Source organism: Pseudorasbora parva, chromosome 20 (assembly GCF_024679245.1).
Source record: "Pseudorasbora parva isolate DD20220531a chromosome 20, ASM2467924v1, whole genome shotgun sequence".
NCBI classification, from domain to species: Eukaryota; Metazoa; Chordata; class Actinopteri; order Cypriniformes; family Gobionidae; genus Pseudorasbora; species Pseudorasbora parva.
In genome coordinates, this window is record NC_090191.1 from 1,222,410 (window position 1) to 1,352,321 (window position 129,912).

At 43.0% G+C, this 129,912-nt stretch overlaps 5 protein-coding genes and 2 long non-coding RNA genes across 7 annotated transcripts; 4 read left to right on the forward strand and 3 right to left on the reverse strand.

Moving 5' to 3' along the window:
• Nucleotides 1-18,741: 18,741 nt before the first annotated feature.
• Nucleotides 18,742-26,745, forward strand: LOC137049872 (uncharacterized). The gene is made up of 2 exons (XM_067428622.1): nt 18,742-19,032; nt 24,692-26,745. Exons 1-2 carry the CDS (start codon nt 18,745-18,747, stop codon nt 26,147-26,149), a joined length of 1,746 nt encoding a protein of 581 aa, XP_067284723.1. The 5' UTR covers nt 18,742-18,744; the 3' UTR covers nt 26,150-26,745.
• Nucleotides 26,746-35,675: 8,930 nt separating this feature from the next.
• On the reverse strand, nt 35,676-48,307 carry LOC137049874 (oocyte zinc finger protein XlCOF6-like). The gene is made up of 3 exons (XM_067428624.1): nt 48,251-48,307; nt 44,254-44,338; nt 35,676-37,849 (listed from the first exon to the last, which is right to left on the reverse strand). Exons 2-3 carry the CDS (start codon nt 44,336-44,338, stop codon nt 36,390-36,392), a joined length of 1,545 nt encoding a protein of 514 aa, XP_067284725.1. The 5' UTR covers nt 48,251-48,307; the 3' UTR covers nt 35,676-36,389.
• Nucleotides 48,308-71,757: 23,450 nt separating this feature from the next.
• Nucleotides 71,758-74,274, forward strand: LOC137049942 (uncharacterized). Its single transcript, XM_067428686.1, has 2 exons — nt 71,758-72,050; nt 72,772-74,274. The coding sequence occupies exons 1-2, from the start codon at nt 71,763-71,765 to the stop codon at nt 74,272-74,274; spliced, it is 1,791 nt and encodes a 596-aa protein (XP_067284787.1). The 5' UTR covers nt 71,758-71,762.
• A 16,492-nt stretch (nt 74,275-90,766) lies between these two features.
• Nucleotides 90,767-91,635, reverse strand: LOC137049892 (uncharacterized). Its single transcript, XR_010899745.1, has 2 exons — nt 91,346-91,635; nt 90,767-91,168 (listed from the first exon to the last, which is right to left on the reverse strand). It is a non-coding gene; the product is annotated as an uncharacterized lncRNA (long non-coding RNA).
• Nucleotides 91,636-100,862: 9,227 nt separating this feature from the next.
• Nucleotides 100,863-109,002, forward strand: LOC137049882 (gastrula zinc finger protein XlCGF26.1-like). The gene is made up of 2 exons (XM_067428632.1): nt 100,863-101,010; nt 106,567-109,002. Exons 1-2 carry the CDS (start codon nt 100,938-100,940, stop codon nt 107,742-107,744), a joined length of 1,251 nt encoding a protein of 416 aa, XP_067284733.1. The 5' UTR covers nt 100,863-100,937; the 3' UTR covers nt 107,745-109,002.
• A 9,011-nt stretch (nt 109,003-118,013) lies between these two features.
• LOC137049943 (transcription factor SPT20 homolog) lies at nt 118,014-119,250 on the forward strand. The gene is made up of 2 exons (XM_067428687.1): nt 118,014-118,264; nt 118,670-119,250. Exons 1-2 carry the CDS (start codon nt 118,120-118,122, stop codon nt 119,248-119,250), a joined length of 726 nt encoding a protein of 241 aa, XP_067284788.1. The 5' UTR covers nt 118,014-118,119.
• A 1,431-nt stretch (nt 119,251-120,681) lies between these two features.
• Nucleotides 120,682-121,907, reverse strand: LOC137049894 (uncharacterized). The gene is made up of 3 exons (XR_010899746.1): nt 121,474-121,907; nt 120,845-121,000; nt 120,682-120,723 (listed from the first exon to the last, which is right to left on the reverse strand). It is a non-coding gene; the product is annotated as an uncharacterized lncRNA (long non-coding RNA).
• Nucleotides 121,908-129,912: the final 8,005 nt, after the last annotated feature.

Sequence of the window (129,912 nt, forward strand, 5' to 3'; positions counted from 1 at the left end):
CATGGATTAAAAAAGATGCAAAGCATCAAAAAAATAATAATATGAAAAGTAGATGCATGTATAAATCAAACGGGCTTATAGTGCCATTATGCAAATCTGGATGCTATAAATAACAGATCATGAACCATAGGGTTAGGTTTAGCAAAGTGCAATACCACCAAATTCATACCAATCATCATGCTTTACAATATGCATGGACCCAACACCTGTGAAGAGATGACTCAACACCTGTGAAGAGATGACTCAACAGCTGTGAAGAGATGACTCAACACCTGTGAAGAGATGACTCAACAGCTGTGAAGAGATGACTCAACACCTGTGAAGAGATGACCCAACACCTGTGATGTGACCCAACACCTGTGAAGAGATGACTCAACACCTGTGAGGTGACTCAACATCTGTGAAGAGATGACCCAACACCTGTGAAGCGTTAACTCAACACCTGTTAAGAGATGACTCAACACCTGTGAAGAGATGACTCAACACCTGTGAAGAGATGACCAACACCTGTGAAGAGATGACCCAAAACCTGTGAAGAGATGACATAACACCTGTGAAAAGATGACCCAACACCTGTGAAGTAATGATTCAACACCTTTGAAGAGATGACTCAACACCTGTAAAGAGATGACTCATGAACTCCGCCTCATGAAGGCCACAGGACGGAGGTTGGAGAGGTATTACAAAAAAACTGGTCTTATTGTCCACCGGGAAGCCTATAATGACCATGTTAGGAGCTACAAAGATGCTCTGTCCAAGGCCAAAAATAACTACTACTCTACATTCATTGGCAACCTACAGCATCAACATAAACAGCTCTTTTCCACTATCAATCGTCTACTCCGCCCACTTGACAACCCTATGCCATCTGACGTTCCTGGATTATGTTCCAGTTTTCAGGATTACTTCCAGGAAAAGGTGGATTCTATTCACCAGCAGCTACAGCAGTCCAGCTCCTCACATTCAACATCCCTCCCACTGCCTGACACAAACTTCACAACTGTCTTCACACCGGAGGACTCCTTTTCCTGTTTCACCATGCTCAACACAGCACAAGTTCTGGAGCTAGTGTCAAAGGCAAAGGCTACGACCTGCAAACAGGATCCAATGCCAACCGTACTGGTTAAGGCTTGCCTTCCAACTCTGGCTCCTACCCGTGTCAACATCATCAACACCTCATTGTCTTCTGGGGTGGTCCCCGTCAGCTTTAAAACTGCTGCGGTAATCCCTACAATTAAAAAGCCTGGTTTGAACCACGAAGATCCAAGTCACTACCGCCCTATCTCCAACTTACCATTCATCGCCAAGCTATTGGAAAGGGCTGTGGCTTCCCAACTCACGCATCATATGCTACAGCACAACCTCCATGAGCCATTCCAATCTGGTTTCAGGACACAGCACAGTACTGAGACTGCCCTAATCAAAATAACCAATGATCTTCTCATGGCAGCTGATTCTGGGCATGTCAGCATTTTAATACTTCTTGACCTCTCTGCTGCCTTTGATACGGTTTCACAAGTCATTCTTCTCAATAGCCTCTCGAATCTCATTGGCCTCACTGGCACTGTGTACTCCTGGTTCAAATCCTATCTTACCAACAGGCAACAATACATCACCCTTAAGGATATTTGCTCTGGATTGGCGCCGGTCTTACATGGTGTGCCACAAGGATCGGTACTTGGCCCTCTATTGTTTAATATCTATTTGTTGCCTCTTGGGATGATCATCCGTAAACATGGTTTACATTTCCATTGCTATGCTGACGATACCCAACTCTACATCAGTACTAAGCCTTCCACTCCTCTTCCACCACTGACACTCATCACCTGCCTGAGGGACATACAACTCTGGCTGGACAGTAACCTTCTTAAACTCAATAAAGACAAAATAGAACTCTTAGTGTTTGCTCCACAGTCACTTCTCAAGAAAGTTGATGACTTCAGACTTGATGTGGATGGCTGTTCAATATCAGCATCTCCTCAAGTATGCAACCAAGGCGTAATTATGGATTCCACTCTGTCCTTCCAGCAACACATTAAGCACACTACTAAAAAACAGCCTCATACCATCTCAAGAACATCTCTAGACTCCGGCACTGCCTCTCTGACTCTGTAGCCGAGACCCTAATCCACTCTTTCATCACGTCCCGACTTGATTATTGTAATGGTATCCTGTTTGGTCTGCCTAGCAAAGCTACTGACAGACTACAGTATGTACAGAACTCTGTGGCTAGGATGCTTACTCACACAAAACTTGGATCTCATATTACTCCAATCCTCAAAAAACTTAATTGGCTAACAGTTAAATCAAGGATCAAATATAAATTTCTCCTCATGACGTACAAATCTCTAAATGGACTTGTACCACAGTATCTGACTGATCTACTCCATCCTTACAACCAAGCCCGGTCCCTGCGGTTCTCAGACAAGGACCTGCTCGCTGTCCCAAAGTCCAGGCTATGGACGTTTGGTGATAGAGCTTTCTGTGTTGGTGCTCCTTCACTCTGGAACAAGCTTCCTCATTCCATCCGCTCTGCATCATCTCTAGCAACCTTTAAGAAACAGCTTAAAACACATCTCTTTACTGAGGCCTATGGACCATAGCTGCTCGGTTTTCTCTCCCTGCCCCCCTCCCCTTCCCTTGTCCCTTGCTGTTTGTTAAGCGTCCTTGGGTTTTGTGAAAGGCGCTATATAAATTACAGTTATTATTATTAGGGGCCAAGCACCGAAGGTGCGGAGCCCCTCTTGAAACCGTTAGATTTCTTATTATTATTATTCCTCCATGGAAGTTTATGGCAGCCCATAGAACCGTTTGCGGGAAAGCTATGAAATTTGGTACACTGGTAGAAGTCTTTACTAATAGTAACCACACCAAATTTGGAGTCTCTAAACCATTCCCTCTAGCGCCACCAACTATCCAAAGTTTCACTCATGTTTATGCTAATAACTTTTGAACCATAAGGGATAGAAACAAAATTCTTTTTTCCTCTGATTCCTTGGCTCAATTGCTGATTCGATTGCACCCTATGACGTCATTTTCCGTTATGTACATTTTCCCGCCATTTTTAATTAACTGAAAACCAACTTTTTCGAACTAGTCCTAGGCCGTTTGTCTGATTTACACGAAAATCGAACCAGATCATCCTCAGACAGGGCTGACAAAAATTTATGGAATTCAAGTTGATTCTTCAAATCGTTTTTGATAACCGCGTGAACAAATTTTACGTAGCGCTTGCAAAAACACACTAAAGGCTATATCTCCGCAACACTTTGTCGTATTTAAACCAAACTTGGTACATGTCATCACAAGCATGACCTGAGACAACATGCAGCGTTTCGGCGCAGCGCCACCTACTGGTCAGGAGATAGCAAAAATGGCTATTTTGGCTTATAACTTTTGAACCGTTTATCCAGAAATTCATTAGATTCAGGGCATCATGCCGAGTCGAAGGATATCAGATGTTACCATGTCGGCCATTTTGGGCATCGGCCATTTTGAATTATGTGCTAAAATGCTGTATTTTACGAATGCATGAACGGATCGTTACGAAACTTGGTATGGGTCATCACCACGATGCCTTGAAGTTGCCTGAGAAGTTTCGAAACAGCGCCACCTAGTGGAGAATTTTTTTTTTTTCAAACGCTTATAACTTTGGGTGTGGTTGACATATTTTGATGGGAATACTTTTTTGTACTCCTGAATCCTTGCTGAGTCCAACGATACCAAATTTGCCAGGTTTCGATGTACGGTTTGTGCAGCGTGGTAATTAAGTGCTTATAAAACATTAGCTGATATCTTGGAAACCGCTAGTCCGATCGAGACGAAACCAGCCTCAGAAGTTCGGAAACATATACAAGTCCAAAATGTCGATAGCATTATGCTAATGCACAAATCTCAAAATATTGATAGTAAGGGGTAGTAAAATCCGATCAAAGTCACGTGTCAGTCATTTTGTATGTGATTTTTCACATAAATTTCTATAACTCCAAAACAAAATGAGATATTTCCATCAAAATTGACACACATATGTATGGGCTCACTATGAGGACACATAAAAAAATTGGTGGGATTGCGCCTCTTGGTGGCGCTATAATAAAACAAAACATGAAATTCCCATTGACTTCAATGCAGTATTATGGTTTAAAATGCTAATGCTATAATTTACGAATGCATTAGCATATCGCTACAAAACTCGGTATGTGTCTTCCGCTCCATGCACTGAAGGTACTCAAAAAGTTTCGGAGCAGCGCCACCTTGTGGTAAAAAGTTGTAATAAAATGTACAGAAATGCGAATAACTTTTGATTAAATTAACCCATTGTAATGAAACTGGTCATAATACATTCATTGGCTCATGCTAAGAACATGGATACCTATTTTGCCATATTTTGCAAACCTATCTGTCCTCCATCTTGTTATTTGTTAAAAACCTACTCTTTCAAACTCATCCTAGACCGTTTTGACCGATTTTCACCAAAATTGAACCGTATCGTCTTCAGACCATGCTGACACATAGTTATGGATTTCGGATTGATAGACAAAAAAGTTTTCATATACCACTGCAACAGAGTTGAGCCATGATGCAAAAATGACTCTTGAGGCTGTATCTCTGCAATGCTTTGACATGTTGACACCAAACTTTGCATGTGTCATTGACATCTCAGTCTGACTACGCCACATTAGTTTCGTAACAGTGCAACCTATTGGTCGAAAGTGATAAACCATTAAATCATTATTATTGACTGTATTTAAAATTGTACTGCTATTTTGCCTAAAATCAACTTAATAAGTCTTTAATAGCTCATTGTTGCAGTTGATTTGAGACTTCCAGCCATGCTGGCATGTCTTGTTGTCTCTTTTTTTGCTTAAAAAATTGTCTCCAAATGTCTTTACTTATTTTTGCAGTTGGTCTGCTGCTGGCTTCCTTGTTTGCTTTTCTTGCGCTTGGCCCCGATAATGGCTGCTTGCAGCTATATTTATTATTATTATTATTAAATTGGCTGTTTACATATTCACTCAGCAAATAATTCTGGCGGCCATAACAATTTTGTCTATATGATTTTAAAATGCTGGCGCTGACAGAAAATTTAGGGAACGTAATTGTGAAATGCTGCAAGGTCATTAAGTTCTTCCCCTTTGGATCAAACTCAGAACAGATGCAGAAGAGAAGCAGAACAAAAACATGTGTCTAACTATCTTGGAAAGTATTTCCTAACAGTTTCAGTTCCACAAAAACACTGTGGTCAGGTCAGCAAATGTTCATGGTCAACAAGGTGGAGAACCGCACCTAAATAAAGTAATTTGTATCATTACAGTTGGTAACGAGACTGTTTGACCCATGGACTTAAAAAGATGCAAAGCATCAAACACATTTTTTATGCAAAGTAGATGCATGTAAATGGACTGCATTTATATAGCGCTTTTATCCAAAGCGCTTTACATTTTTGCCTCACATTCACCCATTCATACACCGACGGCGATGTCAGCCATGTAAGGCGCCATCCAGCTCGTCGGGAGCAGCTGGGGTTAGGTGTCTTGCTCATGGACACTTCGACACTTGGTCAGGTGGAACCGGGGATTGAACCACCAACCTTCTGGTTTGTAGACAACCTACATGAACCACTGAGCCACTGCCGCCCCTGTATGTATAAATCAAATGGGCTAAAGTGCCATTATGCAAATCTGGATGCTATAAATAACAGATCATGAACCATAGGGTTAGGTTTAGCAAAGTACAAAACCACCAAATTCATACCAATCATCATGCTTCACAATATGCATGGAAATGGGAAACAAATGGCCATGGGAAGAGATGTCACACATTAGCTATAGAGTGTTGACATAAAAATCAAACTTCAAACGCTGATTTTTGTGTTGAGGAGGTAGAAGAGGTTTTTTTCTGATGACTCTTCCATGAAGACCATATTTTTACAAGTATCTCTTTATAGTGGAATAGTGTACCACAGCTCCAGTGTCTGCCAGATCTTTCTGGCGGGATCGTGCAGTCAAACATGGGTTTTGACTTGCTTTTCTCACAATCCTGCGAGCCGTCCTGTCTGATATTTTTGTTGGTCTTCCAGATCTTGCTTTAACTTCCACTGTTCCTGATGACTGCCATTTCTTAATTACATTCTGAACAGAGGATATTGGCATCTGAAAACACTTCGCCGTCTTTTTATAGCCTTCTCCTGTTTTTTTGAGCATGAACTATTTTCAGTTTCAGTTTTCTAGACAACTGCTTAGAAGAACCCATGGTGCTGATTTTTGGGGCAATGTCAGATGAGTCTGGGCATTTAAAACCTTTGAGATTGACATCACCTGGTCTATCCAGACGATGATTGAGAACAATCCATGACACTGTCAGGTCTCTGCTTGCCAAAGGAGGCAGTACAAGGTATTAACTCTGCAGGGTGCCCAAACTTTTGCAGACACCATTTTTTTTTGTTTTCTGTTATTTTGAAAGTGTAAATGATGGAAATAAAATCTAACTTTTTTAACTTATTATAAGAATGTCTAATCTTTCATTTGATGCCTTTTGGAGATTTTTCCATCTTTTCTTGGCGTCTTTATGCACATTAAAACAAATGTCTACTTGGGGTGCCCAAACTTTCGATCCCCACTGTATCTAGTGTTTAACGTGACATAAATATTTGTACATACTTAAATCTATATTACAAATATTAGTTATTTATAGTCCTTTATATATTTATTTTCTGGATAACTATGATACTATGTTGATAGCATTAACCTATTGATTGTTAAAATGCTGCTTGTTAGTTCACACTAATGTAATGCAAAGGAATAGTTCTGCAAAATCAGTGATTTAATCACACCAATGCATACCAAACATGCATCACTTATTTTATAATAATTGCTTTAATGTTGTATATTGATAAATATAGGTTGCTTTTAGCATGTGTGCACTACAATGAGAATGTGGGACGTGGCGATGCATACAACACATGGGGAACAAAGGGTTAAACTACGCTTCTCCAAATACAAGAAGGGTGAGTACACAATCTCCTTTCTCATTTCATTTTTGGGTGAATTAACCATCTATTGAATTGTTTAAGATCATAGAGTAAATTTTATACAACCCCAAATCAGAAAAAGTTGGGACAGTTTGGAAAACGCAAATAAAAAAAGAAAGTAGTGATTTCTAAATTTACTTTGACTTGTATTTCATTGCAGACAATATGAACACAAAATATCTCATGTTTTGTCTGGTCAACTTCATGTCATTTGTAAATATGCATCCTTTCCTGTCATTCAGACCTGCAACACATTTCAAAAAAAGTTGGGACAGGAGCAATTTAGGGCTAGTAGTGAGGTAAAAGGGTTAAATAATGATGTGATTTAAAACAAGTGATGTCAACAGGTGATTGAAATTATGATTTGGTACAAAAGCAGCATCTAAGAAGGATCTAATCCTTTAGGAGCAAAGATGGGCCGAGGATCGCCAGTTTGCCAACAAATACGTGAGAAAATTATTGAAATGTTTAAAAGCAATGTTCCTCAAAGAAAGATAGGAAGAGATTTGGATATTTCACATTCAACAGTGCATAACATAATTACAAGATTCAAGGAATCTGGAGGAATTTCAGTGCGTAAAGGACAAGGCCGCAAGCCTAAGCTGAACAACCGTGATCTCCGATCCCTCAGGCGGCACTCGTCGGATTCGTCGTTCATCTAGAAGCGATATCACCACATGGGCTCAGGACTACTTTGGCAAACCTTTGTCAAGTACCACAATACGTAGTTACATCCACAAATGCCAGTTAAAACTGTACTGTGCCAAAAGGAAGCCTTATGTTAACAGTGTCCAGAAGCGCCGTTGACTTCTCTGGGCTCGGAGGCATCTGGGATGGACCATCACACAGGGGAAATGTGTACTGTGGTCAGATGAATCAGTATTTCAGGTATTTTTTGGGAGGAATGGACACTGTGTGCTCCGGACCAAAGAAGAAAAGGATCATCCAGACTGTTACCAGCAACAAGTCCAAAAGCCAGGGTCTGTCATGGGATGGGGTTGTGTCAGTGCCCTTGGCAAAGGTAACTTGCACTTCTGTGAAGGCACCATTAATGCTGAAAAGTACATAGAGATTTTGGAGCATAATATGCTGCCTTCAAGAAGATATCTTTTCCAGGGACATCCATGCATATTTCAACAAGACAATGCAAAACCACATTCTGCACACATTACAAAGTCCTGGCTGCGGAGGAAGAGGGTACGGGTACTTGACTGGCCTGCCTGCAGTACCGACCTGTCTCCAATAGAGAATGTGTGGCGCATTTTGAAGCGCAAAATGTGACAACGAAAACACCGTACTGTTGCCCACCTTAAGACTTGTTTGCAGGAAGAATGGGACAAAATTACACCTGAAACACTTCATCACTTGGTGTCTTCAGTCCCTAAATGTCTTTTAAGTGTTGTGAAAAGGAATAGCAACATTACAAAGTGGTAAATGCTTTACTGTCCCAACTTTTTTTGAAATGTGTTGCAGGTCTGAATGACAGGAAAGGATGCATATTTACTAGGGGTGTAACGATTCGTTTTAACATCGATTCGATTCGGTTGAAATAAAACAGTCACACTGATTTAAATTTTTGGCTAAAAAGTTACTGACTTGATTTCAAGTCACTGAATCGTTTTGGATCATATCGTTCTAAATGAACCAATATCGTCCTTAAATCGTATCGACAACCTCAAATCGTGATACAAATCGAATTGTTGTTAAACGAATCGTTACACCCCTAATATTTACAAATGACATGAAGTTGACCAGACAAAACATGAAATATTTTGTGTTCATATTGTCTGCAATGAAATAGAAGTCAAAGTAATTTTAGAAATCACTTCTTTTTTATTTTATTTGCACATTCCATACTGTCCCAACTTTTTCTGATTTGGGGTTGTATTTCTATAATTTGTATATACTGCATAGCCTGATTATAAGATACACATATATATACAGACTATATATTATATAGGTTTCTCTCAAGAGTATGTGGATATTTTGCAAGAGATGCTAGAGGAAGTGGTTGCGATCCAGTCTCTTGCCAGGAAGAAAGAGACCAAATTGAAGATCCATACAACCTCTGTTCCTAGTTTAAACTGCAAGATGCTGTAGCATATCATTGGTCCCGATTTGCTGAACATTAAAATAAATCAGCGCAAACCTGTTTTTTCTCGCCCTATTGTTTTATTATACAACATAATGATATCTTAGTTGGGGTAACTTAAAACCAGTGTAGTTCCAGAGTCTTCTGGAAATGCTGCCTGAATCCTGGTTACAACACATGATGGAATTGCCACTCTCTCTTGTTGTCCTAGACAGGCCCAACACCACCGCACAAGAGAATGGTAGGCTGTCGCATACTTGCACTTCTGTGGATTCTTTGGAAGGAGAGCCACTGTAGTAATGAAGCAATACTGCATGCCCTAATTGCAGTACCCAGGGAATAAGACACACTACCTCAAATCCTGGGTGTCATTTCATGCAAGTAGGGTTAGGCACATGCATGTGCCTCTTCACATTTTTTTTCAGCACCTTTAAAAATACAAAAACAAGGGTTCTTATTAGAAACTAAAATCAATGTTATTTCCATCTCACTGAACTTATAACTGATTGAACTTGGGAATCTCACTGCACTTCCTTACAACATAAACTTTCAGCTCCAGTTGCCATATTTTGGCAGAAACCACAAGTCCACCTGTTCCAAACAAATTTCCCATTAACCAATATCAATACACATTGTTAATTCTACCATTAAATACCATAGGCCTTAAAAAAATTTTTGACGATGCGACCATCTGTTTCCGCTGACCAGAGTTGAAGCTTTCAAACGCCCATCTTGGAAACCGGAGTTGCGCAGTAGAGAGCAGGAAGTACAACCACGATATCAAAATCCCACCCACACTCTCACAGATGCAGAACAATTAATTATGTTGGTGTGAAATAAACAGTTATGGAAATGTAGAAGCTAAAGCTCCAATCTGCTCCCCAAAAAAGTCTGTTAGTGCCTCAATGACAACTTCACTCATAGAAGACGTTGATCTCAGCTGTCAATCATGAGCCCCCTGTTTTTATAGTGTAAAATAAATAAATAAAACTAAGCTTATTTAAAAAACTGACACTTGAAATGAAATCATCATGATAACTGCCTACAATGACATAAACTAACTTTGGGGGAAAATATTTGAAGTGTAATTTGATTGTTTAGTTTGCCTCGTATCCATTAGAAAATGTGATACTGGGACCAGCCACTGTGGGGCGATCGAGTGCTGCAGGCTAGTTAAATACATCGTAGCTAAACATTGATGCAATTAAAAACAGTCTTTACAACACTTTATCAGCCAATACCGGTGGTAATTACTTACAGTATCTTGCATGAGACAGCCTCGATTACTTATGCAGCTTATGGTAAATGGACTGCATTTATATAGCGCTTTTAACAGACCCTATGGCCATCCAAAGCGCTTTACATTTTTGCCTCACATTCACCCATTCATACACTGACAGCGATGTCAGCCGTGTAAGGCACCATCCAGCTCGTCGAGAGCAGTTGGGGTTGGGTGTCTTGCTCAAGGACACCTCGATACTTGGTCAAGTGGAACCGGGGATCGAACCACCAACCTTTCGGTTTGTAGACAAGCTACATGAACCACTGCCGCCTCCAGCTTATAAATGCAACCTCCACAGGACGCAGCCTCTGAAATGAGACCCATCATATATCAGTAAGCCGAGAATTGTTTGGAGATAAATAATTTTACAACATACCATTGTGAGATATCAATGCCCTCCCGGTGATGACCGGCTGCTGACTCGTTAGAACCGTCATCCTCAATGACGTTACTTGGCTTAAACTGATATGGTCTGACTCCAAAGATGGTTGGTTCATTTTTGTCTTTGTCATCGGTAGATGATTCTGCTTAAACCCGTTGGTGCAGGAGAATGTAGCAGAAAAAAATCCTCTACTATTGAATGCAACGTATTATCAGCGCTCGGATTCATTTCCATGGTGCTGTCAAGTATGACTTTCAGTCTGTGAGGTAAACTATACGCTATTGACTATTTGAAAAGGGGGAGGAGTAGGGTGCATCAAAGAACACAACTCTTGAGTTTTGATATGGCTGGGTGCTAAAATTGTTCCAAAATATTTAGAAACAAACACATGCAAATATATTTTTCCAGTACATGATGATTTAGGGGTGCCACTGCACATCTGTTTTTGGTGGAGTGATAGATCTGAAACAATGATAGTTCATTAGTGGACACTAGAAGGCAGGATTTGTTCCATGTATAGACACCTGGCACACAACTGCAACCGGCTTGCAGAATCCAGGGAAGTCACAGTGTAACCACCTCCTCCAAACGGGACTCGAACCCGGGTTTCATGGCATGAGAGTCGGACGCTCTAACAAGGAGGCTAAAGGCTGCAACCCCTAACGTCTCGGTTACGTATGTAACCCTCGTTCCCTGAGGAGGGAACGGAGACGTAACGTCAGTGACTGACGAATGGGGGTTTCGCTTAGAAGCCTGTCATCTCCGAGACTAGAAAGCGCCCAATGGCAGTGCCAATGCCATGGGCATACGAGATTTGCATGCGTAACTCCGCCTACCCACGTGGGTATATAAGGAAGTAGCTGGCATCATCGCATTATGTTTTACCTGCTGAGGAGCCAAGTTGAACTCCGTTCCAGCGGTACAGCGGATGTGGCAACGGGACGTTACGTCTCCGTTCCCTCCTCAGGGAACGAGGGTTACATACGTAACCGAGACGTTCCCTTTCGTTCAGTCACTCCGACGTAACGTCAGTGACTGACGAATGGGGGTCCCAATGCAATAACGCCACTCAGCTGTCTTCCAGTGCCCTGCGCAAGCGTGAGAACCCTGATGCAAGTTAGAACGGTCAAAGGCCTCTACTTAACGCAGGAATTCCAAGGTACACTGGGAGGCATATTCCAGGAGGAGATATGCGCCAAGATGCCTACCCGTAGGGAGGACTTAGGAATACACGTATGACCCCGGGGGGCTGCATACGGAAGATCACTGGGGTACCAGCCGCAGGTGGATTTTTAACCCTCAGGGGGTGGCAAGGTTGCCAAGGGAATACACCCGCTAAGGGAGGCTTACGGTGGAAATACACATGTGGGGGTCGCCGGAGGGGAACCATGCACATGGGGCACCTGGCCGGACACGAGTGTCTGGGCTAAGGGCAGACTTACTGGCGTCGGCGTCGTCAGTGCTGGAGGAGCTCAGGGCTCTCGGGGAACTCACCTGAGAAGAATATTGCACGTATCCAGTCCGTGGAGTGGAATGGCGAGCAAGCGAAGACACCTGAGCCAATCCATTACCGGCCACTTGTAGAGGCGAGTACATAGTCGGATACAGGCTCCACTCGAAGGTTATAAAACCTGGCGAATGTGTTTGGTGTCGCCCAGCCTGCAGCTCTGCAGATGTCTGTCAGCGGAGCGCCATGTGCTAAAGCCCAAGTGGAGGCCACACTCCGGGTGGAATGGGCCCTGACCCCAAGGGGACATGGGCGTCCCTGCTGCTGGTAAGCCAAAACAATTGTGTCCACTATCCAGTGAGACAACCTTTGCTTTGAGAGAGCCTTCCCTTTCAGCTTCCCACCATAACAGACAAAGAGCTGGTCTGAGGTCCTGAAACACTGCGTCCTGTCTACGTAAGCGCGAAGGGCGCGTACTGGACAGAGCAATGCCAAGGCTGGGTCTGCCTCCTCCAAAGGCAGCGCTTGCAGGTTCACCACCTGGTCTCTGAACGGAGTGGTGGGAACCTTGGGCACATATCCGGGCCGGGGTCTCAGGATCACGTGAGAGTCGGCCGGCCCGAATTCCAGGCACGCTTCGTCAACCGAAAATGCCTGCAGGTCCCCTACCCCCTTGATGGAGGCCAGTGCGGTCAGGAGCGCTGTCTTCATAGACAAGAACTTAACATCTACTGACCGCAAAGGCTCAAATGGGGCCCTCTGCAGAGCACTTAGAACTACTGAGAGGTCCCAAGAGGGTACGAGAGGAGCACGAGGAGGATGTAGTCTCCTCGCACCCCTCAGGAACCTGATGACCAGGTCGTGCTTACTTACCGTTTTCCCGTCCAGGAGGTCATGGTAGGCGGCGATAGCGGCCACATAAACCTTCAGGGTGGATGGAGACAGCCTTTGATCCAACCCTTCCTGGAGGAAAGAGAGCACAGACCCGATCGGGCATTTCCAGGGGTCTTCTTGGCGAGAAGAGCACCAATTGACGAAGAGGTTCCACTTCAACGCATAGGCCTGTCTCGTGGACTCGACCCGAGCGGAAGTGATGGTAGCCACCACCGGAGGTGGTAGGGTACTCAAACCTGCCGCGTCCCGTCCAGGAGCCACACGTGGAGGTTCCAAAGATCGGGACGCGGGTGCCACAGGGTGCCCCGTCTCTGAGAGAGTAGGTCTTGTCTCAGAGGAATTGGCCAGGGAGGGGCTGTCGCAAGGAGCACTAGTTCTGGGAACCAGGTCCGGCCGTGCCAGTACGGGGCGACTAAGATGACCTGCTCCTTGTCCTCCCTGACTTTGCACAGAACACGTGCAAGAAGGCTCACTGGGGGAAACGCATACTTGCGTAGGCCCCGCGGCCAGCTGTGCGCCAGTGCATCCGTGCCGAGCGTGCCCTCGGTCAGGGAATAGTACAGGCTGCAGTGGGACGAGTCGTGGGAGGCAAACAGATCTACCTGTGCGTCCCCGAACTGATCCCAAATCAGCTGGACCGACTGGGGATGGAGTCTCCACTCCCCAGGGATTGGCTGAACCCGTGAGAGCTCGTCGGCTGCACGGTTCAGGATCCCCGGGATATGGACAGCACGAAGGGACCTCAGGCGCTTCTGACTCCATAAAATGAGATGGCGGGCGAGTTGAGACATGCGGCGGGAGCGTAGACCGCCCTGATGGTTGATGTACGCTACTACGGCCGTGTTGTACGATCTGACTAGTACGTGTTGACCCTTCAGCAACGCTCGGAAGCAGTGCAGGGCGAACCGTACTGCCAGCAACTCGAGGCAATTGATATGCAGGCGGCTCTGGCTCTCTGACCAAGAGCCGGCGGCTGCATGTCCATTGCACATGGCACCCCAACCCGTGGTGGACGCATCTGTTGACACAACAACATGCCGGGAAACTCGTTCAAAAGGGCACACCTGCCCGTAGAAAGCTGAGGTTCTACCACTGGGTGAGTGTCTGTCTGCAGGCCTGAGTCACTGGGACCCGGAGCGTGCCAGACTGCCATGCCCATCTCGGGACTCGATCGCGAAGCCAGTGCTGAAGCGGTCTCATATGAAGCAATCCGAGCAGCGTCACCGCGGCTGCAGATGCCATATGCCCCAGGAGCCTCTGAAACAGTTTCAGTGGAACCGCACTCTTGCCTGAGGCCTGAGGCAAGTCAGCAGTGACTGCGCACGCAAGCCGGTAAGCTGCGCGCACATGGCGACCGAGTCGATCTCCATACCGAGAAAAGAGATCCTCTACACGGGGCAGAGTTTGCTCTTCTCCCAGTTGACCCGAAGGCCCAAACGAGCTAAGTGGTGGAGAACCAGGTCTCTGTGTTCGCACACCCGGTCCCGAGAGTGGCCCAGTATGAGCCAGTCGTCAAGATAGTTCAGGATGCGAACCCCTTGTTGCCTGTGTGGCGCAAGGGCTGCCTCGACAATCTTCGTGAAGACGCGAGGGGACAGAGCTAGCCCGAATGGTAGTACGGCATACTGATATGCCCGCCCTTCGAACGCAAACCGTAGGAACGGTCTGTGTCGCGGAAGGATGGACACATGGAAGTACGCGACCTTCAGGTCGATCGCTGCAAACCAATCGCATGGACGAACGCATTCGAAAAGGCGTTTCGCAGTCAACATCCTGAATGGAAGCCTGTACAGGGATCGGTTCAGGACGCGAAGGTCCAGGATCGGTCGTAACCCACCGGATTTCTTTGGTACAATGAAGTAAGGGCTGTAGAAGCCGGACTTCATCTCGGCTGGAGGGACGAGCTCGACCGCACCCTTCGACAGTAGGGTCGCGATCTCCGCACGCAAGACTGGGGCATTGGACCCCACCATGGTGTACCGGACACCCCGGAAGCGGGGAGGAGCTCGCGCGAACTGAATCGCGTAGCCGAGCCGGATGGTCCGTGCGACCCAGCGGGACAGTCCCGGCAGCTGTAGCCACGCTCCCAGGGAGTGTACCAACGGGGTCATGCGGAGCACCGGCATACCCTCGGTGGGGCAGCGAGGCAGCGTTACTGGCCCGGACTCGGGTGGCGTAGCGGCCCGGTGTCGGGGCGGCGGTAACAGCTGCGCCCTGACAGAGGAGACCAGTGAAGGACTCGCGTTCCACTGGGGTCTGCTCTGAGAGGGGGCTGGCGACAGAGAGGGACGAGAGCGGCGTGGCCCAGGGGCGGCGCACACTGCCGTCACCGGTCTCTGGGTGCTCAGAGATGGGTTTGTCAGTTCTTTCTTTAACCACATTAGGGTGCTGCCACCCCGGGGGGCGGCAGCGGAACGAAAGATTCTCCCCCAGCCCTCCACCGGGGGAAGGAGCGGCCCTGCTGCCGTCTCCTGGAAAGAACTGCCCATCTCTGAGCTGTCCGCGTCAGGAGCGCCGCTTGGCCTGGCGTTTAGCGGGCCGCGGGGCTGGTGCGGACTGGGGCGGCTTCTTGCGGCGCGCTCCGCGGCGCGGCCCGGGTGAAGGCTGCTGCTGTGGCCGCGCGGGAGCGGGGGGGGGACCGCAGGAGGCCCCCCTTGGCGGCGAGGCAGCTGAGGCGACTGTGCCGGCGGCGCTTGGGGTGCAGCAGCGGGCCGCCAGGGCAGTATGTGCTTGATAGCCTCAGTCTGCTTCTGGGCGGCCGAGAACTGTTGGGCGAAGCTCTCGACCGCACCGCCGAATAGCCCAGCCTGGGATATGGGGGCGTCGAGGAAACAAGTCCGCTCGGCGTCCCGCATATCGGCCAGGTTGAGCCATAGGTGTCTCTCCTGGACCACACATGTGGACATCACCCGGCCCACACATGTGGACATCACCTGGCCCAGGGAGTGTACGGTAACCTTCGTCGCTCGGAGAGCGAGGTCGGTCGCGGCACGCAGCTCATCTCTGAGCCCTGGGTCGGCTCCACCCTCGTGCATGTCGCACAGCAACTTGGCCTGGTAGGCCTGGAGGGTTGCCATGGCATGCAAAGAAGCGGTGGCCTGCCCCGCAGCTCTGTAGGTCTTCGACACCATGGAAGATGTGAATCTACAGGCCTTGGAGGGGTGCTTAAGATCGCCACGCCAGGAGGAGGCGCTCGGGCGCTCTGGCGCTCGCCACAGAACGCTCCACCGGGGGGACCCCAGTGTACCCTCTAGCCGCCGCCCCATCGAGGGCGGAGAAGGCGGAAGAGGTTGCCAAACGCTCGCAAGAGGACACAGGGGCCCTCCACGAGTGCGCAACCTCCTCATGCACTTCCGGGAAGAAAGGAATTGGGGGCACGGCAGGACGGCTGTCCTGACGTGGCGCACCCAAAAACCAATCGTCAAGCCGCGAACGCTTCGGCCGGGGTGGAGGGTTCCAATCCAGGCCGAGCGCCGCGGCCGCCCGGGCAAGCATGGCTGTCAGCTCCGGGTCCGACTCGGACAATGCTGGCGCGCCCGGAGGCGGCAGCACAGCCGAATCATCATCCTCGGAGGACTCTAGCCCACCTTGTGATGCGGTCACCGATATCTCGTCCTCCTCTGGAGTGCCGAACGAAACCCGCGGACCGGCCGAGACCAAGGCCGCGGGCTCCATCACATTGCTCGCGGGTACCGGTGCAACAGAGGGGGGTGTGGGCCGAGGCATGAGCATCGGAGCTGTGTTCCACACCATCACCCTCAGGTCACCCTGGCCACCAGCCGAAGAGACGCCCCGCGGACCGGATGAGACCGAGGCCGCGGACACGTCAGATCGGGGGGTGACGGAGGGGACTCTCACTCTGGCGGCCGCACGGAGATCATTGAGTCTCGACCGCAACACGGAGATGGCCATGTTCCCGCAGTGGGAACATGACTCATCCACAAGCGCCGCCTGAGCATGCTGGAAGCCCAAGCATGCCAGGCAGTGCGAGTGCCCATCAGAAGAGTGTAGAGACCGGCCACACCCAGAAGCACACGGGCGAGACATCCTGAAAAGGACGTGCCACGTGTGAGCTCTTTTGTGAGAGGATTAACGTCGCAGTCGATGCCGAAGCGCCCAGGGGACCACACACCAACTGGAAACCAATCGTCTGACCAGCAGGCAGGAAGTATGTGACCGCTGGAACGCGCCGAACACCAACACCGACTGGAAGATCCTGATCGTCTCGAAGAACTGACTTAATTCAGAAGGCTTATAGGAGTGAAAGGTATGTAACCCTTGGCTCCGAAGCATTAAAACATAATGCGATGATGCCAGCTACTTCCTTATATACCCACGTGGGTAGGCGGAGTTACGCATGCAAATCTCGCATGCCCATGGCATTGGCACTGCCATTGGGCGCTTTCTAGTCTCGGAGATGACAGGCTTCTAAGCGAAACCCCCATTCGTCAGTCACTGACGTTACGTCGGAGTGACTGAACGGAAGGGAACGTCAGTTCCTACCCTTACGAAAGGTAAATATATGGAATAATATATTGATGGTATTATAAAATATATTATATATTCATGTAATATATTGCAAAATATACAAATGATTGCCGCTTTCAATATATTGCAATATATTGAAAAATATAAATATTAATTCCCATATATGTGAATATATTGCCTAATGTATTGCATGAAATTTTCCAATATACTGCAATATATTTTTGTTTCGTAAGGGTAGAGTGTCTCTTGAGGTCAGAGGAGTGAGGTTTACTTGCACAGTGACTACCGTTAAAACAGCAACAGTTCCACATAGACAGACAACAACCGGTGATCGGCTGCAGCTGATCAGTTGTATCCGAGAAGGTCACAGCACCATTTTTATGTAGCAGATCCAGATCTGTCACAACAAAGACATGGCTCCATTTATTGGCTCTGAAAACACATGGGAAACATGATCAATGAAACGTCTGTTGCGCTAACATCTTTCCTTGTTATACACAATATTGACTGGATGTGTCCATTTGCAGTCTGAGACTGACGTAACTCACACACTCCCAAAAAGCATAGCGAAACAAACAAGTGTCCCGCTTAATAAAAAACACCTTAATTGTTAGTTCCTACTAGAGGGTGTGAAGAGAGCGCATTTTCAAACCTCCCACCCCCACAAAAAAATCCGGTCCCAATCCCACAAAATATCTGGGGGAAAATCCCCTATTCCCTCCAATTCCCACAGCATGGCCACCGTATTTTTTTTTGCGTTATTTTATTGAGCTGAAAGGCAGTTAAACAATGCACACACCTTACATTTTTATTAAAAACATTTATGATGCATCATTTTAAAGATTTAAATATTGTATAACATCAGTAGCTGCTTTTATTAAAAAAAAAAAGTAGCTGTCAAAAGAAATAAGGTTGGAGACCCCTGCTCTGTTTTGTGTGAAATCGATTTTTATTTTCACGTGACAGCTCTAAATTTAGTACCCATGAATACTCATGAAGCGAATGTTCCTTCATACTCCTAGTTTCTTCTCATTTGTTAATTTCAGTCACACCCTCCACAGCATCACTGACTCTGTGTTCTTAAAGCTTCTGGTGTCTCTGCTCTATAACACAAGACCAGCTTCACACCATGTTTGTTCTGGGTGTGCTCACCTGTATTGTGCTGAGAGCACTCAGCGCTCAGGCAAAAGTAGACGAAGTTGACTTTAGCTGTAAAGAGTTCTTCTACAAAAACAAAGAACCAGGAGGGATGGATCAGAATGCCAAGAAAATCTGTCAGTATACAGCAAAAAAGATTTGTTATTATGCTTCGCTGTACTCGATTCAGCACAAGATTCCTATCTACAGCGCCTACATATTTAACCCTAAATGCACGAGCGACAGTGGAAGGACAAGCTTCTGGCATCTAGAGCCACAGGTAACTATTCGTTTTCTGCACTGACTTTCATTAGCAGTTTACTTTCATTCTGTTTTGTCATTCCAAATAATATCTAAAATACATTAGATGGATGATGATTTATGGACCGCTCTTATACTGAGTTGTTAGTTTGATTTTAAGAATGTGTCAGTAAATGTTAAAAATGAACATTAATAAATGCTGTCGAAGTGCAGTTCATTGTTAGTCCATGTTTACTAATGAAACCTTATTGTAAAGTGTTACCAAAAAACGCGTTCCCTTTCAGTCGATCACTACGACATACGTCGTACCGACAAATTGGGTTCACTTCTGGGAGCCTCTATCAGCTTCGAGAAATAGAAAACGGGCCAATGAACATTGGCATGCGTGCCTTGCATATCGCACCCCGCCCCGCTGCGCGGGTATAAAGCGTAAGCGATCGCCACGCACTGTTGTCATTCAGTTCGGAGCCGAATGGCGTTGATGAAGCATCTGACTGCCTTTTATCTGCAAGAGAAAGAGAGAGAAAGCGTGTTTCGGGGGAAATTGCTCTTGTGTTGGCCAGATGGCACAAGCCAGCGCGGCCGCCATCTCTGCTGCTGAGAGAGCTGCTGTTTTCACAGCAAACTGAGAAACTGAGTAAATTACACTAGACACACACACACACACACACACACACACCACACACAGTTGGTTCAGTAGGCGTATTCCTTTTCTGGTGAGAGCAGAAACAGGCTGCACACAAACCCTTTTATTCTGCTGTGGTCGATCCCTGGGTGCTTCAACGCTAAAAGAGCAAATTTTCCTCAAAAAAGAGCTACACGGGCGATGTGCCGTCCTTTTCAGGATGTCACCCGTGCGTTTCTGGATGCGTTTGTTTCCTGTCGCCCGCTGACGGTCACGAGTGCTGTATCACGTGCCTGGGCTTAGAGCACGCTGAGGCGGTGTTTGTGGATAGCTCGTGTTCTCACTGCGGGAACATGACTATCTCTGCGCTTAGGTCGAGACTCGCCTACCTTCGGGAAGGTGGAGTCCCCTTACCCATAGCTCGATTTAGGTCTATTCCTGCCCAGCAGGTCAGACCTGCCCAGCAAGGTCTATTCAGGTCTATTCCTGCCCAGCGAGGTCCGTCGCCCCCCTACTATTGGCCAGGCGACGTCCACCTTGGTGGTCCAGGAGCTGCATCTCTGGCACAACCTGGCCGATATGAGGGAGACCGATAAGACCCGGTTCCTGGACTCCCCTATTTCGTCAGCTGTGTTGTTCGGTGATGCGGTTGAGAGCTTTGTCCAGCAGTTCTTGGCCGCCCAGAAGCAGACAGAGGTTATCCAGCACATCCTGCCCTGGCGGTCCGCTGCTGCCTCCACCCCGCCGCCGGTGGCAGATCACCTCCGCCTGCTCGCCACAGCCCATCAGCAGCCTCCACCCGGGCGTAAGCGAAGAGCCGGCCGCAGGAAGGCCGCCCAGCCCGCTCAGGTTGCTGTCAAGCCACATGGCAAGCACCGTCGTAAGAGACCCTGAGACGGGCCACCCAGAGACGGAGGATCCTCCTCGACAGGAAGTGGCAGCAGCACCACTTCCTCCCCCCGGAGGAGGGCCGGGGGGCTCCCTTTTGACAACTACATCTGTCCCGCCAAAACTTCACAAAAAGATCAGTTTCCAAAATCTCTGGGTGCCAAGTGAGCGCGCTTGGCGGTGTTCGACGCTTTCATGCCTTGTCACCCTCAGGCGCCTCTCCAATCGCCAGCAGTGGGTGCGCGGGATGCCTCCCCGTTGTACCGCGCTCAGCGGAAGCAGGTAAGTGTTGCCACGCGCACGCAAACCCCACCACAGGCCGCCTCCGTGCCATCCGGGTCGGGTCCCTGCTTGCCGCTGCGCTGCCCCACTGTGGGTACGTCTGTGGTGCCGTTAGTCCCGCTGGTGCAGTCGCTGGGAGCCTGGCTAGCGCTCTCCAGCCCGTCCCGCTGGCTCATCCGCACCATCAGACTTGGCTATGCGATTCAGTTCCCTCTGCTCCCCCCCCCCCCCCAAGCTCAGGGGTATTCACTTCACCTTCGTGTTGAAGAAGCGCGCCCTGGTGCTTCAAGCGGAGATCACAGTCCTACTGGCAAAGGACGCGATCGAGCCGGTCCCTCCAGCCGATATGAAGACCAGCTGTTACAGCCCGTACTTCGCTGTACCCAAGAAAAGCGGCAGGTTACAGCCGATCTTGGATCTGCGGTTTTGAACTGGTCCCTTCATAGGTTACCGTTCGGAATGTTAACGCAGAAACGCATCCTCAGGTGCATCCATCCCCATGATTGGTTTGCAGCGATCAACCTGAAGGACGCATCCTCGATTCTCCCGCGACACAGACCGTTTCTACGCTCTGTGTTCGACGGACGAGCATATCAGTACGAGCTCCCACCCTTTGGGCTCATGGTGCTCGAGCACCTCAGCCAGATGGGGCTTCGTGACAACTGGGAAAAGAGCAAACTCTGCCCGGCGCAGAGGTTCTCTTTTCTTGGTATGGAGCTGGATTCGGTCGCCCTGACAGCGCGACTTACCGAGGAGCGAATTCGTTCAAACGCAGGACGGCGGTCCCACTGAAACAATTTCAAAGGCTGCTGGGGCATATGGCATCTGTAGCGGCGGTCACACCGCTCAGGTTGCTCCATATGAGACCGCTTCAATGCTGGCTACACGACCGAGTCGCGAGGTGGGCGTGGCACAGCGGATCCCTCCGTGTCTTAGTTACACCGAGGTGCCGCCAAACCTGCAGTCCGTGGTCGGATCCAGTTTTTCTACGGGCAGGGGCGCCCCTAGAACAGGTATCCAGGCATGCGATTGTCTCCACAGATGCCTCATCCACCGGCTAGGGTGCCACTCACAAAGGGCTTGCAGTTTCAGGTCTGCGGACGGGGCCTCAACTGCAATGGCACATCAACTGCCTGGAGTTGTTAGCAGTGTGTCTTGCCCTGAGCCGCATCAGCACGGTTGTAGCGTACATCAGCAAAAAGGGTGGTCTACGCTCCCGTCGCATGTCACAACTCGCCCGCCACCTCCTGTTATGGAGTCAGAAGTATCTGAGGTCACTTCGTGCCACTCACATTCCGGGCCGACTCAATCGTGCGGCCGACGAGCCATCACGGCAGCCAGTGCTTCCGGGAGAGTAGAGACTCCATCCCCAGGTGGTCCAGCTGATTTGGGATCACTTCGGGGCCACACAGGTAGACCTGTTTGCCACCCCGGACACAGCCCATTGCCTGTTGTTTTATTCCCGGACTGAGGGGACCCTCAGCACGGATGTGCTGGCACACAGCTGGCCCCGGGGCCTACGCAAATAGGCGTTTCCCCCAGTGAGCCTCCTTGCACAGACACTGTGCAAGGTCAGGGAGGACGAGGACCATACTGGCCCAACAGGACATGGTTCTCGGAACTAGTGCTCCTTGCGACAGCAGCTCCTTGGCCCATTGTTCTGAGGAAGGTCCTCCTGACTGGCACCTGCGTCCAGACCTCTGGAAACATCATGTCTGGTCCCTGGACGGGGCGCGGAGGTTCTAGGTGACCTGCCACGGACCGTGGGCAGGTCACCTAGTTGAGGCACCTCTATGCGTTGAAGTGGAACCTGTTCGTCAACTGGTGCTCTTCTCATCGAGAAGACCCCCGAAGATGTTTGGTCAGTTCTGTGCTTTCCTTTCTACAGGATGAGTTGGAGAGAAGGCTGTCTCCCTCCACCCTCAAGGTGTATGTGGCCGCAATCGCTGCCCATCACGAGCTAGTAGAAGGTAAGTCTTTGGGGAAGCACGACCTGATCATCAGGTTCCTGAGTGGCGCGAGGAGATTAAATCTGCCTTGCCCCCCCTCTATACCTTCTTGGGACCTGTCTCTGGTGCTCAGTGCACTTCAAAGACCTCCCTTTGAGCCTTTGCATTCAGTAGAGTTAAAAATTTAATTAATCTCTAAAGACAGTACTCCTGACGGCGTTGGCCTCTATCAAGAGGGTAGGGGACCTGCAGGCATTTTCGGTCGTTGAATCGTGCCTGGAATTCGGACCAGACAGCTCTCACATAATCCTGAGATCCCAGGTACGTGCCCAAGGTTCCCACCACTCCCTTCCGGGACCAGGTGGTGAGCCTGCAAGCGCTGCCTTCGGAGGAGGCAGACCCAGCCCTGGCTTTTCTCTGCCCTGTCCGAGCTCTTCGGACTTATGTGGACAGAACGCAAAGCTTTAGAACCTATAGAGCAGCTCTTTGTCTGTTACGGAGGACAGCAGAAGGGAAAGGCTGTCTCCAAGCAGAGGATGGCCCACTGGATAGTGGATGCCATTGTCTTGGCGTATGAGTCCCAAGATGTGCCCTGCCCGCTCGGGATTAGGGCCCACTCCACCAGGGATGTAGCCTCCTCCTGGCGCTGGCTCGTGGCGCCTCGCTGACAGATATTTTTAGAGCTGCGGGCTGGGCGACACCCAACACGTTTGCTAGATTTTATAGCCTACGTGTAGAACCGGTATCTTCCCGTGTACTCACTTCTAATAGTCGGTAGCACCGAAGGGCCCGTTCTAGTATCGGCTTGCTGCGCCACTCCCTTCCCCATGGAACGGATATGTGCGCTTTTATTCTCCAGTCGTGTTCCCTAGTATGGCGAACCCTGTCGAGTCCTCTGCAACCCGCGGCAGTCAGACGTGGCGGAGCGTCTGACGCCAGGTCTAACACTCGTATGCATTGTGGAACTTGTCTTAAGCTGGGTTCCATATGTAGTGACCCCCATGGCGGTCCCATATGTGTATTCTCCACGGTACGGCTCCCTACGGTGAGCCCGTGTCTCTCTGCCGTCTCAGTGCGGTGTCTGTCCCCTGCCCAATAGGGACGGGGCCACCCCTGGGACTCCCGTATGTAGCACTGCTTACGGCCAGGCCATACGTGTAATTTCCACACATTATCTCCTTTGGGGGAGTGTGGCTTCCGCAGCGGCCTCCAGGGGCACGCTTTCCCAGCGTTATCCAAAAGTCCACTTATTGGGTCTTGTGGGATGGCAGTGTGTTTCTCCCTGCAGGAATTTCCCTGCCCGTTGAGGGGGTCTGAGGGACTCCGGCAGGGCGCTGGAAGTGGTAGTAACTGTGGGGTTTTCCATAGGAATCCCAATTTGTCGGTACGACGTACGTCGTAGTGACTGACTGAGAGGGAACGTCTCGGTTACGTATGTAACCCTCGTTCCCTGAAGGAGAGAACGGAGGTGTACGTCCCATCGTCACAGTTGCTGTACCATCACTGCAGTTCGAGCCACGGGTTCGGCTCCTCAGTGAAAACAATAGTACGTGGCGATCTCTTCCGCTTTATACCCGCGCAGCGGGGCGGGGTGCGATATGCAAAGCACGCACGCCAATGTTCATTGGCCCGTTTTCTATATCTCGAAGCTGATAGGGGCTCCCAGAAGTGATCCGAATTCGTGGGTATGACGTCAGGGAACGAGGGTTACATACGTAACCGATACGTTTTTTCTCACAAATAATTTTTTACTTTATTTATAAAAGGGACCATGTACAATTTTTTACTTGTTTCCATTTCATGCATTGTACCGGATTTAGCTCAAAGCTAATTTTCACCCATAGTCCTTAACATTAATAGAACTAATAGATACTAAACATAAACAGTAATAAAACATTAAACATTAAACTAACCATTTAATATTTCTTCTGTAGATTTCCAAGCCTACAGATGAAATTATATATATGGTCCGTGAAAGTCAAAAAAATAAAAACGACTATAAAGGATATCAAGCCACCAGTGACGACTACAGTAACACCGGATTTGATATCGGACACCTGTACCCCAACAGCTTCCAATGCGGTGATGGCCGTATGGCAACGAATACACTGACCAATACAGCACCGATGGACCCGTGTTTCAACCGCGTCTACTGGAAACAGTGGGAGGAAACTTTGAAGAATCTTTTAATTCAACATCTTGGAATTGACAAGGGTTCGGCAACAGCTTACATTGTCACAGGTACGGTACCTGTGAAGGCTCATCGGATACCACAAAAGGAAATCTCTCAAGAGTCGGAAAGGGTGACGGTGCCTGATCACATCTGGACGGCTGTCTGTTATCATCACCACACAGATGATGCAGAGTCTTTCTCCTTCGGCTATATAGGGAAGAACCGGCCGGAAGGTGGCATAAGCATGCAGAGTGTCGAAAAGCTGAACGAAAAGCTCAGCGAACTCTACACTCAGCTCTCAGGAAATACTCAGACAGTTAAGCTTTTTGAGGGTGATTGCTTCAGTGACAATAATAAGTTAAGCAAGATTCAGGAAAAATTTAAGAAATTACTTAATCTGCCAGGCAACGAAGGAGTCCAAATGAGCCCAGATGTGAAGAACGTGCTTGGAGCGGTGAAGAGGACCATGGACAGTGACAATATACCATCTACAAGCAACGTGAAGATAAGTAAGATGTCAGCACAACTATCCTTTACCAACATAAAAGATTATGGAGCTGTGGCAGAGGTTCTGAAGATGCTTGAAGGATGTACTTGTCTTATAACTAAAAGGGCGGTATCCAAGGGGTCAGATGTTGTCGAGTGCCTGCTGGTCCCGGAGCAGAAGACGGCAGCTGATGGCTCGCAGTGCTCGGGCATCTCTGAATCTAGCAGCACATGTCAATGCGTCATAGGAAGCAAAAGCAAGCCCTGCTGCTCCTCTTCCTGCCTCTACCAGAACAAACTCAAGGGCTACAGGTGTCTCTCGGGCCAGAACCTGATACCATGCTCACCCCAGTACTCTCTGATCACGGTTAAAGGAGAGAAGTGCAAGGACGATCATCCCTGCGGCACATACGACAAGGACTACTACTGGTGTAACACCATCTCAGGCGGTTTGGGCTACTGCAGCCCTCCGCTGTTCAACAGCAAGGCTGTAAACGGGAAGAACTGCCGTGTTGACTCTGCCTGTGCCAAATATGGTGAAAGCCAGCCGTGGTGCTATACGGATGATGGCATTAAAAACAAGTGCTGCCTATCTGACGACTGCTTCTCTGCTGAGAATGGCCTGACCTGCAGGCCTGACCACCCCTGTGGCAAATATGGTAAAGCCTACCTGTGGTGCTACACGGATCGTAGAAACACAGAGGCTAAATGTTGCACAGGGTGTGGCAAGTAGAGGCATAACATAACATAGTATGACTTTGTACACTGCAACAAATGCTCTTCTTACTTAGTAATTTTGTTTTGTTTCTAAGCTAAATATCTAACAATTCTTAAATCAAGATGCATTTACTTTAAGTAAAATGATATAATATATTTTTTCTTGATGTCTTAAATATAAAATCAAAATGAAGTGAGTTATTGCCTCAAACAGGCAAAATGATCTGCCAATGCGGTGAAAAAATAATCTTGTTTGTGATTGAAATCTTGTTTCTTGTTTCTGTCCCAAACAGAAATGCGAATCTTTTTTTCACCCCATTGGCAGATAATTTTGCATGTTTTAAGCAAAAAATAATTTTAATATTTATCCCCAGAAAAAAAAAAATATTGTGTCATTTAACTTATCTAGTAAATGAATCCCGATTTAAGAGTTTTTATATATTTGGACTGGAAACGTTATTTTGTTATTGTACTTTGAGTTCTTACTAACCTACAAACGTTCTAACGAAATCTTTCATATGTGCTTCTGATATTAACATCAGCTTAAAATGTATTATTCCCTGAGTATATGTATGCAAAAACAAAAATCTCAATAAAAACATCTATGAATCTATAAAACGTTTGCAAAATCTGCTTTCAATAAAACAAATCTCTGACATTAAATCCACTGTTTGAGCATATATATATATATATATATATATATATATATATATATATATATATATATATATATATATATATATATATATTTGGCTGATATGCAACTATTTGAAAATGTGGAATCTGAGAGTGCAAAAAAAATCTATATATTTACAACAATTTAGGTTGTTTAAATGAAGTCATTAGCAATGCATATTACGACTACTAATACATTTCACAGAATATAATCTTAATATCCTAATGATTTTTTGGCATAAAGAGAAATAGATAATTTTGACACAATGTATTAATTGCTATTGCCACAGATATACCCGTGAGACTGGTTTTGGGCTCCAGGGTCACAGATGTGTGTTGGCAGTGACCCTATAATGATAAAAATCCCCCTGCTCCTTTCTTTAAATCCGCATTAATCATAAACACTGTCTCCTCAGATATGATGTAATCATGTTGAGTCAGTGTTGATGCGTCAATGCTAATTGCATTGAACTAATGTTATAAAGTGAAGTGGCTTCTCTTGCACCCTCAGTTAATGTTGAAAAATCAAGGGTAATATCATTGAATCACTTGCTATTATTTAGAAGGGATTGTGCGGTTTCATTGTTTCCAGTTGGTCAGTTAGGAAGGTATTTTTAAATAGATTATTCTACCTGTGTACACTTATTGGGAATCCTGAAGGATTTTATTTTCTGTAGGAATGATGAGATCTTTTAGAATGAAATTCAGTACAACAGAAACATTCAGGAACATCCAGCACAATTGAAAACTCCTACAGGACTCCTGTGCACATTGTGCAGAAATAAGAGTTATTTCCTGTAAATTAAAAATAATCAAGTAAAACAATATCCGAAAAGTAAGTATACACCCCTACTGTTAGGGCATTTCCATCTCAGGGCACAAAAGAGTGAAACAGCAAACACAATGATTTATTTAACATCAAGCCGCGATTGTATTACAAGTAAAATATTAACTGTAATAACTCCGTTGCATTGCAAGCACCAATTCAGTTAGTTTTTTTCTTCTATAGACTGTACTCACAAAGATATAACGATCAAGATACACTTAAAAATTCCCCGGAATTGTCCTTTAATCGAATTAATAATTTTTAGTTTGCTCAGACTTGACTTCAACTTTAAAATGTACGTTTACTCAACCTGTTTTATAATTAATTCAACTAAAACATTTTAATTAGGGGTTTCATATTTAAACTGTTTTATTCATTACTAGATATTGCTGTATAACTAGTTACAAAATGTTATAGCAAGGATAACAAAAATTGAAACACATTGTATCATCTGCATTTATAACATTTTTTATACAAAATATACATTTTCATTACAACAAAATGAATTATAAAACTTTCGCATGAAAACGAGTGCCATTTTATCTAATAAAGTCGTGTACCGTGTTTATGTCATTCTTATAACTTTATGAGACAATTTCCAAAGTTGGAACACGAAAAATCACGTTCAACACAACCACGTAACCCTAAATTGCGTCAATTATTGGGCTTACATTACACGTTTGACATGTTTCAGTAAATTTGCTGGTATAAAACTCATCACCAATGACCTCGGCCTATAGCTAATGAGAGAAAGGCCATATCCCAAAAATAGCACACACAACACGCAGAGATTAAATCTAAAATACGTTGTAGAATTATAGTTTAACATTAAATTAAGTTGTTTTACTTAAACATGGTTAGAGATCACGTTTGACACATTTGTCTGCAATTTAATCATTAACGTTACCTGATGAGTGAACTGCACTCTCAAATTTGCAACTGTGCTGCTGTCTCCTGCTGGTGAAACCCGCAAACTGCGCAAAGTCCTTTGATCTGTAACTATTCGCCTTATTCACCTAGATCGTTCTACGGAGCTTGAGGGGTACACTGTCCACTTCCGGTAATTCTCGCACCGCAGATTCTCTGAGCGGCAATGGCACCGCACTGCTGTGTTCCCCAGTACACATCATCGCACAGGAAAAAATCATACAGAGGACAAACCTTTCACTGTTTCCCAGAGGATAAGAAACTACGTCGAGAGTGGATAAAAAATATCAGAAGAGATCCTGGACGTAATTTTAAGGTAAGTCTCCATAACTAGCTTGTATATTTAACCAGGCTAGCTAGAACTAGCATGTTCAAGTTTTATTAGATTAAGGCAGAAAGCCAGGTTTTTGAGATTTACTGCCTAGTCCAAAATTAGTAGTATGTTATTTATATCTACCACAACATATTCTCTCCTATATAAGCATATTCTGATTGAGCTTGTTTGTATTAGCTTCTAATCACTAGCTAGTTATCCTAGGGGAACATCAGTGTTCAAATCAGTGTCCCTAGCTAGAGTCTGATCAATAAAATTATTCTTGTAAAAAGATTTAAACAATTACATTTTCTTCATTGGTGTAGATAAAAACACACACAAAAGTGTGCTCTGATCACTTCCTACCAGACTGCCTTGTGAAAACCAAGACTGGCATCAACAAGCTGAAAGAAGGATCTGTGCCAACTGTGTTTGCATGGAGTTCATTCAGACCAGAGAGGAGGATCATTGTTAGAACTGCAAGGTAGTATTTAGATGAGGTCATTTACCAGTTTGTAATGCATTTATTAACGGTGTATTGACATTATTTTTCTGCTTATTATTTCCAGTAATGTTCCTATGGACATTGATGATGATGTGAATGTGTTGAGGTATGTGAATGTAGTGGGGTGGGAAACCCCCTATATCTCCCCCTGGTGGAGAATTTGAATTAGCTGCCCAGTAGATGCGGCTGTGTAAGGTAATCGGCTGGTGACTAATTAGCATGATTGCACTCTAAATAAAAACGCAGCATTCCAAATGGCTGGCTAGGTGTTACTCTTTGCATCCCGTTCCTGTTGGAGTCGTGTGGTTTGGTTTATTGATTTTGTTTATTGTTTGATCAGGTATGTTAATGAGTGTAACGTGGAATATGATTTTATAATATGAGTGTATAACTTAAAACCTGTGTCCTGCAGTCACTACACAATTTGAGTACCGCAAGAACCTGTACAGTCATGATAGAGTCATTGTGAACGCAGTGAGTATGATCTCTGTTCTGGTGGACTGTTCATGTTTATTAAAAAGACCCATACATTTCACTGTGTGCGCGTGCAGGTCGGAGGGACGCGCAGAACAGGCTTGCTTGCAGCTTTGAGCGGTGTAAGCTTCTCTTTAACGACAAGACGCACTGCCCCATCACTTGAAAATAGTACTCATGTGTGGTCTTGCGGCTAAGACTACCATCAGCGTTGCTGTGCAAGTACTTGCAATCCCTCACGCTTTTTTTGTTGGGGCACTTGATCTCGAGGAGGCCGTGCATTGGTGAGGCACTGGGGTCAATCACCTTTTGGTCCGGTGAGGCACCTAGGTGTGGAGCATGGGGGTTGATGACAACCACAGGGGAAGATCTCAAAACCGGTGAGGTCTTGATAGTCAGACGCAGCAACAGGCACCAGCTCCAGGCCTCGCTTCATCGCCTTTGTCTGTACTGTCTTTTTTTTTTTCAGATTGTCTGCTACCCTTGAACAAATCCTCTTGAAGGAAGAGGAGGTACGACGGTTTATTGGGACTTTATGCCAGGTCTTACTATGGCTCTGTCCCCTAGTGTCGATCTCCAGCTGTATTGCAACAGCCTGAGTGACCGTCAGGCCACCATAGAAACATGCCTCAGTGTCGTCCAGAACCATGCTGAATGAGCATGGCTGTGGTGGTAGAGGAAACGGCAGATCATCACCAGCCCTGGTAGACTGTGCTGCGTGGTAGGTAAGCACAAATTACTTTGGAAGGTCTCCGAAGTCGGTGGAGACAAAAGCAGCAGGCTTCTTTCTGTTTTCCTCCAGCAGCTTGAACATCTGACTCTTGCTCTGTATTGCACTCAGGTTTCGGTGTAGGCTCTCTGCAAAAGCATTTGATGGAAATGGCAGTGACAGGGCAGTACAGATTTGACATCATGCCTTCAGAAGAGCGTTGCCTCTTTGGCAGGGGTGTGTTGGTCACTGGTGGTTTCAGCTTCGAAACACTTACAGAGCTCACTTACAGAGCGTTTTTGGCCTGACACCCAGGGCCCTTGATGGAATGTGCCAGGCTTGAGGCAATGACGTCTTGCTAGTCACTGGGGGGACAGATGGGGACGGGGACATAGCCCATCTTGACATAGTGAGCCAGAGTATAGAGCAGCCCAATGAGATGGTTGCACTGTCCCAAGCCAGCTTTGCAGTTGCACTGTGTCTCCCTTATGTATGGCTGCTCAAGTGACCACTCCACCTAAAAAAATAATCAAAATTTGACACTTCAGAGTTGCTAATAGCAAATGCATAACATATGGATTAAATAAATAAATATATATATATATACGTACACTGAGTGTACAGTGAATTAGATCCATCTGGCATTTTAATGTTCTGCCATGAAAATCTTATGGGTTGTTTACAATGACATTTGCGGACTTGAAATATACCTAATATCTTGGACACTCATTGTACCAAAAAAGTCAGGGTTGTGAAATAGTTCACATTATGGATTTTAGATATAGTTACTTGTGTTATTTTAAGTAATGACATTCCATTGTCCCATGTGAATATTTTTTTTTAAATGTACTTAAAGTGCTCTATTTTCATGCACTAATTGTGTACTTAATATCCTAAAAATTATTTTTTAGTACTTCTTAAGATTAATTTAATATACTATCTCTGTATTTTAAAAAATACATTTAGATACTACTTACAGTACATTTAGTGTACTATAAGTGATAACTAAATAATTTCTTTAAATATAGAGAGAGTACATTGAAAGCACATTTTACTTCATATTTACATTTAGTCATTTGGCAGACGTTATATTTATGCTGTCTCAAAATAGCAGTTGAGTACACGGTTTAGTTCATTTACTGCTTTATGTAAAAAAAGGTGGCTCTCACCATCATGGAGAAAGATGTATAGGGGAGGGACATGGCGATATGGCCCTGCCGGTGTAGTTCTTGTTCTATGGTCACAATAAAAGGATAAATAAGCCAATATTGCCTCCTGCTGGTCTGTTCTGAATGTGCTCTTATTATCAGAGACACTCATGGTCGTGCACTGTATGGGACATGAATGCTCATGTGTTCCGTTAGCAATTAGCCAAATGCAAGTGTGAGACGACCCTGAGTCTCCTGTCATCCCTAATTGGGCAAAGTGGGAGGAGTTTCTGATTAGTCTCCTGTGCTAATTGTTAATTGCGTGGTGTGTATAAGAGTGATGTGTATCATTATCAGTAGCTTCCTCTGTGTGATAGACCTTCTAAGAGATGGCTCTGTGCACTGATGTAAGCTCTTATTTTCTCATTCATGTTTGTTTGTAAATTCCTAAGTCATGTAGTGTATTCATATAATATATTATATGTTTATTGTTTCTTTGATCCCTAGACTTTTGTTTGTTTATATTCACTCTTTGTGGTGTTCTTCACTTTAATAAACTAGTTTTCATTAACTAGAAGTGTTGTCTGTTTTCCCCTTTTTTATGTTGCGACTTTCAACGAGCGGGTCGTAACAAGTGTTATAGCTTAGCTTAGCTGTTTAGCCCCATGTTCCTCAGTATAACTGCCAGTTATTACAATACTTTTTTAACCTGGGATATGTCATGTCAATTTTAAACAGATATGTGATTTGTAAACCTGTAAGGCTAAAAACATTTTGAAGAACCTTCCTCAAACTTGGAAACACTGCTCCAAGAACTGAGCAACTTTTATCTTAACATAAATGTCACTTACCTTACCTAATAACTTGATAGTTTTTGAAAATATCAACGTGATCACATCAGTTACAGGTAAAATAGGTTTATTTTGTTCTTCTGAATAGGCTTAAAGTTTCAACTTTAAGCCTGGTTAGAAGAACAAAATAAACCTATTTTACCTGTAACTGATGCGATATCACATACGCCACAGTTAAATCTTTAGGCAAAATAAACCTATTTAGTATACAGGTAGCATGTTAATGAGATAAAATGAACATACTATTTTCAGTCAGACAGGGATAGGTACATTGTTAATATGAACTCATAATGAACATTTAGCAAGCTGATTTAGCTGTGGCACTGCTTTGCGAACTAAGCAGTTTGTCCACTTGATACCTGTATAGTGTTTCATTTTTTTGCACAGAGGGAAAAGACAGTGCCCTCACGAAAATGTGCGATGAGCTCCTACTAACTGTCAATTAAAGACATGTTAAGTGTTTTAAAAAAACATAGCAGACAGACAAACTCCATATTACAGCTAAGCTAACCTACCTAACGAAAAGTTTGTAAGTAAGTTTGCTTACCTTCCACATCGTGGATATAACCTGTATCCCTTCAGTAACACAGCCTCAGTTCGCAGTCCGCACTGGCCCACTGCTCCACATATTGCAGCGTTAACTCGGGCAGACCTGTAAGATTGGTAGTCCACAAAGTTTCCATTGCTAATAGTAGTGTATTGGAATACAACTTCTGGGTTTGTGTACCAACTCAACGGCATTCGAGTTTTCAAAATGGCCGCCAGGTGAATAAGGCGAATCCTTCCACAAAGTCAAACAAGCAATAGAGATCATTCCGCGAAGTCAAATTAAGAATTAAGAATATTTTCACTGCTTCAAAAGTCATAAGAAAGCCCTTTCCCCCAAGAAACTGAAGTCATATGCTTTATAGCAGTGGTTTTCAAAGTGGGGACAGGGACCCCTGGGTGCCGCGAGGGGATGCTAGAGTGGCCATGGCAAGCTGGCATAAAAAGTATAGCAAAACAAAATCATTTAATAAATTAAATTATTAAAGTAAACCAAATTAAACCAAAAATAAGCTAAACAATATTCCCTTAATGGCCCTAAGTTTAGGCTAAAAGGACCCATGTCTATTTGAAAGTTTTGCAATATGAGGTCATTACAATACCGGACTGAAGCTGCTGTGCATTGTTCTAGTGCAATATGCTGTTGAAATACAAGCATTTTCTGTTTATTTTTTTACTGTATTTGCTTAATGTCATTGTATAAAAATATGTTTAAATAAATACAAATCTTACAGACATACATGATTTGTATAATATTTATTTCTGTGGTAAGATGACTCGAAACTAAAATAGGTAGGACTTTGGACTCAACTTGAGACTTGTTGGCTCTGACTTCTGACTCAACTCGAGACTTGCTTCATCTTTGACTCGGGACTCGAGGGCAAAGACTTGAGACTTGTTGGCTCTGACTTCTGACTCAACTCGAGACTTGCTTCATCTTTGACTCGACTTGGACTCGAGGGCAAAGACTTGAGACTTACTTGTGACTTGCATACGAATGACTTTGTCCCACCTCTGTTGCCTAGAGTTTTGTCTTCAAAACAGAAAACCATTTTGATCACTTACATAGAGGCATTTAACTTTTGTAAGACATTATTGTTAGAAATGGCTTTATGTGGGGAGGGTGTGGATCATCATGAATATATTCAGCTGAGGCGTCAATGACTCCTCCCCTGTATATCAATGAGGAATGTGACAGAGGGAACTATAATGAATGTGAGGAGACTTAAATGATTGAATGTATTGTTTGTAGCTTATTCACAAAATCATGTTTAATTGAAAAGTAGTAATCTGACTATATATTGTCTTAACATAAAGACTTTAGACCTACAGTACCATTCTAAATAAAATAAAGTACCATGTCTCTTCTGCTCACCAAGGCTGGATTTATTTGATCCTAAAGAGTAAAAACAGCTAAATTGTAAATCTTTGATTAATGGAAAGTTAAAAATAATAACAGTTATTTGACATAAAGATTTTGTAACATTATAAATGTCTTAACTGTTTTTTTATTATTAAAAACATCTTTGTGAATAAAAGTATTCATTTCTATATATTTCCATTTCAGATAAATGCTGTTTTGAACTTTGTAATGATCAAAGAATCCTGAAATAAATTGTACACAAATGTTTTCCACATTCATAATAATAAGAAATGTTTCTTGAGCAGCAAATCAGCATATAACAATGATTTCTGAGGGATCATATGAAACTGAAGACCGAATAAATTGCATTAAAAAACTATGTCCAAATATGTCCATCTATTTCGGATGCCCCCTGGACGCCTTCCCAGGGAGGTGTTCCGGGCACATCCCACCGGGGGGAGGCCCCGGGGAAGACCCAGGACACGCTGGAGGGATTATGTCTCCAGGCTGGCCTGGGAACGCCTCGGGGTACCCCCGGAGGAGCTGGAGGAAGTGGCCAGAGAGAAGGAAGTCTGGGCGTCTCTGCTTAGACTGTTGCCCCCGCGAGTAATAAGCGGAAGATGATGGATGGATGATGGATGGATGGATGGATGTCCAAATAGAAAATTATATTAAAATATAAAAATACTTCACAATATTACTGTTTTTGCTGTATTTTGGATTAAATAAATGCAGCCCTGTTAAGCAGAAGAAAAAAGAAGAATGATGAAGACGAGTCTTTGTTCTGAGGTGATGAGGGCGTTTACAGGTTCGCGTTTGTTCCTCATGGACGATTTGCATGTGAATCGTCTGTGCGCACGTGGGTGTGGTCATATTACAGATACGGAGGCTGCGCTGGAGAAACTGGACCTCTTACTGTTATGGATTACATAAACTTTTTTATAGAAATGACAATTTACAAGTAGGCATTCCAAGCTTTATAAAGAGATATCTGTCGTGTCTGTGTTGCAAGTTTTCTTTAAGTTCTGAGAATATTTTCATTAGGCATTTCAGAAAGGACTTCACAGGGAGACGAACTGCAGAATGTGTATACTGTTTGTTTTCTTTATTTAGGGAAAAGCACAACATTTAAAAAGTATTTAAAAAGTAGACACTTGGATGTATTATAGGAGGACATGAAGGTAGTCGGTCTGAGAGAAGAGGATACATAGGATATTTGTACTGGATGGAGGCATATGATTCGCTGTGGTGACCCCTGAAGGGAAAAACCGAAAGAAGAATAAGGGAAAAAAAAGTAGACACTAAGCTATGTAAAGACATCGATCATGTCTGTGAGGCCAAAAATGACTGAGTATTTTAGGTTGTTTTACACGGTCATGAGGAAAACACAGCAAAGAGGGCACATTCTTTGGGTCCAGAGGGTTAAGAAGAAGAGGGTTGTGTTCGTCATATTTCATTTTATTACAGTAAAGTTAATCAGAGTACATATTCACATATTGCCTGAACTTGTATGAATACCAGAGCATACAATATGAAAATTAAGAGAAAATTAAAATAAAGGAAATTTCAAAAAATTCTAGTTTCATGCATTCCTGTTTATCAACACTTAAATATGGGTAAGTTTCATTAAAAAAGCAACGCTTTTAACAAAAAGCTGAAGAAGAAAAAAAATCGCGTTTTTGTCAAAGACTACATTCTGATCCGATTTAGAGCGATGATCAAACGTAGATGGAGTCCATCAACACCCCTATTTCTTCACAGTGCCAGAGCTCGTCCTGAGTCCACATTTCATTCAGTAACATTATGGGCTGTTTTGATTTATATGATGATCATGTTATTTTGCATATGCATCTGCTTACACATGATTGCTTGTTTAACTCCGTCTTCCTCATGTGTGTTTTGATCAGAAGATTCTGTACTCATTTAGAAGAAGGCTTCTCTCCAGTGTGAGTTCTCAGGTGTAGCACAAGGTTTCTTTTTCGACTGAAACTCTTTCCACACGGTAGGCAGGTGAAAGGCTTCTCTCCAGAGTGAACTCTCATGTGTAGCTCAAGGCTTCTTTTTTGAGTGAAACTCCTTCCACACTGTAGGCAGGTGTAAGGCTTCTCTCCAGTGTGAATGCTCATGTGTAGTCCAAGGTTTCTTTTTCGAGTGAAACTCTTTCCACACTGTAGGCAGGTGAAAGGCTTCTCTCCAGTGTGAACTCTCTTGTGTAGCTCAAGGTTTCTTTTTCGAGTGAAACTCTTTCCACACTGTAGGCAGGTGAAAGGCTTCTCTCCAGTGTGAACTCTCATGTGTAGCTCAAGGTTTCTTTTTCGAGTGAAACTCTTTCCACACTGTAGGCAGGTGAAAGGCTTCTCTCCGGTGTGAACTCTCATGTGTTCCTCAAGGTTTCCGTTGTAATTGAAACGCTTTCCACACTCTTGGCAGGCCAACGGCTTCTCTCCGGTGTGAATTCTCATGTGGACTTTAAGACTCTCTTTATAAGTGAAACTCTTTCCACACTCTTGGCAGGTGTAAGGCTTCTCTCTAGTGTAAATTCTCAAGTGGACATTAAGAGGCCCTTTATGATTGAAACTCTTTCCACACTGTGGGCAGGTAAAAGTCTTCACTCCGGTGTGAATTTTCATGTCTTCCTCAAGGTTTCCTTTTTGAGTGAAACTCTTACCACACTGTTGGCAGGTGAAAAGCTTTTCCCCAGAGTGAGTACTCATGTGGATACGGAGACTCCCTCTATGAGTGAAACTCTTCCCACACTGTTGGCAAGTGAAAGGCTTCTCCCCAGTGTGAATTCTCAAGTGGATCCTGAGACTCCCTTTATGAGCGAAACTCTTCCCACACTGTTGGCAGGTGAAAGGCTTCACTCCAGTGTGAATTCTTGAGTGGATCCTGAGACTCCCTTTTCGACGGAAACTCTTTCCACACTGTTGGCAGGTAAAAGGCTTCACTCCAGTGTGAATTCTCAAGTGGAGACTGAGACTATCTTTATGAGTGAAACTCTTTCCACAATGTAGGCAGGTGAAAGGCTTCTCTCCAGTGTGAATTCTCGAGTGGATTCTGAGACTCCCTTTTCGACCGAAACTCTTTCCACACTGTTGGCAGGTGAAAGGCTTCACTCCGGTGTGAATTATCAAGTGGAGTCTGAGACTCCCCTTTTCAGTAAAACTCTTTCCACACTGCTGGCAGGTGAAAGGCTTCTCTCCAGTGTGAATACGTGTGTGTTTTCCTGGCTTTTGAGTGATTTTTTGTGAGGAAATCTTTTCAGTCTGTGAGCAACTCAAATATTTTTCTCCAGTTATGAAATCATGATGCTGCCCATACATATATTTATCTTCCATTTCATTTAGTTCTTGACTCTCCACTTTCAGTGCCATCAGATCTAAAAGAGACAAAAACAAGTTTTTGAAACAAACAAAAACCCCAGTTTAATGGCACAAAACAACAGACATCAAGATATTAAAACATTTAAGGGATAAAAACCAAAAACCTGTTTGCTAGATCCTATACAAACATATAAAAAGAGGGTTTGCATTTAATCTCAGAAACTTTTCTCAATTTTTTTTTAACCATTTCTGTTCTTTAGGACAATTTCCAAACTCAACATGTTTGGTTTCAATGCGTTTAGGACACTGCCACAGGTGTTATTGAAAAGGTTTAGAATATAGGGCTGTGCAGTTTGGTTAATTAAAGGAGTACAACAGGCTTTTAACTGCAGACCCCTTCACTACCTTATAGTCTAGCAGATGCAGTGTGCCTTTCTATCAAATAGATGGTTAGCTTCTTGCTGCTTAAATGAAGTTAGTGCTGCCTACAGAAAAAAATAACTGAAAAGAAATTAACTGATTTCAATTATGATTTTTTTTTATAAAACAGTAATTAAACAGTATCACTTTCCTCTAGTGCAAACCATTGACAGTAAAAAAACTGAAAACAAGCTCTTCTGACTTTCAAATAAGGTAAGCTTATATTGACAAAAACACAAAGTATGCAACTAAAATGAACAAACTGTTAAGGTACGTTCACACCGACCGCGAATAGAGTGTCTGGAGCGAATGATTTCCATGTTAAGTCAATGGAAAGGCTCGTTGACACGTGTCTGGAGGTCCTGTGGCGTGATAGACGCGTTTACGCCTCATTCGCACGTCCAGTTTGCGCGAGAAACCCTCCATATGATTAAAAAATACTGTTATTTGGTCATGTATTTTTAATGCTTTTCAGTTGATAATGTAGTTGTTTACAGCTAAAATATGCGTTTTATTTATAAAGACAGTGCCTATTTAAAAATAATACTCTTGCATTTTTGGAGTTGTGAGATCCAGGTGATCACCGGGCGCTCAATGCTCGTTAACCCCGGTGAGAGCAGCCTTTCCTTGGCCAGTCCTTCTGGCATTTGCCGATGGCTCGGATGTCTCTGTAGAGGTTAAACATGACAAATAATTTGTCTTGTGTACATCTAATGGCCGATCTTTGGTCCAATTAATCTATTGTTGCCTATCAAATCATTTTGACTGTGGGAAAGTGAAGTTTCATAACTTTATATTTTATTTATACATGCAGTGAAGATAATCCAGGTAGTGCGCTAGCTGAACCACATGTGTGGCTGTTAATGCTTAATATATATTGAAAATGAAAAGAGGCAGAGTGGTGTTTTAGGACATATTTCACCAGGAGCGCCTTTAACACGCATTTATTTCGCTTCAACAGCTCGATTTCTACGCGCGTCCAATTTGCTGTGGACGCGCGAATGGATTCAAAATGTTCACGTGTCAAACTAGACACGGTAGACGCGATTTTGACGTTCAATTCGCGTTTGGTGTGAATGCAGCGTAACAAATCCACTATGTCATTACAACATTTCCCATCATCCTCCCTGGCCCTCACCTGCATGCAATTCATAATCAGAGAACGCGCCTACCGGGAGGGGAGAGTACTGTTACAGATCCATCATGTCATTTATGTTTAATCATTTAGCAGACACCTTTATCCAAAGCGACTAAAAAAAAGGGGAGATAGAAGCAACGAAAAAAACAAGTGCAACAACCTGCAAGCCCTGTAAGCCTGTAAGTTAATTGAGCACAGTACACAAACATTTATTTTTTCTCAAACAAACAAATAAAAAAATTAATTTAAAGATGGCTGCCAGTAGTTTTTTGAACCTGGCCTCTTAGAATCTAACAAAAAGCAACTGAATCCTTTCTGGTATTCTCAAATTTAGTGGTTAATTGACTCAAGTTGCATTTTATTTCAATTGTGTTTCAATATTGAGGACAGTATTTCCACTATCTGCTGAGCTTGTGCTGTAGCCCATGTTGATGGGCTTTTGGGCCTACTAGGACCTTGACAAATAGATCTGTCACCATCAACATTTGCAATTTTCATCAACTTCCGGTACATCGTGGTAAGACACATTATGCCTCCTAAAAATGCTAAAACATCTCCTTGTGAGGAGGATGCTGTTGTCACAATGAGTGTACTCTCTCAGTTAATGGAGCAGCAGAGAGGGATCTATAAAGATATGTTATTGCAGCAGCAAGATAACTTCAAATGTTTTATTCAGCTCATCATGGATGGAACTAACAAAAGATTGGATAGTGTTATCAGAGATGTACAGGAGCTGAAGACCAGCTTGGAATTTACCTAAACAAAGTTTGAAGAGGAGAAGATGGGATGCCCTGAGATTGAGGCAAAGTTAAGGGCATTTGAGACAAACATCACTACTTCCAAGAAGGAATTGGATGCAATGTTCAACAAGCTTGACTACATTGAAAACCAGAGCAGGAGAACAAATATTTGAATTGATGGCATTGCTGACGAGAAGGGTGAGAATTGGTGTGAATCAGAGAAAAAGGTGCATGAAATCTTTTAAAAAAACTATTTAGATAACTTGTTCCTAGTTTTCACTCCGTCTTTGTCCGGTCTCGATGTTACCACCTGTAATGTTCCTCGATGTTTCCTAAGTTTTGGTAAAGTGTTAGATGTTTCTTGGAGATCCAGTTTGTAAATAAATATCGTTTGTATTTTGGAAGTCTTGAATCCTCCTTCGTCTTGGCATCTACACACCTACATAACAGAAGCCCGGACCTAACAACAAGACTTCCACTATCCTGGATGTCGGGATTCGGTGCTCGGTGGCAGAAGAAGTACTTCTCTCCCTCCGGCAGGATGGGCCCCCGCTGGAGAGGTATGTGGAGGAATTCCTGGAGTAATGCGATCAGGTGAGCTGGAAAGATCCCATGGTGAATGCGTGCATCCGGGATGGACTGGATGATGGCCTATTCTTACAATTATCTCCTGCGCTTTGTGATAAGTCCGTAGAGGACTTCATTAATTATGTTCTGGTTCTAAGTAATTCTGAGTTCTGTGTAGATTCTGTCGGTAAGAATGGTGCAGGTCATGATCCAGTCCATCCCCGCCAGCCAGTGGACTTTCCAGTTCACCTAATTCAGGGACCCTCCGCGTGCTTCTCCGCGGCGTCCGCTTCTGCCTGGGGGGCCTCTGCCATCAGGACGCCAGCACTGGAGACCTGACTCATTGATTTATGGCAAGGGCCCTCTCCAGGCTTCCAAGAGCCCTCGCCAGGCTCCCCAGAGCCACTTCCAGGCTTCCAAGAGCCCTCGCCAGGCTTCCAAGAGCCTTCTCCCGGCATCCCAGAGCCTCCGCCACCAGGCTACCCAGAGCCTCTTAATACAAGGACCGTATCGTGTGGTGCAACAACTGGGACCTCAAATATAAATTCGTAATGGACAAATCAGGAGAGAGTCTAAGGGTGGCTAATGTGTCCAGACTTAAACCTTGCTATCCCTCTGCGAAGGAACTGGAACAGCAACAGGACCGTCAAATAATGAAACTCTTCAATGAGCATAGTGATACTGAGGGGCTTTTATGATTTTAAGATACAACCCTAGGTATACATACATGTTTTTAAATTGTACTTACATTTTCAAAATGACCTGCATGTATTTACATCTGTAATTAATTTCTGTAGTTACATTTATAATTACACTGTTGACTCTTCCCTTACACCTAACCCTCTGTGGTCGTTAAAAATCCCAGGATGTCCTTCGATAAAGAGTAGAGGTGTAACCCTGGCATCTTGGCCAAATTTGCCTATTGGCCTGTCCATCATGGCCTCCTAATAATCCCCCTCTCCTGATTGGCTTCATCACTCGGTCTCCTCTCCACCAATCAGCTGGTGTGTGGTGGGCATTCTGGCACAATATGGCTGCGTTCACATCATCCAGGTGGATGCTGCACATTGGTGGTGGTTGAGGAGATTCCCCCTTCTATGTAAAGCGCTTTGAGTGCCTAGAAAAGTGCTATATAAATCGAACAAATTATTTAAAAATTTTTTAAAAAAATATTAACCCTACTCTCTAACTGACCCATCCCACCACACCTGTCTCTAACTTTACCCGTACCCCACCTCAATATCAGCAAGTGTTTTGCAATGTAATATGAACACTATAAGTACATTGTACTTACTTTTTGATGTAAGTACATAGTAGTTAAGGCCACCTAATATAAAGTGGGGCCATAATAATAGTTAATATTCAGAGGAATGGGTTGGATTGAACGACACAATCTATAGTTTAAGTGAGTGTCACAACAAAGATGGCGGATATGTCAGTCCAGTTGGGCAATACTGGATGCAAGATGAAGTATGGATTAACCAGTCCCTCCAGGATTTAGCGGGCCTTTTTTGTGATTGTTGCGGCCTAAAATGCCTGATGTTGCGGCCACTTTTCTTAAAAGTTGCAATGTTTTTAAGTGCTAATATTAAGCTTTTTTGCTTTTTCCCTGTTCTTTATTGTGTATTTAATATCTTTTTTGATTATGTTATAGGTTTACAAAGTGAAAAAGCCCAAAGTGCACCCCAAAGAGACTTACCATGTCCCACAGAAAACTTTCCCTTCTGCTCTTCCCTTCAAAAAGTTTCCCTTCTGCTCTATTGTAGTCCAGCCTTTACTCTGAAGTAACTTTGCTCACTTTGTAACACACATTATAATGCTTGCCTAGCTGCTAGCATGAAACACCCTCGTAATTTATTTGAATCATTAAATCATTACAAATGAAAAAGGATATTGATAAGGAGAACAAAACTAACCTTTAGTAACCTTATAAAAAGTCAAAACAAACAATTTCAAGACATCAAAATAGACCAAACTAAGCTTTATTTTTAAACAAGATCTGCACCTTTACTAGAAGCACGCAAACGCAACTCGGCCGTCGTCATTATGGCCCGCCCACCGACTCTATACACGATGTGATTGGCCCGTCAAGAGTTAGGCGAATACAGCTCAGAAGGGTATTGAGAGTTGCTAGACGACACTCGTGGCTGATTAGATTTGCTGCCGCTAGGGTGCGTCTAGATTTCTAGGCTATGACCCCCCTCTTTTAGACAGAGATGGGGCCTGAGACTCTTTCCAATGCACAAACACACACACACTTTCTTTATGCAGCCTTCAATTAATCTATTCCAGAATGTATGTGTGTGTGTATGCTCCCTATGTCATGCCAACATAGTCATGATGTATAAACAATGTAAGTTAATTTTAAATGCTTGTATTCCTGTGTAAGAATGTATCTCTGCTTTAATATCTCCCAGCCATAACGTGTTTGATATCTCAATATTCCTCTCTCAACTTAATCAACGATGCACAGAATAGGATTATGAAATGTATCATTAGTACGTTCAGCAAACTTGGGAGTAAAACTGTATAAACTCGAAACCCTTTACGACACCTGATAAAACATGCAAAGTGGGTCGTAAACCGAGACAAAGAGAATCTTTCCCGCTCAGAATTCACCCTCTGGATTGGTCAAGCTAACCCAGAAGGGGTGTGGATTAATTGTCTTAAAAGACAAGTGGAAACATTTCTTTGGGCTCTTCTCTACTCGTCCTCGGACCTTTCCTCCTGTCCTCTGAAGCCGGTTCACCTCTTGCCATGAGGCTTCGGCCCTGGCTTGGCGGTGCAGTCACATTGGTTGTTTCCTTTGAAGTCGGCGCACTCTGCAACTCAGTCCTCGGACAAAGAGCACCATCTCAACGGTCAAGGATCTTCCACAACTTTGAAGGAGACCTTCCTCTCCTTTTGGCAACATTCGCTCTCAAACTACCTTCAAACTTCCCGCTGATCGGAGACACGATGACTGGGAAGAACTGAGAGCGCTCCAGCTCACGGAACACTCTGAGAGGACTCACACGCATTCTTTTATACTCAACACAAAGCAACCCATGCAAGTATAAATTCCATCGAAATTTAGATGCGTTTAAGACTAGTAACCCTGTTTAAGGTGATATTGTTCTTTAGTAGTAATCAGTCCCTCCAGGATTTCCCGATGCTGCAATCGCAACTATTAACGCAACGTCAACAAATCCCCCAAATCACAGGTCCGCATGACAGCTTTCACATTACCAATTTTTCATAAGAACTGTGCCCTGTTCTGAACTAAACTGCCAGTGTAAAAACTCCCTTTATTTATATTCCCAAAATGAGAGAAATCACTGCTTATTCTGAATTTAAGCTTAGGCTTGAGAGAAATTAACTAGTTCTTTGAAAAACTAGTCTAATCTAGTCTATTCTAGTCTAATAATAAACGTACGTTTGCAAAATTATTTAATGAGACCATATATATAATTTATTTTTTATTATTTATACATAATATGTTAATGATTTGGTAACATTGTGATACAGAGTCAGGCTAATAAAGCTAATTTAAAAATTGAAAATTGACATTTGAATACGGATCAAATGAGTGAGTTCAGCTTTGAATGAAACCAACCTGTTTGTTCCTCAGTTTCTTCATGTTTGACTCTCAATGTTTCTTCAATCGACACGTCTTCACTCTCCTCTTTAATTAACGCCATCTGTGAGATAAGAATAATCACAGAAATAAGAAACACACCCAAACTAAATCAGTAGTTCAGTCACTGGTAAGAGAGTCGGTCAGAGTGAGAGTTAATGGCCTTAAATGACCTGATTCGACAACAACAAACTCTCTAAACACTACAAATCAATAAAAGATAACGATTTATATAGCAGGTTCATATTTAGACATTTTATGTTAAATGTGTTCATCTGTAGATTACATTTAATAGATTACACTTCAGTGAGAACATTAGCAGTTGCTTTACAGAAGTTGTCATTACTTGTGTTTGCGTTCTCGTTACATTTACACATTTAACAGTATTACATTTAAAGGGGGGGTGAAATGCTGTTTCATGCATACTGATCTTTTTACACTGTTAAAGACTTGGAATCCCATACTAAACATAGACAAAGTTTCAAAAGTTAAGGTGGACGTTTGATGGGAGTATTTCTTTGTCAAAAATACTACTTCCGGTTAGTCATAAGGTTCGGCAAGTTTTTTGAGATCATGCATCCCCTTTGACGTTAATGGGGGCGGAATTTCCTTGTATGGGCCTTACGGACAATTCTACCGGAAGAGCGTGAGAGAGAGCGAGGGAGAGAGCGAAAGCAACAGCCTACGCCCATCAAAGCGCTGGTTTGTAGGATGCTGGACAGGTGATGTGCACATAACAATGTCACCAAAAAAGTGCGTTTTTGGTTGCCAGACCAAGACAGTCCTGCACAGATTGCCAAAAACCCCGCGGTAAGGCAACAGTGGATGGAATTTGCTTTTCCGGATCAGCAACTGAGTTGCGCGAATGTTTATATCTGTTCGCTGCATTTCGGTGCCGACTGTTTCATAAACAAGGCCCAGCTCGACGCCGGATTTTCCCGATCGCCTAATGCTGAAGGATGGAGCAGTCCCAACGATAGAGGTCCCAACGTTAGAACCGCAGGCGGTGAGTGAGACTGCTTCAAATGTCTGTGTTTTTGCCTATGCTCATCAAGTAGCCCAAACATGATCACGTATAGTTAATTGATCAATGGAGCATGCGATGTGTAGTGCGTGTACATTTGTTTAGCTGGCCACTATATGTGTAACTTTATGTTTGTGTATTGTAAAAGCACTCCAAACAACAATACACAAAGAGTGGGGAAATATGTTGAACTAAATAAGCGCGCTTCTTCATTCAAATGCGCTACTATTCCGTGTCTTTCTATGTAAACACTAGCCTGCGGTGCAAAACCAGTCCGCTTACTAACGTCTACACAAACCACGCGTAAACACACACACACACGTGCACAACTGCACTTCCCACATGTACACCTTCAAAGACAAAAATACGACGATATAATTCAAGTATAAATATGTAAATAACACAAGCCGCTAAGCATATTATATAGTTAGTGTATAACTTGTACCACATACAGACGTCCTGCTCTAGTCGTTTTTGCTGCTGCTCCTGTTCAACTGCAGCCTCTGGGTCTGATTCCGGATCATAGATGTATGGCTGTATCTGATTAAAAGCCATATTTTTATTTTGAATAAAGTTTTTTTCCCGCTGTTAGGGATGACACAGCTTTACGACGCACTCAACACGGCGGCGCACATGTCATTATTTAGCTCCGCTCACACGACACGCCCCCACCCGCTCGGCTTTTTTCGGAAAGACTCGGAACAGCGCATCTTTCTTATATAATTATTAAAAAAATAAAGACTTTTCGGAGATATGCAGGATGCAATGCTACTCTATAGGTACTCAAGATTGACATGACACTGACTGAAACTGAGTGTTTCACCCCCCCTTTAATTTGGCTAACTTTAGAAATATAAGACCATATTTAACAACCAGTGTTGTGCAAGTTACTTCCAAACTGTAATATATTATAGATTACTTATTACTGCTATTTAAGAGTAATTCTTTACATTACAATATCACTGTCTGAGTATTGTAATGCGTTACGTTACTCCTGTATTCCTCTGAGTTACTGTTAGGGCCTACAGTGTTTTTCCACCAGGTGGCGTTGTTCCGTGTTCTGGAGTGAGCGTCACAAACAGGTGCGGTGCATTACCGGTGATTGCGCTCGAGTCGAGAGACTGCGAGTACAAAACAGACAGAATCAGAAATGATCCAATTCTGTATTGTAGAGGTAAAGTGATTATTGGGAATAGCTTAGGTCTGTTCATGGACACAGCAGAACTGTGTGTAAACTCTAAGTTATGACAATATGTGCATTTGTTCTTTACTTATTGTTGCGACATCAACAGTTATTTCGGATTTAGACAAAGGTTGCATTTGACTGCAATTGCATCTGAAAATTAGCCTACATTCTTGTCCTTATCTCTGATCAACTCTAAGCAATGCATACGTCCATCTCGTGAATGTACAATAGGGAGTGGAAATTTCACTTTGAAAGCAAATCTTCCCCGATCGTCTGTCAGCTCGACATCTGACTTCTGCAGCGACACTCGTTCCGATCATGCTTTATTAAGCAGACACGTTCAGTTGTTATTTGAGCGATATGTTCTCTAACTGCACTAAATTAATGTATTACTATAAAAAATCATAACGACAGTGTCACGGTGTGCACGTGATGTGGCCGGTGTTGAGTCTGAACATCGGAAACACCGATTATTGTAGCAAGGCTAACGTACAGTAGTCTTCTTCTGCCATCTTCACCCCCATGAAGTGTTGTTTATACTTTAGTTTGGCTCAGCAGCGCGAGCCTCCGCTAACTGCGCGTGCGCCTCGTACACTCTTCGACGTATTTATGAAATAAATCGCTATACAAATATATCAGAAGCTGTCGTTTAGTCTTTATTTACTAACCTGGACACCACACGCCGCTAACGACTGACCACGAACAGGTAATAACTTGCATTTTTTCCTTCGTTAATGTGGTGCGTTGTAACGCAAGGGTTACTGAAAATGTACCGAGTAAAATATTACTGAAAATTGATTCGTACTGCCTTACACTACTGCATTACAGCATAACGTAATAATTTACTGTAATGTATTACTTCTGTAACGCATTATTCCCAACACTGTTAACACAGGCAGCAAAACTATTTATGCACTCGATGATTTTTGCTCATGCTTTACTATCTGGTCACAAGCAAACACAACAACTTTAAAATCAATCGACTCTCTTTACAAACAGACACTACAAATATTTCTAAAAATTACCATCATTACAATACCGTTCAAATGAATAACCTATTGAGTTTTGATAGTACTAAACATGTTGTTAATGTTTGCTTGATTTTTTAAGATTTTAAATGTGTTTGCACATCCCCCTTTATGCCAGTTTATAATGCAGAAGGAAAATAATGTCGAACAACGAGAGCAATTACTAGAGGAGACTGTGTTGAACAGTTTAGATGGACAACATTTGGGCGATCAGTCTTTTCAGTTAAAGCCATTCATTACTGGAATACTCTACTAACTCAATTAACGGATAGTACAAATTACTCAACATTTAAATAGACACTAAAGGAATGGCTTAAAGCTGATCAAACTGAAAGCAATCATGCGTAAATGATATAATGTTTAATGTTTCTGCTATTATTATCATCTCTAGGAGTGCTACTGTGTCCGTGATTTGGCACTACTGCTTGGATACCAATACGTTGTGTTTGATAAATGTTTTATTATTTGTGGATGATAGTGAATTTAATGCATATATTGTATTTACATGTGATAATTGACTCTCCATGTTTATGATAAACTGACTCATGATATATGTAGAGAAATGAGACGCATCTATTGTTACGTGTGAATGAAAAATAAAGCTCATTAATGTTAAAAAACGCATTATAATGTTAAGTTCAATAACCAAACATTAATGTAATATTTCTTGTTAAAACTATGAAATTGCCTGAACAGTTTTCTTGACCTAAACGCTTTAAAAGCTTTAAAAACACGAACCTTTCTTCAGCAGAATCACAACAGATGCAGGAGCGCGGCGCAGGCTTATGACGTCACATCTCACTACAAAATAAAAGTCCCGATCACATGCTCAAGTCACAGATGAGTGTAGACATTCACATACAAACAATAAAACACACATCAGTTGAATTCTTCAATACATATTTAAATGTGTGTTGGTCAGTGATTTGCTTAAAATAACTACCAAAGAAAGATATGAAATCATTTTGAATTCATATAACATGTTCATATAAATATTATATTAATTGAGGCCACCTAAACGGCGACCTCTGTTGGTTAACTGTTACAATAGTCAGTGTCAGTGCATCTCCCTTTTTTTTTAATTATTTATCTATAACTTAAATTATGTCTGTCAACTTTAACAGTACTTAAAATAAAATCATAATAACATTTAAAAAAAAACAAGTAGGTTCAATACAATCTTGCAGCATATTTCTTGCATTAGCTGCACAAACTTTGTTGCATATAACTATGCAAATACTAACATGTATTTCAAACCAAACGTAACACTCTTCTGTCAGTCTTTGAGGTTTATTGCGTGACGACGTGCTCTTCCCCGACCCGTATCTCAGTGGAAGGGGAGTTTTCTGGGATGTTTTCAGTGACAGCTGTAGAGCTTGGTGAGTTTTATTCTACTCGTGTTTGCTCAGTTGGTGTCTGCCACTTTCAGAAGAGGACGGCGATTTCTTCGCAGCGTGTCACCATACTCAGTAAGTACCTCGTAGGATCTTGGTGTCTCTTTGATGACCTTCGCTACAGGTCCCCATTTTCCATCGCATCTGACACGTACCGTATCCTTTTGTTCCAATCAGAGCCAGCCTTTCCATTAGGCAATATAGGCGGTCGCCTAGGGCCCCGCCTTATCTTGGGGGGCCCCTCGATCTAAAAAAATATTTTTTTTTTTACTCCAATGCTATGGTGTTATTTCCCTGTCAAATGCCAAGAGCGCATTATTGTGGCGCGAAAGTACATTAATATAGTGCGCGAGCGCGCGGAATGTAATGTGCGAGTGCGAATCTCTCTGCTCGCGCGTGGGAACTCTGCTCGTGCGCTCTCAGATACGCTGCTCTCAGATACGCTGCTCTTGGAAGAGTTTTTTCTCTGGGCTCACTCAGAGAATATGCCTGCACTTAAAACGTGTCCTGTGCAATCGCGAATCTCTCCTCTTCGCTTAAACTAAGCGTGTATGTGCACAGACTCTTCCGTGCGCTCGCAAGAAGAGAAATACTCTTCTTTACGGTTTCGCTCTCTTTGCTCTTGGCATAAACGCCGTCGAAAAGGCAACAACCAATCAGAAATAGGCTTCAACGACTGACCAATGAAAACGCGACATACATATATATATATATATATATATATATATATATATATATATATATATATATATATATATATATATACGCTTTTATAATAAGAATATCACTATTATAATAAAATAATTTGTATTTTAAAAAAAAATCAAACAAAAAAAACATGCAAACTAAGTTTATTTTAACTAGACAAAAGATTGTGTCATAAACTCGTTATTGGTGTCAATAAACCTATATAATTGAACAGCTCGATTGTGGTCTCAGCCTTGATAAAGTGCACGTAAGTTGGCCGTGATACACAAACTTTACGATTAAGTCGTTAACCGAAATGAAAAGCGGCAATTTCAACGTGTTAAAGCATCCAGATTTGTAGCCATGCTAATAATGTTTGTAAGAAACCAACCCATTTGTAAATCCGTCAAGATTTGAGCGAGATAAGAGTATTTATGTTCGTACAGATCACTCATCTTACATCAGGCTCCACAGAGCCCGACAGAAAGCTTGCCTGTGACAAGATGGCCGCCGATGATGAAGATGGTGACTCCGCCGTAAGACATCTAGCCTTTATTATGGATATCTATGGTAACAACATGGAGCTCACCATCGCCCCCTTGCATCACTCACCAGTATACACAGGATTAAGTGATGTTAAAAGCAGGCATATGGCATACTTAATCATAGCAATGCATCTCAAATCAGAATGCATGCTCTACATCTCTTATATGTTATCCTTGTTCCAATACTGAGAGTGGCCTCTAGGGGCCAAAAAACCCTGAAACCTCGTGGAGTTTGTTTTGACATGCGATGCGAGGTTGCAGGACACTTAAACGGATTTAAAACATAGACAGCATGCATTTATTCATTGCATTACATCAAACTATCCTCATCCTTAGCCGACATAAAATGATTTCAGTTCTTTTTTAAATCGTCACTTCAATTTTAACCCCTTTGTGTGTGAAGATGGCCATCTTTAAGCATTACTGTTTGGATTCCTGTTACAAATCCCCTAGCGGCAGCAAATCTTATCTGCCGCGAGTCTAGCAACTCTCAATACACTTCTGAGCTGTAAAAACCAAACTCTGGTCAGGCCAATCACATCATGTATAGAGTCGGTGGTCAGGCTTAACATGACGGCAGAGTTGCGTGGTGTGCTACTTGTAAACAATGAAGCTGTTGAACGGCGGTCTTTCGAATCGGCTTTGGCCGTGACTCTGGAAGACTTGGAGTTAAGCTTTTCTTTGAGAAAAGAACAAAGAACGACACTGAAGTCATTCTTAAGAAGGGAAACGTGTTCAGAGTTATGCCAACTGGATACAGCGAAAGTTTAATCTATCAACTAGCTTCGCTTCACGTTGCTGTGGTTGGTTTTAGCGCTATCCTATTGGGTGCAGAAGGACTTTGAAAGACAACCGTTTATCCTCCCCTCGGATTGAGCCCTGTCTATGGTGAATTTCTAGATCAAACATCCATAATAAAGCCACCTCTGAAGGTGTGGAGTGTGAGTGAGAGGCGTGGTTTCTGATTACCAGTTCATCAGAACATCACCACCACCTGCTGCACCTGATTACCCGGTCTACATATTGGGTGCGTCTCAATCAGTTGCCTAGTTCAGTAGTCAGGGCACTGATCAGGACATAGGTCAATGGGCTGACTCCCTGATCAGTGCCCTGACAACTGAACTAGGGAGCTGATTGAGACGCACCCATTGACTTGCTAACCACCCTGTGTTTGTCAGATCATTGGTGTTGTTCCGTGGTCCTGTCCTGTTCTCCTCCCGTTTCATCCGGTGTTTGCTGTTCTCGTGGATCCTGTTCGTTGTCTGTGGATGTTTTCACCGTGGTGGATCAGCTCCCGGATCTGGTTGCCCATTGAGTCCCTGTGTAACCCGGATCTAAGCCTACCTACATCGTCTGACTTGCCTTATATCTACTACAGTGATGGGACTCTTTGTGCTGTGTGTAAGCTATTGCAACACAATTACGCTATTGTAAAAATACAGCAAGAGTTAGTTAATATTTGTGAGAGAATTTTAAATGTAATTGATCAATGTTTCTAAAAATCCTAAAAGCTTTATCATATAAAGTGATCTCTTCAGAAGGAATTTTTGATTGCCTAGACTTTCCAATTAATATTTATTATATTAAAAATATCTATTTAACAGCATGGCATAATTCCCCTCCGTGGTATCGAAAATAGCATTTAATATCGACGTGACTTGTTTTGACTGTACTCCTCAAAGAATCGGAATCAAGAATCGAAAAGAACCGAAATTGAAATTAAGAATCGGAATCGGAATCAAAATTGTTCAAATCGTTCAAATCAAAACGATGCCCAACCCTACTTAGATATCCATACATCTAAATATTTTGGGGGCCAAATAATAAAAAATGTTGGGGCTGACTAGCGACTTTATAAACCATAAAAAGGAAACGCTCTTGATAGGGAAATAGTTAAAGTACAGCTAAAGGTGTATTTCAAGTGTAAACATTAATACCTAATAGGAACATAGTAGTAAATTTAAAGTACAAAAATAAAACATAAATACTAAACTATAAGTATGATGTTAAGTGCACTTAAAGAATACATATAAAAGTATACTTGCAGAATAAAAATTTGCTACAAGTGTTTGACTAGTAATCTATGAGCTAGAGAAGAAGTCCGTCAACATTCCAGCCTGCTATAAGCCCTACTCAGATGTCTTCTGCCCAACACGTGCCTCAGAATTAACATCACATCGACGATGGGACTGTGCCATCGACCTGGATCCGGGTGAGCCAGTACCCTAAGGTAATGTGTACCCACTCTCCATCCCTAAACAGAAGGCCATGGAAGAGTATCGTGCTTTAAACAAGATAACCAAGAAATTCCGGTATCCTCTTTCCCTCGTGCCAGCTGCCCTTGAACATCTCCGTCGAGCCACCGTCTTCTCCAAACTAGATCTACGCAGTGCATATGTGATTCGTATCCGAGAAGGAGACGAGTGGAAGACTTCATTCATCACGCCCTTTGGGCACTACAAATATCTTGTGATACCATATGGCCTGGTCAGCACTCCTTCCATCTTTTAACGTTTCATGAACAAGATATTCTGAGACTTCCTACTCAAATTTGTACTCATTTACATTGACGATATCCTTATCTATTCCCGTAGTATGGCAGAACACTGCCACCATGTCACCGACGTTCACAGTCTCCGCAGATACTCTCTTCCATCAACCATCCGTACAGTTCTTGGGCTACAACATGAGTGCAAAAGGCATCACTATGGATGAGGGGAAGGTTTCCGCCATCATATCCTGGCCCACTCCCACAACAGTCAAAGAGTTGCAAAGATTCCTTGGATTTGCAAATTTCTATCAACAATTCATCCAAAACTACAGTCTGCTCACTCTTCCACTCACATCCCTTGGGAGTGGATTTCATCACTTCTTCGGAAGGTCACACTTGCATTCTGATTGACAGTTGACAGATTCTCTAAAGCCTGCAAGCTAATCCCTCTAAAACAGTGGTCACCAACCTTTTCAAGCCAAAGATCCCTGACCTTGGCCTTGATGAGAGGCAAGATCTACCTATAGATTTTTCATGGCATTTTTTACAAGCAATTGTAAAGCTATTTCTGATACTAGATGGCAATTTCTTTTTATTTAAGCACATGTATTTGTTGTTTATTTGCTCTATAACAGGCTAAACTGACATTGAAAAATTTGAAATTGAGAAAATCATTTGCAATGAGACGCAACTACTGCATTTTAATCACAATCCAAACAAAGATACACCCATGTAGCATGAACAGTTGTTTTTTTTTAATGTAAATTAGATTTCATTGACTGTAGCTTTCATTGACTTTAGGGTCCTGATACCTTAGTCCGAAAGCATTCAGTTCGGTCATTCCTTGCCGGTTCACCGATACAAGACATCAGACTGACTGAACAACAAAAACCAGAACCAAGTCTCAAGAGGCTGGTACCACTATTAGAATTAGCTACTGCCAAATTAGGTCCTGCCGACCACAGAGAAGGGTTATCAAATTCAGTTTGGGTCTTGCCCGCCCAGGCTTGTGGGGGTCCTATCCACCGTGGTGAGCCCTGAGCAGGTAATGGAACAAGAAGTGAAACCCTGGTGAAGAAAGGGGACATATAACATGTACCCCCCAACAGGGAAACCATGTTCTACAGTCAGTATTTATAGTTCAAAAGTAGGATGGGGGCTTGTGTACCATTTTGGATCTGTGAGTTCTGAACTAGTCGTTCGTGCAGCTAAAATTCAAATTCAAAATTCAGACAAATTGTGCCACAGATCAGATCTGACACTGGTTTGTCACGATAGATCTCAAGGACGCAGACTTCCATATATCCATCCTTCCGTATTTCAGGAAGTTACCGATGTTTGCTTTCAGGGGCGAAGCATATCAATATCAAGTTCATAGGGTATACGCATCATGAAGTACATCAATGATTGGTGGATTCTGCCTTGTTGTATTCGTTGTTCTCCCCTACATGAAAGAGTTGGGGTTACAACTAAACACCAAAAAGAGTGTGCTTTCTCCACTACAGAGCACCACTTTTCTAGGTGTGGTCTGGGACTCAATGTCGATGCAGGCATGCCTCTCACTAGCATGCATAGAGTCCGTCCTGTCGACTGTGAAAATAATAAAGCCAGTCACTCACTGTGAACATCCACTGATGGCAGCAGTGTCCCTTGCAGTGGGGGCTCAGGTAGCTACTGGATCGAATATTTGAATCTCAAAAGAAGTCACGCTCTGTGGATGTGGCGCATTAGTAGATATAATAAAGAGGCTCACGAAAGACTGACATCTGACAACAGATTACATAAACAGAATATTTGTGTCACGTTCAATACAAAGGAAAACTAGTGTGAGGACTCATGCTGAAAGGAAGAATAATTTATTAATAAAACAAAACAAACTCAAAACAAAACCCACAAGGGGGCAAATACATAATCAAAAACATGAACAAATCAAATACCAACATGGGTGAAATGGGAGATGAAGACAGACATATGTCTCCTGTTTGTGTGAGAAATATTCAATTACAGTTCATTTTCTGAAGACTATCAGAATGAACATCACTGAGAGAGATGCTGCAGATCGTGCATCATGTTTATTTTCTCTATTTTGAAAAAAGCACAATATTTTGGCCTAAATGAGTGCCCATAGATACATGTGGTTTCTTCTCTTGTCAGTAGCAGTAAGTGTACAGTACGTGTGGAGGATGTGTTGCACAAGAAAATAAACTACTCACTTCTCTTACAATGTTTTATAATATGAGATGAAGTATGGGAAAAAAGCAAGTTAAGAAATGTCATTTTCTTATCTGCACATGCAGCTTCCTTTATTTCCCCAAACACTGGTGACATGAACAAAAGTCAAAGTATTGTAAAGAAAAAGTGTCTAACAAAATATAAATCAATATATACTTTTATAAGAATGAGTAGGCACAATGATTCTCACATCAGTTTGAAGCAAAAGCTCTAGGCAACAACACCCATTAGTCTAAAGTCATGTGGACTCATATTTATTGTGTGGCTTTAATTCAGTGACTTACTTTTTTTTTTTTTAAACCCTGCATAAACATTATTCTCTCAAAATACAAGAATGTACATACATGTTGCGCTTATATTATAGTAGCCCAGTTTGTGCTGAATACAGTATAGTGACACTTTTGCCATTAGCAACTGAAAAAAGCACACGTCAGATCATGTCAAAACTTCTAGAAGGCCCGAAACTGTGCAGTCCCCAAGGGGTTAATGTTCCTCTGGTTGACTCTGCATTTGGAAAAGTGCAAGAAAGAAGTTTGTTATCTTATCACATGCCAGCAAACATGCACACACAGATGTTCCTTCTCTCTCACAGCTGCCACTTCATGGTTACAGACTGGGACCCTCTACTGTCGTGGCAAATTCTAAGTTCTTGATTGTCTTCAGTTCTTTAAAGAAAATCTCTCAGAGTCGAAGTTCCAGGTCTCAGAAGAAATGAACTTTATTGTATGAACAACAAAGTGAGATGCCAGCTGAACATCTGACCATCTCTTCCTCAGCTCACACTTTCATACAGTTCTAGCTCATGACTTCATGGCAGGTGCATTACTCCCCACACTCTTTGCCACAGTTCCTCTATTCATAAACTTATAAGTCTTCTTAGTAATGGTGGCCGACTACCACTTGTTTTTCTTTCTCATCCAATAGGCATCATTCTATTTATCTTTCTTGATAGTCACCTCATAGTTTTTCCACAATTATATACAAACTTTGTCACGTATCATATTTATCTGTGGAAAATACCCAGCTTTCCAGTAACATAACAGTTTCCCAGCGCTTCACACCAGTTTTTCCCATACAACTAATGTAATATCACTTGTTTCTCACACTTTGATGTTACAACTAATGTAATATCACTTGTTTCTCACACTTTGATGTTACAACTAATGTAATATCTCTTGTTTCTCAAGCCTTGATGTTACAACTAATGTAATATCACTTGTTTCTCACACTTTGATGTTACAACTAATGTAATATCACTTGTTTCTCACACTTTGATGTTACAACTAATGTAATATCACTTGTTTCTCACACTTTGATGTTACAACTAATGTAATATCACTTGTTTCTCACACTTTGATGTTACAACTAATGTAATATCTCTTGTTTCTCAAGCCTTGATGTTACAACTAATGCAATATCTCTTGTTTCTCAAGCCTTGATGTTACAACTAATGCAATATCTCGTTTCTCACGCCTTGATGTTACAACTAATGTAATATCTCTTGTTTCTCAAGCCTTGATGTTACAACTAATGCAATATCTCTTGTTTCTCACGCCTTGATGTTACAACTAATGTAATATCACTTGTTTCTCACGCCTTGATGTTACAACTAATGTAATATCTCTTGTTTCTCACGCCTTGATGTTACAACTAATGTAATATCTCTTGTTTCTCACGCCTTGATGTTACAACTAATGTAATATCTCTTGTTTCTCACGCCTTGATGTTTCTGAAGAGCGACAGACCTTGATTTCTTGGTGCACAGCCGAGGCCTTATACTGCAGCTAAGGCCTAGTGAGGCCTACCAAGGCCTAGTGAAAATGAATTTCTTCTACACTACCTGCTCTCTTGTCTGCCCTGACCATCAGCAGCACCACATGATGATGTCCCTGGCAACAACATTAGAGACAGCACAAACACTTGCCAACAGTACAAAAGAGCAGAGTTACTGCATTGATTGGCACCAACTACATCAGCTCCTCCAAATTAAGAGAGGTCTGTCACACCAGGGCAATTCTGGCCAGGAAAGGATGTGTTGGTTATAAAAGGTATTTCCAAAAATGGTTAACAACATGAAGAAGGGGATTAAACATAAGTCAGATCATTAGAACTATTTATTATGTTGATATTATTCAGTGAATATTATTTACTGTGCATGAAAGTGTTATTCTTTAATTACAGGTGGCTTGAAAGCACTGATGAACAAAAGTACATACAAAATGTCAATGATTCAGTGCTGCGGATGCATTTCCGTCAGTATAGTGACAGCATTTCTCTTGGACACGAGGCAGTATCGGATCCCTCTTTAACGGCAACAAGAGGGGGTCAGTCTCGCCGTCATTGCCTGAGGGATTCACTTTCCATTAAGGAGCTTTACTGAAGTAGATGATGTGGAGTTAAAGCTATAGAGTGTGACCTTCAGAAAAACATTGCAAGTTTTCTCTTATATAAGCAAACAGTATGCATTTCTAGAAATACCCACTGAATTTATTTAAGCCACTCTAACCTTTACTCTAACTCTATGCAGGTTTGAGAATCACGGTTTAATGTAACTTTTTTATTTTACGGGTCAGTAGTATCCTCTTCTTAAAACAGTACATTTTTTCACAGGTAGCCTGAAGCAGAATACTCTGCTAGAAACTGTGAGCAGAAAATAAGTGGAGAAAGCCATTGGCAAATGGTTCATCAACACAGGGGACAGGGATGGCAACCGTGCCTCGAGAGCCCAGCGGGTCTTTGAACGGAGGTCAGTACAGTCAGATGTGAAAGTTGCATACTGTAATATAGTGTATATATATAGTACATATAGTGTCCAAACTTTTGACTTGTAGTGTAAGGATTTAAAACTTGAAAAATGCCAGGATGTCTGATAGAAGAACAAATGATCTTCTTGCAGAGTCGTTGCGTGTGCCACGCTTGCCATGCTTTCTGCCTCACTTCATGTGTGTGTGTGTGAGAGAGACAGAGAGTTAGCTCAGCCCTCCCTCATGCAGTATAATTGGTTGACACTGCATGATTGACAGGAACAGAGGCTGATCAGACAGTCGAAACGAATGTGGTCTAACAGCGCTCAGATGGCCAATCAAATCAAAGTGGGCGGGGTTTACCTTCTCTTTTGGCCCATGCAGTTCTCTCACTCTCTCTCACACACAGATGAGCGCGTCAATCTATCGCGTAATGCCGTTACAGAGACCAATTCTTTCTTGTGAACTGATCAGTGTTTGGAATAACGCCGTTTAAAAGAACGGCGTTAGGTAACAATGTTATTTTTTCAGTAACGAGGTAATCTAACTAATTCTTTTTCCCGTCGCTACAATGGCGTTAAGATTACTGTACGCTAAATGCAGTGCGTTACTATGTATTGCTTGAATAAACGGTGTAATCCTTATGCATCTCTGGCTCACAGCTAGAGAGGAGGTGGGTTAAAGGACAACTCCGGTGAGAAATGAACCTAGGGGTTATTAACAGATGGTTACCGAGTAGATCGTTCTCTGGGATGCGTTTTCTTGAAAATCTAATGTAAAGAGTTTTATCTCTAAAAACAGATTAGCTTATAACGCTAGTCTATGGGGCACACAGTAGTGAAATTAAATCGCTAGTTAATACCACTAACAAGGCTCAAAATAGCCTCACACTAACACAGTAGTATAATGAGGGTCCCTACATGCAAACCGAAGCATTGAGAACTTTGTAAGAGTACAAACAGTTTAATAAGAAGATACTTTATAAAGACAGTACATTACGCGATTACGGACAGGCACCATCTTGGAAAACAGTCTCGACTCATCGAGCGACGAGCGCTGTGCTAAGTGATGAACTGTGACTTGGAATCTCATATGGTCCGTTGTTTCCTGAAGAAAACACTGAACACAAACTTAATTCCTATCGACCAGCTCACTTAGAACAGCGCTCGTAGATCGATTCATCGAGACTGTTTTTCGAGATGGTGCCTGTCCGTGAACGCGTAAGGCACTATGTTTACAACATATCTTCTTTTTAAACTGTTTGTACTCTTACAAAGTTCTCAGTGCTTCGGTTTGCATGTAGGGACCCTCATTATGCTGCCGTGTTAGTGTGAGGCTATTTTGAGCCTTGTTAGTGGTATTAACTAGCGATTTAATTTTACCACCCTGTGCCCCATAGACTAGTGTTATAAGCTAATCTGTTTTTAGAGATAAAACTCTTTACATTAGATTTTCAAGAAAACGCATCCCAGAGAACGATCTACTCGGTAACCATCTGTTAATTACCCCTAGGGTCATTTCTCACCGGAGTTGTCCTTTAATAACGAGGTAGGTGATTATGATTGGCTATGGCAGAGTCATGTTTCATGGTAGCCAATCAGAGCCAGTGTTTTACACACGTGGCTGGCCACACACACACAGTCGGTCACACACACACAGAAGCTGCGAGATGGCGAGTCAGGAGCAATCCGATGAAATGTTGGCATTTTCAAGGTGGAGATATAAGCACTACTTCAAATTCATTGTGGTCAAAGGCAAGAACATGCATGTAATGTGTACATTATGTCCAGGAGCGAAGATTTTGTCTACATCAGTTGTAAGCAACTCTAATTTAATGAAGCATCTCACAACGACACACGTATCTACAAAGCTAGTGGCCAAAAACCTCCACCACAGATGATAGCTCGCCGTCCACTAGCAAAGAAGGACTCGGAGCAAAGTCCTCCAAGCAGCAAAAGCTAGATATTTCTGCCTCACAACAAAAACCTATGACACATGCTGAAGTCAACCGTATGATAGGCAGGTATGTTTAGGTATATCTCTTAGCTCATAATGTGTGTGTGTGTGTGTGTGTGTGTGTGTGTGTGTGTGTGTGTGTGTGTGTGTGTGTGTGTGTGTGTGGCTCATTTCAATAAAAACAGATTTTCAGAGGTGCTGGAAACTGAGACTGCCGTCTTGGCTGCGTTGACACTACCCAGATTTAAACTACGTTGGCCGTGGACACAGGAAAGGAAGGACAATGCCAAGGCAAGTCTGCTGGCGGAGTGCCGAAAAAGGGCCCAAGATGAAGACCAGCCAACAGGTACCAATACACCAACGCGCACCAACAACGCACCAACGCCTCAGCACTGACTCAGCCATAGAGGATGAATTATTTTCTTTTGAGGATGAGGAGGACACCTCTGCTTCTGTGGAAAGCCAAGTCGCTGACTATTTAAAATCAGGAGCACAAGGGATGGACGCTCTTAATGGATTCCCACTAATACATTTTTTTTCACTCAAATACAATGCAGCCACTCCATCCAGTGCCCCAGTGGAGAGACTATTTAGCCTGGGGAAGCTGGTCTTCACCCCAAAGAGAAAAGGCTGACAGACAAGAGGTTTGAAATGCTGCTGTTTCTTAGATACAATCAGTGGTTTGAAGGGTAGGATGGTTAGGCTACATGGGTTAGTCGGATACACGACGGACACATGAATAGATGAGGGTTTTTTCTATCCGTCCTCTCACGCTGATTAGATTAACCATTTGATCGCACTCCTCGCAAACTTTGTTTATAAAACATAATGTGTTGCTTGAATTCTGTAATATCTCGAGATGAAGACATGTCAGAGGCTGACAATAAGCTGAACATAGACTAGTTAAATTAGTGACACTTGGCCTACATTTTAAAATCTTTATTTGATTATGTCAACTAGTTAGTTTGATTAGTCAACTCCGCACTTACTCTTACCTTAAGACTTCTGTCTGTTTCTTAGTAAAAGTTGCTTTCAGCAGCTTTGGGAATAGGTTTTAAGAGAAAACTCTTAGTGTAGAAGCCTAAATGCAATTAATACATTATTTATTTTACATAGTTATATAGTAATTTACCTTTTTCATTTATGTGGAGGAAATTGAAAGGGATATTTGCATTAGATTGATGCAGTTAATATTTACAGTTATGTAAGGAGTTAATTGTGTAATTATCTAAAATGTGTGTGTATAACTTAGAGTGCATTTATAATACATTAGTGATATTTGAGGAATATGACCGTTTTGGCGTTTTTTCCCTTTAAACGCATGTACCTTTAAGACTCTCGCGAGAATGGTGAGAAGAAAGGAAAAAAGTTTGGCGGTGATCGGAGTCAGGCAAGGAGAGAGTGGAGCCTCACAGTTTTTTGACCTTTACTCTCTCTCGTTAATTAATCATTTTATTTTTTGTAATGTTCTTGTGATTATGGTTTTGTTGCTAATCGAGTAAAATGATACATTTTCACACAAGTGGTTCAGTGGATTTATTGATGTGGATTCGGACGAAGAGAGTGGACAAAGCGTCAAGCTAGGGCTTCATTCAGTGGAAACCTACACTTAGCACAGAACTTTTACTGCCGTTTAGGATAGCCCTTAGTGCTAAGATCAAATGTTTTGTGAATACGCTGGTTATCTGGTGCAGTTATAACAACCTTGAGCTGAACACGCTCAAAACGGTGGAGAAGATGGTGGACTTCAGGAGGAACAGCCAATCTCTTCCCCCACTCACCATCATGAACAGCACTGTGGACGCAGTGGAGTCATTCAGATTCCTGGGATACCACCATCTCTCAGGACCTGAAGTGGGACACTCACTTGTAGGCCCAGCAGAGACTGTACTTCCTTCACATCAGTTGAGGAAGTTCAACCTGCCACAGGAGCTGCTGATTCAGTTCTACTCAGCTGTCATTGAGTCTGTTTTATGCACTTCCATCCCTGTCTGGTTTGGCTGACACTACTGTCTTCCACACATTCAGTCGTGATGAATGCCATAAACAGTGTTGCAAAGGCACGGCCCTTACCTGTCTCTCTTCAGTTTGAGTGTGCTTGAAAATGAGTGGCAATATGAATGTGGTTTCTTCTGTAATCTCGTCAGTAGGTGTAAGTGTACAGTACGTGTGGAGGATGTGTTGCACAATATAATAAACTGCTCACTTCTCTTACAATGTTACAAAATATGAGATGAAGCATGGGAACCATTTTTATTGTCTTATCTGCACATGCAGCTTCCTTTATTTCCCCAAACACTGGTGACATGCACAAAAGTCAGAGTATTGATAAAAAATGTAAATCAATATATAGTTTTATAAGAATGAGTAGGCACAATGATTCTCACATCAGTTTGAAGCAAAATCTCTAGGCAACAACACCCATTAGTCTAAAGTCTTGTGGACTCATATCTATTGTGTATTTTGTGGCCTTAAATCAGTGACTTACTTTTTTTTTAAACCCTGCATTAACATTATTCTCTCAAAAATACAAGCATGTACATACATGTTGCTCTCATGTTATGGTAGCCCAGTTTGTGCTGAATACAGCATAGGGACACTTTTGCCATGTGTTGGTTAAAAAAGGTATTTCCAACAATGGCTAACAACGTGAAGAAGGGGATTAAACATAAGTCAGATCATTAGAACTATCAATATTATTCAGTGAATATTACTATTCTTTCATTACAGATGGCAATGTACAAAAATTATTTTACAAAGTACAAGTCTTTTGCACATAGGCATCATCAATTGTATTAAAATAAAGCTGCAATATGAGGTCTGAAACGGTCACAATAACGGATGTTTACTAAAGTGCTATCCAGTGCTGCATCTTACTTTCAACAAATCAAAAATTGCCTTTACACTGAAACAGTGTTATTCATTCTATAATTTACACTGTAAAGAGCATAATTACGCTTTGATTCAAGCATGTTAAAGAAAAAGTGTAGTGTATCTCACTTTCAAGTCAAAATCTGAAGTCAGAAAATAACATTTCTTTTTAATCATATTTCTGGGATCTTAATCCTGAGTAAAATATGGAAAGTGTATTACAGTTCAATTCACAAAATACTACTCTGGCTATCAACAAATCTTAGAGAGGTAAAATTATCCTTATTAGCATTAGCAAGCAGATGCACTTTGATTGCTGCACGTTCTCCACCTGTGAAAGTAATAAAACATCTGTGTGCCAAAGTCAGCTCCGATAATCCTCTGATGGCTTGTGCAACCTCTGGCAGCTCATGGGATGCCAACGTAATGGAGCCTACAAGTGTTAATTAACACATTTACACTGCCTTTGGACTGAGATCAAGAGAGATCACTGAGATCACTGAGACTGGATTGATTGTTCCTTGGATTGATTGTTCCTGAGGATTGATTGTTCCTGATCAATTGCTCCTGTCTGTCTGCCTGCTGCTGCTGCCACCACAGTGTTTGTAGCTCTGTATAGCTGTGTTTGAATCTCTATTTGATATATTTTCTTTGTAATTTACACTGCTAAATATAACTTACTCATCACCATATAGTGTTTAATATAGCCTATCAATTTAAATTTGACATTACTAGCTTTTAATCTAAATCACTACCACACGTTAGCTTTTCGCTAGCCTGGTAGCTTTCCATCCCAGCATCCAGGTCTCCTGTTTTCTGAGTCCTTTAGACAACTGTGGTGAGTTGGATTATTAAAAAGACTCCATCAGACAACTGTGGTAAGTTTTGGATTCATCAACAAATACGGTAAGCCATGTCTTCTTCTCCTGTCATTGTCACTTGCACTGCATGCTACATGTTTAGCATATCTATCTCCGTTGGCGAACAGGGCTTCACATGTGATAAATGTAAGGAATTAATCAGGCTGACGGAGAAGATTTCAGATTTAGAGACACGCATCCAAGCTTTATGTGAGAGTAGTGAGAATGTAACAGCTTTAGATACTGCTTTGGATGCGACTAGCTTAGTGAACACTCATTGTTTGGTTCCGGCTGAGCCCGCGCAGCAGGGCTGGGTGACGATGAGAAAGCATAGTCGCGGATCAAAAAACCACTCTTCCGTTCCGATTAGAACATCAAACAGGTTCTCCCCACTCAGTGACGCACCCACTGAGGATCCTGTTGAAAGTGCCCTAGTTATTGGCGATTCTATTACACGGAATGTGAAAATAGAGACACCAGCCACCATAGTCACATGTTTACCGGGAGCCAGAGCGCCTGACATCAAAGCAAATTTAAAAGTGCTGGCTAAAGCTAATCGTAAATTCTCTAAGATTATTATTCACGTTGGCACTAATGATGTTCGACTTCGCCAGTCGGAGATCACCAAAATTAACATTAAAGAGGTGTGTAAACTCGCAAGTACGATGTCAAAAGCCGTATATTTCTCTGGTCCTCTCCCCGCGAAAAGGAGTGATGAAATAGTTAGCAGATTATCATCACTCAATGGCTGGTTGTCTAAGTGGTGTCTGCAAAATAACATAGGGTTCATAGACAATTGGAAAAGTTTTTGGGGCAGACCTGACCTGTTGAAGATGGACGGCATTCATCCCTCCTGGGCTGGTGCTGCTCTTCTCTCTAGTAATTTGGCACATAGTCTTAGAGCTAAACCTTGACTCACTGGGGCCCAGGTCAGGAAGCAGACAAACTGGCTAAACCAACCGTCTGCTAGCTGTCTCACGTCACCAAAGTCAGCTAAATCCCAGCACATAGAGACTCTTTCACCTAGATATTATCACATAGAGACTGTGTCTGTTCCCCGAATTAGTAAATACAAAAAACCATCAAAACCATTCAACAGTAAAAATTTAATTGATGTCCAACAAATAAACAACAGATATAATACGGATGAACAATTGATAAAGCTTGGGTTGCTGAATATTCGATCCCTTTCGCCAAAAACGCTTGTTGTCAATGATATGATTATAGATCATAACTTAGATGTGCTGTGTTTGACAGAAACCTGGCTAAAACCAGATGATTACATTACTTTAAATGAGTGCACCCCCCGAGATTATTGTTACAAACATGAGCCACGTCTGAAAGGTAAAGGGGGAGGTGTGGCTGTAATTTATAATAATATTTTCAGTATTACTCAGAAGTCTAGTTTCAAATATAATTCCTTTGAAGTTTTGGTGCTTTATGTAACACTGTGTAGTGTAAATGATAAATCCCTTCTGACATTTGTGTTGGCTACTGTATACAGGCCACCAGGGCACAATACAGACTTTATCAAAGAATTTGCTGGTTTTGTATCGGAGTTAGTATTAGCTGTAGATAAAGTACTAATTGTTGGGGATTTTAATATCCACGTAGACAATGAAAAAGACGCATTGGGATTGGCATTTAGAGACATTCTAAACTCTATTGGAGTTAGACAACACGTATCAGGACCCACTCATCGCCTTAATCATACTTTAGATCTAATAATGTCACATGGAATAAATGTTGATACTGTTAAAATTCTGCAGCAGAGCGATGACATCTCAGATCATTACCTAATATCATGTATACTTAATTTACCTAAGGCTGCAAAGCCATCCCCTCGCTTCAAATATGGCAGGACGATAACCGCTGCGACTAAAGATTGCTTTGTACATAATCTTCCTCATCAGTTCCATCTCCTCAGCATCACAGATAGCCAAGATGAACTTGATGCTGCAACCGAAACTATTGACTCTCTCCTTACTAGCACTTTAGACATAGTTGCTCCCCGGCGCTTAAAGAAGATTAAAGCAAATAATCCAACACCGTGGTACAACGAGCACACTCGGGCCCTTAAAACAGCAGCCAGAAAAATGGAGCGCAGCTGGAAGAAAACAAAACTAGAGGTTTTTCGCAATTTGTGGAAAGAGAGCATGATTGCATACAGAAAGGCCATAAAAACTGCTAGATCTGCTTATTTCTCATCTCTTTTAGAAGAAAACAAACACAACCCTAAGTATTTATTCGATACAGTGGCTAAATTATCAAAAAATAAAGCTTCAGCTTCTGATGTTTGTAAACAACACAGCAGTAATGACTTTATGAACTTCTTTACTAGTAAGATTGATAATATTAGGAATAAAATTATAACCATGCAGCCGTCTATTACAGTATCACTTCAGACAGAGCACTGCAGGGTCACTGAGGAAAAATTACACTCATTCACTGCTATAGGAGGAGAAGAACTGGCTAAACTTGTAAAATCATCAAAATCAACAACATGTATGCTTGACCCTATACCGACTAGGCTATTAAAAGAGATACTTCCAGAGGTCATAGATCCTCTGCTTAATATCATTAATTCATCTTTGACATTAGGATATGTACCGAAAACTTTTAAGTTGGCTATAATTAAACCACTTATTAAAAAAACGCAACTTGATCCTAAAGAATTAGTCAATTACAGGCCAATCTCGAATCTACCGTTTCTATCAAAAATACTAGAAAAGGCCGTGTCTTCACAATTATGTTCTTTTTTAGAAAGAAATGGTATTTGTGAGGATTTCCAGTCAGGATTTAGACCGTATCATAGCACTGAGACTGCTCTAATTAGAGTTACAAATGATTTACTCTTATCATCTGATCGTGGTTGTATCTCTCTATTAGTGTTACTCGATCTTAGCGCTGCATTTGATACTATCGATCACAATATTCTTCTGAATAGAATCGAAAATTATGTTGGCGTTAGTGGAACTGCTTTGGCATGGTTTAAATCGTACTTATCTGACCGTTATCAGTTTGTAGCAGTAAATGAAGAGATGTCACACCGATCACAAGTTCAGTATGGGGTACCGCAAGGCTCAGTGTTAGGACCGTTGCTTTTCACCCTGTATATGCTACCACTGGGAGATATCATTAGGAAACATGGCGTTAGTTTTCATTGTTATGCTGACGATACTCAGCTCTATATTTCCTCACGCCCGGATGAAACCTACCAATTCACAAGATTAACAGAATGCATAGCTGATATAAAAAATTGGATGAATAGTAATTTTCTGCAACTTAATTCAGATAAAACTGAATTTTTAATTATTGGACAGAAAAGCTCCACAAGTAGTAACCGAGAATACTGTCTAACTCTTGATGACTGCTCTGTCAAGCCCTCGTCGTCAGTGAGGAACCTGGGTGTGCTCTTTGATACCAATCTTTCATTTGAAAGCCACGTTTCTAGCATCTGTAAAACCGCATTCTATCATCTTAAAAATATATCTAAATTACGGCACATGCTTTCAATGCAAAATGCTGAACAGTTAGTACATGCGTTCATGAGCTCAAGGCTAGATTATTGTAATGCTCTACTGGGTGGTTGCCCTGCTCGCTTAATAAACAAACTCCAGCTAGTCCAAAATGCAGCAGCTAGAGTTCTTACTAGAACCAGGAAGTTTGATCATATTAGTCCAGTTCTGTCAACACTGCACTGGCTCCCTATTAAACATCGCATACATTTTAAAATCTTGCTTATTACTTACAAAGCACTAAATAGTTTAGCTCCCCGGTACTTAAGCGAGCTCTTAACGCATTATACCCCATCACGTCGATTGCGGTCTCAAAACGCTGGCCAGTTGATAATACCTAGAATATCTAAATCAACTGCAGGCGGTCGATCATTTTCCTATTTAGCTCCTAAATTGTGGAATAGTCTTCCTAGCATTGTTCGGGAAGCAGACACACTCTGTAAGTTTAAATCTAGACTAAAAACACATCTCTTTACTATGGCATACACATAGAACATTTTTAACTTTCATTATTCAATTCAATTGACTGATTGTTAGGCTGCATTAACTAGGTCAGCCGGAACCGGGAACACTTCCCATAACACCTGATGTACTCGTTACATCATAAAAAGAGTGACATCTACGCTAATGTTAGTCTCTCTGTTTATCCCGAGGTTTATCCCGGATCTGGGCCCTGTCCGGATCGGATGGTGGACCTGCCTGGACATGACCAACGCATCCTGGAGTGTCTGCTGAGCCGTGTCAAATGGTGTCTCCTCCGAATTTGCCTCACTGGCACGACATGCTCAAAACCCGTCTTCGGCGCAATAATTCCGATCTTTCATGTATTCATACTCTTGTGTAATTGACGCCCCATCCTAAATAGATCTGTCTCTTCCGTGATGCCCTGAGAATTTTGAATGATCCGATCTGGTATGATTTCCGACCTGTAAGGTTGCCAGAATAATAATCTTACACGGTGTGTTAATAGGCCAGAGGAGAACTGGCACCCCGACTGAGTCTGGTTTCTCCCAAGGTTTATTTTTCTCCATCATGCCCTGATGGAGTTTTGGTTCCTTGCCACTGTCGCCTTTGGCTTGGCTTGCTCAGTTGGGGACACTAAAAATATGATTAAAGTTATTCAACTTATTATACAAATAAAATATATGAATTAGGTCTTATTTAATTCTATAAACTATAATACTGATCTGCCAACATTGTCGCTATATGATAAATTAAAATAAGACTGATAACATCACTGTTTTCTCCAGTACGGCTGAACAGCCAAATCTAATTTTGTCGCAATATTACCCTGTTTGACACTGTGAAGCTGCTTTGACATAATCGTGATTGTAAAAGCGCTATATAAATAAAGTTGATTGATTGATTGATTGACATGAATGGGGACAGCGCCACCTGTGGGCTACGTGATGGCATTTAGCGTCCGGGGACTAACCAGACATGCTGTGCAGTTGCAGGGTTACCAGTTAAAATACAGAACATACAGTTGGTCTTGAAACTTGAGGGTCTGCAATCCCTTTAGTGTCCACTACAATACACCAGCTGCTACCTGAAAACATCTTCATAGATGGCATCAATGGCTAAAACATTGACAATGTAATTTTGGTCCATATGTGACCCATGTAATCAGCTTGGTATGGTATGGGGTTGAGATTGCAGGCAGCCTAAAAGATATGGGAAAACGGTGTACTGTAACTATTTAATTAAATACAAAATCCCATTAGTCCTATATACGTACACAGCAAAGGTTGCAGGTTTTATAAATGTAACAATGCCTATTTGTGTTGTTCCTCTCCAACAAATGAGCATTATCAAACTAGTAGCAGTGCAGTATGCCTGTATATCGCTCATCAAACAACAGGACTAACTTTTCATTTCACTGATAAATGGTCTAAAAATGTGGAGAGGGTTTTTCACACCAAACCATAGTCCTGTTAAAAACAGGTTCTTTCCTCTCATCTTAGCTGGAAAGCTTATTCATGTAACACAGCAAGGGCCAGCCAAAAAAGAGGAGTGTTTTAAGATAGGTACACCATTAGATTTAAAAGTGAGTTAAAGGAGTAATCTTTTTTTAGCACATTTGTTCATCCAATTTCCCATCTGTATGGTTTGAAAATGGTGTCGGTTTCTTGGCCTGGTCTTTTTGTAGTTCAGCGACTCTCCTAGATCCAAACTCTCTAGGACATGTTCCAGTCGGCAAAGTAAAAAAGAAGATACCATTTTTTTCTTAGTTCAGTTTTGTCAAAGAACTGATGCCACACGTCTTGCATGCTTTATTTTACAGCAGTTGGGGCACTAGTAGAAGTAATAACCAATGCTCAGTGGGGACCTCATCACATCATTAACCTGCACCAAAAACAGGATCTCAATTAGTTATAGCACTTGTGGTTAAAATGTAGCAAGAGCAGGCTCACTCCAGGGTGGCCTTAACTACTATGTACTAACATCATTTGATACATTTCACTTATTGAGTACATACACGTTTTTGCATTGTACTAACATTTTTAAAAATTAGTTGCATGTAATTACATCTGTAATTAATTTATAGAGGTAGTTACATTTATAAAATTTACCCATTGTAACAGGCTGCTCCAAGAAACAAAGGTTGAGGATCCAAGCACAACGCTAATGAAAGGGTAATCCACACTTGTAGTCAACAAACAGGCAAGAGGTCATAACAGGTAAGCAGTCCAAACAGGCAAACAAGACAGGAGAGACAAGCAAAAGGGTCATCTACGGAACGGGCAAGAAATCCAAAAACACGAGACCAGAAAACAGAAAACAGAGAAAACGCTCAGAAATGCAGTTATACAACAAACAAGACTGAGCAATGAGTGACAGAATACACCAGGCTTATACAGGGTGAGGTAAACAGGGTAATGAGACACAGGTGGATGTAATCAGGGATGATGCGTCTGGGCTGAGATTATTATTGGTAATATAGGTCTGAGGTGGAGTGCCCTCTGGTGAACTACACGGGCACTCTCACTAGGGATCGTGATACACCACCACACCTTTTCCTAACTTTCCCATTAAACTTACCCATACCACCACTTTTCTTCTCTTAAAGAATCCTAGCAAGAGCATCCAGTAACTCCGGACTTCCTATTTCCGCTCGGATCGAGTATAAAGTTTCCCTCCACACATCAGTGCATCCATGACATTGCTCCCACCTACCTTAAAAAACTCATTACTCCACAGATCTCAGCACGTTCTCTTCACTCCACAAACACTCATCGGTGCCGCTGCTCCACGCCTGTGGAATGCCCTCCCTGAACATCTGAGGGCTCCACAAAAGACTGATGCTTTTAAAACTGGACTAAACATACCTGTTTAGAAAGTCTGTCAATGTTTAAATTGTTTTGTGTTTCATGTTTTTTGTTGATTTTAACTTAATTCTTAATTGCTCTGACCCAACACCTGTGAATAGATGACCAACACTTGTGAAGATATCTTTGATTACACCCCTCTCTAGGCCTTTATTTTATATTGGCTCAGAGATTCTGACTTTGAGTCAGGCAGGGCTAAACATGTCTTTCCAGCTCCCCTGGGGTCTGCAGGGGTTTAGTAAGAATCCCCTAGTATAGTGACAGGTGAGGAGAACTTATGTTTATCTTTGCCAGTAACACAATACCTGAGAGTATAAGTACAAAATTGCAAAAAGATGCAAGATCATGTAGTTCTTGCCTTTTTGACTCAAGCTAAGAACAGATGCAGAAGTGAAACAGTACAAAAATGTGTGTCTCACTGTCTTGATGAATATGTCCTAACAGTTTCAGCTGCACAATACCACTGTGGTCAGTTCAAACGTGACTGTGCACTTTGTACCATGACAGTTTGTCCCATGTGTCAAAAAAGATGCACAGCAACAAACACGTTCAAAATGTTTTATGTAAACATGTTTTTAGTTCTAAGTTTTTTAGTGTTGTCTTAGTAGATAGGTGTACAAATCAAATCTTCTATAGGGCCATTATCATGCCCATTCAAAGAGGACACGTGCCGCCTCAGATTTTTCCGAACCATCAAGTTTTCATGTGTGGGTGTTTGGGGGAAGCCCTGTGACAGAACCCTGACATCCGTGGACTTCTGTTCAGAAAGTATCGGAATAAATCATCCTGCGGGGCACTGGCTCTCCCGGGATCAGATTGATGACATTGGTAGAGGCAGCGGAGAGTGGGCAAAACACGTTACTGAAGGGAATGTAACAGGCAGGTCAGCCAGCCACTCTATGACAGTCCTGGTGGCCATAGAGTGACACCTGTTAATAAATCTGTCAGGAATAAAAAGACAAGAAAGACAAGGCCTCTTGGCCCTATGGCGATACTGTCGCCTCAGTCATTGAGAGGTTTAAGGAGACAAGGAAACAGGTGTTGGCGTTCCAGAAATGTATTCCTCTTCGCCCTCATGTCTGAGGCTGCTGAGCAGGATTTTCGAACCTCTCACATCCCATTCCCATGAAAAAAAACATCCCATCCTGATCCCATGAAAAAACTGCTGTCCCAATCCTGGAAGAATGACTCCCATTCCCTCCCACTCCCTTGTTTTTGTGTGTGTTACAGTAAAAAAAATACAGATCACAGCATGGCCACTTTGAACTGAAAGGCAGTTAAACAAGTCACACAACTTACATTTATGAACAACATGTATGATTAATCATTTTAGAGATTTAAGTATTGTATAACATGAGTAGCTCTATAAGCCACTTTTAGTTTAAAAAAGTAGCTCTCAAATTAAATAAGGTTGGAGACCCCTGCTCTGTTTTTTGTGAAATCAAATTTTCATGTGACAGCTCTAAATTTAGTACCCATGAATACTCATGAAGCGAATGTCCCTTCATACTCCTAGTTTCTTCTCATTTGTTAATTTCAGTCACACCCTCCACAGCATCACTGACTCTGTGTTCTTAAAGCTTCTGGTGTCTCTCCTCTATAACACAAGACCAGCTTCACACCATGTTTGTTCTGGGTGTGCTCACCTGTATTGTGCTGAGAGCACTCAGCGCTCAGGCAAAAGTAGACGAAGGTGACTTTAGCTGTAAAGAGTTCTTCTACAAAAACAAAGAACCAGGAGGGATGGATCAGAATGCCAAGAAAATCTCTCAGTATACGGAAAAAAAGATTTGTTATTACGCTTCGCTGTACTCGATTCATCACAGGATTCCTATCTACAGCGCCTACATATTTAACCCTAAATGCACGAGCGACAGTGGAAGGACAAGCTTCTGGCATTTAGAGCCACAGGTAACTATTCGTTTTCTGCACTGACTTTCATTAGCAGTTTACTTCCATTCTGTTTTGTCATTCCAAATAATCTCTAAAATACAATAGATGGATGATGATTTATGGACCGCTCTTATACTGTACTATAAACATTACATATGTCCACTGAGAGACAATGTAGAAAGTAAGAACAGAACCTTTTTCTGCACAACACTTAAAAAAAAAAAAAAAAAAAGGTAACACTTTACAATAAAGAAGCCTGATCTCACGAAAATGCGTATAAATAGTACGAGTGTGCAATCTCGTGGAATGCTTACGTCAATATTAGTTTTGGTGTGCATATGATACCCGGTTTTCACGTGCATATGATACACACTTTATGGTGTGCATAACGCTCTTGGGTAGTTTGGGGGTGGTGGGGTGGGTGGTTCGTACGTATAATACGCCTACATTCCACGAGATTGCACACTTGTACTATTGATACGCATTACCATGTGATCGTGTTGAATAAAGAGCTTATTGGCTCAATGTATTACCGTGAGCAATACATAATCTTTGTTAGTATTTGTTAAAAAAAATACTATTTTAAAAATGAACATTAATACATGCTGTCAAAGAACAGTTCATTATTAGTTCACATTTACTAATGAAACCTTATTGTAAAGTGTTACCAAAAAAAGTCCTTTCTCACAAATAATAAGACATTAAACATCTGACTAACCATTTAATATTTTTTCTGTAGATTTCCAAGCCTACAGATACAACTATATATATGGTTCGTGAGAATCAAAAAAATAAAAACGACTATAAAGGAAATCAAGCCACCAGTGACGACTACAGTAACACCGGATTTGATATCGGACACCTGTACCCCAACAGCTTCCAATGTGGTGAAGGCCGTATGGCAACGAATACACTGACCAATACAGCACCGATGGACCCGTGTTTCAACCGCGTCTACTGGAAACAGTGGGAGGAAACTTTGAGGAAACTTTTAGTTCAAAATCTTGAAATCGATAATGAAATAATCATTGACAGCAAAGGTAAACAACAAAAAAATTATTTGGCAACAGCTTACATTGTCACAGGTACGGTACCTGTGAAGGCTCATCGGATACCACAGAAGGAAATCTCTCAAGAGCCGGAAAGAGTGACTGTGCCTGATCACATCTGGACGGCTGTCTGTTATCATCACCACAAGGATGATGCAAAGTCTTTCTCCTTCGGCTATATAGGGAAGAACCGGCCGGAAGGTGGCATAAGCATGAAGAGTGTCGAAAAGCTGAACGAAAAGCTCAGCGAACTCTACACTCAGCTCTCAGGAAATACTCAGACAGTTAAGCTTTTTGAGGGTGATTGCTTCAGTGACAATAATAAGTTAAGCAAGATTCAGGAAAAATTTAAGAAATTACTTAATCTGCCAGGGAACGAAGGAGTCCAAATGAGCCCAGATGTGAAGAACGTGCTTGGAGCGGTGAAGAGGACCATGGACAGTGACAATATACCATCTACAAGCAACGTGAAGATAAGTAAGATGTCAGCACAACTATCCTTTACCAACATGAAAGATTATGCAGCTGTGGCAGAGGATCTGAAGATGTTTGAAGGATGTGCTTGTCTTATAACTAACGCCAAAAGGGAGGTATCCAAGGGGTCGGATGTTGTCGAGTGCCTACTGGTCCCGGAGCAGAAGACGGCAGCTGATGGCTCGCAGTGCTCGAGCGTCTCTGAATCTAGCAGCACATGTCAATGCGTCATAGGAAGCAAAAGCAAGCCCTGCTGCTCCTCTTCCTGCCTCTACCAGAACAAACTCAAGGGCTACAGGTGTCTCTCGGGCCAGAACCTGATACCATGCTCACCCCAGTACTCTCTGATCACGGTTAAAGGAGAGAAGTGCAAGGACGATCATCCCTGCGGCACATACGACAAGGACTACTACTGGTGTAACACCATCTCAGGCGGCTGGGGCTACTGCAGCCCTCCGCTGTTCAACAGCAAGGCTGTAAACGGGAAGAACTGCCGTGTTGACTCTGCCTGTGCCAAATATGGTGAAAGCCAGCCGTGGTGCTATACGGATGATGGCAATATTAGCAAGTGTTGCCTATCTGACGACTGCTTCTCTGCTGAGAATGGCCTGACCTGCAGGCCTGACCACCCCTGTGGCAAATATGGTAAAGCCTACCTGTGGTGCTACACGGATCATAAAAACACCGAGGCTAAATGTTGCACAGGGTGTGGCAAGTAGAGGCATAACATAGTTTGACTTTGTACACTGCAACAAATGCTCTTCTTACTTAGTAATTTTGTTTTGTTTCTAAGCTAAATATCTAACAATTCTTAAATCAAGATGCATTTACTAGATAAGTAAAATGATATAATATATTTTTTCTTGGTGTCTTAAAAATAAAATCAAAATGAAGTGAGTTTTTGCTTAAAATGATGAAACGGTGAGAAAAATAATCTTGTTTCTGATTGAAATCTTGTTTCTTGTTTCCGTCCCAAACAGAAATAAGATCATTTTTCTCACCCCACTGGCAGATAATTTTGCTTGTTTTAAGCAAAAACTCACTTCATTTTGTTATTGTTCCCCAGAAAACAAGCAAAAATATCTTGTGCCATTTAACTTATCTAGTAAATTAATCTTGATTTAAGAGTTTATATATATTTGGACTGGAAACGTTATTTTGTTATTGTACTTTGAGTTCTTACTAACCTACAAACGTTCTAACGAAATCTTTCATATGTGCTTCTGATATTAACAGCAGCTTAAAATGTATTATTCCCTGAGTATATGTATGCAAAAACAAAAATCTCAATAAAAACATCTATGAATCTATAAAACGTTTTCAAAATCTGCTTTCAATAAAACAATTCTCTGACATTAAATCCACTTTTACATGGTGTTTGAGCATAAATAAGTGACAATGCAACACAAAATCAGTCACAAAGATTTTTTTTTTATTGAGATATATTTGGTAGAACTTTTTGAAAATCTGGAAACTGAAGGTGCAAAAACATCTTAATATTGAGAAAATCTCCTTTAAAGTTTTACAAATGAAGTCCTCAGCAATGCATATTACTAGTAATAATACATTTATGATACATCTATGGTAGGAAATGTAAAACATATCTTAATAGTCTTGTAACACCTATCCTTTTTATTTTAGTTTAAGTATTACATGTACTGAGGGACCACACAGAATAATTTTGCTCATGAGTCAGATGTATTAAGTATAAGGGCATACATACAGAGATTTAACATGATACACATCCCAATTGGTAAATAGAGAACAACAAACAGTCCAGTACCCCAACCCACAGTCTTTCTTTTAGGACCAGTTAGGACCATAAGCTTTACTCAGTCTTTGTGCAATTTATAATTTTGAGAAGATATTACTTCAAAGGTCAGGATGATTCCACCACTAAGTTCATCTGGAAGAGAAGGCCTCAATGTCTGAAACTTAGCTTTGGTCTACCGCCAGGTAACAGTCAAACAGTAGTTGAAATCAATTCTCTCCATTCCATCTTCTCAGTTGTATAATCCCCCAAGTACTCCATAACTGCCCAGAACACAAACCCTCTGTAGAAACATTCAAACAAACAAACAAACAAACAAACCAACAACCCATAACTATATACTACAAACCATAATTAGCAAAGAAAAAGAAAAATAAATAATCACTTACAGATGAGCTTAGAACTATAAAGTTCCTCAACCAGGGCAAAAGCCATGAGGTAAGCATCTCCGTGAAGGTAGAGGATCAACTTCCTACTCTTTTCTCCTTCTCCTATCCCTTAAATAGGTAGGCCCTAGCATGTTTCCAACCAGAGCGCCCCCTAATGCTCAGGCGAATATTAGCACTGCTTTACTGAGAAGCTATTAGTAACAGAAAAACTGTTACATACCCCTCCCCTTAAAGAATATGTTTAAGCAGTTCCATAAAACTTTTTCATCTTTTCCACATGAAAAGTTTCAATTCGTTTTGTATCATTCAACATTACTACTTGGTAATTAACATTGTTCAACTTTTTAAGAACTTTAGCTGGCCCTTGCCATTTCGGCGCCAGTTTTGCCATATAGGAGTCCGAGGCTCGAGACAGAGGGTGAGTACGTATCCATACCAAGTCTCCTTCTTTGAATGACTCACGTTTCCTTCTTCGGTTATAGTACCTTGCTTGTCGTTCTTGAGCTTGACTAGTCTTCTCTTTTACTCGTTCAAAGAGTTCTTTCTGCCTCTCAACATTTCCATAGGCCATATGATCAGGACTAGGCGGGTTTCGTAGGAGTCGTTCCATGGGGCCTTTTAATTTTCTACCCAAAGCAATCTCGGCGGGGGTCAGACCTGTACTTTCCTGCCACGCCGTATTTATGGCATACCGGAACTCGGATATCCATCTATCCCATTGTCTGTGATTGTCCTTAACAAAGGAAGATATCATAGCCTTGAGAGTTCGATTGGTTCTTTCAGTAATATTAGTTTGTGGATGGTATGCTGTCGTTAGCTTCTGAATAATCCCCCAGCGCTTACATGCATCATTCAGAAGTTGTGCTGTAAACTGTGGCCCACGGTCTGAGACTAAGTATGTGGGTGTTCCCCATCGAGTGAAGATCTCTTTTATCAAGACATTAACAATGAGATGAGTCTTGGCAGATCTCAGCGGAAATAATTCTACCCATTTACTGCAGTAGTCCACCACCACCATCAAGTATTCATTAGACTGAGAACTCTTTGGGAAGGGACCCATAAGATCAACCCCTAACATGTGGCCTGGCTCCACTACGGGTGTTGACTGCAGGTGACCAGACAGCTTGGATATTCTCGGTTTATAAATCTGGCAAGTCTGACACGCTGTACAAAAACTCCAAACATCCTTGCGTATCTCTGGCCAGTAAACAACATTGAGTAAGCGCCTCAATGTCTTCATCCGCCCCAGATGTCCACTCAAGGGATTGGAATGAGCAAACTGTAAGAACTTCTCTCTTAATACCAATGGTATAATTACCTGCATAGTTTCCCCTTGATGTTGATTGGGCACACAACGAAATAAATAGTCATTTTGAACGACATAATGAATACGTGTTGGGTCTGTTACAGGTAACTTTGCAGCTTCCCACAAAGGCTGAAGTAAGGGATCTTGCTTCTGAGTAATTCCAATTTCATCCCAGCTGACCGGTAAATCCGATCCAGTGGTTGTTGCCTGACATATAGCTATTTGACCTTTGACTTCTTGGAAAGGTATACTCCTAGAGAGTGTGTCTGGTACTACATTACATTGCCCCTTTCGATATCTGACTGTGAAATCAAAGCTTTGTAATCTCAGAGCCCACCTAGTCAATCGAGAAGTTGGTCGGGGATGATTGAAAACCCACGTCAGGGCAGCATGATCTGTAAATACCTCGAAATGTTTCCCTTCCAGATACTGTTTCCATTTCTCGACTGCCCAAACCACTGCCAAACATTCCTTTTCAGGAGTGGAATAGGACTTCTCAGCTCCATGAAGCAGTTTCGAAGCATATGCTATAACGTGTTCATCTCCATCATGATCCTGAGTCAACACAGCTCCTAGGCCGACATTGCTGGCATCTGTCTGAACTTTAAACATTTTTGTGAAGTCAGGTGGTACCAAAACAGGTGTTTTTTTGAAGAGCAATTTTCAGTTTGTCAAAAGACTGTTGACATTCCATGGTCCACTCCCATGCACTGTTCTTGCACTTCAGAGCATGTAATGGTGCAGCAATCTCCGAAAAACGTGGAATAAACCTATGGTACCAACCAGCAAGACCTAAAAAGCATTGTACCTCTTTCAGCGTTGTTGGGACAGGGACATTCTGGACCGCCTCCACTTTGGTAGTTTCAGTGCGCACTCCTTCAGCAGATACCACATGTCCTAAGAAAGTGATGGATCCTTGGAGCAGATTGCACTTCTTCAGGTTCAGACTCAAACCAGCAGCTTCTAACAGGTCAAAGAGCTGTTTAAGGTGTTCAAAATGGTCTTGAATACTCTTTGAATAAATTACAATTTCATCTAAATAGACGAAACAGAATTTACCAAGACATTCTCTTAATATGGTATTCATCAGGCGTTGAAAAGTTGCAGCCGAGTTTCTCAGTCCAAAGGGTAGACACACAAATTCATACTGGGCATTTTTAGTTACAAACGCAGTCTTGGGAATACTTTCCTCATCCATAAGCACCTGCCAGTAGCCGCTTTTGAGATCTAATGTGCTGAAAATTGAAGCACCATACATGGATTCCAGTATGTCTTGGATTTGTGGCATGGGAAAGCCATCTAAGGGTGTTTTGGCATTTAAAGCTCTGTAATCAATACAGAAACGCATAGTACCATCCTTCTTGGGGACAAGCACTATAGGAGCTGCCCATGGAGAAGTTGATGGTCGGATTATCCCTTTTCCCAACATGTTGGTAATTTCCTGATCAATAAACTGTTGTTTGGACACAGAAACAGGGTAGGCCCTTTTGCGAACAGGAATCTCATCGGAGGTGTGAATCTGATGTCGGATCACCGAAGTTTGGCCCAGGGATTCAGTGCAAACCGTAGGCCGATCAAGCATTAAGGCTTCTAGCTGGCATTTCTGAGCTCTAGGAACATCGGCTCGACTTACCAGTCCTTTAATGATTTCTAATGTGGAGGAAGACACTTGAGCTAAAGGTAATGCCAAATGTAGACTGATGGTTGCTGAAGAAGCATATAGCAGGAATGGATGTTTTACCTCCGTTTCTTCAGAAAGCATATAGGTCTTCTCTTTGAAATCAATCTGGATTGATTGAAAAACTCTAGGCCAAGTATAATGGGTAGGTTTAGATCTTGGTCCCTCATCACATAGGCTCTGAATGGATATTGATGTCCATGTAGCGTACAACTCCAGCTTACCTTTCCTAAGGCTGTCTGTACCTGACCATTAGCAAGTGAGAAAGTCTGACCTCTACTGGACTGCCACATTTCGGTGCGGGGCTTAATTTTTTTCCAGTAAGACTCCTGAAGCAAAGAATATGTACTACCTGTGTCCAAAACTGCTTGACATCTATAGTCCTTGATGGTGATTGACAGGTATAATGGGTCAAGCTGCTTTTCCACATTTCCTGACACCACAGCAATATGAGGGTTTGATTGCCGCCCTTTTACTGTTTTATTGGCTCCATTCACCTTAGCCTGATGTTCTGCTTGTCTCTGTCTCCAATAAGCTCTTTCCTCACTAACATCCCTTTCCACTAGGGTTCCCACCCGTACCATTTCGTCCACTGTAGAGACTGTGCCTCTGAGTATACTGGCGACACGAGGATTACAGTTTCTAAGGGTAGCTTGGAGTATTTCCCGTTCTGACATGGAAGGTTTCAATCGCAGACATAATGCTCGATACTGATAAGCAAATGTTCGAATACTTTCATCAAGTCCTTGTTTCCGTTCTCTAATTCTTCTTTCAACCTCAACTTCATAGTCATCAGGCAAAAAAGATTGTAAAAATGTCTTCTTGAATTGCCCCCAAGTTCTTACCTTCTTCTTCTCTGCAAGCCACCAATCCTTGGCTGTATGAGTTAACACAGAAGGCATCATAGCTAATATCTCAGCATCATTAAGTGGTTGAATTGCAAGGTACTCATCACATCTCTCAAGGAATGACATAGGGTCTTCTCCCTCCAAACTGCCAAACCTTGGGAAATCCATCTTGATTGGAGTTTTAAAATGTATAGGATGGGTCGGAGTATCTGTGGGTAGTGGTGGACTGAAGTGCGGTGTAGATGTCACAGTGTGGGTAGAGTGAATTAAAGATTTCAACTGAACATCTCTTCGTGACATACAATCCATCATTGCTTGTCCTACTTGCTGTATACTCTTTTCTAAGATTTCTTTTACCTGTTGGCATTCAAACTTGAGTTCATTGGGCAATGTCTCCTCCAATCGCTTGATCCGTTTATGATGGTCCTTCTGCTGGGAAAAGAGGTTCTGTACCTGCTCCTCCATAACAGTCAACCTGTGATTTTGCTTATCAATATCATGCTGCACGTCATTAGAAAACACACCAAAAGATTTCTCCAGATCATCTATTTTAGACTCTATTTTGCTCACTCTTGATTCCCAACTGGAAGGATCTTCTGCTTGAGGAGGTGGTGGAGGTGGTAATGGCAAGTATTGAGAACTGTCTTCATGCCCCCCATCCTCTACTTCATTATCAAGATATAAATGACTGAGAGATTGAATAAGGTCTTGTACTGGTTCTCGTCTGATAGTGAAAGGTGCAGTGGAATAGTCTGGTTCTGAAGTATTCTCACCCTCTGTCTCATCACATCGGTTAGCCATTGTGTGTCAATCTTATAAATCAATTATAAAGGTGAACCTAGTCACTCAATGTTCTGGCTCAACCCCAACGTTCACTTAAACCTTCATACATTAAACACAAGGACTCATAAGAAGCAAAATCAGTCTGGTCAAAACCAAATTAACCCTCTACGTTCTACAATTTGGTTTTAGGTTTTACCTTTCAAGTCCCTGTTCGGGCGCCATTTTATGTAACACCTATCCTTTTTATTTTAGTTTAAGTATTACATGTACTGAGGGACCACACAGAATAATTTTGCTCATGAGTCAGATGTATTAAGTATAAGGGCATACATACAGAGATTTAACATGATACACATCCCAATTGGTAAATAGAGAACAACAAACAGTCCAGTACCCCAACCCACAGTCTTTCTTTTAGGACCAGTTAGGACCATAAGCTTTACTCAGTCTTTGTGCAATTTATAATTTTGAGAAGATATTACTTCAAAGGTCAGGATGATTCCACCACTAAGTTCATCTGGAAGAGAAGGCCTCAATGTCTGAAACTTAGCTTTGGTCTACCGCCAGGTAACAGTCAAACAGTAGTTGAAATCAATTCTCTCCATTCCATCTTCTCAGTTGTATAATCCCCCAAGTACTCCATAACTGCCCAGAACACAAACCCTCTGTAGAAACATTCAAACAAACAAACCAACAACCCATAACTATATACTACAAACCATAATTAGCAAAGAAAAAGAAAAATAAATAATCACTTACAGATGAGCTTAGAACTATAAAGTTCCTCAACCAGGGCAAAAGCCATGAGGTAAGCATCTCCGTGAAGGTAGAGGATCAACTTCCTACTCTTTTCTCCTTCTCCTATCCCTTAAATAGGTAGGCCCTAGCATGTTTCCAACCAGAGCGCCCCCTAATGCTCAGGCGAATATTAGCACTGCTTTACTGAGAAGCTATTAGTAACAGAAAAACTGTTACAGTCTAATGATTTTTGGCATAAAAGAAAAATGGATCATTTTGACCTATACAATGTATTGTTGGCTATTGCCACAGATATACACGTGAGACACAGGACTGATGTTGGGCTCCATGGTCACAGATGTGTGTTCAACATGGATCTCTAATCACAGTGAATATCATAATCATTTGTTTGCAATATAATCTACAAATGCATACACACAACAACATATGTAACCGGTCCCTTAGTCAGTGGATAAATCAGCCTAGCAGTCAATAAACGGGACAAGGCAGGGCACATACGGGACAAATATAAGGGACAGTTGGCAAGCCTACTTACAGGAACTTCCAGTACAACAGAAACCTGCAGGAACATCCAGCACAAGTGAAAAGTCCTTCAGGACTCCTGTGCACCTCGTGCAGAAATAAGAGTTATTTTCTGTAAAAGAAAAATAATCAAGTAAAATGTCACGGAGTGACTTTACACAAGTAGAATGAAAGTGGTGGAAATAGTTCCGCCCGGACCGATTTCAGTGCAACACCGGGCCGGATCTGGTGTTGTGTAATATTCAGTTCCTGTGAAAAACTGTTCCAGTGGGTGGAGTATTCATGAATATTCATGATAGTTCCCGTGTTGTGGGCATGGCCTTGAGACAACCCAAACTAATGGAACTGAAAATATTCAGCACGCCCCTCAAATTGCCACCTGTTTCATGTATTATTTTGAAAGGATAATAAAGTTACGATGTTAAGCATTAACTGCACAGTTTGTGTAATATGATGAATCGTCTGAGTTGGTTTTCCTGACATTTTAGGCATTCAGATAAATAGGTAAGGACACTAATTAGGGCTTGTCTCCTCCAGAGACACAACAGTATCTCATCTGCTCCTCCAGAGACACAACAGCATCTCATCTGCTCCTCCAGAGACACAACAGCAACTCCTCTGCTCCTCCAGAGACCGTCTCAGGTTACGTATGTAACCATGGTTCCCTGAGAGGGAACGAGACGCTGCGTCGAAACGCTAGGGGACGCCTCTGCGTGCCACGTCATGAAGCACTTGTGTAATCAGTCCAATAGCGGGACGATACGTCACGGGCGGGTGACGTCATCGACCAGGAAGCTATAAAGCATGCCCGGACCAAACAGTCACTAGCTTCTGGAAAAGTCGAACAAATCGATCACAGGCATGCCGGGAGTATGGCATCTCGACGCAGCGTCTCGTTCCCTCTCAGGGAACCGTGGTTACATACGTAACCTGAGACGTTCCCTATCTCGAGGGAACTTCGAGCTGCGTCGAAACGCTAGAGGACCTCAATACCCACGCCGCCAGAGTCCCAAATGTCTGTATGTGTGAATCAACCCAGGAACACCCGGGACCCCGGTGTAGAGGCTACATCTAGATTGTAAAACCTCACAAATGTATGCGGAGAGGACCACCCAGCCGCATCACATACCTCTGACAATGAAACTCCCGAAATAAGAGCCATAGAGGCAGCCATACTCCTAGTGGAGTGGGCGCAGACCCTCATTGGTGAAGGATGTCCGGCCGACTCATAAGCGAGCGAAATAGCTTCGACTATCCACTTGCTAAGCATCTGCTTTGAAGCCGGTTTTCCCTTGCTCGGGGACCCAAAAACACACAAACAATTGTTCTGAGTTTCGCCACAGGGCAGCCCTGTGGACATATGCATCTAGGGCCCTGACCGGACATAGCAGATTTAGCTTCTCTTGGTCTTGACTAGTGAACGGAGGCGGACAGAAAGCCTGCAGCATTACTGGTCCCGGCACATTAGTCGGGACCTTGGGAGCATATCCTTCCCTCGGGAAGAGAAATGCTTTTACCATTCCTGGTGCAAACTCCAGACAAGAGGGTGCCACTGCCTAAGTAGGCACCCTCGAGCGTGCCGCAGGTCTGCGCCTCAAAGTACCACGAAGGAAACGCATGACCCAAGGGTGTTTCCCCAATGATGCATTATCTAATGGAATATGATAAGCAGATATCGCCGACACATATACTTTCAGTGTTGACGGAGATAACCCTGCGGAGAATTTTTCTTGTAGGAACTCAAGAACTGAACCGAACGGGCAGTTAACAGGGTCCAAAGCCTGGTGCGTACACCAGGCGACAAAAACTCTCCATTTGAGTGCGTAAAGTCTCCTTGTGGATGGTGCTCTGGAGTGCAACATGGTCTCTATCACCTCAGTAGATAGACCCGTGTTTATGAACTGGGCCCCCTCAGGGGCCAAGCCCACCGTTTCCACAGTTCCGGGCGCGGGTGCAGTACTGACCCCCCCGGCCTGCGAAAGAAGATCTCTCCTGACTGGGATTTCCCAGGGAGGACCTTCTAGGAGAGACATAATGTCGGCGAGCCATACTTGGCCCGGCCAGAGCGGGGCTACCAATAAAAGCTGAACCCCGTCCCGGCGGACGCTCTCCAGCACTCCTGGGAGCAATGCCAGAGGGGGGAAGGTGTACAGACGCAGCCTCGGCCACGTCTGTACCATTGCGTCCAGCCCCAGCAGGGCTGGATGCGTGAGGGAGAAATATGCTGGACAGTGTGTCGTCTCTCGAGACGCAAACAGATCCACCTGGGCTCGCCCAAAGTGGATCCACAGCTCCTCCACCACTTCGGGTGGAGTCTCCATTCTCCCGGCATCACTCCCTGCCTCGACAGGGAGTCTGCCGCTACATTCAGGACCCCCGGGATGTACATCGCCCTGAGCGAGAGCATCTTGCCTTGGGCCCATGTTAGCATATGATGCGTCAGCTTCCACACCCGACGCGATCTCAACCCCCCCTGGTGATTTATATACGAGACCATCGAAGTGTTGTCTGACCAAACTAACACATGGCGGCCCCGCAGGTCTGAGAGGAAGTGTTTGATTTTATATGATTGAAACAGCCATCAGCTCCAGCTGGTTTATGTGCCAGGAGAGCTGACGGCCGCTCAGACCTTGGGCCGAGCGGCCACTCATGACCGCTCCCCAGCCAGTTAGGGAGGCATCCGTCGTTAGCGTTACGCGACGACAAGGAGCCCCCAGAACTGGACCTTGGGACAGGAACCAAGGATCTTTTCACTTCACTAAGGCACGTAGGCAGTGCCGCGTGACCTTGATCAAGCGAAAAAGGGTTTCCCCTCAGGGAGAACCCCTTGGTCCTGAGCCACCACTGTAAGGGTCTCATGTACCGCAGGCCAAAAGGTACCCCGTTGGACGCTGCTGTCATCAGCCCTAACACTCTCTGAAAGTGTTTCACAGTGAGTGACTGACCTAGCTTTATCTGGTTCACGGTATCCAGGATCGTTTTTATCCTGGGAGGGGATAGCCGAGCCGACATTATTTTCGTGTCCCAGACTACCGCCAGAAAAGTAGTGCTCTGCAGCTTATAGGTGCCAGCACACATTTCTTTCCGTTCAACCTTAGCCCCAACACTCTCATATGGGCGAGAACAGCATCTCGATGCTGAACGCCCACTGTTTCGACTATGCTAACACCAGTTCCAATCGTCGATATAGTTGAACACGCGAATGCCCTGGAGTCGCACCTGAGCCAGAGCTGCATTCACGCACTTGGTGAAAGTGTGGGGTGATTAAGCTAGGCCGAATGGCAGCACTCAATACTGGTAAGCTTCGCCCCCGAAAGCAAACCTGAAGACCTGTCTGTGCTGCGGAAGGATGGAGATGTGGAAGTATACATTTTTTAGGTCTATTGTGACTAGACATGTGCCGATTTTCGATAATGCGATTTATCACGATAATGAATATGCACGATATTGTTATCGTGGGCATATTAAAATATCGTAAATAATAATTTATTAACAATTTATAATTTTTTTATAATGCATTCAAGAATACTTTGCCCATCAACCGTATAAATGCTCAACACTGCTGTATTCCCAACGTGCGTTTGCACATGACTGAACGAGTGAAGGAGACGCGCTAATGAAGTGCCGCTCAGTGACAGCAGAGGGCGCTGATGAACTGCAGAATGGAGCGGTTACCCCGGAAACCCGCAAACAAACAAAAAACGCGTGTAGTTTTTAAAACAGCCATTCGATTTTGTAATCTCAATGTTGTTCATCACAGCACCAAATACTTAATAGGCTATTTATTTTCAAACTTAAACATTTTTATGTTTTAATCTGGACTACAACCCTAATAATTAGAACTGTTCTAATTATTTGTTATTGTTCAGTATAACTTTGAGATACGACTTCATTAGTTAACATGTTAATTCGTTATTACCAAACTGACAATGAAAAATACTTATAAAGAATTTGTGAGGACAGAGACGGAGGGAATCTTATGCAAGTAAAAGTTTATTAAAATAAATAGCGAGAAAGAGAGAGAGAGTCAAAATCCACAATGGGTCTCAGGAACTGTGATGTTGATGCTCAATCCAGATGGATCTCAGGAACACAGATGATGATGCTCAATCCAGAACGGATCTCAGATGTTGATGCTCAGTAAGAACAAATCTCAGGAACTCAGATGTAGATGCTCAGTCAGAACAAATCTCAGGAACTCAGATGTTCATGCTCAGTCAGAACGAATCTCAGGAACTCAGATGTTGATACATAATCCAGAACAGGTCTCAGGAATTCAGATGTTGATGAACAGTCCAGAACGGTGAGGAGCACCGTAAATCGCCCAAACGGATCTTGTCTAAAAACGAGACACACCGAAGAGCAGAGGAAAAACATCAATAGTTCACAGATGAGTACAGTACCAAGTTCAAGGTGTAGTCAGCCCCAGTCTAAAAACGAGACTCGTTGACAGTAGAAGAATCCGACTAGTCCACAAGGAAATAATCCACAAGAAAGCGTTGCACAGTGTACTCACAAAAATACCGGGAGAGGGAGCAGAAGCCAAAGGAATTAACAAATTCCCACCGAGTCCTGGAGGAAAAACACAGTGGAAAACAAGAAAACCCGATCAAAGACCAACAATAGTCACACACAGCATGGCAGCAAACACCCAGGAGAAACACAACGAACGCACACAGAACACAGCACACCTGGACCTTAAATAGAGGGAAACACACAACAGCTGTGGAAAACAATCAGGGATAACGAGAAGGGAGGAGACAGAGTGCACACAGGAACACAAAAGGTAAACACACAAAAAGAACAACCAATCACACTGGGATCCTGACAGTACCCCTCTCCCCACGGCCGGCACTGGACGGGCCAGGGAGGGACTCACCCTGTCGTCCAAGGAGATCCTCGATCAAACCGGGGTCCAGAATGTCCCGAGCCGGTACCCAACACCTCTCCTCCGGACTGTACCCCTCCCAGTCCACAAGATACTGAAAACCTCTACCCCTGCGGCGAACATCTAGTAATCTCCTGACTGAGTAGGCAGGAGAACCATCCACTAGTTGGGGGGCGGGGGGGTTTGGGGGTAGAGACAGGGGGATTAATGGAGGCAAAAATCACTGGTTTAACCCTGGATACATGAAAAACAGGGTGAACCCGACCAAGAGAAAGAGGTAACTTAAGCTTAACTGCCACTGGGCTGACGACCTTGACAATACTGAATGGCCCAAGGAATCTCGGAGCCAGCTTACGAGATGACTCGCGAAGAGGCAGATCCCTGGAAGAAAGCCAAACCTTTTGTCCACAGATATAACGAGGAGGAGGTCGCCGGTGACGGTCAGCCGCAGCCTTGGTTCGTCTGGAGCTTTGTAATAATAGGGTTCTAGCTCTTTTCCAAGTGCGTTTGCACCTTCGGACAAAAGCTAAAGCAGACGGAACCGCTGCATCGGGTTCTTGTGAGGGAAATAAGGGAGGTTGAAAACCGGTAGCGGCTTCAAACGGAGACAGATTGGTCGAGGAAACGGGAAGAGAATTATGGGAGTACTCGACCCAGGGGAGCTGTTGGCACCAGGAGTTCGGATAGCGAGACGACAGACAGCGGAGCGTACGACCGAGATCCTGATTAGCCCGTTCACATTGACCGTTGGTCTGCGGATGATAACCAGAAGACAAGCTGGCGGTGGCGCCGATCTGTCTACAAAACTCCTGCCAGAAACGGGAGATGAACTGAGGACCCCTATCTGAAACCACGTCAGTAGGAAGACCATGTAACCTAAAAACGTGGTTAATCAGAACCTGAGCCATCTCTTTGGCAGAAGGGAGTTTGGGCAGGGGAATGAAATGGACCGCTTTAGAAAAGCGATCCACCACCGTCAGTATAACAGTGTTACCATCAGACGCCGGTAAGCCAGTGACAAAATCAAGAGCTATATGTGACCAGGGGCGGGAGGGCACGGGCAAAGGTTTAAGCAGACCAACGGGTGGTTGATGAGAGGCCTTATTACAAGCACAAACCTGACAGGCTAATACAAACTGTCTGACGTCAGGACCCATAGCGGGCCACCAAAAACGTTGACGGACGGCTGCCAATGTTCTCCGAACACCAGGATGGCCGACAAACTTAGATTCATGACACCACCGGATGACATCAGAACGCAATGCCTCGGGAACCCACAGACGACCCACCGGGCACCCCTCTGGGACCTCCACCCCTCGTCCGGCCTCCCTCACCCGCTGCTCGATGCCCCAGGTGACCGCCCCGACCACCGTCCCTTCCGGGAGAACGGTCTCGGGCCGATCGGGTTCCGAGCCACCGAACAGACGGGAGAGAGCATCTGGCTTAACGTTCTTAGAACCCGGCCGGTACGAAAGGGTGAAGTTAAAACGGTCAAAGAAGAGCGCCCAGCGAGCCTGCCTGGATGTTAACCTCCTGGCCGAACGGATGTACTCTAAGTTCTTGTGATCCGTCCAGACCAGGAAGGGCTCCGAGGCTCCCTCCAACCAGTGACGCCACTCACCCAAAGCAAGTCTAACCGCCAGCAACTCCCGGTTACCTATGTCGTAATTACGTTCTGCTGGGTTTAACCGGTGAGAAAAAAAGGCGCACGGATGCACTTTCCCGTCAATGGGTGACCGCTGGGACAAAACGGCGCCTACCCCGACATCAGAAGCATCTACCTCAACTATAAACTGGTAAGCCGGATCAGGAATTGAAAGAACAGGTGCAGAGATGAAACGGGACTTTAATTCATCAAAGGCTTTCTGAGCTTCGTTATTCCAAAGGAAACCTACTTTAGTGGAGGTAAGAGCAGTAAGAGGTTTAGCGATTTGTCCAAAATTTCTGATAAAACGCCGATAAAAATTGGCGAATCCCAGAAAACGCTGTAACTCCTTACGTGTGTCGGGTACTGGCCAATCAGCGACCGCTCTGATCTTAGCGGAATCGGGGCAAATCTTCCCAGCGGCTATAACAAAACCCAAGAACGTAACCGACTGTTTGTGGAATTCGCACTTCTCCGCCTTGACAAATAACTGATTCTCTAATAGCCGTTGTAAGACTAGGCGAACATGCTGGGTGTGTATCTGCATAGAAGGGGAGAAGATGAGAATGTCATCTAGATACACAAAGACAAATTTGTTGATCATGTCTCCCAACACTTCATTGACCATAGTCTGGAAGACAGCGGGTGCGTTCGCAAGACCGAACGGTAGAACGGAATATTCCCAGTGCCCCGAAGGTGTATTAAATGCTGTCTTCCACTCATCGCCCTCCCTTATGCGAACCAAGTGATAAGCGTTGCGCAGATCTAACTTGGTGAAGACACAAGCTCCCTGTAATAATTCAAAGGCAGTCGACATTAAAGGTAAGGGGTATTTATTTTTAACAGTAATGTCGTTTAAACCTCTATAATCAATACACGGGCGGAGGGAGCCGTCTTTCTTCTTGACAAAGAAAAAACCTGCCCCAGCAGGGGAGGTGGAGCGGCGAATGAGACCGGCGGCAAGGGCTTCGTTAATGTATTTGTCTATGGCCTCTCTTTCTGGACCCGAAAGGGAAAAAACGCGACCCTTCGGCGGAAAAGTACCTGGGAGGAGATCGATGGCACAATCATACGACCGGTGAGGAGGCAGGGACAAAGCTCGAGCCTTACTGAACACCCGATCCAGATCAGAATACTCCGCCGGGACCCCCGAGAGATCGGCCGCAGGAATCTGTAAAACAGAACAAACGGGATCAGAAGGAGCAGGACCAAGACAAAACACATGACAAGACGGTGACCAAGACAATACGAGACTATTCTGCCAATCAACGTGAGGATTATGTTTAATCAACCAGTCATGCCCTAAAATGATGGGTGACTGGGAAGAATGTAACAAGAAAAATTTAAAATCCTCACGATGATTGCCAGAAACAAAAAGACTTACAGAGGGTGTGCAATGAGTGATCTCTGCCATGTGTTGCCCTTTTAAAGTTAAAGCAGACAGATAGTCAGTTAGGGTTACCGCAGGAATTCCCCAAGACTCAGCAAGAGAAGCCTCCATAAAACTCGCCTCAGCACCGGAGTCCAACAAGGCCTGAGAGTGGAACACAGAGTTATTATAGCTGATAGAGACCATCAACATGGTACGAGACCCAGGAGAAGAGCCAAGATGAGAAACGCCCACCGATACTCCCGGGATCACCGGCGGGCGGAACCTTTTGCTGGGCAGGTGAGAGCCTTATGCCCCAGCTTACCACAGTACAGACAGAGACCATTGGTGAAACGATGCTGTTTCTCCTCTGCGGTCAGTCGGAGCCGACCCAGTTGCATAGGGTCCACCGAGGAGGAAGGTGGAGAAATATTGTCGCTCACCCTCAGTGACGGATCGGAGAAAGGATGGTGAAACGAGCAGCGAACCCTCCGCTGTCTGTGGCGAGCCTCGACTCTGAGAGCTCCTTCTAGAGATGTGGGAAGATCATGTGACGCAATCTCATCTTGAATGCTTTCATTGAGACCCCTTAAGAACTGTGCTTTCTGGGCTGTATCGTTCCACTCACTGGATACGGCGAGGGTCCTGAACTCAATCGCATAATCAGTAACAGTAGACTTATCTTGAGTGAGACGGGTCAATGCGGCAGCAGCTAGGTCTCCTTGAACACTGCGATCAAAAAGCTTGGTCATCTTGGAGCGCAAGGTCTCAAATGTAACACAACAAGGGTCCTTGGCTCCCCAGACCGCCATTCCCCAGTCTCGCGCTCTGCCTGTTAGCAGTGTAAGGACATAAGCAACCTTTGACACCTCAGACGCGAACCTCCGAGGCTGGAGTGCAAAGACTAGTGAGCATTGGTCAAGAAAAGCCTTACAAGACTTAATATCCCCGTCGTAGGTGGGTGGATTAATCACTTGGGGTTCTGGTCCAGAGCTGCTCAGAATCTCAGCTGGTGGTATATGAGCTTCTCTTTCTCCGACTGCCTGTGCCACCTGTTCCAACCTGTTGTGGATCTCAGTGAGACGGCCTGAAAGTAACTGAAAGTCATGTGAAGCTGAGTTGAGTAGGGAAGAGTGCTGGTCTAATCTCGCCCCCTGCTGGGCCAAGGCCGCTTGGAAAGAGTCTCCACTCGCCTGACTTGCAGACTCCATTTCTGGCGCGTTCGTCCTGTGAGGACAGAGACGGAGGGAATCTTATGCAAGTAAAAGTTTATTAAAATAAATAGCGAGAAAGAGAGAGAAAGAGTCAAAATCCACAATGGGTCTCAGGAACTGTGATGTTGATGCTCAATCCAGATGGATCTCAGGAACACAGATGATGATGCTCAATCCAGAACGGATCTCAGATGTTGATGCTCAGTAAGAACAAATCTCAGGAACTCAGATGTAGATGCTCAGTCAGAACAAATCTCAGGAACTCAGATGTTCATGCTCAGTCAGAACGAATCTCAGGAACTCAGATGTTCATGCTCAGTCAGAACGAATCTCAGGAACTCAGATGTTGATACATAATCCAGAACAGGTCTCAGGAATTCAGATGTTGATGAACAGTCCAGAACGGTGAGGAGCACCGTAAATCGCCCAAACGGATCTTGTCTAAAAACGAGACACACCGAAGAGCAGAGGAAAAACATCAATAGTTCACAGATGAGTACAGTACCAAGTTCAAGGTGTAGTCAGCCCCAGTCTAAAAACGAGACTCGTTGACAGTAGAAGAATCCGACTAGTCCACAAGGAAATAATCCACAAGAAAGCGTTGCACAGTGTACTCACAAAAATACCGGGAGAGGGAGCAGAAGCCAAAGGAATTAACAAATTCCCACCGAGTCCTGGAGGAAAAACACAGTGGAAAACAAGAAAACCCGATCAAAGACCAACAATAGTCACACACAGCATGGCAGCAAACACCCAGGAGAAACACAACGAACGCGCACAGAACACAGCACACCTGGACCTTAAATAGAGGGAAACACACAACAGCTGTGGAAAACAATCAGGGATAACGAGAAGGGAGGAGACAGAGTGCACACAGGAACACAAAAGGTAAACACACAAAAAGAACAACCAATCACACTGGGATCCTGACAGAATTAATAATTCTATGTTCATTTCTTAGTTACTGTTTAATAACATTAAAATCAAAATAACTTTTTAATGGACCTAAGATAAAACTAACAATGATCAGTATTTCTTAACTAACATTAACAAAAACATTATACTTTCTGTACCAAATGTAGCTTTTGCTCAATCTTAGTTAATGCATTAAATAATGAGACCTTATTGTAATTTGTAAGCTTACCTGTTGTTCTTTATAGCCTAATTCTTTTGCACTTTAATCTGTTTGAAAATTGTACTTTTACAGCTCTGAAAAAAATCAAGAGACCACATAACATTGATTTCTCAATGAGGGGTCTCTTAATTTTTCTTCCAGAGCTGTATATATTTTTGGTGCATTATTGTATTTAAACATTCAGTTATTTTTGTTCTTACAAAAATAGTTCTTAAACCTGTTATGCTATGGCAACACTTTTTTTTGTAACTTATTTCAATACCGTGATAATATCGTATATCGTGATAAAACTTCATCAATTAATCGCAACATGAAAAATTGATATCGGCATATGCCTAATTGTGACACACCAGTCCTCGGACCTGACGTGACACACGATCTGTTTTATCGTGAGCATTTTGTTTAGCTGATGCAGATCTAAAAATAGGCCTTAACCCTCCATCCTTCTTTGGAACTATGAAGTACCGGCTGTAAAAGCCCGACTCTCTGCAGAGGGGAGGGACCCGTGTATAGCCTCTTTTCGCAGAAGAGTCTGTACCTCTCGTTCCATGACCAGAGGCTGCTCGGGGGTTACTACCGTAGGAGTAACCCTGCTGAACACGGGTGGGTGTGACCCGAACCCTTTTTATAATGTGAGCAGGACCCATTCTGAGATATTCGGCAGAAGTTTCCACGCTGCCAGAAAATCTACTAAGGGAACCAGCCTCTCGAGGCTGGTCTCTGGATTTTCCTGGGTGGTCAGCCCGGTGTCCTGTAACGGATAACCGGCAGGTAGCAACCGAACTGACCGCCCCGGGGCCCTCACGAGAGGGCGCGAACATCCCCAAGCCGCTACGTTTCCGGGCGGACAAGGAGATATATGTTCGCCGGGGACCGCCGCGCCCTGAAGCACCAACGGTGGCAGGGTTGGCAGACCGGCCCCCCCCGATGGCACCGGGAAAGAGCGGGCGCCTCGGCGAGCCGCACTCTCCCGGAGGGGACTGCCATCGGAAGTCCTGCGCCTCTGACGTCAGGACTTCTTAGCCGAGGCCTTCCTAGCAGTAAGGACGGCCCTCAGATCCGCTCTACCACGGGAAGGTCCCGGCTGAGCGCGTCGCCCGGACCCCCGATCTCTCTGCGGGGGGGGGCCCCGAGCGGCCACGCTCTCTCTTTGTTTTGCTCGGTGTAGGTTTGAGAAAGGATGTACTCGGCTGAGGCTGCCCCGCCCGACAGCCCCAGAGGGACATTTTAAATTAATTATTATATATATATATTTTTATATTTCACATATCAATATCCCCCAGCAGGTCTGCTTGTTTTATATGCTTGCAGGGCAACCGCCGTATACAAACCGGCGGCCGCCTGATCTGCTGCCGAATATGCCCTACCCCCAAAGCCGACTTTTTTTTTTTTTTACCGGCTTGTTGTGGGCAGCTGTGGGGCTGTGTGACGATGTGGACTCGGGGGAGAGATAGCTCGCAAGCGTCTCTTCCCCGCGAGACATCGTCGCCCTTTCTGAATGATAGATGCAGACCCATAATCTACGCGATGCCTCGGCAAACACGCGATCTGAGCCACTAAACTCAACCCCCGTAATCTACACGCTGCCTCGGCAAGCGCGAGATCCGCGATCGAGTCATAGAATCTATTTTGTAGACCCGTGATCTACACGCTGCCTCGGCAAACGCGAGATCCGAGCCACTAGATTCAGCCCCTCGTAATCTCAAACATGCTGTCTGCTCGCCATTATATTGTTCTTTCTCTTTCTTATTTTATTTATATATTTATTTATTTTTTGGCGAACTTCTTGACACTCGGCCGGCCAGTCTAAACTTAACCTGGACACAGCGCGAGTTACACCAATAGCACCTCTTTTTATGAGTGTGTGTGTGTGTCGTTTTCTTTTGGCAGATCATCATCAGCGCTAACAACATCCAGTTCCTCGGAGCTGGAGTGCTGCTGCGTTTGTGCCTCAGCGCGAGCAGAAGAAAACCGCAGAGCGTGCTTCCAGCTCGCTAACTGAGGCATGAGATCCAGCGGGTAAAGGCAGAGATAGGGGATCACCCGTCTCTAACCCCGCCACTAGATCCAACTGCGCCTCGGCAACAGCGGGACCCGAGCCCTGAGGACCGCGAGCCAAAGCACTCTCCTCGAAGAGTGCCCGGCGTGATCTTAATATGCGCATTGGGAGTCTCTCGCAATGCTCGCAGCCGACCCCCTCGAGAGCTGACTGGGCATGCTCGAACCCCAAACACATCACACATTAGGACGTGTGTATCCCCACCCGTGATGTAACGTGGGCAGGGAGGAGCACAACACCTATACTGTTTTTCTTTTTTTTTCTTTTTTTGAACACACACACAATAAATGGACATACAATTCACACAGAGCGCTTGTGAAGACACAGAAGCTAGTGACTGTTTGGTCCGGGCATGCTTTATAGCTTCCTGGTCGATGACGTCACCCGCCCGTGACGTATTGTCCCGCTATTGGACTGATTACACAAGTGCTTCATGACGTGGCACGCAGAGGCGTCCCCTAGCGTTTCGACGCAGCTCGAAGTTCCCTCGAGATAGGGAAACAACAGTATCTCCTCCGCTCCTCCAGAGACACAACAGCATCTCCTCTGCTCCTCCAGAGACACAACAGCATCTCATCTGCTCCTCCAGAGACACAACAGCATCTCATCTGCTCCTCCAGAGACACAACAGCATCTCCTCTGCTCCTCCAGAGACACAACAGCATCTCATCTGCTCCTCCAGAGACACAACAGCATCTCATCTGCTCCTCCAGAGACACAACAGCATCTCATCTGCTCCTCCAGAGACACAACAGAATCTCCTCTGCTCCTCCAGAGACACAACAGCATCTCCTCTGCTCCTCCAGAGACAGAACAGCATCTGTTCTGCTCCTCCAGAGACACAACAGCATCTCATCTGCTCCTCCAGAGACACAACAGTATCTCCTCTGCTCCTCCAGAGACACAAGAGCATCTCATCTGCTCCTCCAGAGACACAACAGTATCTCCTCTGCTCCTCCAGAGACACAACAGCATCTCCTCTGCTCCTCCAGAGACACAACAGTATCTCCTCTGCTCCTCCAGAGACACAACAGCATCTCCTCTGCTCCTCCAGAGAGACAACAGCATCTCATCTGCTCCTCCAGAGACACAACAGCATCTCCTCTGCTCCTCCAGAGACACAACAGTATCTCCTCTGCTCCTCCAGAGACACAACAGCATCTCCTCTGCTCCTCCAGAGACAACAGCATCTCCTCTGATCCTCCAGAGAGACAAAAGCATCTCCTCTGCTCCTCCAGAGACACAACAGCATCTCCTCTGCTCCTCCAGAGACACAACAGCATCTCATCTGCTCCTCCAGAGACACAACAGTATCTCCTCTGCTCCTCCAGAGACACAACAGCATCTCCTCCGCTCCTCCAGAGACCCAACAGCATCTCCTCTGCTCCTCCAGAGAGACAACAGCATCTCATCTGCTCCTCCAGAGACACAACAGCATCTCCTCTGCTCCTCCAGAGACACAACAGCATCTCCTCTGCTCCTCCAGAGACAACAGCATCTCCTCTGATCCTCCAGAGAGACAAAAGCATCTCCTCTGCTCCTCCAGAGACACAACAGCATCTCCTCTGCTCCTCCAGAGACACAACAGCATCTCCTCTGCTCCTCCAGAGACACAACAGCATCTCCTCTGCTCCTCCAGAGACACAACAGCATCTCCTCTGCTCCTCCAGAGACACAACAGTATCTCCTCTGCTCCTCCAGAGACACAACAGCATCTCCACTGCTCCTCCAGAGACACAACAGCATCTCATCTGCTCCTCCAGAGACACAACAGCATATCCTCTGCTCCTCCAGAGACACAACAGCATCTCCTCTGCTCCTCCAGAGACACAACAGCATCTCCTCTGCTCCTCCAGAGACACAACAGCATCTCATCTGCTCCTCCAGGGACACAACAGCATCTCCTCTGCTCCTCCAGAGACACAACAGTATCTCCTCTGCTCCTCCAGAGACACAACAGCATCTCCTCTGCTCCTCCAGAGACACAACAGCATCTCCTCTGCTCCTCCAGAGACACAACAGCATCTCATCTGCTCCCCCAGAGACACAACAGCATCTCATCTGCTCCTCCAGAGACACAACAGCATATCCTCTGCTCCTCCAGAGACACAACAGCATCTCCTCTGCTCCTCCAGAGACACAACAGCATCTCCTCTGCTCCTCCAGAGACACAACAGCATCTCCTCTGCTCCTCCAGAGACACAACAGTATCTCCTCTGCTCCTCCAGAGACACAACAGCATCTCCTCTGCTCCTCCAGAGACACAACAGCATCTCCTCTGCTCCTCCAGAGACACAACAGCATCTCATCTGCTCCCCCAGAGACACAACAGCATCTCCTCTGCTCCTCCAGAGACACAACAGCATCTCATCTGCTCCCCCAGAGACACAACAGCATCTCATCTGCTCCCCCAGAGACACAACAGCATCTCATCTGCTCCTCCAGAGACACAACAGCATATCCTCTGCTCCTCCAGAGACACAACAGCATCTCATCTGCTCCTCCAGAGACACAACAGCATCTCCTCTGCTCCTCCAGAGAGACAAAAGCATCTCATCTGCTCCTCCAGAGACACAACAGCATCTCCTCTGCTTCTCCAGAGACACAACAGCATCTCATCTGCTCCTCCAGAGAGACAAAAGCATCTCATCTGCTCCTCCAGAGACACAACAGCATCTCCTCTGCTCCTCCAGAGACACAACAGCATATCCTCTGCTCCTCCAGAGACACAACAGCATATAGAAACGGGTATTAAAAAACAAAAAATGGCTCATTTTTCGTTTTTTTCATTTTTTAAACAAAACGAAAAACAAGAATTCAGCTTGATTTTTCGTTTTTCGTTCAGAGGTACAAAAATGAATAAACGGTTTGAATATTCGATTTCTACAAGTTGACGGTAATTATACGCCCCTTTCTGCTGATTGGTCAGCTGAAGATCAAACTGTTCCGTTGTCAGTTCTTCTTCAGTTCCACACAGCAGAATAAAAGTCCTGCACAACGCGTTTATTGCAGCTACATTTCATCTTTTATTAATCAAACAACCAGACTAACGAATGGCTCGACACATACCGGGGTAGAGCCTCAACCTAGACAGGGCTTTCTTCTGACTGTGTATAAATTCACATAGGCCTACACTTCGCATCAGCTGGGTGTGGCAGGGTGACAGCTGTCCACCCCGGTTGCCCAGTCTTTAGGTAGCCTGACCTGCACAGGTGCAACTTATTTTCTGGCAAATAGCGACAGTGGATAATACAATTTGCTGTGGGCTATTAATAAAAAAAATCATAGGATAGAAACCATTTACACACACACACACACACACACACAGTGTTCATTGCCCCTCCCACATTAATTTTAGTTAATTCTCAAAAACAAAGGTAGCTATAACTGCTGCCTATTTTCTGAACACTTAGCCTACATGCTGGTCTTCGCTTGATTGTTTGGCATGTTTGTCTGCTTATTTAGTTTATTCAGTTTATTTAACCCGTCGCAATTTAACCCATTAACTGGGGCGGCAGTGGCTCAGTGGTTCATGTAGGTTGTCTACAAACCAGAAGGTTGGTGGTTCAATCCCCGGTTCCACCTGACCAAGTGTCGAAGTGTCCATGAGCAAGACACCTAACCCCAGCTGCTCCCGACGAGCTGGATGGCGCCTTACATGGCTGACATCACCGTTGGTGTATGAATGGGTGAATCTGTGAGTTTGTGAAGCACTATTGTAGACTAGAGCACAAGAGGCTGTACCTCAATAGCAATCCGATGTTGTTCTGCGGGCCCCAGTGTCCTCTGTCGCTTGGCAGCTGGAATCTCCTCTTGCACAGTGATGGAAGACCTTGTTTAAACATAAAACAATTGATTAATACTACATTATTCTGCATTCATGTTATTTCTATGATTTTTCACATTTACCTGATGTTTCTAATGCTGTCGGCAAAGTTACAGATGGCAGCTTTGATGAAGATGGGGTCAATGTTTCGTTTCTGAAGCTGCTGAAAGAGCATGTCGACGTGTGGCATGATTTTATGAAATAGTTGGAGAAAAAGGCTAAATGTGCCATCCTCCAGCATCCTCACAAACCCTCCTGCTTCTCTCACAGTCACAGCATCAAAGTTCCCAGAGTCCTGAATGGTCTTAAAACACGTAAGAAGATCATCCCTGTGCTCATATTCAGTGTTCACTGAGCGACTGTGAAAGTTCCATCTTGTTGCACACGCTCTCGGAAGTCTGTTGCCAACAACATCATCAAGCACGCTGGTCCGTTTGGGCGACCTTGAAAAAAATGCACAAAATCCACCTAGCTCCGAAAAGAATGTGGAGACTTTAGGTATCTTTGAGGTGGCTTGCTGCATTACCAGATTGAGCTGATGTGCGTAACAATGTTTTGAGATGGGTGGATAAACCTTTTCATGAATCGATCAAACGAAACATTTCACCATGACCTGTCCGGATTACCTTTGAGTGTGCGTCCTTATGTGATGTACACAGCGCGCGCCTTCACCACTGAAGAGCACACGTAGCGCTCATGCACCAAGCATGACAAGGGAGGAAATTACATTTTTCTGAGGGATAAACTTTTTATTTCATAAGACGTTATGAAGATAATGTTGGCATAATGACACTGTCCCTACGCCTATGTAAGCAAACAATCATTAACTACTTCAACTGCGCCTGACATTAGAATTTATTTTTTCTGAGATGATTATTACACTTTACAACAAATGAATAGCTTTTATAAAACCGTATAAGTCCTGGTGGCCGTTGAGAGTTGCTATGGCATCCGTAAACACATTCCAGCTGCTGGAGATGACGGCGGTGTAGATCATTGAATATATTCGAATGCATTGCTTGATATTTTAATTCCGTTCGAATTAGATTTGTTTTTCAAAAATGACAGCCCTAACGGACAGTAATCATTTTTGTGTGTACCGATTGAAAGATTTAGTGGACTGTTTACATTAGCCGTGTTCTAAACCGATCTGGTGTTTACATGTGATGACTTTCAATCGCAATCATTTTGTCACATGCAGTTTGTCTGCCACATCAAAAATGTCAACGCTGTTTTCTCCAGCAGCTGGAGTGTGTTGACTGTAGCCATAGCAACTCTTAACGGCCACCAGGACTAATACAGTATTATATTATAAGCTATTTATTTGTTTAAATAATCATCTGAGAAAAAAAATTCTTCTGTCAGGCGCAGTTAAAGTAAAAACTGCCTGGAGCAATATACGCTGTGTCATTACTCCAACATTATCTTCATAACTTACGAAATAAAAAGTTAACCCCTCAGAAAAATGAGCTTTCCTCTCTTGTCAACATGAGCGCGGCGTGTAAGACTGATTATTACTGAACGTAGACCGAACCTCGCAAAAGACTTTTAAAAATGCCGGTTGAAATAAAATGCTGCGTGAGCTCAACCAATCAGCATGTTCAGCGCCCAAGTCCCGCCCTCGAAAGTTCCTGAACTTTGAAAAAGTACTACCTCGCGAGCAGGGCCGTTTGGAGGGGGAAATATTTACCCGGAACTTCATTTAGACCCTGGTTCCTGCGGTCTAAACACACCGAGGACCACCCAAAGTTCCTGGTTCCTGGGTAAAGTTCCTGTGGTGGAAACGGGGCTTATGAGTGGTTCACGAGTCTCTGTTTGTCTTGAGGAGTTAAACTGTTCACTATTCTTCAGAAAAATCCTACAGGTCCTGCACATTCGTTGTTTTTTTTTAGCACATTATGCATATTTGATGCCTTTAAAACACTGACTGAATAAATGATTACATCTGAAATCTATAAGATCAAAGATCATGCGTTCCTTATAGAAGACAGATCTGTTATTTTTCATGTATTATTCCATAGAGTGTTCTAACGAGGAATACAATTATGTTTGTAAATCAGTCTCTATGAGAACCTGTTTGTGAATCTGAGAGATTAAGAGATGTTTAGTCACATATCAGCATAAATTCACAGATTGAGCCAATTTAATTAAAGATAATGAAATATAAAGCAGAAGAAATGATTTTTACCATTTTAATTTTATTAAGGTAAACCCATCATCAGTGTAATCATCCATGGCCATTTTAATACAATGCACCTTAACAAAACAAAGATGAAATGTGATTTTATTTATTGCCCTTCTATTCTGTAGATATTTATCATCATCAGTTTGAATTAATACATTAAATAGTAGATCTTTCTCTGCAACCACAAACTTAACTTTTAACTATTCGTAACGAGATGGAAATTCTCAGTAGTTAGTATGATAATTATATGTAGGTGTAAACCAGAAGCTCACAGTGGCATTAATAACTGGGAATATTCTGTATCTTATCATTTAAATGTGTTTAGTGTGCGTGAATGTCTTTTATTTTGATGGGGACTTTTATTTTGGTGTGGCGTCATGATGTCATAAGGCTGCGCCGCGCTCCTGCATCTGTGATTCTGCTGAAGAAAGGTTTGTGTTTTTAATAATTTAAACTGTTTAAATCAGTATAACACGTTTTTGAATGTAACATTATAATCCATGTAATAATAGTAAGAACAGTTTTTGTGAGTAACAAAAAAGGTTAATCTCATTTGGCTCCCTATATAGTGAGTCAGTTCATCATAAACATGAAGTTTGCTCTCTGGTGAGTTATGATAGAGAAACTGATTCAGATTCAGTTCAGTCAAATGATTCAGAGTCTGTAAGCGCTCAAATCACCTGCAGTTCACCAGTGGGAATGAACAAGAATAACAACACACAGATGACAACTTCTACAAATCAACTGGACTATTCAATATAATCATGCCTACATATAATGCGTGTTCCTTTATGAATGTGTCATCTGGTCATTTAAGTCCATGAACTCTGTACTCTAGAACTCTAGAGTGGGACTGACTCTAAAATAACTGATTTTAAAGTAATGAAAAGTGTGGATCCTGTTGAATATTCTCATTTTAACCATGACAGGGTGTCCAAACACACAGAAGAACTCCAGCTGAAGCCACTCCTGAGATCCCCGTGACACACTACTATAAAGATCGCGATGAATGCGCTTATTAAAGAGGAGAGTGAAGACGTGAAGATTGAAGAACATGAAGATACTGAGGAACAAACAGGTGCGCTTCATTCTCATTTAATATTCCAAACTCTGAACTGGTGTGTTACAGATGAATGTCTGTAGTGAATAGTTTTATTTCGGACCATTGCCCGCTCCCAAAATGTGGGAAGCAGAATCATTTGAACATACTCCAGGGTTTCTACTGATAGAAAGACATAAGTCAAGCAGCTCTATGCACTTTTTAAAGCTAGATTCTTTTCTGTGGGATTTCCTTCCTTATATTGGCCGTCGTCAATAACAACGCATAACGCATAAAACATATTAATTTGGTCTAAATATAATCTCTAATTTTATCTCTGTAAATATATTCTCAAGCAATATTCTCATCAGTGTTCTATCAGCTGTAATGCATTTAAATCTAGCATATTTTCATATGATTTGACAGATTATTTTGATTAAATATCAAAAATCCCAAAGGTATGCATCATACCTGACACTTAGATGAACACTTTAGATTCAGTTTTATGACAGTAAGTCATTCTCTTCAAATGCTAATGAGATATTGCTTTAGAGACGGTCCCTAAATAGGCGATACTCGAACGTCGAGTCAAATTTATGCCAGTCATATCAGATGTGCTGTGGTCGTGCTGAGAGCGTGTGCTCCGAACCAAACTCTGGCTGATGTAAACGCCTCTGATTATTAGACATTGCATTTATAAACTCAATAGAAACGTGTGATTGGTTAAAATGCGCAATGCGATTATGACAGATGGCTTTTGAGAAGACTGTTAATGTCAAGCCCTGATTATTATCCCTTAAATATCACTCTAGTCTTTTCTGAACTTGTTTGTTCGTCTTTAGGAAATAAGCACTGAAAGGCCAGATCCAGAGCTGTGTGTGTGTGTAATCAGATGCAAACAGAAATATAAAACCCGTCCTAATTGAAAGAGAACATGTTGACAAAAAGATTGAATCCAAGATTGGGTGAAAATATGGTATAATGAGTGATTTATAAGCTATTTTTTATAGGCCGGTCATTTTTGACCGGGAACACCACAAGTGTAACAAGGTAACAAAAACCCCACAAAAAGTAAGAAAATTTCCATTTTTTTTTTTGAGATTTAGTTCCAAATGATCGTGAAAAAAAAAGAAAATGATCCACTGTGTCAAAATCTGCGCTAAGATCGATAAGAATCAGAATTGAAAGACAGCCAGAGTCAGCCGTGATTAACTGGTAATTCAATGCTAAACTAAAGTGCTATGTAGTTTGAGGAAACCAGATTGGAGGAGGCTCAAAAGGACTATTGACAGTGAGGTGAGTGTATAATTGAGAAGCAAATTGCTCCAGCAGTTTAGCCAGAAAGGGGGAATTTGAAATGGGACAAATTATTGAGGTTGTCCCAGTCTACATTGGTCTTTTTTGGTATAGGTATTACAGCAGCAATTTTAAGTGCACCAGGCACAACACCCATGCGCAGGGAGTCATTTACTATACTCAGGACAACAGGGCATAGAGAACGAAACATGATTTAAACAAATCACTAGATATAGGATCAACTATGGAAGTGGTAGCTTGCCATTTTGAAACGTCCGTACCCAGGGAAACCTGTTTTTACATTAAAACCTTTCATTACAGATTTAGTTTCCAAACAAACCAAACACATGGGTGACCCCTTGAACATGGTAAAAAGTATACCACTATTAATAGAAAACATGATTTTCATTCACAATTTCAAATTTTCAAATGTATATTGGTTAATACATTAACACTTTTATGATGAACAGATTATTTTGGATTTACATAACCATTGATCAACACACATACATAGAGTGCTATAGTAAAAACGGAAGTGCAAATGTGTGCATCACACGCAAAAACAAACCTCACTGGAACGACATGAGGAAAAAGCACAACAGTACCTAAGCTCATGTTCTTTTGACCACAGTCAAAGTATTTTCTTGTCAGCTAAAACTCTCTTGTTTAAGATTTCACTGTCAGATTGATTATTATATTAACATTCAGAATAACGGGGGACAACACATTCATATCAGCAACAATACTGGGCAATCTTGGTTGCTGTTAAAATGAGAGCAGTTAAGTTACAACCTCTCTCAATTCTTTATATAGGTCCATGTGTCTGTCTTTCAGGTGCTTTGTTAAATTAGTGGTGTTAGCACTGCTCTGTAGCAATGCTTGCATATTGGCTAATGTCCTTCACCTTTCCATGTTTATCTGCCTCAAATCATAAATAGTTCCAGATAGTGCTCCTGCTGTGTTCTTTATCAACCAATGCTGGTCGCAGAGGCTCCGCACACGCTATTCACCTACGCTATCGATACTTTGAGAAACGAGTATTGTATCGTTTCAGATATTTCAGTATCGATATTTATCGAAATATTAATATTTTTGACAACACTAATCTGAAGGCAATCTTTCCATTACTTGCTTATCAAATGGATCATCCGAGTGGTCCAGCAGGCCAGTAGCCCATCCCTGATCTGCATGAATGATTGCTCTGTACGTTTCATCATGTCTTAAAAAAAATTCCTGCTTTTTTCACTGCTTTTTTTCACTCACACAATCACATCCCTGATCATGGAGGGCTTCAGGTGCAGGCTGGGAGTTGAAATCATCCCTCCGGCTCCACCTCAGTCTTCAGTCACACCGGCTTTGCCTCTGGCACTCCGGTTCCACCTCAGTCTTCAGTCACACCGGCTTTGCCTCTGGCACTCCGGCTCCACCTCAGTCTTCAGTCACACCGGCTTTGCCTCTGGCACTCCGGCTCCACCTCAGTCTTCAGTCACACCGGCTTTGCCTCTGGCACTCCGGTTCCACCTCAGTCTTCAGTCACGCCGGCTTTGCCTCTGGCACTCCGGTTCCACCTCAGTCTTCAGTCACGCCGGCTTTGCCTCTGGCACTCCGGCTCCACCTCAGTCTTCAGTCACGCTGGCTTTGCCTCTGGCACTCCGGTTCCACCTCAGTCTTCAGTCACACCGGCTTTGCCTCTGGCACTCCGGTTCCACCTCAGTCTTCAGTCACGCCGGCTTTGCCTCTGGCACTCCGGTTCCACCTCAGTCTTCAGTCACGCCGGCTTTGCCTCTGGCACTCCGGCTCCACCTCAGTCTTCAGTCACACCGGCTTTGCCTCTGGCACTCCGGTTCCACCTCAGTCTTCAGTCACACCGGCTTTGCCTCTGCCACTCCGGTTCCACCTCAGTCTTCAGTCACGCCGGCTTTGCCTCTGGCACTCCGGCTCCACCTCAGTCTTCAGTCACGCTGGCTTTGCCTCTGGCACTCCGGCTCCACCTCAGTCTTCAGTCACGCCGGCTTTGCCTCTGGCACTCCGGTTCCACCCCAGTCTTCAGTCACACCGGCTTTGCCTCTGGCACTCCGGCTCCACCTCAGTCTTCAGTCACACCGGCTTTGCCTCTGGCACTCCGGCTCCACCTCAGTCTTCAGTCACACCGGCTTTGCCTCTGGCACTCCGGCTCCACCTCAGTCTTCAGTCACACCGGCTTTGCCTCTGGCACTCCGGCTCCACCTCAGTCTTCAGTCACACCGGCTTTGCCTCTGGCACTCCGGTTCCACCTCAGTCTTCAGTCACGCCGGCTTTGCCTCTGGCACTCCGGTTCCACCTCAGTCTTCAGTCACACCGGCTTTGCCTCTGGCACTCCGGTTCCACCTCAGTCTTCAGTCACGCCGGCTTTGCCTCTGGCACTCCGGTTCCACCTCAGTCTTCAGTCACGCCGGCTTTGCCTCTGGCACTCCGGCTCCACCTCAGTCTTCAGTCACGCTGGCTTTGCCTCTGGCACTCCGGCTCCACCTCAGTCTTCAGTCACGCCGGCTTTGCCTCTGGCACTCCGGTTCCACCTCAGTCTTCAGTCACACTGGCTTTGCCTCTGGCACTCCGGCTCCACCTCAGTCTTCAGTCACACCGGCTTTGCCTCTGGCACTCCGGCTCCACCTCAGTCTTCAGTCACACCGGCTTTGCCTCTGGCACTCCGGCTCCACCTCAGTCTTCAGTCACACTGGCTTTGCCTCTGGCACTCCGGCTCCACCTCAGTCTTCAGTCACGCCGGCTTTGCCTCTGGCACTCCGGCTCCACCTCAGTCTTCAGTCACGCTGGCTTTGCCTCTGGCACTCCGGCTCCACCTCAGTCTTCAGTCACGCTGGCTTTGCCTCTGGCACTCCGGCTCCACCTCAGTCTTCAGTCACGCCGGCTTTGCCTCTGGCACTCCGGCTCCACCTCAGTCTTCAGTCACGCTGGCTTTGCCTCTGGCACTCCGGCTCCACCTCAGTCTTCAGTCACACCGGCTTTGCCTCTGGCACTCCGGCTCCACCTCAGTCTTCAGTCACACCGGCTGTGCCTCTGGCACTCCGGTTCCACCTTGGACACTCAGCACTCTTGCCTTGGTCTCCAAAGCCATCAGTGTCGTAAGATCATATCACTTGTCATCTCCTGGGTGTCTTCAGCCAAAGTTACCATGGCTCCTTCCTCCTTCAACTCTAGCATATCCTGACTGGTCTCTGGGTCATCTCTTGGTCTGAGAATCAAGATGAGGCCAAGTGAGTCATGTGTGTGTCTTTAATGTTGAGTTTGTTGGAACTTCTCTTGTTATAGTCACTCTGCTAAGGCTTCCGTTCACCTGAACTCCATCCCTCTGTAAGGCCACCTTGATAAAGGTTGAGTTGGCTGGCCTCCTTTAGAGAGTAGTTCTTCTGAGGCCTCCACTCATTTGAGCTCCTATTAGACAGTGACATCAAGTGTTCACTTTCTTTAAGGTTGAGTTTGGTTGGCCTCCTCTCGACTTAGAGAGTCGCTTGCTGAGACATCCTCTCGTCTGAGCTCCAGCCAGACAGTGATATCAAGTGTTCACTATCTTTGAGGACGGCCTTGGTAAACGGTCTTTAATTAGACCCCTCTCCTCTCTGGCTCTTTATTTTATATTAGCTCAGAGATGCTGACTTAGAGTCAGGCTCAGGGTTGAGCATGTCTTTTCAGCTCCCCTGGGGTCCGCAGGGGTTAAATAAGACCCTCCTAGTATAGTGACAGGTGAGGAGAACTTATGTTTCTCTTGGCCCGTAATCCCTTAAAGGTAATGCCTGTCAGGGAGACTGGCATTACCAGACCTTGAGCTCTGCCCTTGGCATGGGCACTGATTGCTTGTCATGGTAAGGGGTCCTCTTGCATATGGCTGGGAGCTAGTTTGTGGCCTTAGGTCAAAATGGTACTGTCAATGACACAATTGCCTGAGTGAGGATTGGTCTCCGCCATCTAAGTCCAGCCAATGACATTGTTGCACTTGACTTGCATGCTTCAAACAGCGGTCACGCTGGAGGCATTTCCCATTGTGTCTTTGGATGCGGTGTCTCTTTCCATGTTTGTGTAACATTATTAGCTATTATTAAATACTGTTATGTGTCCGACATTTTAAAGAGTGATACCATTGTGCTGCATTTACTAAAGTAACTTGTAAAGTTTAGCAAAGCATTTATTTAGTGGGTAAAGAATTTAGTTTACAGGTTGTTGGATTTGATGTTTTACTTCTCTTTTCATGTCTGTTGCTAGGTGCCATTAAGCTGATGTTAACTTGTTTGTTTCTTTCCACCTTAGACCTGATGGAGCTGAAAGAGGAGAGTCAAGAACTGAATCAAATCAAAGAGAAAATTCAGCATGAGAAATGTCCTGATTTCAAGACTGAGGGAAAATTGACTCATGAAACTAGAAACCTTAAAGCCCACTTAAAAATCCATGCTGGAGAAAAGCTGTTCAGATGCCCTCAGTGTGGAATGAGATTTAAACTGAAAAAAAACCTTAATGCACATTTGAGAGTTCACACTGGAGAGAAGCCTCACACCTGCCCTCAGTGTGGAAAGAGCTTTTCGCATAAAGGAAATCTTACAATTCACATGAAAGGTCACACTGGAGAGAGCCGTTTCACCTGCCAACAGTGTGGAAATGGTTTCAGCCGCAAAGAAAGCCTTAAAGTCCACATGAGAATTCACACTGGAGAGAGGCCGTTCACCTGCCAACAGTGTAGAAAAAGTTTCACTCGAAAAGAAAGCCTTAAAGTCCACATGAGAATTCACACTGGAGAGAGGCCGTTCACCTGCCAACAGTGTAGAAAAAGTTTCACTCGAAAAGAAAGCCTTAAAGTCCACTTAAAAATCCACAGTGGAGAGAAGCCGTTCATATGCTCTGAGTGTGGAAAGAGTTTTAAGCAGAAAAAAGAACTTAATGTCCACATGAGAATCCACACTGGAGAGAAGCCGTACACCTGCACACTTTGCGGGAAGAGCTTTACGCTAAGAAAACTTTTTAAGACTCACATGACATTTCACAAGGGAGAGAAACCATTTGTTTGTGATCAGTGTGGAAAGAGCTTCAGATATAAAGAAAGCTATATTAATCACATGAGGATTCACTCAGGAGGGAACTGTTTTGTATGTCATCTATGCAAAAAGAATTTCACAGACATCAATCACCTTAAAAATCATGTGAAAAGTCACATTGAGAAACCTTACAAATGCCTTTACTGTGGAAAGAGCTTCACAAAAAGAATAAACCTGGAGGATCACATGAGAATTCACACCGGAGAGAAGCCTTTCACCTGCCCTCATTGTGGAAAGAGCTTCACGATTAAAGGAAACCTTAAGATTCACATAAGAGTTCACACTGGAGAGAAGCCGTACAAGTGTGTTCAGTGTGAGAAGAGTTTCACATATCACACAGAGCTGAAACGACATTTACAAACTCATTCTGGAAAGAAACTGCGGTTTTTCTCAGTTTGATATTTATGATATTGTTAATATGTCTGATCGGTGTATATTTCCTTTTATATCCTTCACCTTATCTTCTTTGCTATGGTTTCACATAATAAGTGGCTGAGGTAGACAGTCTTTAAATTAGACTGTGTTAAGGTGTTGCTCCATGTCATATGTGTTGACCGTGTTTTTTTTTGTTTTTTTTGCAATGTATTTATGTGGTGTTTGAAATATGCTGGAAAAAACTGGGACATCTATGGGTACAGCTACAGTTGGGGACAAAACACAAATGTTAAATCCAATCCATGTTTAAGTTACTGCATGACTTTTAGGAGCACTAGAGAGTGACATACTCATGTTTTCACATTTAATGTGTATGAACTTGAGAAGCGTCTCGCCTGCGTGGCATGTCCATTTTTATTTCGGCTCCCATGTTAACCGGTTAGAGCTTGCACACTGCCTGCGTGACACGTGTGGAAAACTCTCTCTCTCTTGGCACATCCAGTCATCAATGCATTTGCACAGGGAGTCAATGGGGCTGTAGTCATTAGGTGACAGTGCTAAATAGAGCTGGGTGTCATCAGCATAGCTTCTTCTTTTTCATTATTTGTAGGGATGCACCGAATCCAGATTTTTGAGGTTCGGCCGAATCCACTGGTTAATATTCTGCCGAAGCCGAAACCGAATACCGAATCCAACTCTCATCCTCTGTCCATTATCACAATAAACACATTAATGACATAAACAACGTCCACAGCAGAGTATTTTTAATTTAATTTTAATTTTAAAAAAAAGGCAACATTATGCCAGGATGACTGTGCCGTATTGCTGTCTGTAGATTTCTTCATGCACAAAAAAACCGGATCACCGCTTCTTTTACGTCCTTACGTAATGACGTCATTTCTATCATCCCGGCGGATGAAAATACATTCAAACACATTCATGTAAAGTATCTGTAATTAAAACTTAGTATAGTAATAATTATTATTGTAATCATCGTCATCTTGGATACGTTTTTTAATTCTTGTTTTGCAAAAGCACTCAATACAGCCACTGTCGTGCAAACACTGATGTTTTACACAGATTAAATAAACTTACATTGTCATAACATAAACTTACACAAATCCTTGGTTCACCCGTGCTCATATATTATCAGCATCAGTTTTCTGAGAGAAACAGCAGCCGTCCCACTCCGAGAGAAACAGCAGCCGTCCTACTCCGAGAGAAACAGCAGCCGTCCCACTCCGAGAGAATCAGCAGCCGTCCCACTCCAAGAGAAACAGGAGCCGTCCCACTCCGAGAGAAACAGCAGCCGTCCCACTCCAAGAGAAACAGGAGCCGTCCCGCTCCGAGAGAAACAGCAGCCGTCCCGCTCCGAGAGAAACAGCAGCCGTCCCGCTCCGAGAGAAACAGCAGCCGTCCCGCTCCGAGAGAAACAGCAGCCGTCCCGCTCCGAGAGAAACAGCAGCCGTCCCGCTCCGAGAGAAACAGCAGCCGTCCCGCTCCGAGAGAAACAGGAGCCGTCCCGCTCCGAGAGAAACAGCAGCCGTCCCGCTCCGAGAGAAACAGCAGCCGTCCCGCTCCGAGAGAAACAGGAGCCGTCCCGCTCCGAGAGAAACAGCAGCCGTCCCGCTCCGAGAGAAACAGCAGCCGTCCCGCTCCGAGAGAAACAGCAGCCGTCCCGCTCCGAGAGAAACAGCAGCCGTCCCGCTCCGAGAGAAACAGCAGCCGTCCCGCTCCGAGAGAAACAGCAGCCGTCCCGCTCCGAGAGAAACAGCAGCCGTCCCGCTCCGAGAGAAACAGCAGCCGTCCCGCTCCGAGAGAAACAGCAGCCGTCCCGCTCCGAGAGAAACAGCAGCCGTCCCGCTCCGAGAGAAACAGCAGCCGTCCCGCTCCGAGAGAAACAGGAGCCGTCCCGCTCCGAGAGAAACAGCAGCCGTCCCGCTCCGAGAGAAACAGCAGCCGTCCCGCTCCGAGAGAAACAGCAGCCGTCCCGCTCCGAGAGAAACAGCAGCCGTCCCGCTCCGAGAGAAACAGCAGCCGTCCCGCTCCGAGAGAAACAGCAGCCGTCCCGCTCCGAGAGAAACAGCAGCCGTCCCGCTCCGAGAGAAACAGCAGCCGTCCCGCTCCGAGAGAAACAGCAGCCGTCCCGCTCCGAGAGAAACAGCAGCCGTCCCGCTCCGAGAGAAACAGCAGCCGTCCCGCTCCGAGAGAAACAGCAGCCGTCCCGCTCCGAGAGAAACAGGAGCCGTCCCGCTCCGAGAGAAACAGCAGCCGTCCCGCTCCGAGAGAAACAGCAGCCGTCCCGCTCCGAGAGAAACAGCAGCCGTCCCGCTCCGAGAGAAACAGCAGCCGTCCCGCTCCGAGAGAAACAGCAGCCGTCCCGCTCCGAGAGAAACAGCAGCCGTCCCGCTCCGAGAGAAACAGCAGCCGTCCCGCTCCGAGAGAAACAGCAGCCGTCCCGCTCCGAGAGAAACAGCAGCCGTCCCGCTCCGAGAGAAACAGCAGCCGTCCCGCTCCGAGAGAAACAGCAGCCGTCCCGCTCCGAGAGAAACAGCAGCCGTCCCGCTCTGAGAGAAACAGCAGCCGTCCCGCTCCGAGAGAAACAGCAGCCGTCCCACTCCGAGAGAAACAGCAGCCGTCCCACTCCGAGAGAAACAGTTCTGTTCAAGACGACGCTATCACGCATGCAGTATCTCAGCTCACCGGTTCTCACAGCAAAACATGTCTCAGTTCAGTGAACTGTTGGAGTTACAACATATACTTCAAAATATTAGTTTATTTCTAGTCTGAGGGACTGTCACTCGTGTCAGAAAGTGAGTAACTATAGTAACTTGTGAGATCAGTGCTGATTTGAGACGCTAACCGTTTAGAACGATTCAGTCCGATTTGGTGAACTGGTTCGACCGGATCACTAAAAAGATCCGGTTAAAAAGAACGATTCGTTCGCGAACCAGACATCCAGCGGCTATTGTTTAGGATTATTGCCACCGCGAGACAAATCGTCATTGCAAATTGTATATATAGCTCGACTTGAATTGCCTTCTTGTGACTGAAAGTACTGCCAAACAACACATTTTCTGTTCACAAGTTCCATTTTCACTTTCTCACAGCCGACTGCATTCGAACGGTCCACCTAGTAAACACGTTGCCATAATCAACCGCGGCATCATGTTCGGCCAGTATCGTGTAGTGCAAGCAGGTTCGGTTCGGTGGAAAAAAATTCTAAGGTTCGGCAGAAACCGAACCCAGTCAAAAAGCCCAATATTCGGCCGAATCCGAACCCGAATCCTGGATTCAGTGCATCCCTAATTATTTGGCTCAGTGGCAGCATATACAGGTTAAACAGGAGTGGTGCTAGAATTGACCCTTGTGGGACTCCGCATGTCATGGACGTCCACTCAGACTTATGGTCTCCTATACTCACATAATAACCTCTCCCTTCTAAGTATGATCTGAACCATCTGAGGACCATCCCAGAAAGCCCAACCCAGTTTTCCAGCCTGTCTAGAAGTATGGTGTGGTCAACAGTGTCGAATGCAGCACTGAGGTCGAGTAGAACCAGAATTGATGTTTTGGCTGTATCAGTATTTAAGCGAATATCATTTATAATCTTTATGAGCGCTGTCTCTGTACTGTGATGCGGTCGGAAACCAGATTGAAAATTGTCAAAGTATCCATTTGAGCGTAAGAATTTGTTCAACTGATTGAAAACAACTTTTTCAATGATTTTGCCTATTAAGGGGAGATTTGAGATTGGTCTGTAGTTGCTCAATATGGAGTTATCCAGATTTCTCTTTTTCAGAAGAGGCTTAACTATTGAAAGAATCCCAAATAATCAAAGATATTTGATATTTTTCATTGAACAAAGACATTTGTTTTACTGTGTTTCACCCCCCTCTCTCTTATCAGTGGGGCTGTTTGGGATTCCTAAAGACAAAGAGATGTTGAGGGCCTGTAGGCCAAATGGTGCCACACCTGTAGTCCAGTGGGGGAAGTTTGGTCTGACTGGTCAGTTTGAATGTCTCAGGGTTTCAGTCACATGGTCAAGGGATGTATAAAAGAAGATTGCAACTTTTGCTCGGGGGTTTTTCTTCTCTCTCTTTTTCTCTGGGGGTCTCTTTCCTCTGACGCTGTCTTTTTCTCTGGCTGTCTCTTTTAGGGCCTTCTTTGGCTCTTCTCTTTGCTCAATCTTTCTATCTCTCTCTATCTCTCCCATTTCTCTCAGGTAACATTCTACACATGCTGGGTACGATTAATGGTATAAGTTTTATCATCTCATTCATCTATTTTGTAACTATTTTAAGTGTAACCATAACCGGATTTTGTCATTAAATTCTTTCAATTAGAAATGATTTGCTAACTAGTTTTGGTTTGGTATTGACTTTGAAGTGCTCCCTATTGCAATACAATATAGTCACATTAAAGCAACGCTCTCCCACATATTTTGCTATTGTAACTGCGCTTATTTCCGTTGTTGGTATAAGTTGCAGTGGGTGGTTATAGACAAGAAATGTACAGTTTTCTACCATCACGCTGATAACGTTTCTTTAGTCGTTCGGCAACCCTGCAGTCAGAACCACTGTAGGCGATCCACCCTTACACTATTGCAGTTTTAAGGGCGGTTGGAAAAGTCCCATAGAGAAGTGAGGAGTTTACCACTTCTAGGAGATCTGCAAACAGTTAAACACACTGTTTTAAGTGTGACATTCTTGCTCATGTACTGAAATGAATTTGCGCTTCAAGGGATCTGATAGATGCTGTGGGAACTTCCGGATCCAGCCCTAAACCTTCAGTGGATTACAGCAGTAAATGTGTAAAGCCGGCGGGAGGAAATTCTGTCTGATTTGAAAACACGCTGCTGATGGGGAGCATCAAATAGCAAGTCTAAGAATTTCTGTAAATACATACAGTGACAGGAGAGCTTACGTCTCTTATGTCTCTTCCTGAAAAGCAGTTTCAGTTTCTGTACAGAAGTCAAAGAAATTGAAGTTCAACATGACAGATCAGTAGAAAGATCTACAAATATTGTCTGAGGTGAGTGTCTCATCTTTCTTTAGTTGTGTGTGTGTGTGTGTGTGTGTGTGTGTGTGTGTGTGTGTGTGTGTGTGTGTGTGTGTGTGTGTGTGTGTGTGTGTGTGTGTGTGTGTGTGTGTTTGTGAGGACTTCAATGTAGTTGTGATTTTATTAAAACTTCCTTATCTGATGATCAAACAGAAGACCAAGCGTGTCTTTGTGTTGGTACACAATACATTCTGCACATGTGAAATGAACAATATTTGAGCAAACAAATGTTTCATGGCAAATATAGCAGTTTCTTTGGATTCTTGCTGAATGAGAGAGATGATGTGTTTTTGATTAGTAGTTGAGTAAGATCAGTTTCTCTGAGATTACTACCTCTTCTTGGCCGGGTTACGTTTATCTAACACAAGGCTCTAAACTGAGTTTATAGGGGTGTGATATTGAAATGATTCTTTTCAGCTGCCACATTTATCAAATTATGATCATTCACCTCTAAAATGCAGAACTGCACAACTCATTGTGAATATAAAGCATCCTTAAATAAGCAAAACAAGTTTATTTACAAACTCGATTCCCAAAAAGTTGGGAAACTGTACAAATTGTGAATAAAAAGAAATGCAATAATTTACAAATCTCATAAACGTATATTTTATTCACAATTCAATATAAATAACATTAAATGTTGAAAGTGAGACATTTTGAAATGTCATGCCAAATATTGGCTCATTTTGGATTTCATGAGAGCTACACATTCCTAAAAAAGTTGGGACAGGTAACAATAATAGAGTGGAAAAGATAAATGTTCATATAAAGAACAGCTTGAAGACCAATTTGCAACTTATTAGGTCACTTGGCAACATGATTGGGTATAAAAAGAGCCTCTCAGAGTGGCAGTGTCTCTCAGAAGGCAAGATGGGCAGAGGATCACCAATTCCCCCAATGCTGTGGCGAACAATAGCGGAGCAATATCAGAAAGGAGTTTCTCAGAGTTTGAAGTTATCATCTACAGTTCATAATATCATCCAAAGATTCAGAGAATCTGTAACAATCTCTGTGTGTAAGGGTCAAGGCCGGAAAACCATACTGGATGCCCGTGATCGTCAGCCCTTAGACGGCACTGCATCAAGGCAAGGCAAGGCAAGGCAAGTTTATTTATATAGCACATTTCATACACAATGGCAATTCAACGTGCTTTACATAGAAAGGAATTAAAATAGGGATAAAAAATGCAAAAGAAAAAGAATACAATGTAAAGAGAATTAAAATTTACCACCACTTTAATGGAAACATGACGTGACTTTTCTCAGTGCCTAATAAACAATATGGCATCTTAAAAGGGTAGTTCAACAAAAAATGATTTGCTGTTAATTTACTCGCCCTCAGGCCATCCAAGACGTAGGTGACTTAATTTCTTCAGTAGAACAAGTAAAGGAGATTTTGTGCTCAAACTGTAGTCCTCGGTTATTTATATTATGAAAGTCAATGTGAGCCCGTCATTTTAAGTTTCAAAAAACATATGCAGACAAAACTAAATTCAACGCGGCTCCTGATGATACATTGAGGACTTAAAGGGTTAGTTCACCCAAAAATGAAATGTCTGTCATTAACTCCTCTCCCTAATGTCGCTCCACACCCGTAAGACCTCCGTTCATCATCAGAACACAGTTTAAGATATTTTATATTTAGTCCCAGAGCATAATACAGTCAATGCCCACTTTACTGTCCATGTCCAGAAAGGGAATAAAAACATCATCACAGTAGTCCATATGAGACATCAGTGGGTTAATTAGAGTCTCTTGAAGCATCCAAAATACATTTGGGTCCAAAAATAACAAAAACTACGACTTTATTCAGCATTGGCTTCTCTTCCGCGTTCCTCCAAAAAGATTCAAACGGTGTGAATCGATCGATGATTCGGGTCGCCAATGTCACATGATTTCAGCAGTTCGGTTCCATGTTCGGTTCACGTCAAACCACCAAACTGCTCAAATCACGTGACATTGGCGACCCGAAGCATTGATCGATTCATTAACCATTTGAATCTTTTTGGAGCAGCACGGAAGAGAGGACAATGCTGAATAAATTCGTAGTTTTTGATATTTTTGGACCCAAAATTCAAATTCATACTTAAATGCTGCTGTACATCTCTGAGTTGCCACTGTAAATCTTTATATATATTTATTTTATATTATACAATACACTGGGAATGTGTAAAAGGGTTTTTTTTAAGTAAAGTTTTAAGTTTAAGTAGGGCCTTTCAAGTCTTTTAAGTAAAATAAAGACAGAGTATTGCAATAAAAACATTTTCTCCTTAACCTTTTTCTGTTCCTATCGCCTAAGAATAGAAAAGCAAAAAAACGAACCGAAAATCGTGGTTAAAAACTGAGGTATGTATTGAACCGTGGACTAACTGTATTGTTGAATCCCTACAAGACACTGAACATTATTTAGGAAAAATAAAAAAATCTCTGAACTACAACTTTGGCAAATAGTCCAAAATCTGTTCCCCATCCAAGACAAAATCACATTGAGTTAATCATCCAAGAGTTACCTTAATCTACATGGTCTTTACCTCCTGTCCTCAATAAGGTGTAAACAGCAAGTCTACAGGACTTGATGAATGCAAATTCCCATTGAACACATGTTTACATTTGAAAGAACTTTCTGTCTTGGTCTGGTATTTAAGGAGATGTTGCAGAAGGGTCAGGATGAACCTTTATACAGGTAAAACTTTATTCAATATATTGTGATATAAAAATGTGACGATATGTATCGTTGATGTAAGCAACATGATTTGCGATATGTTTTATCCAAGGCTCAAATTGCTGTAGTATTGAATGTAACAAAAATGTAAATTCTGTCATCATGAACTCACCCTCATTTTTTATTTCATTTAACTTCCAAACACAAATTAATATAATTTTATGAAACCTGAGAGATGTCTGTCCCTCCATTTAAAGTCTATTCCTCTCAAACAAGATTCAAAAAATGTCATAAAGGCAACGTAAAAATAACTAATCGAGTGTCTAATCCAAATCCAAGTCTTCTGATGAGGCACAGGGGCTTTATATGATGAACAGATTAACAATTTACTGTAGAAAGGAAATTAGAGTAAGTATAAATAAGTGAATTCCGCTCTTTCGTGTATTTTTGCGCTTGAATGGTCAAAAAACACAATTATGTCAAAATGTACAACGTTTGGCATGTATTCAAGTAACAGTTGGTTATGAAATGCTTGAATGATCAATTAATGCATTACAATTTAAATAAACTCATTAGATTTTAGTCAACTAAATCTTGTGATCTTCTGTCGACTGAAACTAGATTAAAACAAAAAACAATTCCGGTGAGTAAAATATGACTAAAACCAAATGGCATTTTAGTCAACAGACTATGACTAAAATTATATCAAACTTTGCTGTCAAAATGAACACTGCATGAGAGTGAGAAAATGCAGAATTAAATTTTTTGTATGAGCTAAACATTCACAGTTTGGGATTAGTGATACAAACCTAAAGCGTACTCGCTGCCGGAATGACACTCCTCAAAGTCAAAGCGCAAACATCATTTAAATCACCAGATCACATTTAGTTTTAGTAGTATGATCACATTTAGTTTTAGTAGTATGATCATTCAAAGCATTTTAGAAGGTTTATTCTTAAATATGGACAGTGCATTAATAGCGGGAGTGTTGGTCTGTTTATTTACACTGAACATTCAGGAATATATATATATTTTAATTCCACTCCAATTAATAGTCAAAGTTATGACTTGTAAATAATCGTAAATGTCTCACTGTACATTGGTGTTCTTGTTATGTTGGAGCCATTGCTTACACATGATATCTGCACTTAACTGGAGAACCCGTACTCATTTAACATAGCCTACCTGTGATTTGATTCTTAAATGTACATCTTGCAGTAAAATGTGAATTTTTATTAAACTTATAGCTAAAGTTCAGGTAAATGCATATTCATCCACCTGATTAATAAAGTAAAAATGTATGACTGGCAATCCATTAAAATTGTTCATAACAACTACAAACAACTAATGAATTGTGATTTTTAATACATGGTTATGAGGTACGTTGCTTGTGAAAGCAGATTGTCACATGGTTACGTTGACGGAAATTAGCCTACTTTCAGGCGCTGCGTAATATGATTGCGGCGCTGCACACAAGGTAAGGCAGCAAAGCTACTTTATTATTATGCAGAAATGAGAATATAGTTCCTAGCCATATTGACCTAGAAAAGAGTAGATTTTCATTATCCGTCATTCAGACAAATCAGCATGGTCAAAACTTCCGTGATTGTATTTTTCCTTCAAATATCAAGCCAAGAGAGTGAATTTGGAAAAGAAAGGAAGGAATTTTATTTAAGGCTCACCGGCCTGCTGACGAGCTTAAGTTTTGGCAGCCCGTCTGGAAAACACATGGACCCGGGACTTTGGGCTTTGCGAGCCCTGGCCCAAGTCTGATCCCGAATCGCAGCATAAAGAACCAACATCATCTCAAATAAAGGATTCTCCAGCCTTTGACAGCGTGCTAAGTTACGTTCAGTTAGACACGTACACATAATCAATCGATATTAAATGATCTGTAACAGTACTATTACATATAAAAAACATTGGTAAAACTTTACAATAAGGGTGCACTAAAATGCATTAATTCATGCTCAACTAATGCACAGATAATCATGAGTTAATGTATTACTAATGCTGAACTAACCCATTTATTAATGATTACTGCATCAGCAACTAATGAACATTCATCATGATTAATAGATTAAGGGTGTGTTCACACTTGTCATGTTTGGTTCGATTAAAACGAACCCTGGTGCGGTTGCTCGGTTAGTGCGGTTCATTTGAACATATGTGAACGCTGCCACCCGAACCCTGGTGCGCACCAAACAAGCGGACCGAGACCGATAAAAAGATGGGTCTCGGTCCGCTTCCAAACGAACTCTGGTGCGGTTCGATTGATATATGAACGCAACACGGACCAAACACATGTAAACGGACCAAAAACAGGACGTGATGTCACAAGCTGCGACGCTACGATTCAGCTGATTTGAAGACGCGGAAAAATCAGATTGTATTCAAGATGAGTAGAGGGCAAACGTGGAGCAACGAGGAGGTAAAATGCCTCATCAACATTTGGTCCGACGAGCAGGTTTCACAAATGCTAGAAAAAACCCACAAAAATGCTGAAGTATTCAAAATGTTCAGTGATCAGTTAACGGATTGTGGGTTTAACAGGAGTGTGGAACAGTGCCGCATAAAAGTTAAGAAGCTGCGTCAACAGTATATAAAAGTGCGTGATGTTCTGCGTCGAAGTGGAAACTCTTGTGATGAAAAGGAGAAATTTTTATGGTATGACGAAATGGATCAAATTCTTGGCACACGTCCGACTTCCAGCCCAGTAAATATAATTGAGTCATTCGAAGAGTCCACAGAGACTACTACAGACGAATCCTCGGAACTGAACGATACAGAAAAATCCTCAACTGCTGACAATGAAGAATCAGGTGAGCATTTAAACCATTTGCTGTTTAAGATAACAAACATAATTATTGTATTTACAACGAAGGCTTAGCAATCAGTATTAACATAAGAACAAGAAAACAGTAATAAAAAACTTACCAATAAAACAAGATTAATAGAGGTGCAGACTTTGAGTATGCGCTTTTTCCCAGGACAAAAATAATGTGTTATTACTTGTCTTACCTGTGTTCAAAAGTGTGTTTTTCCTATGCAAGACAATTTTCTCAGGTCAACAGTTTTTATTTATTTATTATTATTTAATTAATTTAAAATCGTGAGTGAGGGTTGGTTATCTGGAAATGTGAAAGAGTGAATATGATTATAACATTTGGATATACTTGTCTTAAAAATACAACAGTATGACTTAATATTACATTTTTTCTTGTTAGGGGGAGCAGGATCTACTGAGGACAGTGGAGAAAGCATGCAAGGACAGGCCACCCCAAGGATTCATGGACGTAAGAGGAAAGCAAAGAGTGATCGTCTTGACCTCCAGACCTTCTTACACCATCAGAGGGAGCTGCTGAAGGAGTTTCAAGACTCTGAACATAATCTGCAGCAACATGAAATGGAAGCTTTTGAGAAATGCATGAAAGCAAGCCAAGAAGCCGAAGAACGTAGGTTTCAAGCTTTACAAGCACAACAGCAGGCTACAAACAATATGTTTTTCCAGTTAATGGGTACTTTAATAAGCGCAGTGTGCCAGGACAAATCAAAAGGGCCACCACAGTCCTATCTCAGCCCACCTCCAGGAGGCCCAGTAATACCTACCCCTTCAGTGTCAGTTCCTCAAAGCAACTTGACACAGGTTAATCTGCAGCCGCAGCAGTACATTCCAGTACACCAGCCTTCCCAATGTGAAATGATGCGACCACCACTGTACCATCCGCAGTCCCAAAATGATGCTGAACAGCCTTTGTCTTCTTTGCTACATGAGGCAAACTCTACTCAACACTTTTTTAATCTTTAGACCTTTCTATTTAGATGAGGCTTAAGTTTATAAACTCTACTCTTTTCTGGTTTTAGTTATGCACAGATGGTCACCTGTTAGGGTTTTTCTGTGACTTTCAGAGAAAGTTCAAATAGAGTAGTTTCAGCGAGTATTCAATTAATTTACAGAACGTACAACTTCTAATTTGTACAAAAAAAATAGTCTTTATTCTTTATATGTCTTTATTTAAGACTCTTGTTCAAAATGTGATCATATACAGTATGTTTGACTGTATGGAAGAGAAACAACAAATGTTAGTTTGCACTTATTTTGCACAGATAACAAACTTTGCACATCGGAATATTTCCTAAGATTGTTATTTGATCTTGTGAATTACCTTAATTTAACTTTAAACAGTGAACGTTTCATTCAGTGGTTCTGTTTTTTCTTTTAAAGTTTAAAAGAAAGAATTAAAACAAAAAGCAATACTTTTGAAATAAAAAACAAAAAGCAATACTACTGAAATCAAATTAAAGCAACATTGGAAACCATTTAATTTGTACAACTGTTTCATTTAGTGTTTTCTTCTTCTTTCTTAAACCTTAACAGTACACCTACAGTCTAGACATGTATGTACAGAGTGCATCTCTAATATCATGGCCACCCTGACTGTCTCTGCAAAATTGATGGTCTTCATTGTCTTCTTGGAAAGCACTCTCGGTTTCTTCGAGTGGCATTACCTCCTCATTGTGGATTTCACAAAAGTTATGCAAAACACAGCACGCAGATATTATGTGGCTGATGTGGTTAATATGAGCATCACATCTTTTCAAGAGGCATCTCCATCTTGCCTTCAAACGACCAAAGGCCCTCTCAACTGTCATGCGAGCTTGGCTAAGCCTGTGGTTGAAGTTGGATTGTTGAGCTGTCATCCCTGTGTTTTCCGTATATGCTTTTATAAGCCAGGGGAGCAGAGGGTAAGCAGCATCACCTAGGATGAACAGTGGTACATCTACATTCTCAAACCTTTCAGTCCATGCAGGGAACAGAGTTCCATCCTGTCCTCTCTGGTATAAAGATGAGTTAACAAAAACTCTGGCATCATGAACTCTGCCAGGCCAGCCAATGTTTATGTCCCAAAATTTCAGTTTGTTGTCTACCACTGCCTGCAGTATCACTGAATAGAATCCTTTTCTGTTGTAATAATCGGCAGAATAATCAGGGGGGGCTGTGATGCATATGTGTGTTCCATCTATTGCACCTGCAACCTGTGGAAATCTCCATTTGTCTTTGAAACCTTGTACAATTTTCTTTAATTCTGCAGGAGAGGGTGTTTTTATGTACAGTGGTCTCATGATCTTGTTGATGGCTGCAACAACCTCCTGGGTGATCATACAGGCAGTTGACCTTCCAACTCCAAAAAGATGACCAATTGATCGGAACTCCAAATTGGTTGCCAGCCTCCAGAGACAAATTGCAACTCTCAGCTCCACTTGTAGTGATCTCCGAAATCTGAAGCAGATATTTAAAAAAAAAAAAAAAATTAAATAAAAAGTTTACGTTAATATTAAGCGGGGGTATTTCAACCCATAATATAATTTCATCCAGGATACATTGCTTGATAAATATTTACCTTGAATTGCAGAGAGTGAGGGACGGCTGGAGAATGCTGCAGAGGTGCATGAACGTTGTTCTCCTCATTCTAAAATTCTCCAACCACTGTTCATCTGTCCAGTTATTTACAATGTTCTGCCACCAAACACTGGATCGTGGCAACACCCAGATGCTCCTTTGTGGATGACAAATTATAGATATTTGAGTTTGACAAAAGAATTAAAGGAGTCAATTATTTTATTCAACATTCTGAATATATATTTTTTAAAAGATATCAAATGTTTGTTTTAAATAAATTAGCATAAAACAACACTATTTTACAATCATCCATCTATCTATCTATCTATCTATCTATCTATCTATCTATCTATCTATCTATCTATCTTGATGATGAATGTTATATACAATGTTGTTTTATGCTGTCCTTCATCTATTAATTAATTTTTAAAAATCACATGTAATTTTTAACGTTTTAATAATTAGTCTTTGATCAAGTAATATTCAACTGAACTGTTATTTCCAAAAGAACAGCTATAAACACAGGAAAATCACCGAAAATAACTTGATTTAACATTTATCAAAGAAATGCAATTCTGATCGTGTAAGTAGTTATTTATTCTTTGATTTGAAAGGACATAATGTAAGCACCTGGTTCTCCTCATCAAAGGACCTGCGTTGCCCATTAGTCGGTACAGACGACGGAACTGCCGTCTCTTTGCAGCAGATCTTCGTTTCTGCATGCAACGGAGGAGGAAATCCTGGTGCTGTTTTGAACATTGTATGAGCTCTTCGTGAGTTCTCAGCTGGTAAAAATAAAACCATATACACACGCATAAAATGATCGCGTGTAATCCAGCGCACAGCATGGTGTTGATGTTCGGTAAGCAGCTCCGTCGCCGAAACATACGTCATAATAGCTGACCAATCAGGTTGCTGACCGTCTCCCTATGCCTTTGGTTCGGTAACTTTAGGTTCGCTGTTAAAAATGCCCGTGTGAACGCTAAGCGGACCAGGACTATTATGTTTGTTTTTGTTTTTTGGTCCGGACCAAACGAACCAAACGAACCGAACTACAAGTGTGAACGCACCCTAAGTATTTCCGGGGTGAACGCTGGCGCTACCTGCTGCCGCTGGTCCTGGATATTTTGACTTTTAGTAGTTGTTTTATTGCTGTTTTAAGCTGTTTTATAGCCATCATCTATCTGTGATCTGCCTGTTACGCTGACTACAGCGAGTTCGGACCACCGCACGCTATCAGCTGATCTGTGTGATACTTCTCGCGGCTGCCGGTTTGCCTGCCGGTTACTGACCTCTGATTCTTCACTCGAGGTGCCTTTGGCGCGGGAAGCAACTATGAAGATCATCGGACTGCTTGTATGGATTAGCTACGTCTGGGTCATCCTCTCTGCAATATACCACCCTGCAGTGTTGATCCTTCAATATTCTGCGGCGGAACTTCTCCAGCTCCGCTCCCGTCCTTTTGAACTCCCGTCAGCTTTACATTTCCATCCAGATGTTGCGTATCAACCACGTCGACCGTACAGTCATCGTGGGTCTCGACGAAGTTACACCATCGATGACTCGTGCTCAATACGGTCATTCTGGTCGTCGAATCCACGTCCAGCAAGGAGGTCTACACGCACTGTTGATCATGGTGTACTAACCAATTTGGCCAGATCGGTTGGCAAAGATACTGGAAAAAACAATCTCTCCTTTGGATTACTCAACGTACGATCACTCTCCAATAAAGGACCTCTGGTGCATGATATGCTGTCTGACCGTAAGTTTGATTTCCTCTGTTTAACTGAGACTTGGCAGAAACAGGATGATTTTCTCCATCTTAACCAGTCTGTTCCTCCGGGTTATGCCTTTATTTGTAAATCCCGCGCTACTGGACGGGGAGGGGGTTTGGCAATACTTCATAAAGAGAAATGGAAAGTATCCCAGCTAATTGTGCCTACATATTCTTCATTTGAATCGATTGCCCTAAAAATCAATGGGGCTATTCCTACCATTCTCATGTCTATCTACCGCCCCCCTAAGAGCAATCCCTTCTTTTTAACTGAACTTTCTGAGCTTCTGACTTACATATGTCCCATGTCTCCGAATGTTATCATGCTGGGGGACTTTAACATTCATATAGATGAAGTCACCAACACAAGCACAAGTGATTTTCTATCCTGTCTGGATAGTTTTGGTATGCTGCAATTCACTAACTTGCCCACCCATTCTAAAGGGCATATCCTTGATCTAATTTGCTGTTCTGGCATTATTCCGTATAATTGCTCTGTTTTCGACTTGTCCATATCAGACCATCTACTTGTGTCTTTCTGCATCCAACTGACAGTTTTTAAGGTAAATCTGTGTCGTTCTATCCAATTTCGGAACATTAAGAACATTGATGTGTCTTCTTTCTCTGATGAACTTGCCATCTTTTCCAGCAAAGCTGATTTTACTGATGCTGATGTACTGGTTTCTTATTATAACAATGGACTAACTAAGATTTTGGATGATTATGCACCTGTGAAAACCCGGACTGTCTCTTTCATTCATTCTGCTCCATGGTTTACCCCAGAACTTCGTCAACTTAAAACTAAAGGTCGTAGGTTAGAGCGTCTGTATGCCAAATCTGGTCTCACTGTACATAAACAAATGCTTTCTGAACATGTCCAACTTTATAAGGATGCACTGTCTAAAGCTAAATCTGATTATTACTCTATTTTAATTGGAGCCAGAGAAACAAATTCAAGATCTCTTTTTTCTGTGGTAAAAAATATCTTACGACCACCGGATTCTCTGCCATCAGACATGTATTCTACCACACTATGTGACAATTTTATGACTTTTTTTGAGTCTAAGATTAAAAATATTCACCAACAAATACTTGCTAGTAACATAGGTTATAACTACTGCTGCTCAGTTTTTCAAGTGTCCCCACACTCTGGTCTCTCTTCTTTTTTATTACCAACTGATGCGGAGATACTGCGTCTTATCCGGGAATCCAAGCCTACTACCTGTTGGCTTGATCCTCTGCCAACTCACTTAGTCAAAGCCTGTTTACCATCTTTATCTACATTAATTTCTAAAATTATCCATTGTTCACTTGCTTCTGGCTATGTACCCTCCTATTTCAAATCTGCTATTATTACTCCAATCCTTAAGAAACCAGGGGCGGATCCATCTAACCTAGATAATTACCGTCCGATTTCTAATTTGCCATTCATCTCTAAAATTCTGGAAAAATGTGTTGCAACACAGGTAAATGATCATCTGTCCAAAAATAACCTGTTTGAGCAGTTTCAATCTGGCTTTCGTCCGCACCACAGTACAGAGACAGCTCTTGTCAAAATCACTAATGACTTGTTGTTGGCAGCTGACTCTGGTTTATTAACCATTCTTGTCCTTCTCGACCTGAGTGCGGCCTTCGACACCATCTCGCACAAAATACTCCTTGACAGGTTAGTTTCTATTGGGATCACTGGCATACCCCTGTCCTGGTTTATATCATATCTCTCTGGCCGTACTCAGTTTGTCCAATTAAAGCACTTCCGATCAAGATCATCGACAGTCACTACTGGTGTTCCTCAGGGCTCTGTTTTGGGTCCACTTTTATTCATTATCTATCTACTTCCACTTGGTCATATTTTCAGGAAATATGGCATTCACTTTCACTGCTATGCCGATGACACCCAGCTATACTTATCTTCCAAAACCTCTGACTTTTTTCCACCACCTCTCCTGTCCCGTTGTTTGGCTGAAATTAAAGACTGGCTCTCAGCTAACTTCCTTAAGCTTAATAGTAGCAAAACCGAGGTCCTACTTGTAGGGACAAAATCCACATTGACAAACTCTGACTATATACCTGTGGATATTGATCAACATCTCATTTATCCCTCTTCACAGGTTAAGAGTTTGGGTGTAATTCTGGATAGCACACTTTCATTTGAAGCCCATATTAATAATATTACACGTACCGCTTATTTTCATCTGCGTAATATTAATCGCCTTCGTCTATCCCTTTCAATGAACAACACTGCAATTCTCATTAATGCACTAGTTACCTCACGTATTGATTACTGCAACGCTCTTCTTACTGGTCTTCCTTCCAAACTTCTCCATAAACTTCAGTTGGTTCAGAACTCTGCGGCTCGTGTTCTTACTAGAACTCCTTCTACCATGCACATTTCACCAACTCTCCAGCAACTTCACTGGCTTCCAGTGAAATATAGAATTGACTTCAAAATCCTGCTTCTCACATTCAAGGCACTTCACAGTCTAGCTCCTCCCTATCTTACTGATCTTCTTCATATTTACACTCCTTCACGCACTTTACGATCCTCACTATCACTCTCTCTTGTCTTACCACGTATACGCTTAAAGACCATGGGAGCTAGAACTTTTAGCCATGCGGCCCCTCGCTTGTGGAACTCTCTCCCTCTCGATATCCGTAATATTGACAGTCTGCATACTTTTAAATCTCGTCTTAAGACCTACCTTTTTACACAGGCTTTTTTATGATTTACAACTTATTTTTCTGTCTCTATGATGCATGTGTGTTTTAAGTGTGTTGATTTATGTATTTATATTGTTATTGCTGTTTTTCCCTGTAAAGTGACCTTGGGTGTTTTGAAAGGCGCTGTTAAATAAAATGCATTATTATTATTATTATTATTAAGTAATCATTAAATAGTTATTAGTTAAATGTGTCATAATGTATTCATTCCTTAATAACGTATTATATTAACTAATACTGTATATTAATGTGTTAATTACCACAAGAGGTCAAAGCCATGCATTTCAACTTCCAGTTGTCTGCTTTAACTAATCATCAGCTAAAGATTTACAAAGGTATCATTATGTCAGCCTTTACTTGTTGGGGCACATGACTATTAACTAACTTATTAAGTAATATGTAATTGTGGTTATGAGTTTTGAATTAATTCTTTATTAGTTAATAGTCATGTGCCCCAACAAGTAAAGGCGTAACATAATGATACCTTTATTAATCATTAGCTGATGATTAGTTAAAGGGGGGGTGAAATGCTGTTTCATGCATACTGATCTTTTTGCACTGTTAAAGACTTGGAATCCCATACTAAACATGGACAAAGTTTCAAAAGTTAAGGTGGACGTTTGATGGGAGTATTTCTTTGTCAAAAATACTACTTCCGGTTAGTCATAAGTTTCGGCAAGTTTTTTGCGATCATGCGTCCCCATTGACGTTAGTGGGGGCGGAATTTCCTTGTATGGGCCTTACGGACAATTCTACCGGAAGCGTGTGAGAGAGAGCGAGGGAGAGAGAGAGAGGGAGAGAGCGAAAGCAACAGGCTATGCCCATCAAAGCGCTCGTAGGCTGCGCTGCACAGGTAATGTGCACAATTAACAATGACATCAAAAAGTGCGTTTTTGGTTGCCAGACCAAGACAGTCCTGCACAGATTCCCCCAAAACCCCGCGGTAAGGCAACAGTGGATGTAATTTGCTTTTCCGGATCAGCAACTGAGTTGCGCGAATGTTTATATCTGTTCGCTGCATTTCGGTGCCGACTGTTTCATAAACATGGCCCAGCATGACGCCGGATTTTCCAATAGGCTAATGCTGAAGGATGGAGCAGTCCCAACGTTAGAACCGCGGGCGGTGAGTTAGACTGCTTCAAATGTCTGTGTCTATGCTCATCAAGTAGCCCAAACATGATCACGTATAGTTACTATATATATTACTATATATAGAAATTGATCAATGGAGCATGCGATGTGTAGTGCGTGTACATTTGTTTAGCTGGCCACTATATGTGTAACTTTATGTTTGTGTATTGTAAAAGCACTCAACAATACACAAAGAGGGGGGAAATATGTTGAACTAAATAAGCACGCTTCTTCATTCAAATGCGCTACTATTCCGTGTCTTTCTATGTAAACACTAACTAATCCTGCTGTGCAAAACCAGTCCGCTTACTGTCTACACAAACCACGCGTAAACACACAAACACACGTGCACAACTGCACTTCCCACATGTACACCTTCAAAGACAAAAATACGACGATATAATTCAAGTATAAATATGTAAATAACACAAGCCGCTAAGCATATTATATAGTTAGTGTATATCGTACCACATAGAGACGTCCTGCTCTAGTCGTTTTTGCTGCTGCTCCTGTTCAACTGCAGCCTCTGGGTCTGATTCCGGATCATAGATGTATGGCTGTATCTGATTAAAAGCCATATTTTTATTTTGAATAAAGTTTTTTCCCCGCTGTTAGGGATGAGACAGCTTTACGACGCACTCGACGCACTCAACACAATAGCAGCAGCTAGCACACGTCATTATTTAGCTCCGCTCACACGACACGCCCCCACCCGCTCGGCTTTTTTCGGAAAGACTCGGAACAGCGCATCTTTCTTATATAATTATAAAAAAAATAAAGACTTTTCGGAGATATGCAGGATGCAATGCTACTCTATAGGTACTCAAGATTGACATGACACTGACTGAAACTGAGTGTTTCACCCCCCCTTTAAAGCAGACCACTGGAACTGGTTTCGTTGCGGGTGACGTAAGTATGAAGCACAAGATCGTATTCTGGCCCTGCTGTCTATAAAAGCTTTTCTTTGACTAACAAGGACGTTTTCCGCTCTGAAACTCAGAGGATGTTTTTATGTTACCATGACCTTTTATATATCAAAAGCTCAAGGAAAAGTTGATTCCTCAATTCATCACCTCTTTAAAATAGTTAATGTGACAACAGTGGTTCAACCGTAACTGTATGAAATGCAGAGAATACCTTTTTGGCACAAAAAAAAACTTTCTTGAACAATTTAGTTCTAGCCTGTGTCAGTCTCTAACAGAGCACACGCATGTGCCATGGGGCTCGTGTGAACGGCATCGCCTAACATAACTTGAAAGTGATGCAGAATGAGTGTGATTAATTTGAATATATATATATATATATAATTAAATTCCCCCTGTTGTCAATAATTGTATCCCTTAAAACATCTTTGATCACCAAAATTATATATTTAAATGTTTTTTCTTGAAAAAAAAAAACTTCATGGATTAAAATAGCTTGAATGTAACTCAACACCCTTGCTTCATTTAGTATAAGCAGTTCTATGAATATGCAAATTTGCCCAACCTCCACTTACTCGCACCAGCTCAGAGATCCACTCGTTGACTTATGTTGACATGATTGGTTACAAGGTATTTTGTGACGTCATAAACACCAGCGATTTCAAACAGTCTTTGGTTCACTGCAGTTTTAAAGAGAAAATAATCAGCAATGGTGTTGCCTTAGGAATTTGTACATGGTTTGTCTTAAATCGTATTAAAAATGACATTAAAAACTTTAATTTCACCACAGGATTTATGAAAAACATGATCACTTTGTCTTTTGCACTCTTTTCTTAAAGGCTCAAGTGCAGATGAAAGACAAGCTGCTCTTCATTATTACACAGAGACCAGCTGCAGACTGAAGAAGAAATTAAAACCGGACTATGAGCGGATATTGATTGGTAATTCACAGACGGGTCATCTGAAAAAGCTGAACGATATCTACACTGATTTACAGTATTGTTCAAAATAATAGCAGTACAATGTGACTAACCAGAATAATCAAGGTTTTTAGTATATTTTTTATTGCTACGTGGCAAACAAGTTACCAGTAGGTTCAGTAGATTGTCAGAAAACAAATGAGACCCAGCATTCATGATATGCACGCTCTTAAGGCTGTGCAATTGGGCAATTAGTTGAAAGGGGTGTGTTCAAAAAAATAGCAGTGTCTACCTTTGACTGTACAAACTCAAAACTATTTTGTACAAACATTTTTTTTTCTGGGATTTAGCAATCCTGTGAATCACTAAACTAATATTTAGTTGTATGACCACAGTTTTTTAAAACTGCTTGACATCTGTGTGGCATGGAGTCAACCAACTTGTGGCACCTCTCAGCTGTTATTCCACTCCATGATTCTTTAACAACATTCCACAATTCATTCACATTTCTTGGTTTTGCTTCAGAAACAGCATTTTTGATATCACCCCACAAGTTCTCAATTGGATTAAGGTCTGGAGATTGGGCTGGCCACTCCATAACATTAATTTTGTTGGTTTGGAACCAAGACTTTGCCCGTTTACTAGTGTGTTTTGGGTCATTGTCTTGTTGAAACAACCGTTTCAAGGGCATGTCCTCTTCAGCATAGGGCAACATGACCTCTTCAAGTATTTTAACATATGCAAACTGATCCATGATCCCTGGTATGCGATAAATAGGCCCAACACCATAGTAGGAGAAACATGCCCATATCATGATGCTTGCACCTCCATGCTTCACTGTCTTCACTGTGTACTGTGGCTTGAATTCAGAGTTTGGGGGTCGTCTCACAAACTGCCTGTGGCCCTTGGACCCAAAAAGAACAATTTTACTCTCATCAGTCCACAAAATGTTCCTCCATTTCTCTTTAGGCCAGTTGATGTGTTCTTTGGCAAATTGTAACCTCTTCTGCACATGCCTTTTTTTTAACAGAGGGACTTTGCGGGGGATTCTTGAAAATAGATTAGCTTCACACAGACGTCTTCTAACTGTCACAGTACTTACAGGTAACTCCAGACTGTCTTTGATCATCCTGGAGGTGATCATTGGCTGAGCCTTTGCCATTCTGGTTATTCTTCTATCCATTTTGATGGTTGTCTTCCGTTTTCTTCCACGTCTCTCTGGTTTTGCTCTCCATTTTAAGGCATTGGAGATCATTTTAGCTGAACAGCCTATCATTTTTTGCACCTCTTTATAGGTTTTCCCCTCTCTAATCAACTTTTTAATCAAAGTACGCTGTTCTTCTGAACAATGTCTTGAACGACCCATTTTCCTCAGCTTTCAAATGCATGTTCAACAAGTGTTGGCTTCATCCTTAAATAGGGGCCACCTGATTCACACCTGTTTCTTCACAAAATTGATGACCTCAGTGATTGAATGCCACACTGCTATTTTTTTGAACACACCCCTTTCAACTAATTCAACTAATTGCCCAATTGCACAGCCTTAAGAGCGTGCATATCATGAATGCTGGGTCTCATTTGTTTTCTGAGAATCTACTGA

Excerpts from the sequence above, each read along its gene's own strand:
- LOC137049872 (XM_067428622.1), top strand. The coding sequence starts at position 18,745 with ATGTTTGTTCTGGGTGTGCTCACCTGTATTGTGCTGAGAGCACTCAGC. Across the intron at positions 19,033-24,691 it reads TCTGGCATCTAGAGCCACAG|ATTTCCAAGCCTACAGATGA; the intron begins GTAACTATTCGT and ends TTTCTTCTGTAG.
- LOC137049874 (XM_067428624.1), bottom strand. The coding sequence starts at position 44,338 with ATGGCGTTAATTAAAGAGGAGAGTGAAGACGTGTCGATTGAAGAAACA. Across the intron at positions 37,850-44,253 it reads AGAAACTGAGGAACAAACAG|ATCTGATGGCACTGAAAGTG; the intron begins GTTGGTTTCATT and ends TGTCTCTTTTAG.
- LOC137049942 (XM_067428686.1), top strand. The coding sequence starts at position 71,763 with ATGTTTGTTCTGGGTGTGCTCACCTGTATTGTGCTGAGAGCACTCAGC. Across the intron at positions 72,051-72,771 it reads TCTGGCATTTAGAGCCACAG|ATTTCCAAGCCTACAGATAC; the intron begins GTAACTATTCGT and ends TTTTTTCTGTAG.
- LOC137049882 (XM_067428632.1), top strand. The coding sequence starts at position 100,938 with ATGAATGCGCTTATTAAAGAGGAGAGTGAAGACGTGAAGATTGAAGAA. Across the intron at positions 101,011-106,566 it reads AGATACTGAGGAACAAACAG|ACCTGATGGAGCTGAAAGAG; the intron begins GTGCGCTTCATT and ends TTTCCACCTTAG.
- LOC137049943 (XM_067428687.1), top strand. The coding sequence starts at position 118,120 with ATGGATCAAATTCTTGGCACACGTCCGACTTCCAGCCCAGTAAATATA. Across the intron at positions 118,265-118,669 it reads TGCTGACAATGAAGAATCAG|GGGGAGCAGGATCTACTGAG; the intron begins GTGAGCATTTAA and ends TTTTCTTGTTAG.